The sequence below is a fragment of the Tachypleus tridentatus genome, chromosome 1, assembly GCF_004210375.1.
Source record: "Tachypleus tridentatus isolate NWPU-2018 chromosome 1, ASM421037v1, whole genome shotgun sequence".
Taxonomy (NCBI): domain Eukaryota; kingdom Metazoa; phylum Arthropoda; class Merostomata; order Xiphosura; family Limulidae; genus Tachypleus; species Tachypleus tridentatus.
Genome location: NC_134825.1, coordinates 160,936,788 through 161,080,966, shown reverse-complemented (window position 1 = coordinate 161,080,966; position 144,179 = coordinate 160,936,788). Strand labels below are relative to the sequence as shown.

At 32.5% G+C, this 144,179-nt stretch overlaps 4 protein-coding genes, 1 long non-coding RNA gene and 1 pseudogene across 11 annotated transcripts; 3 read left to right on the top strand and 3 right to left on the bottom strand.

The window, feature by feature from the left end:
* The first annotated feature begins 15,558 nt into the window (after nucleotides 1-15,558).
* Nucleotides 15,559-41,834, top strand: LOC143229176 (uncharacterized). 2 transcript variants are annotated; one of them, XM_076461113.1, is made up of 10 exons: nucleotides 15,559-15,661; nucleotides 16,839-16,973; nucleotides 19,532-19,747; nucleotides 20,519-20,688; nucleotides 25,140-25,243; nucleotides 31,836-31,955; nucleotides 33,082-33,205; nucleotides 34,424-34,489; nucleotides 34,766-34,938; nucleotides 38,945-41,834. In XM_076461113.1, the coding sequence occupies exons 3-10, from the start codon at nucleotides 19,711-19,713 to the stop codon at nucleotides 40,509-40,511; spliced, it is 2,361 nt and encodes a 786-aa protein (XP_076317228.1). In that variant the 5' UTR covers nucleotides 15,559-15,661; nucleotides 16,839-16,973; nucleotides 19,532-19,710; the 3' UTR covers nucleotides 40,512-41,834. The 2 variants fall into 2 exon arrangements, with proteins under 2 accessions (XP_076317228.1, XP_076317217.1); XM_076461102.1 differs by having other exon boundaries at nucleotides 15,564-16,024.
* A 6,451-nt stretch (nucleotides 41,835-48,285) lies between these two features.
* On the bottom strand, nucleotides 48,286-60,584 carry LOC143229166 (cholinesterase-like). 2 transcript variants are annotated; one of them, XM_076461083.1, is made up of 3 exons: nucleotides 60,424-60,584; nucleotides 49,024-50,542; nucleotides 48,286-48,531 (listed from the first exon to the last, which is right to left on the bottom strand). In XM_076461083.1, the coding sequence occupies exons 1-3, from the start codon at nucleotides 60,452-60,454 to the stop codon at nucleotides 48,381-48,383; spliced, it is 1,701 nt and encodes a 566-aa protein (XP_076317198.1). In that variant the 5' UTR covers nucleotides 60,455-60,584; the 3' UTR covers nucleotides 48,286-48,380. The 2 variants fall into 2 exon arrangements, with proteins under 2 accessions (XP_076317198.1, XP_076317206.1); XM_076461091.1 differs by lacking the exon at nucleotides 60,424-60,584 and adding an exon at nucleotides 52,962-53,294.
* A 10,772-nt stretch (nucleotides 60,585-71,356) lies between these two features.
* Nucleotides 71,357-71,829, top strand: LOC143233369 (SUMO-activating enzyme subunit 2 pseudogene; annotated as a pseudogene).
* A 5,736-nt stretch (nucleotides 71,830-77,565) lies between these two features.
* On the bottom strand, nucleotides 77,566-80,781 carry LOC143229160 (uncharacterized). Its single transcript, XR_013015701.1, has 2 exons — nucleotides 80,623-80,781; nucleotides 77,566-77,935 (listed from the first exon to the last, which is right to left on the bottom strand). It is a non-coding gene; the product is annotated as an uncharacterized LOC143229160 (long non-coding RNA).
* Nucleotides 80,782-82,424: 1,643 nt separating this feature from the next.
* On the top strand, nucleotides 82,425-110,802 carry LOC143229139 (fasciculation and elongation protein zeta-2-like). The gene is made up of 8 exons (XM_076461023.1): nucleotides 82,425-82,780; nucleotides 95,776-95,884; nucleotides 97,201-97,350; nucleotides 99,642-99,741; nucleotides 101,230-101,468; nucleotides 106,743-106,818; nucleotides 107,608-107,673; nucleotides 108,845-110,802. Exons 1-8 carry the CDS (start codon nucleotides 82,485-82,487, stop codon nucleotides 108,859-108,861), a joined length of 1,053 nt encoding a protein of 350 aa, XP_076317138.1. The 5' UTR covers nucleotides 82,425-82,484; the 3' UTR covers nucleotides 108,862-110,802.
* LOC143229146 (serine/arginine-rich splicing factor 4-like) lies at nucleotides 110,773-141,137 on the bottom strand. 5 transcript variants are annotated; one of them, XM_076461032.1, is made up of 8 exons: nucleotides 140,999-141,137; nucleotides 135,594-135,723; nucleotides 131,566-131,636; nucleotides 129,537-129,641; nucleotides 126,182-126,269; nucleotides 117,441-117,514; nucleotides 116,915-117,028; nucleotides 110,773-114,792 (listed from the first exon to the last, which is right to left on the bottom strand). In XM_076461032.1, the coding sequence occupies exons 2-8, from the start codon at nucleotides 135,714-135,716 to the stop codon at nucleotides 114,531-114,533; spliced, it is 837 nt and encodes a 278-aa protein (XP_076317147.1). In that variant the 5' UTR covers nucleotides 135,717-135,723; nucleotides 140,999-141,137; the 3' UTR covers nucleotides 110,773-114,530. The 5 variants fall into 5 exon arrangements, with proteins under 5 accessions (XP_076317147.1, XP_076317153.1, XP_076317163.1 ...); XM_076461038.1 differs by having other exon boundaries at nucleotides 141,037-141,055; XM_076461048.1 differs by lacking the exon at nucleotides 129,537-129,641 and adding an exon at nucleotides 129,674-129,763 and having other exon boundaries at nucleotides 111,849-114,792.
* Between the last annotated feature and the right edge of the window lie 3,042 nt (nucleotides 141,138-144,179).

The following is a 144,179-nucleotide window of genomic DNA, read 5'->3' as shown; positions in this document are numbered from 1 at the left end:
GATTTATTAGTACCATTTGTTTTGATGGTAACAGCATGCAAACCATGGAACCTCATCTCTACAGCCTACCACACTAACCTTTAGGCCATGTACGCTCCAATAACACATTTATTGGAGCTACTAAACGTGTCTGTGAAGGAAAATAATAATTTATTCTAGAGTGAGAAAACACAGCATTATTAATGCAAAACAAGAATGCTATTATTTTCCAGGGTGCATACACTACCCAAGTCGTCACTGTTAATCATTCCTATTTTATCATCAAGATATCACATTATTTGTCAGTTAGAAAGATCATTCTTTGCTTTCACGTGTAGAAAAACGCACATGATACTCTAGGTGAAGTACCCAGTTCAAGAGGTAACCAGAGCAAAAGAAACTTGGTAACTTCATTGACATTCCTCTTCCAAGATATCTCTTATTTTAAAGTTCAAAAGCTAATACCATTTATCTTCTTACATTGAATGACCTATTTATCAGTGATCTTGACATCGTAAGTCAACAAAGGTTTGCGTTATTAATGAGCAAATGCCCTACATTCCGGGAATGTCCAATAATCAATCAAAGACTTTTAAACAAATGTTCAGTAAACCACTCAAAAAAGGTTTACTAAAGTTATTTTTTCTTCCTGTTTTTTTTTTTTTTAATTAAGTACAAATCTACACGATGGGTCATCTGTGCTCTGCCCACCCCAAGTATTGAAACCCGGTTTCTAGCGGTGTCACTCCGCAGACATATCGCTGTGTCATTGGAGGGGTGGGGTCTAAAGTGAAATAAAAACAAAGAGAACTTAAGCGAAATCCTACTTGGGAAGTGGGTAAATGTAGTTGAAAACCTAGTTTATAAAATCATAATATGTATAAAGAAATTCACTATTAGCAACAGTGTCCATTTTGAGAGCAAGAAAAGTGTAGTAAATAATTGAGTTATTTATTTATGGATGTGTCCCCTCATACAGTTACAGCAATTAACAAATTTGCTGAATTTTTAACATCACAGTTACGACAGAAAGTGTTCGTACCCCTGCGTCGTGAGTAGTTTTTCTTTATAACGTAAAAAGTATCACAATTAGGATAATGAAAGCATAGTATATTATAGATATTATACTAACACACATCTACATAAATGTTTATGTAAATTAAACGACAAATAAACTGTTTATAAACAAATAACCAAAAATAGTAGGAGCAGAAAGTGTACGTACATTTCAGAACGTGTGAAAAAACTGATATTCCCGTAAAAATTTTGTTTAGTTTGGCGAATAAACTACATTATACCATTCCAAAACCAGACACTGGGTTCATAATTATTAGAATTCAACCAGCAAAAAATCTACTTCCGGCAATTTATCGCCGTCTCCGTCATTATCTGCTTGGTCATCATGGCTAACAGGAAACAACTGTCCAGTGATTTAAAAAAATGAATTATTGTAAAATACAAGTCTCCTGTGTCTCTTTCCGGTATTGCTACACAACTTAATGTGCCGAAATATACTAGTTAAAGTATAATTGCCAAGTTTAAGCTTACAGGATCAACTGCTGACCTCCCTCGTTCCGGACGCCCCATCAAAATTCCAGAGAGAACCAAGAGGAAAGTTCTCAGAGAAGTTAGTAGGAACCCTCGTTTAACACGTAATGACATACAGAAACTGGTAAGGGAAACTAGGGTTGAAGTAAGCACCTCTACAGTTACGAACATGTTACGCTCTTCTGGGTTCAAAGCATTCTGTCCTCGTAAAACTCCATATTTAAAGCTTGTTCAATTAGAAGCACGATTGAGATATGCAAGAAAGCATTTAGATAAACCCTTTACCTATTGGAAGAGTATTCTTTGGTCAGACGAGACTAAAATCGAGCTTTTCGGCCACAATGATGTTCGCAATATTTTCCATAAGAAGGGGGAACGAAATCTTCCAAAGAACACCGTCCATACAGTTAAACACGGAGATGGCTCAATCATGCTATGGGGATCCTTCAGCTCTTATGATGTAGGCAGCCTTCAACGGAATCATGAAAAAAGAAGAGTACGTTGATATATTAGGCACTTATATCAAAAATGATGCTCGGAACTTGTGGCTTGGGCGTCGTTGTATCTTCCAGCACAACAATGACCCTAAGCACACATCGAAATAAGTGCAATCCTGGTTGCAGAGGAACCATATAAGCGTTTTGGAGTGGCCATCGCAGTCACCCGATCTCAACTCATTTGAAAACGTTTGGCATGAGTTGAAGACCAGGGTTCATCAGCGTCATCCGAAAAACTTGCAAGAGTTGGAGGCCTTCTGTAAAGAAGAATGGAAGAAAATACCAGTCGAGTACTGTCAAACGATCATGGAGGGTTATGAGGAGAGATTGCGCCAAGTAATTCACCTGAAAGGCTACACAACTGACCACTAAAGTATACGCACGAACACTTTCTGCCCTTCCTATGTTTAGTTATTTGTTTATAAACAGTTTATTTGTTGTTTAACTTACATACAAATTTATGTAGATGTGTGTTAGCATAATATTTATAATACACTATACTTTCATTATCCTAATCGTGATACTTTTTAAGTTATGAGGAAAAAACTACTCACGACGCAGGGGTATAAACACTTTCTGTCGTAACTGTATATCACGTCTTACGTAAAAAAACTAGCTTTTAATTTAAAATCTTTAAAACATTCCTATGTTATTCTCAAATTACATAAAACACCTACAAGTACTGGTTTATTGCAGGAGAAAAACAAAACAAGTACAACTAAATAAAAGCATTTTATTATAATAACTTCACCAAACAAAAAACCAGGGTTAATCTATTTATCACAATCAGTAATACCATTGAATGCAAACAAAAAATTAAAAAATGTCAACTTTTAGTTTTAGTTTGTTTGTTTTGAATTTCGCCCAAAGCTACTCGAGGGCTATCTGCGCTTAGTTTTAGTTATCTTTACACTTGTCTTCTCACTTATGCTATTTAAAAAAGAACCTTTCATTAATAATTTCAAGATATTTTAATAGTTCTGATGAATTAATACTTTACGTTAGAAAAGCAGCTTTTCCTATGACAATGTTATTCGTCAAAACATTAGAAATTCTCGCAGGCTATGTTTTTTTTTTTTTTAATTTGACAACATATTTATGCTAGTTACAGTAATGTTTAAGATATTCAATATGGTTAGTTTTATTATTGGGCCCGGCATGGCCAAGAGTATTAAGGCGTGTGACATCCCCGTCGCGCCGGGGAGGCGTTATAACGTGACGGTCAATCTCACTATTCCTTGGTAAAAGAGTAGCCCAGAAGTTAGCTAGTCTTACGCTGCTAAATTAGGAACGGTTACAGCAGATGGCCCTCGAGTAGCTTTGTGCGAAATTTAAAAACAAACAGTTTTATTATTTTATTATAAGAGGCTGTGTTACTATAAGTTGAATATATTTATCTTGAACTAACAAGTCTCCTATGCTGGCTGAATTTCGAGAAATATATTTGGTTTTACGGCAGAAAATATCGTTAACTAAGGTTGTACATAACAAAAGAAATAGTATATTCTAATGCTTGTATGGAAAGAAAAGTATACTTGATTAGTCTTACTTATTACACAAGGCTGATTTTTAATTTTTATCTAAGTAGTTAAATTTCCCTGATCAAAAATTAATAACAGTAGTGTAACAGTTAGAGTTTTCCTCTCAGCGACACGAGTTGTGTAACAGTTAGTGCCTGCCTTCTCACCAACAGCAGTTGTGTAACAGTTAGTTCCTGCCTTCTACCAGGAGAAGTTGTTTAACAGTTAGTTCCTGCCTTCTCACCAGGAGCAGTTGTTTAACAGTTAGTTCCTGCCTTCTCACCAGGAACAGTTGTTTAACAGTTAGTTCCTGCCTTCTCACTGCCTTCTCACCAAGAGGAGTTGCGTAACAACAATTGCAAACAAAACAAGAAGCAATTTAAATCCTTTTGCGACTATTTTTAAATATTTTCTTTGCTTTTTTCAACAATTGCATGGGCTCTGCTTAGCCGGTATTCTAAATATTTACCTATTGCAAATTACAATAAAGTCCAAGAGGACAGAAGCTATGACAACGCTTGAAGAACTCGCTTGTTTCTTCAATAAAACAAAACAGATTGACCTGAACTGAGTGCATTACAAGAAGCTTTCTAAATGATAAATGTTAAAAACACATATAAAACTTCGTATTTAACCAAATATTTTTGCAGAATACTGTGATACTGATTTAACATGCAGATGCAAATATTGTCATAAATAATTGAATACTAAGAAAGTACGGCTCATTAACGAAAAAAAATTGTCGGTATCCCAGAGGCCAACGATAAATTTACGGACTTGCAGGTTGAGAGAGTGTAGATGGGCTATTGTAACTTCTTCATCAACAAAACTCTCTATATGATCAACGGTAGAGTTCTCTCTTAATAATTGTGTTAGTTAGAACGATCATCATTGAGGTTCTATTTATGTGAATGTACGAAACACAAAATTCTGTATATCCGTTATCTAACTGTTCCTTGATCGCTGGCCAATCTCAACTAAACTATGTGGAATTATAGTTTCAAACAAGGGGCATGTTCATGATCGTTCACTCCCTCCCTCCATCCCACCTCCATTATAGCTGTTATTGAGCAATTTATTTTCTCTGATGTAAGCTAATGTTAACTAAGTTCATAGATGGCGCCACGTCTTTACATACGCACACAAAATCTAAATTTTCTGAAACGTAACGTAGGCACATTGTGACGAAAGGGCATATAAACATCTTATTTATCTCAGAAAGTGCATCAGAATTCTCTATGGAGGAATTCAATAACAAATGTCTCCCTCCTTTTGCAGTAATAGATAAACTCAGATAAAGTTTATGTTCCAGTAAGGCTGATATGACCAGCAGTTTCTTGAATTATAATCACTTCCTATTTTAACCCATGACCTTATGACTTAGGCCCGTAAACACAGTTCTGTGGCCAACGGACGTCAATTAATTATTACGTGAAACAGTGTGGAAGAATATTAAGAGCTGGGTGTTGAAAGTGAGTAACAGAAAGTGCTTCCCCTCTACCGCCACTACTTTGTCTATACCCCTTCCTACAAAATCACTGCAACCATAACATAGTGTATACCATGTTGTAAGTATGTATATGTATACTGTGTTATTAAATCTCCTACAACTATTAATACTGTAATAATACGCTATATTATAAATGAATTAGGTGAAAGTTAGGTGTTTTTGTCAATAAAAGGTGTGGAAGTCAAACAAGCACCTGGCCCGTCCAGGTCTACACAAGATCTAAATTCCGATTATGGTCGCACAGCGGTATGTCTGAGAATTTAGAAAGCACAGAAAGCCCATTATGGAGCTTTGTGCTTAACTTCAAACAAATTAAGCTACGCCTCTTCTTCTGAAAGTCCTGGACCCAGCAACGAATATTTAGTTAGTATAAGCTAAGTGTTTGTTTGTTTGTTTGCTTGCTTGGAATTAAGCACAAAGCTACACAATGGGCTATTTGTGTTCTGCCCACCACGGCAGATTTCTCGCGGTGTGAGTGTGCAGCCATGCCGCTGTGCCACTATAAAGCTGGTATAAGCTAAGACTTGTCAACAGCCTCTTTGTTTGATATTTTAATCATCGTTCTATATCATATGCTGTGATTTATTATTTTGTTTTTGAATTTCGCGCAAAGCTACTCGAGGGCTACCTGCGTTAGCTGTCCCTAATTTAGCAGTATAAGAAGGCAGCTAGTCATCACCATTCCCCGCCAACTCTTGGGCTACTGTTTTACCAACGAATGGTGGGATTGGCTGTAACATTATAACGCCCCTACGGGTGACACGGCTGAAAGGGCGAGCATGTTTGGTGTGACAGGGATTCGAACCCGTGCCCCTCGAATTATCAGTCGAGTGCCTTAACCACCTGGCCATGCCAAACCATGATTTAGTGAAGACCAAAGATCTATTAGATGAGGATTTTGGATACAAGTAAGACCAAAAATAAAAATATTTCCTATGGAGGCTGTTTCATCTGCTTCGGAAACACCGTATTATACATTTGCAGAAATCGACTTGTTATTACTGAATTATTCTCACGTTTGCCTAACCCCATGTAAAATACATGTGCAGTTTTGCTGACTTTAAAGTCATTTTTCTTACTTTTCATCTGAAGTTTAATAGCTGTGAGTGTAATTTTAAACACGTATAAGACACATTATATTAAAAGATATATATTATATATCAAAATGTAACATTGTTTTAAAATGATGCTGTCCGTTTTATTGTGAAAAAACAAACTGTTGCTTATAGTAAAGTGTTAAGATTCGTCTTTTGAACTATTTAAATTGATTAAATCTTTATTTTATGATATTACATTAGAAGTTATATACAATACCCAGTGAAAATGATACACTTGGTTGGTAAGGCTTTTCACTGAAATAATATTAACAAGACATGATTCAGTTATATTGAACAAGCCAGGCATGACCAGATGGTTAGGACGCTCGACTCGTAATCTGATAGTCACGGGTTTGATCCCTTCATACCAACTACGCTCACCTTTTCAGCCATGGTGGCGTTATTATGTCGCGGTTAATCCCACTATTCATGGGTAAAAGTGTTGGCGATGAGTAGTGATTACCAGCTGCCCTCCTTCTGGTCTTGTGCTGTTGAATTAGGGATAGCAAGCGCAAATAGCCCTCGTGTAACTTTTTGCGAAAATTCAAAACAAAAAAACCTATTGAACAAGTACAGCTGCGTTAGTTATATGTCATGTAAAGAACAGACCCAAGGGGATAAAACACGTACAGAAACCAACTAACGGTGAAAGAAGACAATTTTTTCAAAGACAGAAAACTCCACCCTGTCCGAAGATGGTATGTTTTGTATCAACTGCTACCACCACTATTGTAAATATCGCGTGCGTGATAATCCTCCTTCAGATGACAGTGAAACTAACAGAAGTTTTCCAAGCCATGTTCTTTTCTTTCACTTCCTTTCTTGATCTTCCTTGAGTACAATGTATCCTTTTTGAAATCATGGCCAGCTGGTTAAGGCATTTAACTCGTAATTCGAGGGTAGCGGGTTCGAATCCTTGTCACACCAAACATGCTCACCCTTTCAGCCGTGGGGGCGTTATAAGTGACGATCAATCCCACTATTCGTTATATTATCTTTTTGCGTTGGATGTTTTGGCAGAATAAAACGATATTATCGTTCTAGTGGTAAACATCATATTTATGTATATATATAAAAAAAAAACTGATGCGTATGCGCTTTATAAGGCCCGGCATGGCCAAGTGGGTTAAGGCGTTCGACTCGTAATCTGAATGTCGCGGGTTCGAATCCCCGTCACACCAAACATGCTCGCTTTTTCAGCCATGGGGGCGTTACAATGTTTCGGTCAATCCCATTATTCGTTGGTAAAAGAGTAGTCCAAAAGTTGGCAGTGGGTGGTGATGACTAGCTGCCTTCCCTTATACTGTCTTATACTGTTAAATTAGAGACGGCTAGCGCAGATAGCCCTCGTGTAGTTTTGTGCGAATTTCAAAACATAGTAGAAAGTATGCATTTTATAAACAGAGCCAACTTGTCAAGCCAATAATGCGTGTATTCAGCGATGGACACATTTTTCAGTACATGTTCCACATGTTGGTGACGAGTGAAAGTCTGATGCAGTAATTATTCATCTAAAATAATGTTGAAAACATTCGAACCTAGACACGACATGGCTGTTGAGGTTAGAGTGTTCAAGTGTACATTTTATCTCCTTCACTAACTTTTGAAAGTAAAAATAAAGATCAACCAGCATTCCAAAAACGAAGTCTATCTTTCAAGCTTGTAGTAAAGGCATATTAAAGGATAGAAGTAATAAGTGGTTGTATAAAACATGGTATCTAAAAATTTTCAGGTTCCTTTCATGATGAATTATGTGAGAAATGCCAACGCTCTTTGCAATTATGGACAGAAGCTGATTGTTGACAAATACTGATAAAAGCATGCTGGACTTAATGTAACAACCATACATATTCCGTATTTTTGTGCATTACGAATGAAAGAAGTCAATGTTATGAAACATTGAAACACTTAATTTAGGTTCAGCTTTGAAAATTCCACAGTTGTCTAAAAAAATGTCTGAAGTCACTGATACAAGATTTATATGTCTGAAGCACTTGGTATCACGTGCACAAGCAGGAATGTTAGTCACCTAAAAAATATCGGAGATAGAGGGCCAAATATTTGTTTGTTTTGAATTTCGCGCAAAGCTACTCGAGGGCTACCTGCGCTAGCTGTCCATAATTTACCAGTGTAAGACTAGAGGGAAGGCAGCTAGTCGTCACCACCCACCACCAACTCTTGGGCTACTCTTTTACCAAATAGTAGGATTGACTGTCACATTATAACCCTCTCACGGCTCAAAGGGCGAGCATATTTGGTGCGACAGGGATTCGAACCCGCGACCCTCAGATTACGAGTGGCACAGCGGCATATCTGCGGACTCACACCGCTAGATAGTACGTTTCGATACCCGTGGTGGACAGAGCATAGATAGCCCTTTGTGCTTGATAACAAACAACCAAAAAAATCAATAATTTGGTTAGTGTGATATAGGAAAGGGTTTAGACAATTTTAAGGAGTTTTTTCACAAAGGTTTGTTTTGTGTTTTAATTACAATAAGGGTCTTTCAGTTAACGTGTTTATTTTTTTAGCTTTTGTACTTAGTATGAGTGTATATTTTGTTTTTATTATGCTTTATCTTAATTGCATTGTATAGGATTTTCGTATTAAGATTAATATTTTTGAGAAAAGGCTTTTACTTGTGTGTGTTTCATGTATGTAATTGTTAAAAAAGTTGTTATTTCTTTTCATCTTGTAATTTATTTGTTAAAAGCCAATGGTATATTTTCCTGCTCATCCCCAGGGCCTATAATCTTAATGGAAGCCTATTGAAAAGTTTATTATTTGAAAAATTACGTGGAATGTAAAGCCCACAAAAATTATTAGCCCCCTGAGCCCACACAACCTTAAATCCGTCACTGTTAAAGGCTTTGTATCTATATATGAAGATCATTGTTCAAGGGCTATTTCTGTATCGTAAGAAATTTGTTGTCAAAAGGCCCTACTCTGTTTTGCGACTTGTCTTGGTTTTATTGTATTATGATACTTCCTTCTCTAGTTTTGTTTTGCTATTCCTGTATTGTTATTGTCTAGTTTAATGCAAATGCTTTTACTAAGGTCGTTGCCACGCTTGGCTAAGTACATAAGACGCTCGACTGGCAATTAGGGCTTGCACATAATCGGTAAAGTCATAATCGATTAATAATCGGAAAAAAATTTCATAATCGATTAATCGTTACCTCTCAATATTATTTATAAATGGCCGCTACGATTCTTGTAATGGATCACGTTTTGCATCATAACTCTGGAAAGATATGCCCCACAGAAAAGTATAATATATCAAAGTAAAGCTCAGGATGTCGACAATTTAAAAAGTCATTAACAATCAGTGCAGTTACAGTATATCTTGGTGTAATTTTTCTGGTTTACTTTTTTCTGACTTTCACTGCATCAGCTGTTATTGTGGACATAATAACAATGGCTCATTACTATTTTTAAGTCAAAAATGGGCATGTGTTATAAATATATCAAAGCTACAACATAATAATTTTATTAAAATTTAGTGTATACCACCAAACAAAAATTACAAAGATGCAAAAAAATACCCATGTATATTGACCATGTAGTAAACGAACAAAAGAAGAGTTCTAACTTCCAAATCCAACTATTAACAGGATTACAGATTTACAACATATTGACAAGTTTTAAATTTAATAAATTTTGTAGTTTTTTAAAAAAGAACTTGTTATAAAACTTAAACTGTTTAGTGTCGATTCATGTCAGTACTCAATAAATCAATATTTATTCTTGAACAGATCCTTTAAGAAACACAAAGCATTGACAGTTTCATCGGAGAGACTTGATCTAATCTTCGTAATAAAAAGACCTGCTGCAGAAAAACTTCTTTCTGCCTGAACGCTTGTGGCTTGTATACTTTTCATGTCATGGTATAACTTAAGGACATTCTCACTTCTTGTCCCAGTTGCTTTATATGATTTCAGCTCATCTTTCATAGTTATCTTTTTTTAATCAACTCCCTCCAGTCCCTTGTCGAAAGTGTTCATAGCCTCCATATACTCCTTATAAAGTGAGACAGCTGAGTCCTCTTCATTTTCAGGCTCAACTGACTGGTCTTTATCTTCTGCCTTTTTCTCCTGCATGTTATGCAATCTTTCAAATGTATGCTCTCCAATGTTTTTTTATATTTCCTTTTGTGCAATAAACGAAGTCATATCCTGATTGACTTATTAACTCAGGGTTGTGAAGGTAACAAAGAAGTGAAACAGCATCCCTTTGTCGCCTGGCAGTGTATCTGTCTAAAAGATGCTTATACAATTGTTCAGCTACGAGATTTTCTTGGCTTTTGAGTTTAGACAATAAAAAATGAACTGAATTTTCAGCTTTTAGCAAGTTGTTTGCTTCAGAGCAAAGATTTTTCAGCACGATTTGGACAGGTTTCAGAGCATCAACAAGGTTGTCTAATGTTTTCCATTCATCATCAGTGATAGTTTCAACTGACCCAATAATTCTCAGAGCTTTGGGTATGCAAGCTTTAACCTTCACAAATCTTTCTATCATTATCAAAATACTGTCCCATCTTGTTTTACAATCAAGAGACAATTTCAGTTCTTTTCCAATTTCACCTTTAATGAAGTCCTGCAACTTTTCGTTTTTTAATGGTGACTTTCTAAAGAGTTTGCATATTTTTCTGACTTTGTCAATCACTTGTTGAAAATTTTCGTGAATCTTACCATCTGAATCATCAATATCCTTTATTTGTTCAAAAGTAAAACAGCTTTCACCATCTTCATTATCACTCTCTGTTTCATTGTCACTTGCAGCTTCTAAATTCTCATCTTCTTTCTCACCCTCATGTTCCTTGACCTCCTTCCTTTTTGCATATAATACATCACAAACTGCCAAGTGTATAGTGTGTGCGACACATTGCTGGTGAAAGGGGCTAATATCATTTCCAAATTTGACCATGACTGAAGCCCCATCTGTTGTACATTCCACAATATGATGGTTGAGGCTGAGACCAAAATCTTCAAGTTTCCTGGACACAATTTCTATTGTTCTAGCACTTGTTAAAGATCCACAGATTTTTGTTAATCCTAGAGACCAGTGCTTTTCATCACTATGAACATTGATATTGATGTATCGTCTGTTTTGAATTGACGTATATTCATCAAGGGTCAAGGAATATCTAGCACCAGACTCAACCTGGGCTTGAAAATAACTGCGTAATTCTTGCTTTTTCTGTAAAGCATAATTTACTACTATTTTTTTCACGCCTGAAACACTGGTTGATACAGGTTTATCATATTTCTTTTTCTTGAGACTTTCTTGTATAAAGTGACTAGATGCAATCTGTTTAAAGCTCAGCCCATCCAGACTAGCTAACCTCGCAATCTCTTCATCAATGTCAGGTTTCTTGATGAAAGCATCCAATGGTCGTTGAACAGTGCCCTCAGTGTTAGGGTCAATACCATGCATCACACGTAGATGGTGAAACAAAGAAGAAGTTGACCCACCAATACATTTCAACTCTTTAGTACATATTTTACATTTAGCACCAGCAGTATTTTTATCGAAGTGTTCCCAAACATTAGATTTCCTTTTTTTAGAACCTTTCTTCATTTTTGTGGTAAAAAAATATAGTTCAGTGGTAAACGCTATTTATTTAGTTCCGTCTGTTCAAAATTTAATGACAATGCGCAATATCATAGAAGCTATCGATTAAACCCGAGCCGCATTACTTGCGCAAGAATATATCTACGTCATCTGATTCACACATTTTTACGACTTTTAGTGAAAATAATCCCCTTTGGAACCCCACTTCAAAGTCATTTTTACAATGCTTTCAGAAGGTGACAACCATTTTATCAATTTAGAACATTCCTTGAGTGTATTTAATAATATAATGCCATAATATTATAAAAGAAATAATTATGAAAGAAGTAATTATGACGTAAATAATAGAATAATTAATCACGACGTAGCAACAAGAAGTTTTCGAAGTTTTCTCCTATCAATAATATTTTATGATATAATTGGTATATTGCACACCAAATGCTCCCAATGTAAACTAAAATGCCACATAAAATGCCTGAAAATACTTCGAAAAAGAAATATATAATTATGTACGTAACGCAGGGCAATAAAATATTTTTTTACCATCGAGTGACTCGATCTGCCATTATCGCTCATACAACTAGCTTAGCCGATTATTTGCGATTATCGAGATCGATTAACGGTTAAGCAGTAACAAGTCTTAACCAATTATTAATCGGTTATTTTTAACCGGGTGCAAGCCCTACTCGCAATCTGAGGGTCGCGAGATCAAATCCCCGTCACACCAAACATGCTCGGCATTTCAGCCGTTGAGGCATTATAATGTGACGATCAATCCTACAATAGTTGGCGGTGGGTGGTGATAACTAATTGCCTTCCCTCTAGTCTTACACTGCTAAATTAGGGACGGCTAGCGCAGTTAGCCCTCGAGTAGCTTTGCGCGAAATCCATAAACAAAACTAAGGTCGTTGCAAGTGTTTTTTCGAGAGAAATTTTGTGGTATGAACAGTGTTACGAATAGAAGTTTGTGGTCGATTGACGTTTCTACATGCTATGTGTCGTCAAATACCTATTAACTGTAAATGTTGTATCCATTGCACCTTTGGACATCCTGGTCCCATAGGCTTCATCAGATATTTCGCTTGACGATAACCCAGTTGTGCTATTCACTCTGATAATTGCCATGACAATAACTAACACAACTATTCTGCGATCCAGCTACATTCTCTTTCTTACTACCTGTTTGTTATACAAAGAGAACTTAGGTCCAGTACGGAAGAAATATATACAAACTGCAGACACTACTTCCTACATTAATAAATGAAATTCGCAAGCCACCGCACAACCCCAGCCTCTAACTTTCGAGTAAGGCAATGCGTTATTGCTGATATAACATTTCTTATCCAAGTCCTTTCGGATACAAGTTTAGCACAGGCCAAAGGCGGTGCCTCATGGATGTTACTTTATTCAATGAACAGTACACTTAAAATCTACATTTTCTTCCATTTTGACTGCACCCTTTACTGACACTACATTAGAAACATCCGTTGGAATTACACAGTTGGGAATATTCAATTACAACCAATTAAATACTGGCACAGCGTAAGCTACAGAGACTAATTAGCAATTAAAATGAGCTTCCTGACCGTGTGGATTTTTCAGGTTTCTAACATCAGGTTATCAAAAGTTCAGCCAACAAGTCTACAATAGACTGGGCTGAATTATTAATAAGTCTAAACCCACCCAGTTTACAGGAAATGAACGGTTATATCCATGACTATTCCCTGTAAAGGAGAACAAGAATTATTTGATGAATTTTACTTGGTTTTAGTCTGCTTTTCCTTGGACATTGCATCTGTACAATGTTTACACCCCTTCTTAACTACTTGACTAAAATATGGCCAGTAAAACCACTGATGAATCAGCATGTAACATTTTAATGGCTTCCAGTAGATGTATCATACAAAGTCCAAATAATTTCCAAGTTAAGGGAGCCACTAGTTGTAACCAGTATCCCCTCTAAGTTGTGCGGCTGCACTGCTGTGCAACATTCAATCAAGTACCGCGTACTTATTATTGCAACCACGCTGACGGCCTAAATGATCTTGTCAGTATGTGGGTCTGAAGCCCAAATAATTAACTCGTTGCATTACAAAACGGCCTAATGATCCATCCTTTAAAAATTGATAGCACACATCCACAAATTGCCTTGATGCTGATGTGTATAAAAAAATTCATTACGCACATGAATTGAAAAAAAAATTAAAGAAAACGTTAGTTTCAACACAGGTTTAGAACGACATCTTGACGGTTGGTAATAACTCTACATCACACCTCCCTGAATTAGTTGCTGCTCATTAAAGTAACAAATATTGTGTGCTTCTATGTTACATTCCACATCTCGTGTTGGCCATGCACCATCTCGTTTCATGGTAAAAAGCATTTTTGCTTGTTCTGTGTCCTTCAGTTGCTTTTCCTGGATTTTGAAAATTCATAAGTTATTTAATCAATACATGATACAGCTACAAAGTACTCTTTCTTCTTTACATGTAGTGCCAATAGTATATAACGAAGTACTCAAATGTAAGCAGTTATCACTTTGTTGCGCAGTATCTGCATTCAAGAGCTTGCAATTAGTAAATCGGATTATATGTCCTGCTCAACACTGTCCTGATTACACTATTACTGGCGTCGAAATCCAACAAGAACTCATAGTTCTGTCACAGATTTGTCAATACTAGAGCTCCAACTAAGCCCTGCCTTAGGAACAGGAACCCTTGCTAACATTCCTCAATTCATCTAAGATGTGCATCATTATTACTAAGATAAGATGACAGTGCGACAATCTTGAAGAAGTTGGGTATAAACTGTTGGTAATCTGATGCAAAAACCAAGAAATTTAGAGACTTTTCATCTGCTCACAGGTTGAGATTCTCCATTCGAGTCTGCTCTATCACCTATTGCAAAATGTTGGTCAAACGTTTCTTCATTTCTCGTACTCTCAAGTTATAAAACTAACAATTAAACTTAAACTGAATCCAAAACATTTTGATGACTGACGCAGCATATGTAAATAAAGAAATTAGAAAATTGAAAAATTGACATTTTAATTTTATGTATAGTGTTTTTTTTTTTGTTTCAGCTCACCGCTACATATTGGAGAATCTTCTCCATTTTACCGCGATAGGTTCTCAAACTTGCTGTTTGGTCAATCGGAGAATCTAGTGATAACCACACATTTTCCCTTGTTGTATGTAGAAAGCCTCCCAGTTGCACAGCAGCATGTCTGTGGACTTACAACGCTAGAAACCGAGTTTCGATACCCGTGGTGGACAGAGAACAGATGGCTCATCATGTAGCTTTGTGCTTAACTTTTAACTTCAAAAAACAATGGCTCGGCATGGCCAGGTGGTTAGGGTGCTCGACTCGTAATTTTGAGGGTCTAGAGTTTGAATCCCCGTTATACATAGGGGCGTTATAATGTCATAACCAATCCCATTATTCTTTGGTAAAATAGTAGCCCAAGCGCTGGGTGGTGATGTCTACCTGCCTTACCTCTAGTCTTACACTGCTAAATTACGGACGGCTAGCGCAATAGCCCTCTTGTGGCTTTGTGTGAAAATCCAAAACAAACAAATGTATGCAGAAAACTATAAAACTGGCTGTTATCTATCGCATATGGCATGTTTACTTGAATCGTATACACATTATATTAAAACTGAAAATATACAAGTTCAAATAGAAATTTTTGTCAAAGCAACATTAAAAACACTTGAAAGTATTTGTGTTTTTGAAATTTTCAAATGACTTCAAGAATATTAAAATCTCACTCAGTTTTATTTTATTTACGAACAATTATTTGCAGAATACATTTACTTAGTGTTAGAGGGAGTTATGAGGTTTGGAGCGTTCAGAATTCAAGATGAAACTTGTTGTCGATTTGTAACTTGATGTTGAGACTTCTTTCCGTTAACGGTTTTCAAAGTTTCTATTAAGGTGTGTAACTTGTATAATGTTAGATTTTGACTGCCTTTAAAGTTATCGCTCCTGGAATGCAAATTTAGACGAAAACAAAACAAAGTTTATTGCCTTGGTCGTTTCAACAAATTAACTTTTTTTTAAGTTATTAAAACTAACTTCATTAAATACAAAGACTAAGGTAATATGTTAATTTTATTAATTATTTAAACTTTAAATATTCAAAACCTCAAAGTAAAATATTCAACAAAAAATGACGGACAGAGTCATTGTTCTTGTGGATATGGACTGTTTCTATGTCCAGGTAGAAGAGAGACTTAATCCCGCATATCAAGGAAAACCGTGTGTTGTTGCTCAGTATAACACATGGCAGGGTGGAGGGTAAGTAAAATAATATATATACATTCACACATTAACAGTTGCTGTACATAAAAGTTAATGTATTATTATGTATATCTGCTGTATTTCAAACATTCTCATGAGTCCGGTATAAAGGGTGTGGCAAATGTAACTTGTACAAATATAGTTGGTATAACATTTTATTTTCAATTATGGGTTCTTTGAAATACGAATTAATAAATAGTTTGTATCTAACAAGCTTTTTATCAATTCTGGAAAATACAGACCATGTTTTAAATGGTTTTACTTTAGTTTTTGACTGATAAATTTCTCTTTAGAAGTTCTATATGAATCTTTTTAGTTAAACTTGTTTTGAAAAACATATTTATCCTTAAAAAAATTGAAACACTTGTCAACACACTAAAATAGATAGTTAAAAGGATTTTACTCTACCTTGAAACATGTTTACTGATAACTCAACAGAAACTAATTGGTTTAAGTTACAGCCTGCCATTTTCAAAAGGGTTTTCCAGGTTAATGAATTTTTACAGCTCATGTTAGAAGTTTAAAAAATCAGGAGAAAGGTGATTTTCAATATTAAAAAACACGTAAATTACTTTATATACTGTAAAGTTTTGTATGAGACTGTTTCTGTAAATCTAATTTAAACTTGTAAGTCAGAATATTATGTTTACTATTTATCTCAAAATTTAACTATAAATATCTTAATAATGTAAATACAATGGAAAAGATAACTTTTTAAATGGATACTTGACATTTAATGAAAAAAATTAGTTTATTGATAAAAGATCAATTTTATAAGACTGTGTACTAAAGAAAACATCTCTAAATTTAGTCTGATTGCTGTGAATTATGAAGCTCGAGCATTTGGTGTCACCCGAAATATGCGTGGAGATGCTGCAAAGTCAATATGCCCTGATCTTCATCTTTTTCGTGTACCTGAGGTTCGTGGTAAAGCAGATCTTACAAGGTAGAAACTAAGTACATTTGTTTGCCATCTGTAAATTATAAAGTAGTCTTGGATGATTGTTTAGTTTGTAGAGTCAATTTCCTGAGTAAAGAAATATTTACTATTATATTTCTAGTGTATGCATTTGTAATGTAGTGTATTAGGTAAATACTAGTATATTTTTAGGTGGAACATTTAAAAAGAATGAATGTGTACTATTTTTTATATGAAAGCAATATTTGAATATAGAAACATTCTGTATATGTTGAAAAGTGAACATCAGATAGAAGATGGTGAAAACTATTAGCTTCTGATCAAAACATGCTGGCCTGACATGGTCAGGTGGTTAAGGCCCTCAACTCATAATCTGAGTGTTGCATGTTTGAATCCCCATCACACCAAAGATGCTCGCCATTTCAGCTGTGGGGGTGTTATAATATGATGGTCAATCCCACTATTCATTGGTAAAAGAGTAGCCCAAGAGGTGGCCCTCTAGTCTTACACTGCTAAATTAGGGACAGCTAGCACAGATAGCCCTTGAGTAGCTTTGCACGAAATTCAAAACCAATCAAAACAAGCTATACAGAGAACACCTAAGAAAGTATCCCAAAATGTCTTGACAGAAATATTTTGAGTATTTACTTTTTGACCACTTAAAATATATAATTTTTTTTAGCAATATTCATACAGGTTAGAAACTTAAAATATTTTTATTGCATTAAAGTAAATTCTAAATATTTAAGTTTCATATTCAGTGTTTATGGTGTAAAAGAACATTGCAACTGATTGAACAGATAGAAGACTTTTATTGTAGGAACTAAAATTTGATAGAAAATTCATGTTAAATGTTTTCTTTGAAGAGGAAGTATTTATTTAAATGAATAGTAAGTAATATATTTACAGATTATATATCTTGAGTATATTTTCTTCTGTACCTGTATGAAGCTTAAGTTGCTTGCTTATTTCCATTTTCATTAAAAATTGCTTTAATATGGCTAAATATTGTTTACCCTTCATGCACTAAAACAACTAATTGAAACATGAAGAAATTAAGATATAGCCCCTCACATCCATGTACCTATTAAATTGTTATATATTTTATAAAGTATTTGCATATTACATGCTAATTATTTTTGGATTCAACTTCATGTAATAAACATTTAAATGCATTTTAAACTCAAACCATTTATATACTTATATTATTTATTTAAACTTAATATTTTAGAGATCCATTTTAGTTTTTCCATTAAATTTCGTTGAAATGGATTTGGCCAGTTCCTCTCAACAACTTGTAACATTAGACAGATGGAGAACTCTGCTCTCCATTTACCCTTAAACGACAGCTATTATCAGTTTATGCTGTTACCTACAGCTTCCCTGCTGTTTGAGGGTTAAATTATATTACCTATACCACATCTTCAGTTTCTAACCCAAACAAGATTGTGGATGAACAGTATTCTAAATAATGCTCATCCAAAAATTATTCAAATGTTTGTTGCAAATAATGAACAACAAAAATTCACAAACAGCTGTCCAAATTGTTGTTATAAATAATGACCAACAAACCTGAAGGACTCTACTGGGTTGTGTTCTTCGAGTTAAAAAATGATGGACATCTCTGGCTTGTGTTCTTCCAACTAAAAAATGAAGGAGTCCACTTGGTTGTTGTTCTTCCAATTAAAAAATGAAGGAGTCCTCTAGCTTGTGTTCTTCCAATAAAAAATGAAGGACTCTACTGGGTTGTGTTCTTCCAATTAAAAAATGAAGTCCAAGTGTGTATACTCTACTTTCTAGTACTAATTCAGTATTCTGTCCTGTATTTTTTTAAAAATTTCACAAGCACAATTTACTAAATCTCTTATGAGAGCCACCTCATCATATGCTTCTTGGAAGTCAAATAATAGAACCTGCTTTCCTAAAACTATGCAGAGAATAAATTCTAACATCTTGTATTTGTTTTCCAGATCTTGTGTATACATTTATTTTTTTAAAATAGAATTGTTTTAATAATCTTCCACTCATTAGAAATTTTCCCAGTGGCTTATCTTTTTATTTATACATCTAAATATCAGACTTTACAACCTGTTTCTATTTTAATTTTTATATTTCATTATTCCAACTTCAGGTGACTGACAGTGGGTTTTGTACTTATCTGTTAGTCTTCCTGGTCAGTAATGATAATTACAGTTATGCTACAGAAAGTTCTTAACTTGTATTACTGTAGTTTTTCTCTTACTGCTGTAGACTAGATGTAAAAATTGGTTTTATGCTATTTGTTTTTTTAAACTTTGTTTTGTTTTACCTTAATTTCCTTTTATGAATTTTACTGAATTTACTTTAATTTAAATTTTTACCAGATGTTTGGCACAGATAGCCTAGCTGATTTGTGCCATAAAACACGAAATCATCCAACCAGTATTTCATTATTTCTATAAAATCTCTGTAGTTTAAAGTTATAACATTGTTTTAGTGTATAAATATCAAAATAGAGTAAGTAAATTGTTGTAGGTTTTTTTTAATGAAGTGGGATCTATCTGTTTATGCATTTGTCATCCTGCTTATGTTCTAATGGTAAATAGGTATAGAAATGCTGGAGCGGAAGTTATGTCAGTATTGTGTAACTTCAGTGACTGTGTGGAGAGAGCCAGTATTGATGAAGCATACCTTGACTTGACTGGTGCTGTGGAACAAAGACTTGAAAAGGATGGATTTAACGTGACAGTTTCAATGTTACCAAAAACTTTCGTTGTTGGTTGGGATGCTACTGACTGACTGTGGCTCAGATGAAGTGACATGTAAGAATTTCAATAGGAAAAAAATATTTGTATAATTAAGACATAAATTTTAGATTTTTAACATCTGGTTGGATGTTATCTACCTTAAGGGTAATGCTGCACTGTTGAATTTATATTATAATGTAAAATAAACTTAATCACTTTTCCTTGGCATAAAAATACCTTTATAGGTTATTTGTTTTGTGGAAGAATATATGAAATCACTTAAAAGTACCATGATGTATAACTTGTATTTCAAGTTCCCCTTAAACAAATTCAATTTTAAACATGGACTTATAAGAATAAAATTTATGATAATGTTATTTATAGGGAAAGGTGATGATTGGATTATTTCAAAAAACAACATCAGTCCTGAAAGTTAGAGAAGCCCATCTTGATAAAAAAAAAAAAAAAACAGTCACTTTATTTATGTGGTAATTTTTGTTATTTGCCATGTTTTATTCATTACAGAATAACCACAGAGTTTAAAAGGGAGGTTTATAGTGATTGGATTGATCAGTAATAATAATGGTAATTGTTTGGAAGTGTAACTTAAGTCATTTTGCAATTCTCATCTATGTACATAAATATGGATAGAGGTAAATATACTGATTGGTAATTGCTATTCTGGTAACATTACCTGTCATCTTATAATGTAAGTACTGTTTATCACTTATTACATTGTGAGCATCATATTTATATTTTTGTGAACATTGACTGTTTTATTTAGTATATTTTTTACTTTTATTTATTAATAACAACTAAAAGGTACTTGTATTTCCATGGCTATAGGCCCAAGAGAAATGGGTCTCAATTGCTGGTTAGACCACATTCGTAGTGCAACAGGGAAATTTTCACCAGAACAACGACTGGCAGTAGCAGCTGTTATTGTAGAGGAAATGAGAGCTGCAGTCCTATCTGAGACAGGTTTTCATTGTTCTGCTGGAATTGCTCATAATAAGGTAACAAGTGATATTCAATGAATAATTTCATTATTATGGGCAGTTATATATTTTCTGTTATTTTAATTGCTCCCAAGTGTCAAGGGATTTGGTGGATTCCATCCAGCTTGTAACTACGAAAGTAATTATACTATAATTTTTGATTATGTATACACAATTTTGCAGGTTATTAGAGGATGTAAACAAAATAACTTTATTTTAGTTTTATATATACATTTAAAATGGCCAAAAACTCCTAAATTACTCTATTAATACTGTAGAATTCCAGCATAATTTATCAAGCTAAGTAATTGAGCTATATTTTTGGTATAAAAAAAAAATAAAAAAATTTAAGCAGACTAAAGATTCAGCTTACCAGCTTTAACATTTGTAACAAAAGGTTGATTTGATATCATAACATTTGAAGATGTTGAGAAAGCCACTATGGGGATATTCTCAGCTTGCAATTGATTATTCACATGCCACAGACAGAAATAAGTACATATAATGGACCGTTTTTAGTAATCGAAAGGGGTGACAGAAGGGCCGACTTATTCAACACATGAGCAACATTTCTGCAAATAGAAAAGATAGAAGGTTCTTGTTTGATATTCTAGCTTCTCAGTATTGGTAATCTGAGTTCTTAATTTAGACTTTAGCTTTAGACTTTACATTTTGACATCACAAACATCTAATTTGAATCAATGCAATGTTGCTTTCAACATTCCATGACATACAAATATGAATATTTAGGTGTTTTTTTAATATTTACTTTTAAGTTAAGGAATTACTAATGGATGATACTAGAATTTGAATTATAATCTACAATTGTTTTACCAAACTTATTGACACAGATTCATAAAATAGTATTTCAATAAACTTTTGAATGTGAATCAACAAATGTGATATGGCATGGCCTTTGACCCATGACTCCTAGTGATAGGTTTAACTACAGTTATTTTAAGCAAACAATGTGCTTGAAATGTGAGCAGATAGAATAGTTTAATTTTTAACAAATTATTTTTTTTTACTTAAGAATCATAATGACTAATTACCTTCCCCACGACTGACTGTGGATAATGATTGGTAATAGAGTTTAGGATATTAAGAGTTAAAGGATCTGAATGCGAGTATCTTTGCTGGTACACAGTTGATTTTTATTATGTGATTTGGAAGATTTCTAGAGAAACAGGATATTCCCAACAGCTTTCAGTGTTTTTTCTGGGGATATCTTCTAAAGTTTTGTCTTGTTTTTTGATAATTAGTATACTTTTTGTTTTTTAATATGTGACCCTGTTTCAATTTTTGTTGATTTATAGTCTAAATTAATTGATTGGGTAAAGATGATACACACATGTAAGGCTTTGCTATATTTGTTCACTTTTGTCTTTCAAGAAACTTCTAGAAGTATATGAAATAATTAGTTTTTATAAATAGGGTAAACCTGAGTCATGAATTAAATAATAATTTTTTTTAGTCTAGCCATTAGGGACATAAAGAAACAGCATCACTCTAGCTTTTGAAGAAAGATCCCTTTATCTTTCATATTAGCAAAATAAACCTTGATTAGTGGGCTTTTTAACACTTAGTCTAAAACAACTCCACTGACATTAAAGTTGATGTTCAGTATTAAAAATATTCCATTTTATGACAGTAAGTTAACTTCTGATGGATTATAAATGGACAAGTCTTTTTTTTTTCTTCTCTTTTGCTCATTCAGGAATTCTTCCTATTTAATAATATATTTGTTAAAACTACTTACCTTGTGTGTTTAACCAAATGTTTTAAGTCTTAAGGGACTTTATTATGATATTCTTGATGATGATGTGTTCTCCAGTCACTGGTACAAGCAGTAAATTCTCACTTTGCACATGCAATAAGAAACAGATGAAATACAACATCAAAGAAGTTGTTATGAGCAAGTTGTAACTTGAATACTCAACACAACATACTTAACTGATTTACACTATCTGTAGAAATCTGAGTGTCAAGAAATGGCCATTGATTATTAAGGCTGTCTAATATAGTTTATATAATCACAACACTTTGATGTTATCTATGTTTATAATCTTTCTATTAATGTGATGGAAAGGGTTGTTCATTCTTTATGTATTGGACAAAGTGGCTGATATTCTTCATCTCTTCCTGCACCATTGCATGTGTTGAACAGGATCTGATCCATTTGGGGAACCTTGCACTTTCAAATGTTAATATCAGTTAAAAATAGGATATCAGAGAAAATCAGATCCAGTATTTATATGTTGATGAAGATAAAGGGTTATCAGCCTTTCAGAAATTTGCAAAAACAGGCAGGAAGTCCATGACTTCTAGGTCATCAGTTTCACAAATCCCATTCAAAAACTTGAAGACCTCAGAACATTATACTGTATGTTAAATGTTGCTGTAACCATGTAACTTTGTCACACTATGTTTTAAACCAGGTCATTAGAACTGGGTATCAACATATACTGTTCATTTTCTTTATTTATTAATATGTGTGTAGTGTTGCTTTGGACATGTGTAAGTGTTATGAATGGTGCTAGTGTGATCTGAATATTCTGAGAAATTATGACAATAGCCAAACAAACATAAAGACAGTAGAGACTTATTATTACAGATCTCAAATTACTGTTCCCACACTTTTAGAATGTCACATTGCCTGGTCTAAGTAATTGTTAATGAAGCAAACATTTGAAAATAGTTACAGGCAAATTTTAAATATTATTGGATAGATAGAGTTTGATTCCCTGTTGGGGAAAGATTGCTGATAATCATTTGTGTAACTGTAATGAAAATAAATATGCTGTTGAAGAGAGCAGATTGTTAGTTGTTTATATCAATGTAGAATAAGTAAAGTAGTTTAAACAATAATTTGTGAATTCTGACTAGATGGAACTTCTGCAGAGATGAACAAATGAAAGTTGGAAGAGTCAGGAAAAACCAAAAATCTTGAAATGTTTTATATTTTTTGTTCCTGAAAATGTTTTCTTCGAAAATTTTATATCTTTAAAGGTACAAAAACGTGTTTACGACAAAACTTCAGACATTAAAGCTTAGTTAGGTTTAGCTAGTATAGAAGGCAGTAACAAAATATTCTAGTGACTTAACTCGTTATGTATGAATGTTATTGTGAAGTTTGTTATATTTAAATGATAGGCACAAATAATATAATTTCAAACTTAACAGGTATGAAAACTTATTTTCATAAAACTTTAGACATTAAAGCCTAGTTACGTTTAGCTAGTACAGAAGGCAGTGACAAAATATTCCAGTGATCTAACTCCATACGTATGAATGTTATTGTGAAGTTTGTTCTATTCAAATGATAGGTGCAAATAATATATCTTATTATTCATAGAAAATAAACTATTTATTAGCTGTAAAGTTATCTTATCAAGAATATTGTTACCTAGCCTGCCAAAAGTAATGGTGGTACTGTTGTGAAAGGTAAATCTTTGTTCATCACTAAATCTTCATTAGTTTTTCACCATAATGCTTTTGATTTATAGTTGGAAGTAGTAACTACTGCAGCAACATAAACTATTAAAAAGACATATCTTTATGAATATAAATCAAGTTCAAACTGAATGGATATATGAAATGAGACTGTTTGATTAGTAGTATATTTAATTCTAAAATCAAATAAAGTATTTTGTATAAATTTTCTGAAACAGTTTCTAACAAAATAATTTAGGGAATTTAACAAAATAAAAAAAAAATGATTGAAGACTTTGTCAAGTGATATGCATTTTTATAAGTTGAAACTGGATAGGAGTGAAAGGATTAAGCGGTATCAGTGACACCTTCCTGGTTTAGGAAGGGTTAAGCCAGGGGTTCCCAACCGGTGGGTCGCGACCCCCTGGGTCACGAAGCCTTGGCAGGGGAGTCGCGTAGCCTTGTTAGAAGTAGCTTGGGATAACATTAATTTTATTTCATCAATTACATTTTCAAGTCGCGAGTGCCAAAAGGTTGGGAAACCCTGGGTTAAGCTATGTAAAAAGATGTGTTTCAGGAATTTTTTTTCCTGGATAATTGGAGCATGAATATTAAAGGTAATGATTCAAATGCTTAGATGTATGAAATAGTGTATTTAATGGTGTGTGTTTTATGATAATCATGATGTTGTAAGTTTATTTCAGTATGTACATTGATATAAAGAGTTATCTTTAGGTCAGCTGGTATTTGTTAACTTTGGGATGTTGGTAGATGTAATGTTTTGATAATCTTATTTATGTGTGATATTAATAGATAAAAGAGTGAGTTTTAGTTACAACTTGTAGAAATTTTTAATTTTGTGTTTACTGTAAGTTTTGTGTTGGTGAGAAAAAATAGTAGTTTTATATAATGTACAGGATTCATGCATTGCAAGGAAAACAAAAATGCATTCTACATTACAGGTTGTAAAAAGGTTTGCAGAGCAAATTTTTATTATGTATTATTTTATAACTTTCATATTTGTATCGATTTTTCAGATGTTGGCCAAATTGTCATGTGGACTCCACAAACCACAGCAACAGACTATATTTCCTCAGGATTCAGTTTTACTTCTTTACAGAGAACTTCCAGTTCACAAGGTGTAAGGAACAGTTTTTAAGATACTAATATGTATATGTGTGTGTTCGAGTGTATATAAACCACTGATGTGTAAAAATAAATATGTAACAATTAAGATTCATCTGTAAACATGGATCAATAGTTATTGTTGTGCACCTTTCTTCTTCAATGGCAAATTTATTCCCAGATTGCCCCTGAAGAAGAAAGGTCCATCGTTCAAATGTGCTTGAGTTATAGTTCTAAGGTTTTTCTTTCATTTCAAGACTTCTTGAACCTACATGTTTTTCCCTCAAGGTGGATTCCTGTACTTGGAGAGGGGACCTCCCAGAGAAGGTTCCATACTTTCAATTTACATCCAGTGGGATTTAAACATCTACCCAGTTGTTCATCGTGTCTGGTGACCCGTGAAGGGGTGGAAAAGATCCTGGTGTTTGAGAGGTCTAACTGTAACACACCACTTTAGTCTTGAATTCATGAAGACAGGTGGCCTTGGGGTTTTCTTCCACCAGGGTCAGTCGGCTGGCCGACTTGCACTAGGGTCAACTGAGTACCAATGTTGAATGCTCTTAATGGGTGTTGTGGACATTGTTTCTGATGCTGCTCTTTGGGTATAGTGCTCATGAAACTCTGATGTTGCTGCAGTGTCCTTGTTTGGTAGTGTGGTTCATCCCCTTGTAGAGCTTCATGGTGGGTGGGGTCAATGGGCACTGAAATGTATTGCCTTTATTATGGATACCCCCCATTCAAGAAAAAATAAATAAAAATGGAAAAAAAAACAAATTATCAGAAAAGACCATGCATGGACAACTCTGTTTTACAGTCACCATCACAATCAGACCCTACCTCAATTTCTAATTATGCATTCCTTATCCCAGAAATCCTAAAGGCCACTGGGGTTATACACCTCAAGGTTACTCCCCATGCAACTTTGAATTTTTCAAGAGGAATTGTAGTTGAAAGGGATCTAAAGAACATTCCTGAGTCAGAGATCCTCACTGGTTTGTCCAGCCAAAGCATTTCTGCAGTGCACCAAATCTCTACTCTGCAAAAACAGAATTATGATGCCTACTAATGTTCTGATATTGATGTTTACATCATCAGAATTATGATGCCTACTAATGTTCTGATATTGATGTTTACATCATCAGAATTATGATGCCTACTAATGTTCTGATATTGATGTTTACATCATCAGAATTATGATGCCTAGTAATGTTCTGATATTGATGTTTACATCATCAGAATTATGATGCCTACTAATGTTCTGATATTGATGTTTACATCATCAGAATTATGCCTACTAATGTTCTGATATTGATGTTTACATCATCAGAATTATGCCTACTAATGTTCTGATATTGATGTTTACATCATCAGAATTATGATGCCTACTAATGTTCTGATATTGATGTTTACATCATCAGAATTATGATGCCTACTAATGTTCTGATATTGATGTTTACATCATCAGAATTATGATGCCTACTAATGTTCTGATATTGATGTTTACATCATCAGAATTATGATGCCTACTAATGTTCTGATATTGATGTTTACATCATCAGGATTATGATGCCTACTAATGTTCTGATATTGATGTTTACATCATCAGAATTATGATGCCTACTAATGTTCTGATATTGATGTTTACATCATCAGGATTATGATGCCTACTAATGTTCTGATATTGATGTTTACATCATCAGGATTATGATGCCTACTAATGTTCTGATATTGATGTTTACATCATCAGAATTATGATGCCTACTAATGTTCTGATATTGATGTTTACATCATCAGAATTATGATGCCTACTAATGTTCTGATATTGATGTTTACATCATCAGGATTATGATGCCTACTAATGTTCTGATATTGATGTTTACATCATCAGAATTATGATGCCTACTAATGTTCTGATATTGATGTTTACATCATCAGAATTATGATGCCTACTAATGTTCTGATATTGATGTTTACATCATCAGAATTATGATGCCTACTAATGTTCTGATATTGATGTTTACATCATCAGGATTATGATGCCTACTAATGTTCTGATATTGATGTTTACATCATCAGGATTATGATGCCTACTAATGTTCTGATATTGATGTTTACATTATCAGGATTATGATGCCTACTAATGTTCTGATATTGATGTTTACATCATCAGGATTATGATGCCTACTAATGTTCTGATATTGATGTTTACATCATCAGGATTATGATGCCTACTAATGTTCTGATATTGATGTTTACATCATCAGAATTATGATGCCTACTAATGTTCTGATATTGATGTTTACATCATCAGAATTATGATGCCTACTAATGTTCTGATATTGATGTTTACATCATCAGAATTATGATGCCTACTAATGTTCTGATATTGATGTTTACATCATCAGAATTATGATGCCTACAGATTATTTGAACTGTAATTCCAATCCCTCTCAAATGTTTCCAGTGTCAATGGTTCAGTTACTTAAAGACATCATGTCATGGTTCTTTAATGTGACCATTGTGGTGGCAAAGACCGTGATGCCTATGAGTGTAACCTGAAACTGCACTGTATTAGCTGTAATGGTTCACACCCTTCTTACTCTTTTTCTAGGTCAAGGAGCAGGAGGTGCAACACTTGAAGACTAAACAATGTCTTCTACCCAGAGGCTCAGAAGTTATTGTTCCCCACTCCACCTCAGACATATGCTGCTGCACTTCTCTCCTCTACTACAATGGGAATGCAGAAAGATCTCTCCTTGCCTTCAGCAGAGTCATTTGCAAAATACCTGAAGAGTCTTTTGCCCTCTATAGTTAAAAGGATAGACAAATCTATGTCTATGTCCATCTCTGTCCCTGCCACTCCTTCCAGTAACTGCCTGAGCCCACTTCCTTTGGCTTTCGGTTCAGGTTTTTCCTCGGGTCCATCCTCTTCTCCAGCCCAATTATTTGGTCATATCTGCACAGGATTTTCCATACTTTTCCAGTTCAAAGTTTGTACACTGATTCTCATGAACCTTCTCTACACCTCTGCCATTTGCCATTTTTACTGTATGCTTCAAAACTTCAATCCTTGCCACAGCATCCCATCTGAGGTTATGTTTTCCTTTCTCAGTGGGCCATGCTTTTTCAAAATAGACAGTCTGCCATTGTTCCTTTTGGCCTTTGTATCCACAGATCAACCCATCCCACCATGACTTGTTACCATCCTCAAATGTGACCTTTCTTTGAGTCATCTGAAGAAGGTAGATACTCCTGATTGGTAGTACCATCTTCGATTTGCCAATCATCTTTTAAACCATCCTTCCATTCCCATTTATACAGATGGTTCAAAATCAGTTGATTCTGTAGGATCTACTATGGTATGTTGTGGTTTGGTTGTTGCACATAGAATCCCCTCTACAGTTTCTGTGTCCACGTCTGAATTGTATGCCATTTTTCTTGCCCTGGATCATGTGAAAGCTATACAGTACACAAATTGTACTATTTATACCAATTCACTTAGCTCTCTACTGGCCCTGGAATTGCTCCATGTTAGTTCTCACCCTGTTCTCATTGATATTCAAAACAGACTGGCCCATTTCTTACTATCATTTACTTCTATCCAGTTTTTCTGGATATCAGGCCACGTTGGTATTCATGTAAATGGGCTCACTGACATTGCAGCTACATCTGTCTGCTCTGGTGCTATCACAGCCTTGCCTATCCCATATATGGACTATGGTCCTGTATTCAAGGCTCAGCTCTGCACCAGTTGGCAATCGAATTGGAGTAAACAGTGTGATGACAAGCATTTCCACATCAGATCTTCTATTGTTCCTTAATCATCTTACTTCTGTAAGGATCAGAAGAAGGAAGTTGTCTTGGCTGGACTAGGCATTGGTTGCAGTTTTTTAACTCATTGATTTCTTTTATCTGGGACTAAATGCACCAGTGTGTGGACTGTGTGACACTCAAGTCACAATAGCCTACATTTTACTGTTATGCCATTGTTACAATCATAAGCAACACCATTTTAGATATGTTTTTGCTGTGGGTTTATCCCTGATGTTGAACAGTGTCATTGGCAGTGGTGATATTGTCCACCTCAGTTGTGGTTTTAAAATTTTAAGGGCCATTGACCTTTTCAACTCTAGGTTTTTAATTATAAAATTGGACTTTGTTTTGTTTTTACATATTTTAATAATATTTCTTTTATTTTTAATTTTTTACCAGTTGTTTGGCACAGATAGCCTAGTCACTTTGCACCAATAAACATCAATCAACCAACCTACATGTTTTTATTAATATTGTGAATAGTTCTTATTGCATGTATGGTATGAGTTGAGAGGTATATAAAATTTCATTTTTGTATGTGCTTGTAATTGTTTTTATAATGTTATTTTGCAGCCTTGTAAAAATTTCACTTACAACTGTGTTTCTATAGAATGTTCAAGGGTTTTGTTATATTTTTTGACCTACACTTTACGTAATATAAGATTAAGTTCTGCTGCTTTATTATTTAGGCTTAAATTATGTCAGGTGTAAAATGGCAGTTCTAATAAATAAACTGTGTCAAATATTTAAAAGTTAAAAAATATCTACAGTTAATTATGTGTGGCCAAAATTTAACTATGCTTGTGTGAGAGAGATGTGACTGTATTGTGGTAGCACAACCATAAACATTACTTGTGCATGTAGAAGATTACAGTGGGGAAACTTAGGTTTGGTTTGGTATTTCTTGTTATCCTCTTTCTTACCTTTTCAAACAATCATTTGAATGCATCCAGAAATCTGAAATATTGGATTTAATAATTAAAGGATTCACTGGTTTTTATTATAGCTATTTTAGTTTGTTTTGGTTTTTGGTTTTTTTCTGGAATCATGAGGAATAATTAGATTTCTTGAATCATTAATGATCAGTAAAAAGAAGGCTGTAACAAGATGAAATATATCCTTAGTTTAGAACCCATCTGTTTACCACATCTTATGAAGATTGTATTCTTATGTCCTAGTTGTTGGGTGCTTGACTTACAACCTATAGGTCAGAGAATCAAAATTTAACACTGAATGTGCTCAACTTTTTAGCCATGGGGACATGATAATGTGAGGGTTAATCCAATTATTTGTTGGTAAAAATTAGCCCAAGAGATAGAAATGGGTACTGCTGGTGGGTTGCCTTTCCTGTGGTCGACAGCTCAAAATTAAAAAATGGAGCTTAGAGTGAGCAACACGACAACAAGCTTTTCCAAATAAAACCCTATATTGGACTTTGGCCATCTAGCTTCCGTAAGGTTTGGAAGGAGGAATTTGTTCTAACTAGACTACGCATTGGTCACAGTTTTTTAACTCATCATTTTTTTTTATCTGGAATAGTTGCACCAGTGTGTAGTTTGTGTAACACTCAAATCACTATGAGCCACATTTTACTTTCTTGCCATCGTTATAACTCTCAACGATGGCACAATTTTAAACCTGTTCTATCTCAGGGTTTGTCCATAACGTTAGACAGTGTTATTGGTGATGGTGATGCTGTCCACCTTAATAAAGTTTTTAGTTTTGTAATGGCCATTAATCTTTTTAATGCCATTTATTATTGGTGATGGTGACACTGTCCACCTTGATAAAGTTTTTAGTTTTTTAATGGCCATTTACCTTTTTAATGTCATTTAAGTGTTTGATATTTATTCATTACACCTTTTCAATTGTGGTTCCCTTTTAAGAGTCTCAATCTCTCTTGTTCAATTTGACATTGTAAAATAGCCATAATATTAAATAACTCGACACCAGGATTCGAAAGGCCAACTATCCATTTGAACTACCCGTTAGTCGTCCTGGCGAGTTGTTATTACAATTTTGCTGCATGTCTTTTAACACTTTTATTACTTTACCTTTTGATAATGGCTATTATGACACATAACCCAGAACCAGGACTGGAAAGGCCAACTTCAGGTGACTGGCAGTGATTCTTGTACTTACCTGTTAGTCTTCCTGGTGGATTATGATCATTACCATTATACTAAAGAAAGTCCTTTACAACTTCTCTTACTCAGCTTTCTCTCTTAACATTGTAAACTAGGTGTTAACATTGGTTTTATGCTTTTTTGTTTTTCAATGTTGTTTTGTTTTACCTTCATTTCCTTTTGTGTATTTTACTACATTTAATTTATTTTTACCTTTTTACTGAATGTTTGGTGCAGGTAGCCTAGTCGCTTTGTGCCATAAAACTAAATCAACCAACCAACCAAAAAACAGAGCATGTAACTTTAATAGCTTTTCCATAAACAGGTGTATCCTTAGCATTATGCATATTTTATGAAACTATTTTTATAAAAAAGTATTTAAAACATATTCAGTAAAAGAAAACTAAAGTGGCTATGTGTCCAACATAAAATAATATAAAACAAATTAAGAAACTATATTTTTCACTTTAGTATTTGCTTTAATTATTCATTTTAGCCTTTTGAGGTTATTTTGCTTTTATTGCTGTACTGATATTAAGATTTAAAATAGCAAGTTGTAAGCATGAAAAAAACTGAACATTCTTTGTGACTTGTTTAGATAGTTAAATTAAGATTAAAACTTACATGTAATCTTCTACACTTGCTGTTTTTATTTCTTAATTTCTGTAGACGAAACCTAGGAGGAAAACTTGGGGAAGAAGTAAAAGAAAAATTGGGAATACAAACAATGGGAGAACTTTCAGATATTTCTGTCAGACAACTTCAACGTAGTTTTGGTGAGAAAACTGGGTAAGGGAAAATACAGATTAGCTGTTGTTGCACAATTTGAAAAACAAGCTAGAAATATAATAATATTTTTAATTTTACATGTGTAAAGTTACCTAATTTTTTGAATACTTATTTTTGTTTGTTGTAGTGTAAAATTAAAATACTGCAGAATAACTCTATTGTGGTATACTTTTAAGCTATAAATAAAACATTTCGGCCAATATCTTGTATAGATTTCTTTTGTGCTATGTACTCCTACCACTTTCTTTGGTTACACCTAACTTACTGAACTGCTGTCAAACAGTATCTCTCACTTTCTTTTCACCTATTATAACTTCCACCCCCCTTCCAGAATATATTCTTTGTTATCGTTTTTTGTATCAGTTTTGATTAAAGGAAGCTTTAAAAGTTGCTTTTTCTTGTCTTTTAATTGTTGTCATTTTAGAATTATTGGTGATTTTCCTTCTTTATTTGTATTACTTTTGCTTAACTCTCGTAACTAGCAAGTTGTTTCTTGTTGAAATGTTCCAAATATTTCTTTATAAAAATGGGGAAAAAAAATCATAAAAGAAATAACATTGGTCACCAAGCAGAAATTTTTTATCATTCAGTCAAATTATTATTTTAGAGACTGTAAATTGAAGGTGTGTATTTAATTCATACTCTAGTAAAATGTACTATTAGATTGTTTGAAGGTAATGCTACTGCCCCATATCAGCCCCATATCATGGTTGTTGTGACTTACTTGAACTCTTTAACCCAAGTGGATGCTGCCAGCATCTAGCCAAAAATCCTGATTTGTACTGTGACAGGGTCCAATAAAATTTAAATATCTTTAGCTTAAAACTAATCCATATAGTATTGTTCTTTAAAAAAATTTAAGAAAATTGTAATTTTATAAGTTTTGGTGACAGTTATTAGGAAATCATGAAAATAATTCCAGCAGAATGGAAATTTAAAGAGTTGACGAAGTAAAGGGGCTTTCATCATCATTTTGTTCATTTTTTTTTCAAAATATATATCTATATGTATAATTCTTGCTAAGAAGTAACTGCTATTAAGAGTTTTCTGTTTGATTACACAATTCTTTCACTCATGTCATTGATGTCTACCATTGTTTTCTATTTCCTCATATTTTTTGTACCAGTTCATGGCTTTTTGAAGTTGCTCATGGCTTGGATAATGAGCCTGTCACAGCAAGACAACTTCCCAAATCAATTGGTTGTGGTAAAAACTTTGCAGGGAAGTCATCATTGAAAACTAAGGAAGAGGCAAGTTTACATGATATTAGTATGTTGCAGTGCATTGTTTATGAAATATTTTTCTTTTAGTGAGTTTAAGTCTTTTTAAGAATCATAAGATTAACTTTTTCTCCTCTGTATAGTGTTCTGTAGTGATTTCTTTTTTTTAGTTCAAAACACTAGTCTAACGTGTATATAATTTTTGCACTATAATATTAGAAGCTCTTTTTAATATTTAAAAATAGTGTCAAGAATGTTCTGTTTGTGGATTGTTAAATCTGAGTCCAAAAAACAATCATGAATGTTCCATACAAAATGCTCTTTTATAACATTCACCATTTTGCTTTCTTACAAATGCAAAAAGGATGTAGAAAATTAATATATTCAATTCCACAGTGTGTGTGTGTGTGTGTGTGTGTGTGTGTGTGTGTGTGTATAGTTTTGCACATTTTAAATGGTGGTGAATTTAAAGCCTGTGCAGGTAACAGCATTTTTTTCTTATTTTGTTAAAAAAAATGCTGCAGGGTGAGAAAAATATTTTCTCTTGAAAACAGTGACTTTCTTAACTTATCTTATTTCTCTTTTAGATTCTAGTGGCTTCAAGTATAAGCCAGTAAATAAAACAATAAATTATGTTTAGAATTGTAATGGCTAGGTTTTAAGCACTAACATTATATATGAATAAATAGATAATTTTTCATTACACTCAAAAATGCAAAACCGTTTTTTCAAAGAATTGCAATAATCATAAATCTTGAAATTAAAAATTTATACCAGCTTAAGAATAATAATGTTTGGAATCAATTATAAGCTGGCCAGGCGATTTAAGGAGCTTGACTCATAATCCAAGAGTCACGGGTTCAAATCCCCATCACACCAAACATGTTCACCCTTTTAGCTGTGGGAGCATTATAATGTGATGGTCAATCCCACTATTTGTTGGTAAAAGAGTAATTCAAGAGTCGGCAATGAGTAGCAATGACTAGCTACCTTCCCTTTTGTCTTATACTGCTAAATTAGGGATGGCTAGTGCAGATAGCCTTTGTGTAGCTTTGCACGAAATTCAAAACAAACCAATCAGTTATAAGCTCCAAAGATTTTTAAATAAATTTTAATCAGTATTTTTTAATCAACTGTGGGCATTGCATCAGTAGTGCGGATTAACATTGAAAAGAAGTTATGAAATCATGAGGATAAAATATTAGTGATATGTGATGTTACTGAAGTAATCTTGCATTCTTTCAACAGGTGCAGTACTGGCTGCAGCAACTGACAGCAGAGCTGGATGAACGATTGCGGAGAGATCGAAGTGATGTAAGACTTCATTATAGATTTTTCTACAAGATACGAGTTAGATATTTATGTATAAAGAGATTCTAGAAACAGCACTGATGTATAAACATACTTTACAGTAGAAACAAGGTAGTTCAAATAGATTTTTTTGTAGTATCTCAGTAATACAGAAATAGACTTAAGTTTTCATCCTTGAAGGTTTTCTTGTTTGTATTCTGTAGAACTGGTTTAAGATATTGGTTAATTTATCTTAGTGAATATGCTTTAATTATTTATTTCATTAAATTCTCATTATAGAATAAAAGAATGGCCAAACTCCTAACTGTCAGTGTTCGTTGCTATGGTGACCAGGGTTCAGGTTTAACATCTCGATCCTGCCCAATTCATATTTATGATACCAAAAAATTGGCTCATGATGCTCTGAATCTTCTTCAGAAGATTAACACAGCTCCATCATCTAGTAAAGAATGGTAAGCAAAGCCTTTGATTATACTGTTGTTAACCACATAACTTTTTGTCCAGTGTAATTCAGTTGCGCTGTAATGTTGTTTTTTTTTATCAGTGTTCAAAGTAAGATTAGATTTTAGTCAAACTTAAAAATAAAGGTTTTGTTGATTTTCAACTTGCATCAATCAACAAAGTCCAACTGTGGTAGTCCTTGAGCTTCAGCTTAGATGGGTTTATAACAGGAGATCCTACCCTTTGAAGTCATGAATGATTATAAAAGTAACAGTCAAATCACACTAATTGATTAGAGTGATCAAAAAGTTAGCAATGGATACTGTTGATAAGCTAGCTTCCTTCTACTGTAGTGGGTTTCAATCTGTGTTATGCAAGACCTATAGGTTCTGCAAATGGTCATCAGGGATATCCCTCAAAGAGTAACCAATCAAATTCCCCAGTTTTACAGTTGGGGAAGATGGAGTATTCTTAGCTGAACTTTGCCCTTTAGATCCAATTAATTCTTGTTAGCATTTATTTTCTTCTTTTGATCCTTAAGTTTTATTTCTTTGTTGATTCGTTACAGTATTAGTTGTAATTTACATGCTTCCTACATTTATAACAGTTTCTTTTATCTTACGTTCATTGGGAAGAGTTTTTATTTCTTGAAAGCTTTTGTCTAAAGTCTTTGACAATATGTCCTGTTAAGTTACTGTCCAAATACATGTCTTGTAGCCTGTTCTTCCTTTTTCTGTACATTGTAACCAGTTGTCAAATTAGTCTTGTCATTTCTTCTAAGACTACTGTAGGAGGAAGTTGATGGCGCCTTTAGTTGGCCTTTTTGTCTTGTGATTTGGTAAGAATAATACACTCTGCTTGTAACATGTTATTTATTTCTTCTTCTGTAACATATAAGTTCTATTATCTATGTTTGTTGATAGATCTAACTAACAGTTAAAACTTAAAGTTGTTCACTTGTGTAATGTCCTTTTGTATCTATAACATAAACTTTCAACTGACTAATTAACCCTTTCATAGCAGGCTTAATATAATGTACACAAGTTTGGATACACATTAAGTACTTATACTATAACTTTGATGCAGTGTGTATATTTTCACTATGTTTGGTAGACTTTTAGTAAAGAGTGCAAATTTTTTGTGTATAAAAAAATTGGATTTTTCAATGAAATATTTTTATTGAAAATTTGTTTATGAAAATATTTAGTCTATTTTCTTAGTTCAAATGCAAAGTGATTTTTCATCTTATGATTAAAAAATTATTGTTCATCACAATAATCTTAGATATTATTTATGTAATCTGTAAAACCTAAGTACATTCAAGTCTTTGTGATCAGTGAGACTATATTTTGTCTGTTGTTTTCTCTGTCGTCACTATGTTGGGATTGTTAATTTGACTAACCTTGTAACCACCATAAAAAAATTAGGAAATATAAATTATCCTTTCTTCTTTCTAGATTAGCTAAAAATTATAATATGAAAATACAAATGTTTATTCTAAATAGCTTAAGTCACATAACGTTATGTATTTATTATTTTTTATTATATTGATCTTTCAGTTATGCCTGGTTAATATTACAGAATTTGTATTGGCACAGTACACGTTCTCTCGTATTACCGTATCCATTAATATAAAAATGACCTTTAGTCTTTACGAAGTGACCTTATCTTGACTGTGTTTTAGTGGACTAGTATTTTGTAATATTCAGTCACATTTCAAATATTGTACATTATATACGTATACAAGTTATTATTATTTAGAAATAAGTTATTAAACTTTACTTAAAATGTGGAACAGTAAATAAAGTAAACAATTATCTTTTTCAAGCTATGACGTTTGAACTCGGTTGCTGCTTGACGTAGGTTGCTAAGCCTTTTAAAGCTTCACACATGGAGGATATGAAACAAAACAGCTTTTTTAGTTTTTATATTTATAGTTGAATAACCACAAAAATCATACATTACTGTATCAGTATCATAGGATTTCACTATAATTTATCAAGCTTAGTAACTAAGGTGTATTTAGGCTTAAAAAAAAAAAAAAACTTGAAGCAGACTAAAGACACAATCTACTTCCTTGAATTCTTGGTTTAAAAGAACAAGGCAGCCTTTAACCAGATTCAAGTGGCTGAGAAAATCACAAGGGGGACATTCTAAATTGTTGATTGGTTATTCATATGTCATATATTGATTTAAATGTATATAAGGGACCATTTTCAAAAATGGAAATAAGTGAATGAGGACACTTGTTTCTTTCAGTACATAAGTGATGTCTTAGTCAAATTAAAAGATATGAGGCTGTTATTTTATAACTTGTCAATATTGGTAATTTGGGTTTCTAATTTCTATGAAACCATGCACTTATTTTTTTGACATCACAAACATCTAAGTTGAGCCAATGCGACATTCAGCTTACTAAATCAATATTTAGGTGTGTTCTTTTAATATTTACCTTTAAATTAAGAAATTAACTAATGTATAATGATAGAATGTGAATCATAATCTACAATTTGGTACTAAACTTATTAACCTAAATTCATAAAACAGTAGTTCAATAAAACATTTTAATGCCAGTCAACAAATGTGATGACATGATCTTTCACCCATGACCCATCGCTTTAGGGTCAATGCACTCATTCACCAACTTGCACATTAACTCTCTAGTTCACTAATTCTCCAAATGGATAATTTATCTGGTGTTTTATACAACAGTTGTTTTTCCATATCTTGCAAAAATTTGAGACAATATGTCAAATCTAGACATTCAGGTAATTTATAGATGTTACATGTTATTGTACCATTCCAAAACTACTACTAGTAAATAATACTAAATGTCCAAGTTGAAATACCAAGTACATAGTCTAAAACAGTACTGATAGTCCGTATCCTCAAATTATAATTTAGACTTCCTTTAAATTATGCTCTAGTTGGGTTTCAAACATCTTTGTCTTGATGTTTCCAGTTTAAAATGTCTACAGTTGATGTATATTGCTTAGGTTTTGTCATGTCTCTCGTATGGTATAAGTGGAATAGAGCTGAACTACAAGTGGTAATTGGTAATAGATCAATTGACAGTCCTGTTGATGGATTGTTTGATTAATTGATTAGTTTCTCAAACCATGATGTGTACAACAAGAAAACTGGTGATGGTAGATGATGTCAGACAATTCCCTTCCTTCTGATTAGCAGTTCAACAGTGGTATATAGCTTTAGCTTTTCATAACAAAGAAAGGGTGATCAAATTTGGTGGTAATAGAAATTGAATCTAGAACCATTGGGATCAAATTAAAAGAATATTACTTCCATTATTAAACAAAACACCTTTTTTATATATCATATTAGATTATTGATTATTTTCAGTTAAGAGTCAGTTTTTCAAGCTACATTTTTACCACATCTTTAGTTTTGAAACTGCAGTAAAGAAATATGTAGCAATTACTTTTGTAAGAATTTTTCAAATTTATATAAAAAAAAAAGTGAGTGGACTATTGTAACTTCTTAGTGAATTGAAAATATCTGGCTTGATCTAAAACCAGTAAATATCCAAATGAGCTATATCTATACATCTGTGTTTCTGTGATCTTTAAAATAAGTAAAATGTTTCCCTAAGATGACTGAAGTGAGAGCACAAATCCATTTCTGAATGTGAGATGAAAATATATATCATAATAATACATTGAATGCATGATGCAATATTCAGTTTTTTGGTTTTTTTACTTATAAATATTGTGTGTTTTTCGAGACTGTAAAAAGCTATCCATTAAAAAGACGTGTCTCAATGTAAAATACTAAAAATTAACTTCTACTATTTTCTATATTTTTTAAGTATATTAGCTGGAAAATGTTTAGAAATGACCTTTAAAGTTCTGACTATAGTAGTATCCCCATTTTTGTTTAAGTCTGATGCTGTTTGTTGCAAGAATGTGATTAACATTGTAAAGTTTATTGTTTGTGGATACGTAAGTAGACATGTTGAAGACGTGCATGTTTTACTGAGTTAATCTTTGTATGTACTAGGTCTCCCGCTCTGTTGAATATTACCTTGTCAGCAGGAAAATTTCAGGATGACATTGAAAATGGGATGCAAAATATTGAGAGTTTCTTCTCCACTAAAGCCAAACATTCTCCTTCTAAACAGTCTGGAAGTAGCAATGAAAAGAGCATCAGTGTAGCAGACACCCAGGGAATTCATCACGAAAGGAACTCTGAAGTTAGTGTTGCTGTTAACAGAAAACCTACTGTATCTTTGTATAGTTCCCCTAACATAATTAAATCATTCTTGAATTGCCAGTCTGTTAAATCTGACTTTGCTGACCAGTACTCTGCATCAAATTCAACAGTGAACTGTGACCTTAAAGATGGTGACAGAGATCAGAGAGGAAAGGTTTCACTAAAAAGTTCACCAGAGAAAACTTCTCAGGAGCTTTTTCAGCAAGAAGAGTCACCTGACAATCCTGTTTCTGACAAACTTTTGTTCTCTTCAGACAAAGACAAAAATAAATGTAACATCACCCAAAACAAGAAACAGGAAGTTAAAAAGGGTTTTTTTGAAAGAAAACTAGAAGAAATATCTGCAAAGAAAGAAGCAAAACCAGTTAATGAAACATGCTGCCCATCAGTGGATGCTACTTTGCAAAGGTCAAAGCCAAATCCCCCCCAGTTATTCAATACATCTTATCCTGACTTATCAGAGGGCAAAATATCTCTCAGGTGTAGTCATTCTCCACCAATAGGTCCTTCATCAGTTGATCTGTCAGTCTTACCCTTCTTACCAGATAGTATTAGAAAAGAGGTGGAACAGTACTTGCCTAAAGAAGCACGAAAGTACACTGCACAATCTTTAGCTAATGATAAAGTGACTCACCTAGACAAATATTTTGAAAAAGAACATGAAACTGTGAGTATCAGTGAAGAAGTAAGTAAGGAGGTGGCTGAATCATCAGCCCAATTTAACCTGTTAGCAACCACAAAATTGGAAGGCAAAGCCTCAATAGATTATGAAATTAGAAAACCAGAAACTATTTTAAAAAATAATGTGGAAGGAAACCTGGAGCAGTGGCATTCTAAAAATGATGTAACAATAGAACCAGAGAGTATCTCCAAGGATGAAATGATTACTGTAACAAAGTGTATTAATTTATCAGATACATATAGTAACAAAGTAGAATCATCAACTTTAAAACAGTTATCATCAGCATCATCTGTAGAGCCTTTTTATAAATTCACAAATGATAAAAAAACAGAAGATACTAAAGACATGATCGAGCAGTCATTAGCTTTAGTTAAAAGCTCTTCATCACTTGCTGAAGATCTCTGTGAAAATTGTGGTAAATGTGGAAAGAACATTCCTATCTGGGAAAGCCAGGAGCATCAAGATTTCCATGTAGCTGAAGATCTACAGTCAAAATTTGCCTGTGAGGTTGCTGGAAGTTTTGTATCTGGTAGACCACATGTTTGTTCTAATCCAGAAATGCTTTCCAAGACCCTAACTAAAGGAAAGAAAAAACGCAGGAAGAAAGAAATCAAAACAGTTCCACTTAAGAAACCTCAAAACATGAAAACTATGGAACACTATTTTATGTAAAACTTGAAATCCAGAAAGGGGAAAATTAAACATGGTAGAGGTTGTGTTAACAACATGGAAATTATTTTCCAGACATACTTTTAAAAAATGTTATTTGTTTGGGAAGCAAAAACTTGTATATAAATTATAATATAAAAAAGTATGTCAAGTATTTATTTCAGGTTTACTGATCCATGATTAATAAATGGAGAAACCTTGTATTAGGGTGATGTAAACCATTTTTATAATAATACTTAGTTTACATATGAGATTTTGTTTACTTTCACCAAGGTAATGTTTCTTATCTGTAGTATGTTCACACAGTGATGCATGAAATACTCTGGAAATTGTTTTGATTCCATTATGACATTTATCTTTAGATAAGTAGTTTAATGGTGTTCAAGAATTGTTTGTATTACAAAAGTAAGAAGGTTTTAACCATTATTAGAAATTTCACAACTTTTTTTTTTTCCTAATTCTCTTGTCTCATCTTCCATGTTAGAAAACTGCATGCTACTGTAAATCAAAGACTAGGAACATTCTCTTCAAGCTTCCTTTTAATATTGTTTGAAATTTCTTGTCTTGCTATGTGATTTGTTAATAATTGAAAGCATTTCATGTGCATGGAAAAAGGGAACGTTTGGCTAAACAACCTGTTTTTGTGATGTAACAAAATTATGCTTGTAATTCAACATTCTTTTGAAGCTTTAGCAATTTTTGGCTTGAAACTATAGCATGTCCTCAAACCCCTGTACTGTAGCATTATCATGCTTTGTGTTGATTCTACTCTGTACATAATGCATTATCTTTTGATCTCTCATATATTAGAATTCTCTTTTAAACAGTCTGTGTACAGGCTTGTATGTTATGATGATTATAGGGATGACTGACCTTTCAGAATACCTAGTATTTTAAGAATAGTACAGTCAGCTATGAAAGTTTTTAAGAAGGTTTTTAATCATGCCTTAAAATTTATAGAAATTATGATAAACTTTAGAGTTGTTTCATAAATTTGATTATGAAGTGAAAAACTGAATATGAAATCTTTTAACAGCCAAATTTGGGAGCGTCAGTATATAATATATATTTCAAAATCACAGCTGACCAATTGTGCAATTCTGAAAATTTTTTATAACAGGTACTGGTCTTCAGAGCTTTATTCTTCTTTAATATCAGTGTGACAGAATGTACACTTGTCAGTTGTTTATATATGTAATGCAAATTATACTGAAGTTTTGTTTTGAAGAGTACTCTTTCTTCAGTAGCCTTATCTTAGAATGTAAATGATGTTTAAAGAATTGGAAAATGTTTTTACATTAACAAAATAAATATTTCATAAGTCCAGCTGGTCATAAACTTGAAAATATATCTATTCAAAAGTCTTCACTGTTAACCATTTAAGAAAGGTTAAGAAAAAGTACAGTAATGTAGTTTTTTACAGACGTTAAAATTTTAATTAAAGAAAGTAAAATATTTCCATTTTCCTTAACTTCTCACAAATGTTTTTAGTAATGGTGTTACAGAAAAATTTGGGGAAAGAGAAGTATTTTATTTATTTTGTATTTGTTTTATCAGTGTTCAACATATCTTAAAAAAAAACAAACAAACTTGGAACTATTTTAGATCAGAAGATGAGTTTATGTTACACAAGCGTAAGGTGGTTTAAATTTTGTAAACTTCTATAACAACTGTGAGTATCAGAACAGATAATTAACAGTAACTTAGATAATCATACTTGGCATTTCAAAGTCAAGTCACATTATGCTTGTAATAAGAATGTCACTGGTGCAATGGGTTGTGTTAACCAAATGAACATTGTATGGAGTGTTCACTATGTGACTTGATAAAACCGATTTTTCAGAAAAATATCGGGTTTGAAATCAGTTGCACCAAACATGCTCGCCTTTTGAGACAATGGGGCATTATAATGTGACAGTCAATCGCACTATTCGTTGGTAAAAGAGTAGCCCAAGAGTTGGCGGTGGGTGGTGATGACTAGCTGTCTTCCCTCTAGTCGTACACTGCTAAATTAGGGACAGATAATGCAGATAGTCCTTGTGTAGCTTTACGTGGAATTAAAAAAACAAACAAAAATATACAGTATGCTGGCCATTTGGGCAACTTGTTACATGGATGTGACAAAACATTTATGAATGAGCCTTGTTTGCAAATATGACAAAATATTTCTTTACTATTTTAGCATCAATGATTGTTTATACTTTCACAGCTCAGAATTTTCATTCTTTTTGTTTTGTTTTTCTTTCCATTAGTTCTAAATTACTTTTTCTCCATCATTAAGCTTTTATAGATTATAAGTATCTTTAACTTTTTCTGAGTTTCATGGGAAATCAATAAGCAGTAATTGTACTAGAGATAAAGGTATTGTACTGGGGCATGCAATGTCTTGTACGTGATTTATCATGGTATTTAGAAGGCCTTTAATTTTTTCTTATATTTTATAGATCAAGACTGCCTTATTTTTTTCTAATTTAGAGCATATGCCAACTTAAATGGATTTTTTTTTGTCAATCATTACTATTTTGGTGTATAGTTTACGACTATACGCTCATACAGACAAATGTTACGACTTGTTGCAACTCCCAAATTATTATATATTATATAGGCCTATACAATAAAGTGATAAATTGTTTCCCCAAGGCATGATAGGGTGAAAAGAAAATTTCTCGTGAGATACAAATAAATTTTGATGATAAAAAAAATACATAGTCCAAATGGCTACTTGCGATAATCATGTTTGTGCTTGAAATAATAAAAAATATTTGTATCTCTGACGTCTACCAATAGTTTAAGTGCGGTGATTCTCCATACTGGGTACATGGGGGAATCCATAGTTACGTCATCAGTGCTTGTCAACCAATCAGCGCTCGCGTAGATGGGTATTTCTCGTTTTCTAAGCGGCATAGAAACATCAATGCGATGGTTCACAAGTGGAATAAAAAGAGGCCATGTTCACCAGATTGTCTTGTTTCTGGCAAATCTAAGATGACTAAAACTGTGAAAGGACTGTCTACAATCATTACGCTCAGTCATTTGAAATAGTTGGCATCTCTGCATTTAGCCTTGTAATTTGTTAATATTAAGAAAAATGATCACTTTTATTAATGCATGATATTCTCAAGCTTATATTATATAAAGTTGTAAATTATACACTTTGTATACGTTCTTCCTAAACCTGTTTATGGTGTGTGTGTAAATGTCTGTGTTTTTGAGTCTTAAAAGAAATATGTAACGTGTGACCAACAGGTGGCATTTTCGTCTTTTTTGTATGTGTGATTGTATTTTTTTGTTTCCTCAGTTATTTTGTTACGAAAATACAGATGCTAGTATAATAATAAAGACTAGAACTGCCTATATATATATATTATTTTAGTTTACATTTAATCATTGTAGACGTGACCTAGTACTTTGTATAGTAGACTGTTTGTCCAAAAGTTCATGGTTCCTGTCCTGTTACCACGACAATAGCACACTGCATTTTGGCTTAATAGGTATGTTTTGAGAGTGGTATTCAAATCCCACTATTTGATTAGGACTAACTCAGGAGTTGGCTGTGGGCGCTTTTGACTAGATGTCTTTCATCGAGTATTTCAGTCCAAAATTAGGGATGTGGAAGCTCTGTGCAAATAACGAAAATGAATAATATTATTTACTATATATAAATCAGGCACAAAATTAAAATATTTCAGTCATAATGTAAGATGAACGTATAAATACAGTTTTATTTCTGTTTATTTTTATCAAGACTTTTTCAAAGTACTTCTGAGAGAAACTTCTAAAAGCGTATGTCAGTTGCACTTTAAAAAGTACTGTTCACTAAATTGGCGTGGAAGAAGTGATTTATTAGTGGTAGTTTGACGTATTGTAGAACGTTTCTCGTATTTATTACATTTTTTTTTCAACTTTTATGAGCAATTTCTTACATATTACATCTAAATACTTTTAATTTTACTGTTATCAATCTGTATAGTCCGCAGGTTATTCGTGTAAAGCTTGCACAGTTGTGAAGAGGTTCGTTTGTTTGTTGTTGAGCGTAAAGATAAACAACGTGCTATCTATGTTGTTCTCGCTACACATATCGAAACCCGGTCGGTTTTTAGTGTTAACTAGCAGCAGCACACTATTGTGGTATGCCTGAAAACATAGTGTTGGAAATTATGCGTAGTGGTTGAAAAAAATGTTGAAGGTCAAACCATCATGAAGTTAACTACAGATATATATGCACACACACACACACACTGTTCTCGATACAACGCTTCGCGCAATGCCCTTCCTCAGTTATCACTAATTGACGAAAACATAAATCGGAGATCACGTTACAATGTAACAAATGAACGTGTATAACAATGCTACAAACACTTGGAACAATAGGAAATTGTATATGTATATATGAACACACACACTTCTACTTGTATATTCATAGATACATCCAAATATCTACACGCATGCACTTACGTACACACATATATGAATATTTATGGAATATAGTTTTAAAACAATGAACATAATCCAGTGTATAAAACCATTTAAGCTTGGGTAAAACTAAAGCCAGAATTGTTACAAGGAATTAAAAGGTTCATTTAGCCCATTGGGATGAAAAGTTCCAAGGTAAAAAATTATTTTGCTTTCTTATAATTTACAGTTATGTTTGTTTATTGGGGTCTTCTTCAAAATAAGTATTTTTAAATGGTCAAGGGCATGGTTGTGTAAGTTAAAGTGTCAGCCCACTGTTTTATCTTTGTTACAATGTTTTTATATCTCTAAGATGTTCACGGGTACGTGATGCTAATAATCTACGGTTTCTTCTATGTATAATTTTACACAACATGATTAAACAACAGAATATATGACGCTCTTTGATACGCAGTATATTAATTCTTAATGTAAAAACTCGACTTAAGACACTGCACGGATGTATTTGAATCACTGTAAGCACACGTGTTACAACACTTTCTGTTACAAGGATAACCACTTACAGTAAAATTTATCTGGTAACTTGTTTGTTCTAAGGTCACTGTATTTGCGTAGTTTCCAATAATGATATCGTGACGGTAAAAAATTATGAGGGGTGACATAGAAAAATATGTTTAATGTTGTCAGGTTCCTATAAAATATTTAGAATAATGTCTTTAACTTGTTTCTTGTAAGTGGATAAGGGGCGTTCTGTTACAGAAAAGTTTATGGAACTTGTTTCTGTGTCTTATTTACAGAGTTTTTTGTTTGTTTTTTTGGGGAGGGGGGTGTTGCGACCAAGGAAAAATCATTCCAGTTCTGTTGAGCGGTTATTCAAACCATCGGCTTCACTCCACAGTTTACGTAGCAAAACTACTTTTAAAATGCAGTGGGTTATGTTTTAACAATGAATTATCTGAACAGGTTACCAGCATATCTATGGGAACTAATATGAGCCCCAATTTTGCAAGCCTTGTGTTAGATATATCGAAGAACACGTGTTTACACAGTATGATAGTCCCTTACCACTACTTTACAAGAGATAGAGCGACGATGTTGTTGGGATCTCCACGGGCTAGAAACCTTTCTTCGTTACGTAACTAACTTCCATCCTTCATTGTCTTGCACACATGACGTATCCGATTCATCACCACCATTCTTGGATATTCTTCTGATAAAATAATAACCAGTGTTTATTATAAACCCACAACTGTTTGCATTTGAATCCTAACCACCCCACACATATAAAAAAGAACATCCCAAAATTCCAGTTCATTAGTTTTTTGAATTTCGCACAAAGCTACTCGAAGGCTATCTGTGCTAGCCGTCCCTAATTCAGCAGTGTAAGACTAGAGGGAAGGCAGCTAGTCATCACCACCCACCGCCAACGTTTTGGCTACTCTTTTACCAACGAATAGTGGGATTGATCGTCACATTATAACGACCCCACAGCTGAAAGGGCGAGCATGTTTGGCGTGACGCGGATGCGAACCCGCGACCCTCAGATTACGAGTCACATGCCTCAACACGCATTGCGCGAAATGCAAAACTATATATCTTTTGTATTCCGTTACTGGAAAAAAGATCACCCTTGGACTATAGTTGTATTATCGGGCGACACTCGATGGGGAAAATTATCGGTGTGTACTGTTGACTTGGTACTTTCCCTCCATTCTATCTGTTTAAAGTTTAAAAGACAAGCGCAGATGTTCCTATCTTCAGTATTTTTGTGCGAATATCCAAAAACAAGTAAACAAACAATTAACGACTATCAGGAACTGAACACACGCAGGTCTTCTAGCGATTGGATATTAACACTTAACTAAAAACTTTGTAATGCAAATGTTAGATTATTTTACCAAATTGTCGGCATTTAGGTTGTTTAATTTTTTAATATTCTATAAAAAGTGAGCAATGTTATTTCAGTATTAACGTTGCTTATTAGAATACGCTTTTCTGTAATATTGATTTTAACACGCAATCTCAGACTCAACGGTGGCAAAAATCGTGTAATACTTTGTAGAAACAGTGGCCAGTGTGTTGGTGTGTTTTTCTCTCTCTCTAAAAGTCTTCAGAAATATTAATTATTCTAAAAGGAATCCAGATGTTTTTCCCGTCTATGATTGGATAGCATGGCCAAGCGCGTAAGGCGTGCGACTCGTAATCCGAGGGTCGCGGGTTCTCGGGAACATGCTCGCCCTCCCAGCCGTGGGGGTGTATAATGTGATGGTTAATCCCACTATTCGTTGGTAAAAGAGTAGCCCAAGAGTTGGCGGTGGGTGGTGATGACTAGCTGCCTTCCCTCTAGTCTTACACTGCTAAATTAGGGACGGCTAGCACAGATAGCCCTCGAGTAGCTTTGTGCGAAATTCCCAAACAAACAAACCTAAAAGGTTATGATCAGTTTTTCAGTAGAACTGGGTGATTGTTTACCCCAATTCAAGCAATTGTATTATTGTATTACGTTATCCACGGACCATTAACCATTACTGTACGTTTTGTGAAACCTATCATGATCTGTTGAGACAAACTCATATTCTCTGAGTTTGTTCTTGTGTTGATGGAAAGAGAGGTCGGATTGAAAGGAGATTTCTGAATGTAAAGTAGCAAAATGTCTGAGGTATTACAAGTGTAGAAGATGTAGATGTGATCACGTCAACACATCAGTTGCTCAGAAAAAGTCAGCCGTATGAATAATCAGAGAAGCTTTGGCGGAGAAGGTTGTGTCAAGAGAATTACGTAAACATGTACGTGTATCCGACGACTTGCCCTGAAAAGGGAACGAGAAAGGAAAAAAAAACACAAAACGATTGAGGATAAGGTTAGCAATGGAAAATACGAAGACTTTTTGTGAATGAAATGCGAAAATAGTGCAATGATAAAAAGAGCAATACTAAGATAATGGTGAAATAACATGACCAGACATGTATTTTATTCTTAAGCTTCCGGATCTGATGAAATACCCCAAATTACCAGTATACTTTGACTCAGAAAATACTTCTTAAAATATACTGAATAAGATGTCATAAATGAAGTTGGTATTGCTCAGTGACATCTCATAATCGGTTATTTTAAAGTTGATAATGATAAAGAAGATTATTTCGTATATATGGCACTGTTCTTTATTGGACAGAAAGTAATGCAAAATTGCTCTTTTTGTCAGTTATATGACAATCAAAACCATCCAACGTTTGTCTTATGACAATATTTTACCTTCAAGTTAAATGTTAGGCGAAAATTGCAAATCAATAATAAATGAGATTTTTACTTAACATATCGCACAACGCCACAATGAAATATCGTTAAACGTCACCAGAGAAAAATCTTTTGACCAAAAGTTATTTTATTTCGTTTCTTTCGATGTTACAGTATCAATTTATTCATAAATTTTGCGAAGTTTCTTTTGTCATTGTAGACAACCTAATGCTTTTCAGCAACAATGTCTCGCCAGAAGTCGCAGTGAACCTGGTTATAGATGTAAGCAAAATTCGGTGTGAGTGTGTTGAGTTCTTGATAAACTGGCCATCCTTCATGAAAAGCAGGCCACTCATTCAAAGCAAGCGAAGGGTTGCTAGGAAGAAAGAAATCAAATTATACAGAGTCGTTATGAATTATTTCCCTTAATTGTCAAAGGTCTGTTTGTTGAAGGTAAAAAGTAACTTTCTTGTTAAACTAGTGATCAATCTAATTTATTAAAATATAAATTTGTCACAACGTTTCTTAAACGTTATGGTTACAAATAGCATGCATTAAGCCTGTTTTAAAAACCTAAACACACATATTCGGAAAATGTACAGTAAATTATTTAATAAGGAAAATGAGAAAAAGGCTAAAGAATTATCTTTGCACAACAAAATTAGATTATTTTAAAGCTAGTGAGGTGAACGACTTTTATTTTTTTATAGCAAATCACGAGAATCGTTCAACTCATGATAGTTAAGATAAAGTGATAGTTACCATTTTTTAATAACATGAAAGATGTAACAGTATAAAGTATCACACACAAATTAATAAACGTTATGAGATACTAAATGTTTTAAATAAATTAACAATTGAGTCTTACCCTCTCTCAGCAAAGGTGGCAAAATGAGACATTATTCTCAAACTCAGATCTCTTTCAGAAGAAGCATACTCCTGCAGAGCTATCTTCTGGAAGGGCAAACCAAATACAAACTCCACTTCGTCTCCTTGATTGATCAGCTCAGCTTGATGGTATCTTTTAGGTATAAAGTTTAAAAAGTAATAATATGCATTCTTTCCACTCTTGCTGAAATTTTCTGCAAAATATAAACAAGGACACATGTAAAAGTAGTCTCCAAAAGCGTCTGTAAGGGCATGAAAGTTTCCCTTGGTATTGGAAGGATCTATGTTGCTCATATAGTGTTCTACGATTTTTTTGGCGGTACCTGGGTGTTTGTTATAAATTGCTTTCTGCACTACCTCAATGGCTTCTTCTCTGGTGATCTCTTCTTTATCTTCTGGAATAAAATGTTCGAGAGCTCTTGAGCCTTCATCCTGATTTGTTCCAATGAGTAAAACTACGTCATTGAAATGCCCTTCTTGTGCCATTTCAAAAGGAGACTTCGGGATCATATTGTTTGGACCATATGTTGGAACAAAAGGCATTTCATGGCCTTCGTGAATAAGTTCTTCTGTAGCAACAATCAGCTTTTCAGGTTCCATTTCACGAAGACAAGAAAGAATTTCATTGGGATCTTTAGAGGTACAGCCTGCTTTTTCAGCAAAAAGTTCTGTCACCTCATTTGATTCTTCAACGTTGTGGGAAGAGTGTGGAAACAAGGGACTCATACTCTCCATTATAGCATGGCGGAATAGTCCTTTACTCTCTTCCATCATGGTGTGAAGTCCAACACAAACAGACCCAGAACCTTCACCAAAGAGGGTGATATTTTCTGAATCGCCACCAAAAGCATGTATGTTTTCTTTGACCCATCGAAGTGCAGTCTGCTGATCCATCAAGCCTTGATTGCCAGGAGCATCGGCATCATTCAGGTGCAAGAAACCCATTGGACCAAGTCTGTAGTTCATTGTGACCACAATGACATCTGTGGCAGCAGCAAGAATAGTTCCGTCATAAGCATCTAGTGAAGAAGACCCATAATGGAATTTTCCGCCATGGATAAAAACCATCACAGGGATCAAATCTTGTGGCTGTGGGTTGTCAATGCCGTACCCTAATGTGGAATTTTGAGGAACATAAATATTCAAATAAAGACAGTCTTCACTTACAGGTGACTTCAACTTCCATAGTTCGTGAACCTCTTGATTGTGATGTACATTTGTTTGGTAGCAGGAATTAGGTTTGGCTTCACCGCCCACTTTTCCTTCCCAACTTCCAATGGGTACCGGTTTGCCGAAACGGTGGTCTCCGACGGGCGGTTTTGCATACGGAATTCCATTAAAGACATATACTCCTTCTCCTACGATCACTGGATGCTCAATCCCTTCCACAACTCCAGATTTTGTGGTCACTTCTATGTTTTCTGCCGAAGCAGACCACAGAAACAAAGCAAGGAACAATTGTTCAAAGATTAACGTAATGCTACGACAAGAAGCCATTTCTGTAAAATTTGAGAAACAAATTATTAATCTTTAAAGTGTCATTTTTACATTTTATATTATTATTTTAAAAAGCACATGCCTAATATTCTCATCACATATCAATCCTTTGTATTTAGATAATACACTAACCTTAAAATCATAAAAGAATAGAAAATTTCAAAATATGGACATTCCTTTAACCCTTCAACAGCGGAAATGTTGTAGGTAGCATCATTGATGGCTGCCGTTTAACGGTTAAATTGTATCTTTATACGTGTGTTTTACCGTCGAGATTAATACAATGGACGCTTAGTGAAGTGAGGAGAGGATGGTATTAAAGCACCATATTACACAATATTGCGTTACAGCTTTTTTGGATATACAGCTTAAACAATGTTCATATCTGTATTGTATCAAATAGCATTACATTGCAAAAAAACCAAAAACTTTAAATTGTAAAAAGACAATGGATTGTTTGTTTTGAATTTCGCACAAAGTTACTCGAGGGCTATCTGTACTAGCTATCCCTAATTTAGCAGTGTAAGGCTAGAGGGCAGACAGCTAGTCATCACCACCCCCACCACCTCTTTTACCAACGAAAAGTGGGATTGACCATCACATTATAACGCCCCCACGGCTGAAAGAGCAAGCATGTTTGGTGCGAGGGGGATTCGAACCAGCCACCTTCAGATTACGAGTCGCACGCCTTAACACGCTTGGCCATGCCGGGCCAAGACAATGGATTGTTGTTTTGAATTAAGCACAAAGCTACACAATGGGCTATCTGTACTCTGCCCACCACGAGTATCGAAACCCGGTTTTTAGCGTTGTAAGTCCGCAGACATACTGCTGAGCCATTGGGAGGCACCAAGACAATGGAACAAACTCGAATATGAAACAATAAAGTAGTTAGGATTGAACATAGTGAAAAAAATCCATTAAATTTTGGAATACGTTCATTCCAAAGTTGGCTTGAATTTAGATATCTTCAGGTATATTTGATTTTTATCATTTAAATTGATTTTAATAAGAAAACAATTATTTCAAATGTATTGATACTACTGATTACATTATCTTGATATTTTAAAATATTTTTGTGCTAGCTTTTGGTGAAAACAAGCTACCTACATAAACCTAGCCCCACAAAGTCATGTCTATGAACTCACAATGCGAGAAACCGGGTTTCGATACTCTTTGTGGGCGGGATACAGACAGACAATTGTGTAGCTTTTTGCTTAATTCAAAATAAATAAACGAATATAAACCAAACTTAACCCTTTCATTATTATTATGGCTAAATAAATATAACGGTCTAACAAGGAATATAGTGTCATAATTAAAAAAATTGAATATGTAGGTTGCTCTTAAATTCACATACATAGCTCACACTACGTATGTATGTGTGTTTTCTTACAGCAAAGCCACAGCGAGCTATCTTCCGTGTCTATCGAGGGAAATCGGATCTCTGATTTTAGCTATGTTAATTCAAAGACTTGCCGCTCTCTCAGCGGAGGGAAAAGCTAGGTAATATCTATTCTATAACGGAACTCTTACTTATATGATACTGGAAAACCTTTTATTATTTCGTGATGCGCAACCTCAACTTCGCGAAATTTTTATCCTTTGTATATGTAGATTTGCAATAGAGGTCATGATTTTCCCGTCATTAATACGTCACACACGAATCTAATGCATTGGCGTCACGGGTAATCGACTAGTAATAATTATTGATATAGTAAAAAACAAAAAGTAAATATATAAATATTCGAATTACTACCTTTAATGAAACTAACATCAAATGGTATAAGTTTAGTCAACAAATAAATTTTAAATATAAGAAGCTAAATGTAAATTATCCATCGCCATTACAAATCATAACTAAACTGTATGTATTATTAATGTTGTTTTATCGTCATCGTATAGTATATTTGTTTTAGGAAGTTAATGAATCGGAATATTTTCACAATATCGTACAATATATTATAATTAATTATAATGTTTTGATGCATTCAATAGATACTGTATTATTATATTGGGGTTTGATATTATTCGTGAGTGCTTTATCTTTTCATATTTCTTAGTAATTTGATTGAAAAAGAATAACTTTTTTTGCGATTCAGTTTTATAGAAATATAAATGTATGAAATTAATGAATTAACTGAAACTAAGTTTTCACACAGTTTTAGTTTTGGAAGTACAGTATAAGACTTACTAAAGATTAAACGCTTCCTTGCTCATAATTTGTTTCGCGATACAAACTTTATGCTATAAAAGTAATTCGAATTAATCACAAGTCTTATTTTGAAAGAAGCATATCAGCATCATAACTGGTGATATTTACAGGAAGTTCCCTAGCGTCTAAAATGAAAATATTTTTGAAACATCCTTCCTTATATTATTTAATACGGATTTTAACTTTTAAATATAACTATATCCTACCCGGTTCAACAGTTGTAGTTTCTTTCTGCTCTGTCGTATACTTCCAGCAGCTTCCACGAAATATTCAACTGAGCTTCCGTTTAATCGTCGCTAGTTCTTTATATACCGTAAATGAATGTTGTTGGATTTTTTTTTCACGTGCCGTACAAACAGAACATATTTTAAGGGCATCATTTTCAGAAACTGACAGAGAAAACTTGTCACATTCAAAGATTACTTTTTTCGCTAAAATAAATACATAAAAATAAAAAAAACGATTTATTTCGGTAATTCGTGATAGCCTACAATGATATTTAATTAAAACCATGTTGGCTACAATAGTAGGCAAAACTGCCAAATACAAACTGACGTATAATCGTTTACCTTCCCAAGCCACTTTAAAAACTGGTTCATTGGCAGTTTCTACTAGCCTGAACTGCTAAAGTACCATAATATTAAATGTGGGGAGAACAAGTTGGCTTCTAAACTCAAGACTTGGTAAACTGTAAGAAAAAAAAAATTCCTAGGGAAAAAACCAATTCATTTTTTACGACAAAAGCAATCTCCCCGTCTTCCCCAAAATACAATATGATGTACTTAGTACACGAATAATTCGTTGGAAATCAAATGAAAACATAATGGCAAAGTAGCCTTGAAGCAGTAAATGAATCGTAGCTACATATTATCAACCCACTCAGTGCTGGACATATTTCAAGGCGAATTGTGTCAGATCCTCAAAGCGTGCTTTAAAAAAAAGTATAAGGTGGATCAGATTTACTATACGTTTCACTGAGCATTATTTTAATAACAGGTCCTAGAAATTCCTCTTGGCAGTTAACCAGATATTAATAATTTTAAACATGATTGTCACATCTTTTATCGTAAAATCTTAAAGACAAGGCAAAATAAACACCTATTTTATGTCGATGCCAAAATTTTCAACTTTTATTAACTCTTTGAACCTGAGTGCCATCTTATGTATATATGGGATAAATGGCTAGATCATAGACTCCATGGGATTAGGGTTTAGCTTGCCCACGTTTTGAGGTACTGGCATAGTATTGCGGTTAGAGCGCTTGAGTTTCAATAAGTGGGTCACAGGTTTGTACCCCTCGAGTAGCTGTGCGCGAAATTTAAAAACAAACAGCTGACCAGAGGAAAAGCAGCCAGCCAGTTGCACATGATATTACCATTACAGGTTAAGTATCACTTTTATAATATAAGCCCTCTCCAGTGGTACAGTGGCATGTGCCTACTGCAAGGATATGATCCTAAATTTTAGCTTTATAAGCTCTTGAGCTCATCATTAAGCTATGGAAGGGCCCGCGGAACTAGTAATCTAAGCTTAACTCATCAAAGTAACAGCTCATTGTCGTAACTAGTAGCCTATATGATCACCTAACTAGTCATTCGTTACTTTTAGTATTAATTACTAGTTACTATCTGTAGCTAGATTTGGTTGCTAATCTCGCTACAGTCTTTAGGGAAGTCCCAAGAAGGACTGTTGCTGTGGTAGTTATGATTGTGACTGAAAAATGAGTCTTCTTGAGAGAATGGTGGGGTCCTTTCCATCAGAACTTTAATCAACTAACTTAGCTGAATGCTTTCAAGAGGGATATTTCCGTTCTGGTGCACTAAGTGAGTTATGTGGGTGGAGAAGACTTCTTTCTTCTTCTTTTTTTTTAAATCCTCGCGTGTAGTTTATGTATCGTATCCATTCATTTTACTATAATTCCACTTATGTTATTCCCTGCCACGATAGGTAGACATTTACAGATGAACCGGTATTAGAGAATCTTGAATGTTTGTCAGTTTCAAAATTCTAGCTTCCGCTAGTCTTTGTTTGTTTGTTTCTAGTAATTAATTAAAAAATATTAGTAACATAGGTGATTGTAGAGGCCACTAATAATCATGATGACAACTGATATGTGATCGCAACAATATTACCTTAAGTACTTAATTCTACCAGATCACTGGTAAGTTTACGGACTTGTAATGTTAAAATCCAGCATTCGATTTCGAGAACAAACAAACTCTTAAGTGCTTAACTTAGTTTTATCTTTGGATTACAAATCTCAGTATCTAACTTACATAAAATGTGATATCATGGCTGAAATTAAGTAATTTTCTTTAGGCCTAAAGCGCGCACAATATAACAAAGAACACAGCTGCATGCAGTATAGAACCTTTTTGCGTTATTTTGCTTTTCTTCATAGTAGAAACCCAAAACGTCCTCAATGGAATTCATTGTAAGAGCCCTTAAGAAAGTTTAATAACGAACCTTTCAACGTTCTCAACTAAAGAAGTTTATTAAGTTTTATATTATCTTTTGGTTAGGATCGTAATTACTCAATAAAGTTTCGTATAAGAAGCTGGATAAAACGTCTATTTGAATGCCAAGACGTTCTGAAATTGGTTTCATTTGAAATTTATTCATCGTATAATCATAAAATTGTTTTTTAAAATTTTTTAAGACTTGGTTATAAATTCTACTAAGAATCCAAATAAAGGTAATGCGCATAAATATTCAATGATCGTGTCAAAATATTGTAGGAGATAAAATTGATTTTTATTTTATATATAACTCGTGCTGAATAATATATCCTTAAATTTGTTAACTGGACAGCCTACCTTAAACAAATTGTTCATTATAAAACTATAGCAAACGTTTTTTGTTTTTCATTTCTTGGCGTCAATAATATGTTGAAAAATTCAAATTTCGCATTTTGCAACCTGTCTGTGAAAAACCAAGACAATCAAAACAATCACGTGTTTTAAATTTTAACTTTTATTGCAATAAATTTGTTTTTTTCAATTTCACACCAAAGTTACACGAGGGCTATTTGCATAAACTATTGGGTTACTCCTTATTAACGAATAATGGGATTTACTATCCCTTTATAACGCTCCCACGGCTATAGGGGTAAACACGTTTGGTGTGAAAAAGATTCAAACCCGCGACCCTCACATTACGAATAGAGCGCTCTAACCACCTGACTACGCCGGGCTTTGTAATAAATAATGCCTGTCAAACTAGGCTTACACAAACGTTTGACTACGTGTGTTTATTTGATTGAAATATTAAAACAAAGACGTGTAAAATAGATCAACCCTGTGTTCGAGAGTTTATTAATATCACAGAATTACAAAAAAAAAAGAACATTTGTCACTGAAAGTAGTACTTAAACTTAGGCCCAATCATCTACGGTTAAATACATGCACGTGATTTTGTCACACATATTTAATTTTTCTATATATTCTAACTTCTTTATATTAAAAAATAATTTTAGTTTTGTTAAACAAAATAATTTAAAAATGTAATGTAAACTTGTTCCTTCACGAAAATTCAAATATTTGAACAATTCATGAATCTGAAACAGCTGTGAGACTTCAGTACTAATTTCTCTTTGATAACTGGTATGTTTTTTCTATTTTGTAAACCTAAGAAACATAAGGACGAGTTCTGTCTAATAAAAATATATATAGTTGAACTATTAGTATTCTGAACTAAATTGAAATATTTAAAAGTATTAAAACTATTTAAACTAAAAGTATTATATTTTTATTCAAAGAGTTGTTTACACTTAAATCTTTCAGTTGTTTGTTTATGGGAATAAATAGTCAAGAGCATAAGGTAAAAATATAATAAATATAATATACCACAGCACAATATCTGATGGTACAGAAAACGTTATCAATGTGTTTTGGAAAACTGAATTCTAGATAAAAGCAACACAACCCTGAAGTTTTAAATACGATTTGACAAGAAAAGTATACAGAAAAAGTTTTATGTAGGCAAAAATGCTCGTTCAATTTCCTTTACGTCTGGAGTCTCCAAAATTAAGGTAAAAAATGGTTTGACAAACACTCTCAGTGTAACTCAATGATAAAAATGTAGTACACAAACAAATGTTATAAACCGAAGCATGTGTGTATATGTTTTCTAAAAGCAAAGCCACATCGGACTATCTGTGTATGTGTATTCGGGCTAAAGGTATTCTAACAAATATCAATTATTTTTTATGCTTGTTTTACTTCCACTATATTAAAATAATGATTTTGTTGCAAAATTCATTTCGGTACACGAACAGGGGAATAACCATGTTCAATAACTTGATTCAATACATTGGCTAAGAATTTTGTTGTAGGTTGCGGAGCTTATGAATATACTTATCTTAAAGGAAAACCCTATTTATGTTTTTTCTTTATGTTTGGTTTGTCAGTTATACACTAATGTACATTTTGATGTGTTTGACGTGTTTGAGCTCATGATCAATGATGACATTTATAATTTTATAGCTCAACAAACAAATCTCAATTATTTTTATGTTGTTTTTTTTACATGCACTGTAAAATTACTTTGCCTAGTCTATGTTTATCAGCTTCATAAAACATAAAAAATAAAAAGTAGGTGGATTTAGAAGAAGAAGTGTTGTGGTGATGTCCCACTCTCATCTGTATATGTAGCCGTTGTGTCCCAACCATTAAGTGGCCATTTGAAAAGAAAATAGAGCACGACTCACTGATAGTTCGTGTTGGTCTTACTGGAAGACTGTCGCGACCAACCGATGGGTCATGTGGGAACCAACGTGTTAAGATGAAAAGGGGATGGTACAATTCCTTTGACTAGTTGACTTCTCTCTGGTCAGCAGTTTAGAATATTTCTTGTCGTTTGTTTTTTTTAAAGTATGGTTTGAGTATGAAAAATAAAAATATTATTTTATCACATATAATAAATTTTGTTATACTTCCGAGGTTAAGTAACATTGACAAACTTTCTGTTTTTATGCCTTTGCGTTTGTGGAACTCTGGTCTCAAATTTTCCTAAGTTAAGTTATTTTGAATTTCATGCAAAGCTACCCGAGGGCTATTTGCGCTAGCCGTCCTTAATTTAGCCGTGTAAGACTAGAGAGAAGGCAGCTAGTCATCACCACCCACCGCCAACTCTTGGACTACTCTTTTATCAACGAATAGTGGGATTGGCCGCAATATTATAACGCCCCCACAGCTGAAAGGGGAGCATGTTTTGTGCGACCGGGATTCGAACCCGCGACCCTAGGGTTACGAGTCGAACGCCTTAACCCACCTGGCGATGCCGGGCCAATTTTTCCTAATTCGGCCTACAACTTAATAAATTATTTTTTGTAATTAATACTCGTATCATGTACCTGGATGTAATTTTTCAAATCGCAGTACGATAGAAAACTTAGGCAAATTAAACTCAAGACTTTGTGGTTTTAGTTCTTACAGGTACTTTGTGAGAGAAGCTACGTTTCTATATTAATAACTTCAACATTTACAAAGTACCATAACGATTACTTGATAAATGATGCAAAAATCCTTGATCCAAATACTTTCTTCTTGTTCCTGACCAAGTGTGGTATACTAATCCTCAAAAGCATTTCATCAATTATTAAGATAGCTTTTGAATGTTTCATATCAGAAAACAAATGGAATAATTAAAATGCGTGGCAGTAAAAAAGGTCTTAATATTATTCTCATCAATGCACACATGCGACACCTGTTGCCTCAAAAATTACATTCTTGGCTGTTTTAGTTTCAATTCTGTCGAAATTGAAGATAAAAGTTTTTATTGTTTGTTTTTTGTTAAGCGCGAAGCTACACAATGGGCTATCTATGCTGTGCCCCCCACCCCTCAGTGGCTCGATGCTAAGACTGAAAGCTTATAATGCTAAAAACCAGCTTTCGATACATTAACAGGGGAACAACCATGTTCAATAACTTCGTTCAATACATTGTCTAAGAATTTTGTTGTAGGTTGCGGAGCTTATGAAGATACTTGTTATCTTAAAGGAAAACCCCATTTATGTTGTTGTTTTTCTTTTGGTTTGGTTTGTCAGTTATACAGTAATGTTAACATAGATGTAGTTGTTGAATATCGCGTGCTCAAACCATAGGAAAAAAGGTTTGCTTCTCAAACAAATGATAGACGCTTTGCTTCGGTTTGCTCCCCGCTAGTACAGCGATACGTCTACGGATTTACAACGCTAAAATCAGGAGTTCGATTCCCCTCGGTGGGTTCAGCAGATAGCCCGATGTGGTCTCGCTATAAGAAAACACACGCACATATTTCGGTTTATAACATTTGTTTGTGTACAACATTTTGGCCATTGAGTTGTTACACAGAGAGTGTTTGTCAAACCATTTTTAACTTTGTTTCAAGTATCTTTATCTTCTAAATGGAAGTAATAATCTTTTAACACTCCTACGAAAAGACATTTCTAGTCCTGATTTCTCCAAGCCCGTTCCGCTGGCTGTGGTTTCGCTAGATAGTAGATAGGGACAGTGGGAATCTCGTTAATCCATTCATTAATGGATTTAAATGGCAATTTCATTTAAATACAAAATTATTAGCCTAATATTAATAACCTTTCAAGTTGCTCTGGGGCCTATTAGGCCCCACTTTTCGTAGGAGTGTTAAATGGAATGAGAAGTGGTTATTATAAATTTATATGAAATAAGTTGAAAACATTGGAAAATGGAAGACCTAATACCGTAAATTTGTGGTGAGTGTTGGCTTTACATCGGTTTTACCTATTTGTCTAGATTAACCGCATAAACATGGGGAAAAGATTTTGCACTAGGAAATAAATTACTCGTTTTTGTGTGTGCTTTAGAGAACTTCTGAACGGTAAATTAATAATAATGTATGAAGATGTGTGTTTGTGCAACATTTTTAGTTGTTAGTGAAAAAACAACCTAAAAGCACTATATTCTTATACTTACATATCCTCGTCATTAGAATTCAGCCATAAATTGTTTTCGGGATACTAATCAGAAACTAAGAAAACTGCATTTTATTATTAAATAAAATATCTAATTTAAATTATGAACTTTTACTGTTTCTAAACAGAACCATTTTGATACACCAAAAGATCCTTACTATTTTCAAGAACTATATATGCTTCAGTGACTGTATGGTTCTAAATAATAACCTTATGTTCTGTAGAGAATCTCAGAGAGAACCCCTTTCAAAGTTTGTTTGTTTTGAATTTCGCACAAAGCTACTCGAGGGCTATCTGCGCTAGCCGTTCCTAATTTAGCAGTGTAAGACTAGAGGGAAGGCAACTAGTTATCACCATCCACCGCCAACTCTTGAGTTACTCTTTAACAAACGAATAGTGGGATTGACCGTTACATTATAACGCTATCACGGCTGAAAGAGCGAGCATGTTTGGTGCGACCGGGATTCGAACGCGCGACCCTCAGATTACGAGTCGAACGCCTTAACACACTTGGCCATGCCGGGCCGTTCCCCTTTCAAAGAGGAAAAGATATGTGCAAGAATCGACTTTGAAAAACTGCTGCGCGCCCGTCATGTTACAAGAGAGAAACAGTGACTCAACAACCGCAGTTTTAAATTGATTCGTCTCCTTTTTACCCCTCAATAAAACATACGTTAGTAAGAAATATAGTTTAAAAAACACAAAATTACGGTTCTGGTTTGCTGCAATGGAATTACCTTTTAGTGTAGAGAGTTTGGGATCTTTCATTTCCTTCACAGAAGTTCTCCTTATTTTCTTGAATAAAACTCGTCTAATTACAGTTACTTTACTGTTGTTGTATTATGTTTATCATCACCTTCCCTGTACTGTATAATCTCAGTAGTAATGGAAAAAAAATGTTTCTAACAGCCAATAAACGCAGTGTTTTTTATTTGGGTTTTAGAAAGAGCATTGTCACTTTCATGTCACGTGTATGCGTGCGCGCGTGCGTTTCTGTATTTCGATGAAATCTTAACCAAAAACATTTCGCAAACCTCCAAGAAATAACACTTGGCAATGTTACCATTATAATTCTGGTACTTTTTGTTGTTTTTATGGCCATATTACTGTATTTGATGGACCAAGATAACAATTTTGTAAACAACAGGCTATATATATATCTTTTTTTCTTAATTTTATTTCTACGAAATTGAAACTGTTTTTTTTTAGAATATCTATTACTACTATTCTCAGTTTTTCTAAACATTCCACGTATAATTTGCTTTTAAGAAGAAATGTATGAAGTATTTCTTACGAAATTTTCGAATTTCCAAGTGTACGAAGTTGACAAAAAATGAAATCGACTTATTTTATGAAACAAGAGATTTATTAAAAATAAAAATGTTATTATTTCATCATAAACATTTCGAAAAATTAAGAGCAGTTTGATGCATTGAATTATACAGTATAATAAACTTACATCGTACATACGTATGGAAGAACTTTTAGGTTCACTATTTCCATGTGCAGAAAAGTATACTTATTTTATTTTCGTGCTTGGGTTTTGGATATTTACAGACTTGACCGCTTGGAAATACACACTTCTATACATACTCATCTATTTACATGAGGTTTAAAAAAGGAGGCATTTTTGATGTTATGTAAATAATATAGCTAATTATCCAACTTACATTAAAGACGTTGCTTAAATTTATTCTTAAGGCTTTTTAAACATCTGTAAGAAGTGGAATGGTTATATATTTTTTGTATTCAATTATTTAATTATGCACTCTTACTATGTTTATTACAGAGTTGAAGTGGCTTCTCGGATGGACAAAGTATACATGCGTATGAGGACTGGTGTCTTATTGATAAAATACGTTTCTTGACGTGACCTAAAACTGTTTGTTTTTTTATTTCGCGCAAAGCTATACGAGGGCTGTCTGCGCTTGCCGTCCTTAATTTAGCAGTGTAAGACTAGAGAGAAGGTAGCTAGTCATCAGCACCCACCGCCAACTCTTGGGCCACGCTTTTACCGACGAATAGTGGGATTGACCGTAACATTATAACGCCCCAACGGGTGAAAGGGCGAGCATGTTTGGTGCGACGGGGATTCGAACCCGTGACCCTCAGTTACGAGTTGAACGCCTTAACTCACCTGGGACCTAAAGTACACTAGCCTATACGTAAATAATATTGAAATGTTATTAATATCTATTATTCAGTAGCTTACGTAACTACTTACGTAAGCTATACTCATTACGGAGTTTAGGTGGTTCCCAGGTGCACAAACAAAGTTACGTATATGTGGTAGTGAAGTCTTTTTCTGATGAATTAAGTTTCACTGACGGAGCTTAAAACTCCATTTTGACAGTACTAAGATGGAGTTTTAAGCCCCGTCAGTTAAACTCAATTCATCAGAAAAGACTTCACTACCACATATACGTAACTTTGTCTGTGCAACTGGGAACCACCTAAAAAATTATACCTTGAATACATTTCTAAAATTACCAGTGAAAAGAAGTCATCTGGTAATTTTAGAAACGTATACAAGGTATAATTCTTTTGGCTATGTACCTACAAAGCCACGGACCTAATGGTTAATCAAAAACTACAACCATAAATCAAATAATCAGGTTATTCAGTCACAATTATATTAATAAAATACTATTGTGTAGTATTAAACCAGAAAGTCTTCTTATTTATAAGTTATTTATTTACCAATTTTCACAACACTTCACGTGGATGGAAGAGGGCATCATTCACAACTGTTTATTACTTTTGCATCCTAGATGTCAAAGGTTATATGTAATAAATACCTTTAGGTAAGGGAAGTAAGACAGTTGCTTAAGGATCATTACTATGAAGAAACTGCATAGGTGTTCTTATGAGTGCTTCTTAAACGTGAAACTGCAAAACTTAATAATCATACCGTTTACTCAGTATGAACCGTTCCTTATTATGTTGTATTGACGAATATTATGAGTGATCCTGTACTTTGTATCTTTCCTAAGACCACATGGAAGCTAAAGCTAACTAAGGAAAATAAACTTGCCCTTTGATTTTTACTGCTTGATTAAAATATGATTTTTCAAAAAACTCTTTGTACCTTGGGTATTCTGTGCTTCCTCTAGAAAACCAGTTAGGGGAACCACGAAGTTTCTCTCGCTCTAGTTACTCAAAGAACGGGATCATTCACTAAGGGCATAGATGTGCTCTTTATTAGAAAGAATTACTCCATTGGCATCAATCTGTGACATTTCATAAAAGCAAGTATTCAAACAAAAACTGACAAGTTATTTATGTATATTGTAATGGTTTTCGTTGAAATAGCATTTCAAAAATAGCTACATTCCTATCTTTTTCTTGCAGTTACAAAGAGAAAAACTGTTTCCTGGTGTCTTAGAATACGTTACGAGTTTCCACAACTAAACAAAAAAGTCTGCAAGTTTTATGAACTTAAACTAGTAACATAAAGTGCAACTGCTTCACATATCTTAATAATGTTTATACATTTTTTGCATTTTGAGTAAAACCAATGACGGAAGACTGAAAACGTTACTGTTCATTTGAGGCATTATGAGATATATTTGTTTACAGTTTTAAACATTTTGTAAGGTGCGTAAATTTCCGATTCTGTAAAAATGAGATCGCTGAGCAAATTCTTAATTGTTTAATTACTTTAGTAGACTTGCGCCCTAGTCGTTAAAGAACCAACGCTAGAGCACAAAAAAAATTGTACTGCCAACTTTTGGGCTACTCTTTTACCAACAAATAGTAGGGTTGACTATCACATTATAACACCCCCACGGCTGAAAGAACGAGCATGTTTGGTGTGATGGGGATTCGAGCCCGTGACCCTCAGATTGAAAATCGAGCGCCCTAACCACCTGGCTATGCTGGGGTCACATGTCACGATTGTCCATATGAAGTGTGACAGGTTTTCAGTAAAATATAAAAGTTTGTCCTACACATACATATAAGTCAGGTGAGTCAAAAAGATATGTCTCTGGGAATTGACACGCCAATATTACTAAGATTGAGACACGTTAGTGTATAAGGTGATGCTCATATCAAAAAATAAAAATACTTCTGCCCGTCTTATAGTTTTCACATTGGATTTGCGTAACCTCTAGGACTTGTGGATCTAAAGTTGTTTAAATATCTTTATATATTCTATCTGATATCTACCCTCCTCCATATGAACTATCGATAAATCAACAATGTCGGGTAAAATCTATTGTTTTGTGAACTAAGTCAACAATGTAGGGTAAAGTGAACAGTTTATAACCCTGATCAAATAGATACAAATAGAACAATACATACAATATCATGTTGGATGACATTCTGTTAAATGTTGTGACATGCGCAATTTAACCCTCACTTCTCTGGATAAGTGTATTTAAGTATGTTATCCTACGTACAGAACACGACCAACACAAACATTTTGAAAACTATATCATTCAAACATACATGGCTAAGAATGTATTTAATAACACTTATTAAAGGGTTAAATATGTAGCTTTTTTTTTTTTTTGTTAATCACAAGTATAAGATTAAGTTACCAAGTAGTACAAGTTATCCAAATATTAGTAATATACATTGTTGTATCGTTATTTTGTTGGCAGGTGCTTTAAATTATTTGATGAAGATTATTAAACGTCCAGTACTAAGAACAAATTAGATTATTTCTTCATTTTAAGATTCTCCACGTTTGAACAAGTATGCATTGCCAAAAATTGTTGTGGGCTTATATGTTAATTAGCGTTAAAAACCTTTCTAACAACACTAGGACTGACGTAAAATCAACTTATTTATACAAACTAATTCAATAAAAATGGAAATTAAAAGACATTCAAATACTTCACGAAAACATGCTAATTGGTTGAACTGTATTTTGAAATAACTCTTATCTACCATCTTATTAACCATCTTTTAACTCACTCTAATCTTGAAACAAATATCCTGTTTTGATAATGTAGTTTTGAATGTACTAGAACATTTTACCCTATTTTTTCGAATTTTTAAGTCTATATTAATGTCATTTACGACATGCAGCCTTTCCTATTTAACAGGCAAATTACAAAATTAATAATCTAGCTTATAAATAAAAATTCATGAAACATTTAAAAATACCAAAAGAAGTATGTTAGTCCATGAAGGATATCCCTTCAATCTCCCAACTATAATAACCATTTACAAATCACATATTCGTCCAATCTTTTCTTGAACTTAGGTAATCGAATTATTGATCTTCAACGCCCTTGAACGCAGTTCATTTCAAAAGTCAACCACCCTGTTTGAAATGTAAAACTGTAGACGATTCCTATGTTGCCAAAATTTGGATTTAATGCTTCTTGTACTATTGTTTTGTACTACTAAACACAAAAAGGTTTGATGGATGTATTTTATAAACACCTTTAGTAATCATGAACACTTCAATAAAATCCTCTGACCTTTCTTATTTTAGTTTCTCATCAGAGAACAATCCAACCATCCAAGGTATCTTTTAGTGGCTCTTCTCTGAATCTTCACCAACAATGCAATATCCTTCTTGTCTTGTATTCAATATTTCTGCAGCATCTCAAAACCCTATTAGCTCTATTGCTACCTACAATATACTGCTTAGAAGACTTAAGTATTTTTTCAATCATAATACCGAGTTATTTTAATTCAACCACAGTATTTAATATATTCTTATTTAAATCATAACAATAATTTGAATGTGAAAACCTATATGCATCACTTACATTTTGGACAGTTAAACATCATCTGTCAAATATTGCCCCAATGCTGTAACAAATGATCTAAATCTTCCTATAAAATTATAGTATCTTTAATACAGTTAGCCACTGTAAACATCTCAATGCCATCTACAAACGTCAATATGTTATCAGTTCTTCCAGAGTCAATACCACTCATGTAAATCACAAACAGCAGAGAACCTAGCACAGAGCCCCGGCGCATACCGCTTGTATCTGTGATCCAATCAAATCTAACTCTATTTATTATTACTCTGCTTTCTACTCCTATCACTTTTCTACCCCAGTTAATAACGTTTCCCCATACCCACAAATTTCATTTTCCTAATACGTCTTTTGTGAGGCGCCTTATCAAATACTTTATGAAAATCAAGGTAAACTGTTGGATATACAAGACAGTGTAGGGGTTATTAGCTTACTTTATTTTGTGAATTAACATTTAACGGTTGTTGAAGTTGTGGCATATTTTCACTCGTAACTCTCTACGAAGCGCATGTTGTGTTTGCAATTACATTGTTTCTGTGCTTTACCAATATCGTTGGCGTTACGTTACTCGAATCTTCGGTGTTTTTCTCGTTACCTTAATTAAGAATTGTTATACTAATTATAACGTCGCTCGCGCAGTTTGTAGAAAATTCTAGGCCTCCGTTGGGCAAGATATATATATATATATATATATATTTTTTTTAGAGAAAATTAATACTGATAGAGTTGAGTAAATGAAATTAAAACAAAATTAAAAGGAAGGTCTGCATTAAAAACGGCAAATCCAAACTTCTGACTTATTATATTAGTTTGTTATAACAAACATATATATATGTACGTACACACACTACATGGCCAAAAGTATGTGTACTCCCCTCTAGTTAGTGGGTTCAGCAATTTCAGCAACACCCATTGCTAACAGGTGCATAAACTCAAGCATACCGCCATGCAACCTCCTTGGACAAACATTGGCAGTAGAATAGGTCGTACTGAAGAGCTCAGTGACTTTCAACGTGGCACTGTCATAGGATGCCACCTTTCCAACAAGTCAGTTTGTTAAAGCTTTGCCCTGTTAGAGCTGCCCCGGTCAACTGTAAGTGCTGTTATTGTGAAGTGGAAACGTCTAGGAGCAACTCAGCCACGAAACAGTAGGACACACAAGCTCACAGAACGGGACCACTGTGTGCTGAGCGTGTAAAAATCATCTGTCCACAGTTGCAACACTCACTACCGAGTTCCAAACAGCTTCTGGAAGCAACGTCAGCACAAGAACTGTTCGTCGGCAGCTTCATGAAATGAGTTTCCTTGGTCGAGTAGCCGCACACAAGCCTGAGATCACCAAGTACAATGTCAAGCGTCGGCTGGAGTGGTGTAAAGCACACACCATTGGACCCTGGAGCAATGGAAACGCGTTCTCTGGAATGATGAATCACGCTTCACTATCTGGCAGTCTGATGGACGAACCTGGGTTTGACGGATGCCAGGAGAACGCAACCTGTCTGAATGCATAGTGCCAACTGTAAAGTTTTGTGGCGGAGGAATAATGGTCTGGACTGTTTTTCATGGTTTGGGCTAGGCTCATTAGTTCTAGTGAAAGGAAATCTTAATGGTACAGCACACAGTGACATCCTAGAGAATTGTGTGCTTCCAACTTTGTAGCAACAGTTTGGAGAAGTTTTTGTTTCTGCATGACAATGCCCCCGTGCATGAAGCGAGGTTTATAAAGAAATGGTTTGTCGAGGTTGGTGTGGAAGAACTTGACTGGCCTGCACAAAGACCTGACCTAAAACCCATTGAACACCTTTGGGATGAATTAGAACGCCGACTGCGAGCCAGACCTTCTCGCCTGACCTCACTAATGCTCTTGTGGCTGAATAAGAGCGAATCCCCGTAGCCATGTTCCAAATTCTAGTGAAAAGCCTTTTCAGCAGAGGGGAGGCTGTTATAGCAGCAAAGGGAGATCAACTCCATATTAATGCCCAAGGTTTTGGAATGAGATGTTCAACAAGCACATATGGGTGCGATGCTCAGTTGTCCACATAAATGTTCAGTCAGAAAAAAGTTAGAATACTTGAAGTTATCCAACATGTGAGTTATTAGCCATAACGGGCGATATATTAAAGTAAGTTTCACAGTTGAATAGAGATAAGAACAATAACTTCTCACATAAAAAGGGTGTTCTAATGTAGCTGAACCCATATATGTGAACTTTAACGAAAAGTAGTCAATTATTTAAAGTTTTGCATGCAACTGTAGTAAACCACCCAGACTTTAGCAAGAAACAGGGCATAGAAAAATATATCGTTTTGTCACTTGGATTTTAAATTCTAAATCAGCCTGTGTGAAGTTTTGACAAGAACAGAGAATTATTTAAAATTTTAAATACAACTGGAATTACCTACAGTGAAAAAAGTGTGAATACATTTGACTTGTTTTGAATACATATATAATTTTGAAACAAGTAGATTGTGTACTGTCCGTTTATTGTTCGAATTTATCGTCAACAAACCACAGACACCTCATGTAGAAGAATACCAGACCACATATATGTAAAATCCTAGCATAAACCAAATATACAGTATTTCCTTCATTACTTCTCGCACTAATGCCCTCAAATATTATTAGTAGGTTTGTTAGGCAAGATTTTCCTTCATTGAAATCCACATGGTCTGTTTGACATGATATCAAATTGCATAACTTTACATCTTTTATTACAATTTTCAAAACCTTTTCAACTGCTGATGTAAGACTAACTGGCCTATAACTGCGTAGATAACGTTTATCACCTCTTATAATTTTGAACTAACATTACTCAATTTCTAGTCCTCTAATACTTTTCCACTACTCAATGATCCTATAAAAATATTAATTAGCGATTTACAAATTATAGAATAAAAGTTGTCAGGGGACTTATACCAATTTTTGGGTTTCCCTACGTTTCTTTTAGAACTTTATAAATTAAAATTTACACTCCCCCCACACACACATTAAATGCTCTGGTTGAGGCAAAATATTTATATTTTCCTTCGTAAAAATCGAATAGAACATATAATTTAATAAGCTTACCATCTCATAATCTTCCGAGATCAGCTATCTACTATAATTTTAAAAAGCCCAATTCCTATCCTGACATTTTGCTTACCTATCATTTACTTAACGAATTCCTTAATTGATTTAACTAACTCAATTCAAACATCTTTCTTCAACAATTTTTACCCTTTTGATTTCATTTTTAATCAGTTTTATTTATTTTTTATATTTGTCTAAGTACATGTTATTTCCAGTAAGTTTATATTTCCTGAATTTATTATGTTTATCCTCAATACGATATTTTATATCTTTACTACTAAATCACACTGTTGCCCGCCATATTTTTTTCTGTAGTGAACATGTATGTTCTGTATACATATCAATTTCTCCCCAAATGCTTCCGACATCTGTTCAACTTTCCCTCCCAACTCTTTTGTCCAATATATAGAAGCCAGACCACGTTTCATTCAATCAAAATTGGCTTTTCTGAAATTTAAAATCATGGTACTATTCTTCCACAATTCTACGCATAGTAAAGTCCTACACCTAATAGTGAAATGGTCGCTTGTACTTAAATGCTCAACGACTACACCTCCGTTTATCATGTTGACATTGGATGCTAATAATAAATCTAATATAACTTCCTCTCTTGTAGGTTCCATCACTAGTTGGTGCATAAAAGTATCTTGATAATTTCCAAGAATCTATTTCCCTCACTGTTAGACTCGACATTTGCCCAATCAATACCCCTGAAATCAAGATTTCTCATAATAACATCTTTTTCATTCTAGCTAGCATTCTAATCTCATTACACATTTTCTTATTAACTTCCACATTCTGACCTGGTGGTCTACAAATTCCAGTTCCAAAACTTTTCCATTTATATCCACTAACACTAACCCAAACTGACTGAACAGGATGCAATTTACTCATTAGACATAAAATTAGTCTTCACCCTTTCTTTAAATTTTCTTCTTCTAATAAACAATATGTAGCCTGGTATTTCAAAAAAAAATATCATAAAAATTGTTTAAATCCAACCAAGTCTCAATGATACCCATAATATAAAAATTATCAGCTTCCACAACTACTTTGGTTTGTTTTGAAATTTGCGTAAAGCTACTCGAGGGCTATCTGCGCTAGCCATCCTTAATTTGGCAGTGTAACACTAGAGGAAAGGCAGTTAGTCATCACCACCCACCACCAACTGTTGGGCTACTCTTTTACCAACGAATAGTGGAATTGACCATCACATTGTAACGCCCCCACGGCTGAAAGGGCAAGCATTTTTGGTGTGACGGGACTTCGAACCCGGACCCTTGGATTACGAGTCGAGCCCCTTAACCACCTGGTCATCCCGGGCCACACACAACTGCTTTGAACCCATCAATTTTGTTTCTAATATCACTAGTATTATAATTGTAACAATTAATCAAAGGTATTAAATTACTTCCATGCATTATGTCTGTTGTACATGTTTTACTTTCAATTACATTTCCTGCTTTACCAATATCATAACAATATACATATGCAAACACAAACATAACTCTAGAAGCCAATCCTAAACTAAATTACAAAATCAAGTTTTCTTGTTACAAGTAACAGTCACATTTTTTGTCTGAACAATAAAATGTAACAACAGCCTGTTGTTTTTCTTTATTTTCTATCGTTATATAGGTCTGTGTCTCTGTCTAAACATTCATTACCTCACAAAGATCGTATATTTCACTGTGATACCAGCATTGTCAAAACTATAATAGAGGGTTTATATTTCTTTAAGACCCGACAATTGTACGAAAAAGTGAAATTAGCATTTGTCTTAAAAATGGTGGCTGAACAAGAAATATTTAATAAAAATACTCGCAATTTAATAAAGTCAGCTAAAATACTTATTGTTGGTGTCGAATGTGAACTTTTGAAACATTTACTACTTAGGATATTGAAGTTATTGATCTGGATACTATTGATTTCAGTAACCTTCAACAAGTTCTTGTTTTAAAGAGAGCACGTGGGGAAATCTAAAGCTCAAGTTGCGAAGAGTAGTGTCTAGAAATTCAACTCCAAAGCAAAGTTTGTAGCTAATTATAATAGCGTAACAAATCATGGTCATAGTGTGAATTTTTAAAGCAATTTTCGATAGTTTTGAATGCACTTCACAATAGAGCGGCAAGAAGTCATATGAACATAATGTGTTTATCAGCTGATGTCCCATTGATAGAAAGTGGAACAGTCGGCTACTTGGGACAAGTAACAATGATTATTAAAGGTCAAACAGAGTGCTACTAATGCCAACCTAAACCAAGACAAAAGTCTTTCCTGGCTGTACAATTCGAAATACCCCATTAGAGCCAATTAATCGTATTGTTTGGGCCAAGCATCCTTTCAATCAATTTTTTGGGGATGCTGATCCAGACGAAGATGTTTCCCCAGATATGGCAGATCCTGAGCTAGGAGTAGAAGCAGGAAAAGAAGCCATGAATTCTGATTTGGGTTTAGATGAAAATATTCAAAGGATTTCAACACAAGAATGAGCAAATTCCTCATGATACAATCCTATCAATCTTTTAACAAGTTCTTCTGTGATGATATTAAATACTTTTTATAAATAAATTATGGCAAAAACGTATACCATCACAGCCCCTTGACTGGGGAAAGCTTTCCAATTCTGTACCTTGTAGCAGATAGCCAAATAACTAGGATCAGAGAACAAGATATTTGGAGCCTTAGAAAGTGTGCAGAGTTATTTGAGAATACAATAAATAGTCTCAAGAAAAAATTATAATCACTTTTATGTGGAGACCACTTAGTGTGGGATAAAGACAATGATGATTGCATGAATTTTGTGACACCTTGTACTAGTATAAGGGCCATTTGTTTCCATATACCACAAAAGAGTCAGTTTGATGTGAAGTCAATGGCACAGAATATAATTGCTGCAATAGCCACAACAAATGCAGTAATTGCAGGACTTATGGTTCTTCAAGCATGTAAAGTTTTACTAAGCCAGAACAGAATATGTCGTACTATGTATCGTATCTTACTAAACAACCTTATCCTAAAAAGAAGTTACTGGTTCCCTGCTTTTAAGACAAACCAAATCCTAAATATTATGTGTGTTCTTCCAAACTTGAAGTAGCAGTCCAAGTAAATTGCAAGACTTTAACAATAAAGACCTTGGAAGAATGGGTCATTAAAGAACATTTACACATGGTTGCCCCTAATGTGGAAACAGATGATGGAAAAGGAACAATTTTAATTTCTAGTGAAGAAGAAGAAACAGATGAAAATAAGGCTACAGTGCTTGAAGAATTTGGAATAAAAAATGGTTTTGGGTTAATATTTGACAATTTTCTTCAAAACTTCCAATCTGTATTAAACATAGTATAAAAGGAACATCGGGAAGATGGAGTGGAATTTTTAATTATTGGTGATGTTGAAAACCCTATCTGAAGAAAACAACTAAATGCATAAACAAAATGAGGAGATATTTGAGGAAGAAGCTGAAGATGATGATCTTGTTATAACTGAAGAGGAAGAAACGGATGTGGTTAAACACGCAAACATTCAGAAAATGAAAATAAAGACGACTTTGTAAAAAAAATCGTTCTAGTACTATAAGTTGAATATTTAAATTTACTGAATACTATCCTTCAGATTTTAATTATTAAAATTGTACAAAAATGTTTATAGTGTTATTAAGCATTTATCAATCATGGAGTTTGATAAAATAAATTGGTTTCTACAATTAGTGAATAAATGAATATAGAATTCAGTTCAAACATCTTTTTTAGATAAAATTTGTCTCAGGCTATTCAGATATGTTAATAAAAAAAACTTAACGTGTTTTTTTTTTTATTTTCATGCTTTCAGAATTTGATAAATATAGAGGAAATATTTCTCAGGATCAAAAATAAAGTTACCTTATAAGTTTAGTTAACATGTGTGAAGCCTAGTGTTAGGAAGTTCTCAGTAGGGTCCATGCAAATAAATGTGGTATTTGGGTGAAGTTTTTGTTCCATTAGTCTAGAAGCCTATCCTGAAAGCATTAAAACAAAAGTAAATGGGAATATCTAGTAAGAGTTTAGTTTAAATTAAAACATTCAATAAATCTCAAGAATACGTTAGGTAGTTTAAATTAAAACATTCGATACATCTCGGCCCGGCATGGCCTAGCGCGTAAGGCGTGCGACTCGTAATCCGAGGGTCGCGGGTTCGCGCCCCCGTCGTGCTAAACATGCTCGCCCTCCCAGCCGTGGGGGTGTATAATGTGACGGTCAATCCCACTATTCGTTGGTAAAAGAGTAGCCCAAGAGTTGGCGGTGGGTGGTGATGACTAGCTGCCTTCCCTCTAGTCTTACACTGCTAAATTAGGGACGGCTAGCACAGATAGCCCTCGAGTAGCTTTGTGCGAAATTCCAAAAAACAAAAAAAAAAAAAAAACGATACATCTCACGAATACGTTAGGTAGTTTAAATTTGTGTCATAAAATATTATAGATCTAGTATTTTTTCTTTCGCTTATTGTATTTGACATTGTGTGGACCTAATCATAGAATATAATTGGTTTAAGTAGAATTGTTTTCAAAGTTACTACTGAAGATTGAATTGTATAGCCACTAAACCTTCTAAGAGAATCATACTTTTGTAATCATTCAGATACTGCTTTAAAAATGTGTAACAAAGCTATAATTAAACATTCATTCAAGGGTAAGGGTCAGATGCACTCACACAACAAAAAATTCAAACTTGTCACGTTACATCAGGTGATCAAAATATGATGGGTAATATATCCAGTAAAAGGAAGTAAAACTTAGCATTATATTACACAGAACATGATGGAAGCTATGTTTCATTTTATTTTGACATGCTATATTTTGAACTGAGATAATTTCTAAAACATTTCAAGCTATATACGCCTTAAAGAATCAGTTTTGTTTAATTGTACTAATGTACTGCATAGAAGATCGACATCTTGGTATGATTCATACATGTTGTATATTTTCTGATGAAAGTTGCATGGGGTTGTTCTGGTGAAATATTTGAAACCAAGTATCACAATCAAATTTATGTCACTTATCACTAATGTATTTTTTCCCCCCAGACAGCTTGATTTTATTATTACATATACACTTGTTTTAAGGAAATAAAAAGTACTAATAGAAAGATTATGTATTTTGGTTTAATTCAGGATTTCTTATCCTTTCTACTGATATGAAAATCTCATTGAGTGTCTTTTATACAGTCAAACATCGATATAAGGCGCTAGTTGGGGTCCAAAAAATTCGACCGCGTTGTATCTGATTGCGCCTTATACCGATTTGATTATATATTTTTTTGACCCTCGGGGTGAGCGATAATGCAAAATTTACGCGTTTTGTAGTGAAATAAAGAAAAACAAACAAAACTACTTACACCAATGATATAGCATTTTTTATTTATTTTTATTTATTAAACTCAATTTTAAGACTGAAATTAAATGTAAAAAGCAGAATTCTAAAGAAATTTATCGAATTCATTACTTTGATGGGGGCTGATATTCTAAAAGTAGTTCCGTCAGAGCAATCATGTGATCGTTTTTACGATTAGACGCTGATTAAAATTAGTTCAATTTTAAAAGTTAATACATATAGTAATTAGTTTTGATAATTTATTTACTAATTATTAAAATCTAAGTACAAACTGAAGTCAAATAATTACCAGATAAAAAAATGTCATGGCAAAGTTTAAAATACGAATTCAGTACTGAAACAAAAACGGATTTTTCAAAAAATTTAATAACAATAAAATATAGTAAGCACATAAAACAAGTTGAAATGCACAAATTTATAGTTACTCGGTAGTCTTCTTTCTTTCAAAAGCCTCCATAAGTGTCTGTTGTCTTCTTCCTTGGTTCCGCATCCTCTTCGCAGTTCTCATTAGGTCCTGGATCTGTAGTATCTTGCAAATTCCTAGATTGTGGTGTTCTGCCCAATATAGAAGTTGTTCTGTGTACTGTACTGCCTGAGTTGAGGTGATGCAATTCCTGAGTTCTTCTGGAATGGGGTCATCTTCTTCTTCTTCATCTGGAGTGGTAAAATCTGTGGGTGCTGCCGCTGGGTTCTCTATTGCTTTCTGGATCTCTTCATCTGTGAGGGGTGGCTGGGTAACTGGTGCTACTTCGTCAATCTCGGCCCACTGGTTCACAAGGGTTGTCAAGGGGGAGTCCATCCTGGTAGTCTACAAACTTCCTTTCTGCCTTTGCTACTTCTTCTGCTGTAAATCCATGGAAAATGTCATCTTTTTTTTCTATTGGTTCTGGTTGTGGTTCTGGTGCTCTGTCTTTGACTTGCTTGTATCCTGATGTCTGGGTCTCTGTCCGAAGTGCAAATGTCCTATCTGGCATAGCCTTGTAGTAAAGTGCTGTCTCATCACAATTGTAGATCTGGTTCAGTTCCAAGTTATTCTCCTTGATGTAATCCTGTAGTTGAGGGATGAATTCCACTGCTGCTGCTATATCTGCCGACTTTGCCTCTCCACAAATCTTGATCTGGTTGATGCCGTGCCGCTCCTTGAATCTCTGTAGCCATCCATGGGTAGGCTGCCAATCTTCTTTCTGGTATAGTTGCTGGTAGGTCTTCTCTGCCTTTGCAAGGACCATGGATCCTGAGATGGGAATGTTGTCTGCTCGAAGTCTCACAAACCAATCATAAACTTCCATGTCCACTGCTGGGTCTGCTGCTGTCTTGGCTTTCTTCCTCTGTAGTCCTGTCATTCTGTCTACCTGGTTGCAGAATTCTCTCAGTTGATCTTCATTCTTCAGCCAACCTCGAAGTGTAGACTCTGGAACTCCTATTTCTTTCATAATCTTGGTCCTTGCTTCCCCGTTCCGGATTCGCTGCACAATCTGTATCTTCTCTTGTACTGTGTAAGCATTCCTTTTGGTGCCTCTCTTCTCCATGGGTATAAATACGCTGTATGTTGAAAAAATATGAAAATCGCAGTCTGTCGCCACCGGATGGTCACTATCCCATTCACTCACGACAAAATTGATTCGGTCGACGAAATTCTGCCTACGAGCTGGTGTTACAAGACCTTTCAGTTATTCGGCGATATTAGAATAAAAGGGAATAGCTGACGTCACAGATTTCCAAGAAACTATTTCGTCTGAAAGCTTCTGGGGAGCGAGCTGTTTCTTAGAAATTTATATGGTTTCAACATTGACGCTATCGTTTGCAGCACTTCATGCCACTGTCACTGGTGTATGAGTGTATATGACTCATCCATCGGTCGATCAAGGATGACTTGTGGTTTTAATGAAAATAAAGTTTTGATACTTCTTGCCTACGCACTGAGAGCTATCCTATGACTGGCAGATTATGTACTTTACTGCAGTTGACAGCGCCATGAATTATTACATGCAGGCCGGGGTTTGATCACAATATGCGGCGTGAAAACCATACAAAAAGATTGAAGTGGATTTGGTTTTTGATTTTTGATCACATTAACCGGCTGATTACATTAAGCAGTGGTAATATTAAGCGGCGACCTCTGTAGAAATCCAAAAAAATGTGGGGCCTAAGACCCCATCGCGCCCAACTGATTATCGCGCTTTATCGATGCGTTTTATATCGATGTTTACCTGTATTTTGTATGTGTCGATTAGTGTTATTAATATCAGACCTTTGTATTTCTTCTGTCTACTTCATCTTTGGGTCTAGTATCATTTATGAATCTTTTATTTTTTCCATAAAAATGATAGAAACTATAAACATATTATTAAAATGCAATTTTAAGAGTATTGTCTTGAAAGTACTTACCATATGCAAACTATTTATATGTTTTTACGTTGCCGTAATCAGTATTGTGGTTAACTCAGTGATGTTTAGAACTGTTGCAGATGCTTAAAAAAATACATTCAAGAAATTTTCTTCACAGCACAGATCATTTAACATTTCTGGAAGAAACCTGTTCTAAACCCTTATTAAATGTCTTGGAAATTACCTTGATATGGATGAAATATGTCCTTGAAACTGAAACTTAAAGCATTTCAACAGGATGCAAGTTTGTTTTTTTATACAGTTAGTTGTAATCAGTAGTTTGGCTTGTAATAATACATTTTTAAAGGAAAAAACATCCATGTTGAAAAGCATTGTTAAGAAACATAGGTACTATGTGCAAGGAAATGTTTTTAATGAACTGTATTTAAAAAAAAAATTGTATATGATAACCCATTTTCAGAAGTACGCAAACACATCCTTTTCTCATCAGCTAACCCATATTAGACATATACAATGAAAAATATATTTTCATTTCATCTCAGTGGGATTAAAATTCATAGTAAATTGTGTATATTTTTAAGTTCATGTTTTCAAAGGAAAAAGAATATTAAAGTTCTTTTTTTTAACAAAAATGACATTTTTAATGTTGTTTTTATTGTTACCTAATGTTGGGAGAAAATCTTAGACTTCTCCTCTCCTTTCCTTTTTGACCTGTTACTCCAAAACTTAGTGACATTACTTCCTTGTTCTTTGAAAGTTAGTTTATGTTGTAATCAATGTTTAAGATTTTCTTTTAAAGACACTTCCTGCCTTTTGTTAGTAGGTGTAAACTTTTCAAGCTCCATACAAGGCTTCAGAGAAGAAATCTACATAAAACCTTAAACGTTATCACCACAGACAAAAGAGAAGCAGTCCACAAAAACTTTCTAAAGAATTAGTGATGCTCCTGTCTGTATGGATACTTGTGTGAATGTTGATGATTAAAAATTGTGTTACACTCAATCATCTGGCAATGTATGTTGAATAACATGACTATCGACATTTTAAATTTCTTCTGACAATTTAAAATGAAACTTAAGATTAGTTTTATATTTGAAAAACATTTTAAATGACAAAAGTGTGAAAGTTTTAATTTTTGTTGACATCTGAAAGCATTGCTTACTGTTTTAAGTTTTGGTCATTGTAGTGATGTCTTCTGAGATTTCAACGAGAATAAATTGTTAATGGAATATTTACACCACTCTCGCCTCGCTCTCTGATGACAGTAACAATAACTAAACTTATCGTTGCTAAATGATGACAGAGTAAGGGATAGTTGAAATTTCATTTATTTACAAATTCATGCTAAGAAATAATTAAAGTTGTAGTTTGAAAAATATTTATAAATTGTCTACATTTATAAAATTTGGTATAGTTACAATAAACTTATGTTAATTCAAGACAATAATACTTTTTCCACCAATATTGTTGCTAAGAATGTTTTTTTTCCTTCATCACAATTCATTGCTGGAGGGAGACTTGCACATTCTTCACATTTTAGCTGTTTTCCTGGAAGACTCTTAATTACTTTCAACATTTTAATGTTTCAGTGCTTTCCATGGGGTTTAGTTTTGTGCTTGTTACATGACTAGATCAATAAATATTGAGCTTTTCAAAGTTCTGAGTAGTGGAACTTGTCATACTTTTGTTGTTTAAAGTGTTTGAGCTGTTAGTTCTCTATGTATGTCAGTATTCTGCCTTTTGAGAAGAAAATTAATAAATGTATTTGTCATGTAACCAAATGCAGTTCAATTACACCATCAACATCAAATGAAGATGAAACATTAAGTGACATCACACCAAACTTTTCTTGTTTTTTATAGCAAGTAATCATTTTCATTATCAAAGTTATAAATGTACTTATTTCAAAATTATAAAGAACTAATTATTATTACTTAATCTACAGTTACAGGTAAGCGACAGGTAGTATTTACTTATACATTAATCAATCACATTAGTAATTAACGACTGCACCATTCTCAACCATGTTATATTACAAGGGGAAAAAGAAGAAACAGTAGTGACTGTTACTCCCAGCCAGTTGCTTCCCCTCTATCTAGGCAGCAGTTCAGGATTAGTGACAATGGCATATAGTCTTAGTAGTTTTGCCATAACAATGACAGGGCAAATGAGTTTGGTGCCAATGAGAAATTTAAGTTAAGGCTCTCAAGTCATGAAACACTTTTTTCCCCCCTCCCTCTAAGTCACCAAAACTAACAAATTTAAGGTCAAAAAACTTATAAGGCTACAACTGGGCAAAGCACATATAACCAATCATGTACTTTTTTGCTTAACCACAAACCAACATAATACCAATAATTAATCAAAAATAATAATTATTAGAATCAATAATTTTCAATTAGTTGACATCAGATTGGTCATCAAAGTTAACTCAAAGATTAACAGCCACAGTTGTTCTAGCTAAGTGCACAGGCACTTGTGTAGTCAGCTAAGTAAAGATCTCAAAAGATTCAATACCTAAGAAACCTGCTAATCTTTATAAAGCTAGTCTGAGTTTATCAGTTTTTATCAGAAAGGGACATACTTGTTAAGCTTTCTTCAAAATTTAAGATCATTTTGCAGCAAATGACTATTGTGGCTGAGGAACTATGATCTTATTTTGGTGATTTACTCGGTCAATCAAACAGTCATCACAGCAGGTTTACAGTCCCCGTAATATATTCCTAGAATATGGATAGAAGTGTGATGTTTTCAGTGTATTGACTCCCTGTAAGAGTACTCTGATGGGATCCATAAAATACCAGCAGATTCGACAAAAGATGTTTTGTGGCAACAAATCTAAATTCTCTAAACCTTGACTATTGTGGCTGAGGAACTATGATCTTATTTTGGTGATTTACTCGGTCAATCAAACAGTCATCACAGCAGGTTTACAGTCCCCATAATATATTCCTAGAATATGGATAGAAGTGTGATGTTTTCAGTGTATTGACTCCCTGTAAGAGTACTCTGATGGGATCCATAAAATACCAGCAGATTCGACAAAAGATGTTTTGTGGCAACAAATCTAAATTCTCTGAACCTTGACGGAGATGTAATAAGAAATAGACTGGATACAGCAGAAAACAATCTTTCTTCATTTAAAAAAAAATACAATCAAAATGATTGGAAACAGCACTTTTACTGGAAGAAAGGTCTGCTCTAAAAAACTAATGAATGTGTGTTGAAAAATGCCATATTAAGTTGTTGAAATTGAACATGTTTTGTTTTTGTCAAATTAATCACACTCCTGATATAACTGTTGTAACATTGTTCTTTTTTTGTTGGTGGGTTCTTTTAACTTACCTGGTGAAAGTAATTCAATGTCCAGCATATGTACTGATAACAAATTAGTTATTTCCTCCTTTACTGTTTCTACAAGTTTAAAATCATGGTAATTTGTAGACCACATTTACAAGTGACTGTACTGTAATCAAGGTAGCATATACTTTCTTACATAGTGTTATCTAGGTTTTGACCTTTTCATCAGAAAAAAGATCTTCATATTATGCTTTTTATATTAAAGTATATTAAAATAAGTGAAAAGTCATATTGCAGCACATGTTGTGTAACATTACCACTATAGCTAATTTGTACATTATAAAAATAAAGAAAACAAAAGAAGTATCTTATGTGCTTGATATATGTTCTATAAACTTGAATGAATCAGTGCTCTGAAAAAAATGGGTCCAGGTTTTGATTGGATGTGAAGAATTAGTCAGAAATAAGGAAAACTCAAAAATTGATTCAAAGTCAAATTACAGCAACAATGAATATGCCCTAAGTAGGATACATTTTCCAAGCTTTCCCTAATGACTGTTTCAGTAATTTTCAAAACGTAAAATGGTTGTCCTAAGACTTCTGTGTATTTGGTGGGTTCAAGTTCATAACACCACAAAGCAATTCGCTGGCAGTTCCACAATTCCCAGTGCACGACACAGTACACACAAATTGCTTTTTAGTAACAAACGAGTTCCTTTTCATAATCCGTGATTTCTTGAAATATCAAAATTACGAAATGTCATTCCTTTTCACATAAATTTTATACCAGCAGCAAGTGTACCTCTATTGGTAATTTGTAGGCTTAACTTTTTTCCCACATGAATGGTGGCAAAATGCATTCTTTACTTCTGACAGAATTACCATATCAACATATTATTATTATTACTACTTTGGATACAATCTCGTGTAATGTCTTTTTTTCTTTGGTGAGGTTCCTTCGGAAGTAGGCCACATTAACAAATGACACTTACTCACTAATTACTAGTAATAATACACTTTAACTTTTAAGATAAAAAGTACCAATTTGTACATATTAATTCAAAATGCACAATAACTTAATAACCAACAAACATCCAAATGCTTCACTAAAATCTAATACATACTGACTGATATGCTCTACCACTTAGGAACAACTCTCTAGCTTCTGAACTATTTTCTTAGTCGGTTTTTAAAGCTTTGCTGACCCAAAATTTAAACTATTTTCTCAAAAAATTTGATATCGTATCTTAAAAGTTTAAGCCTAATTAATGTCATCATTACGACTTATAGCTCCCTCTAGTAAACAGTTAAATAACATTAATGCATTCTTGTTATTGGAAGCCTCAATCGTCTCAATAAGGAATGATGTTTTTCAAATTATCATTACTCCTATTTGTAATGGCCCGGCATGGCCTAGCGCGTAAGGCGTGCGACTCGTAATCCGAGGGTCGCGGGTTCGCGCCCGCGTCGCGCTAAACATGCCTGCCCTCCCCCCCGTGGGGGTGTATAATGTGACGGTCAATCCCACTTTTCGTTGGTAAAAGAGTAGCCCAAGAGTTGGCGGTGGGTGGTGATGACTAGCTGCCTTCCCTCTAGTCTTACACTGCAAAATTAGGGACGGCTAGCACAGATAGCCCTCGAGTAGCTTTGTGCGAAATTTCCAAACAAACAAATCCTATTTGTAAAGTTTTATTTCTCACCCAAATATGTGTTTCAGTGAATGTTAGGAATATTGTTTCCATTTTCTTCTTACTTCCAACGATTACAATACTTTGTGTTACTCCTTTCTTACTTTGTCGAACTTCATGAAATGTGTGTGTGTTTTTCTTATATCAAAGCCACATAGGGATATCTTCTGAGCCTACCGAGGGGAATCGAACCGCTGATTTTAGCGTTGTAAATCCGTCAACTTACCGCTGTACTAGCGGAAAGCTTCTAGAAAGTTGGAGAAAGTATATCTTGGTCTAATACACCCAAGAAATTTATATATATATATATATATATATATATATAATTATATATATGAGATGTGTGCCTCTATCGCAATTTCACAAGGAGCGATAAAAATACTTCTCAGAATTAAGATTTGAGTCTACCATTCCTGTGTATAATGTATCTTATTTGCTCAAATATTACATATAAAGTTTTTCATTGTGAATAAAGTTATTTATTTATAAACTGACTTATATATATTATAATATGATGTAACAATTTAGTAAGTTGCAGACCATCATTCTCACAAAGAAGTCTGAAGTTCATGATATTTGAAATGTCTATCCATCTGACTCTAATGTATATGTGTGTGTGTATGTATATATATATATTGTAGTTTATGCCTCTTAGCCTACCTTGAATACCACTCTCTTTCAAAATTTTCTGTTTTCTGACGATATTATCGAATAAGTTGGAAGAAGAAAGACATGCTGTATTCGCTTACAAATGGTGACCTTTTTTGTTGCCATGTATTGTATCAGACAAATATTACTTCAAAATGTTCGGCTATGCCAGTGTTCTAAACCGATAGATATTTACGTCACATAATAACACACATATTTATATTAAAAACCGTTACTATTCGACGAGTCAGTGTTAACTTTATGGACTTATGACACTAAAATCTAGGATTCGATTCCTTGCGGTAGACAGAGCGCAAATATACTGTTATGTATTTAGTTTTGCGCTACAAACAATAATGAAAATAGGACATCTATCGGTTAAACTCCTAATAACAAAATTGTAAAAATAAGCAACAAGTATTTAAAATACAAACCAACGCAGTTTTTAAGGTGTGTCACATAAATCATTCGAAAAACTGTTTAGCATAATAGTATATTAAAATATGTTATTTTATACAATGTTCTTTTGATATGCACATCTAAATCAGGGCACTCGACGAAAATAATCCATTGATTCGTACACTGATCGAACTTGACACACTAATTACGTAATTTCCGGCTCTTGCCGACGTTCAGCGCAAGGATGAAAAATGGCTGAACTTAGGATAGAAGCACCTCTAGCTAAAACAGAAGATTATTTTGATTTTAGTGAGCTTCAGAGTTCTGAAGATTTCGAAAATTATAACAAAAACACTTTTTCAAGTCCAGAGACAGTTGATAATTCTTTTGCGGAAAACTTTAAAGATACGTTTTCTGACTCTCTTGAAGATCTAGTCAATACTTTCGACGACAAAATCACAAAATGCTTTTATAATTATGACGAAAAAGTTGAAAAGTATGCACCAGTTCAAGTAAGAACGCAGGAAGAAATTATGAATGAATGTCAGTGAGTATTTTTTTTATTATCACATTATAGTTGAGTTGAATTAGATACATTTGTTGGACATGTTAAAATAGGTAAAGAACTTTAAGAAGCGGAAAGCTGAAGTGGGACTGCAAATTGCACATTCAATACAGTTATATGGACAATGTCTTACCAGGTTTTCGAAAAAAAGGACAGTGTCTCACCCATATTATTTGTATATAGTCTACCTTTTTATATATTTTTTATTACTTTTTTGAAGACATCTTGAAAGTTTGTTTCCACTTTTAGGTTTATTTCTTTCAAAGTGAGAATCTAGTTAGGTAAGTAATTTGGTTCTGTTTCAATAAAACAATTGTTAAACACATTTTTCAGTCCAATAAAAGAGACTAAAAATTTTCAGAAACGTGTTTGAAAAATATAAAAGGCATAGGTATACAAAAACCCAACACATTTGTATGAACACAACACAAAGAATATGATGATTCACCTAAAGAAAAGCTTAGAGCAATTATCCACAGTTGAAACATTGTTCAAACAAAGTTCTTGAATATTTATAAATATTAGAGAAATTTTAGTGGTCGACTTAATTTGATTATTGCATTCAAATCTTATAATTTTTCACTGAGTATGCATCTTATGCTTTATCAAAATAACATGGAATTTTTGTGAAACTATGTATTTATGAATAGGAATGCAACATCAAGTGAAAGTCTGTGTGATCTTGGAGGTTAGACATTATCCACTGAGACATTATCTTGGATCTGTTCAACACAGTATATGTTTGTGGAGAAGAAAATTTTATATTTCTTAGTCCTAGCATAATGTAATTATTTATATATTTATTAATGCAAAACTTTCTTCTGACATGTATGCTATTTTAATTGTTTATTTTTTCATGTAAAATCAATTATTAAATCTTAGTATGAATACTTGTGTGGTATCTCTTAGTCAAACAAAACACTTGAGAATAATGAACCTTTGGTCCTTAACTTATGAAGTTACAAAGTATTTTTATTTTTCACTGGTACATCATCTTGCACTTAGATTTGTCAGATCCTGAGTCAGACTGATCTCAGTTCTGTGAGTAAAAATGTTTTGTAACATAGTTGGTTGCTTTTATAAACTAGACATATATTTTACTAAAATCTTGCCACATTTCATGTAAATATAAATAGTAGATGTGGAATTATAGTAAATATTCCTCTTCTAATATGGAATCAGTATTTAAGACGGTTCTGTTGTGTAGATGTCCTGAAGTGTAATTGTGAGTTTAGATTTTTTCAACAAATATTTTGCACTATACAATGAAGAAATTCTTTTACACCATGGATGTCATGGAATGAATTGATGCTATTACGAACATTAGCCTAAAGTGAGACGAGGTTTCATAAGCATTTATGTAGATTAATAAGGAACTTCTAGAAGTTGAGGCCAATTTGGGATCTACTAGGAACTGAATGAAGAAGCTTTGACATAATTCTCAAACTAAAGTGCCTGTGCTTTAATATTTTTGTAATGGGTTTGTATATTTTACTTGATCACTTAAATTTTCAAATTTCATTGACATAATCTCTAAAACCTTATAACTAAATATTAAATATTTGTCAGAAAAACTATGTTCTGTTATTTTTTCTGCAGTCGCTCTATCCATATAGATTTGATTTTGACTAATCTTGAAACTACCATATAAAATTAAAAAATAAATATAAATCACCTTCTTTTCTTTCTCAAATGATCACGTATTGTAACAAGAAACCATAAATGTTTATCATAAATAACGTAAAGCTCATAATAGTATACATCTGTTTGTTGTTGTTGTTGTCTTGACCTTTGAACCATCATGCTGCACAAGTTGTAAATCATTCAGTGAATGTGCTGCTTGTTGCCATATTATTAGGTTGAGGAATAATTCGTGAGCATTTTTAAATAATTTCATTCAAGCATTACATGCAAGACTATACAATACTTCAATGCATGAACACATTACACCCAAAACATTTATTATGATACTTTATTTCATGTAATACCTAGGTATATAGTATGCATTGTTTTAAACGAAATTGCAAGAAATTAAATGCAAAAAAGCAGATGGTGTCAAAATGCTCGATTTTGTCCACTTGACATTCCATTTAATGAGCTGAAAATGAAAGCAAAAATTAAAGACATGAAAATCAAACACACCATCTATTAGAGCAAAAAATTATCTACCAAATGACATGAAATATTTTTCGAAAGCGTTTCATTTATGAATATATTTTGTTAACTTGAAAAAACGCTCACGAATTATTCCTCAACCCAATAAATTATATATTGCACAAGCTACACACAAGCATACCTCTTAAAGAATTTTTTTCATTTACCTTCCTAATCTACCTGTAACTACTCCAATAAGCTTCTAATTTTTGTTTTAGTTGTTTTATAATAACAAGTAAAGAATATATAAACACTTATCTAGGTTTTTTTTTTCTTGCTGTTGTCTGTTAGTTAAACTTAAGCCTACTTTTCTGTGCTAATTACTACACTAATACTTCTTTACTTAATTACGTAATACACCTAAGAACACAAAATAATAGCATACAAAAAGCAAACAAATGTCCTATAACTGTCATAATTGTCCTGGCTTTTTGACTGTGATAAGAATGGTGTTGCTGGCTGTTCTTGAAGAAGATGCTGCTGATTTACAAAAGGAATTAGACCATTTAGTGAGTTAGGCAAATAGATGTAAAATGTGTTTTAATAAATAGTAAAATAAATTTATTATAATATATAATTAGCAACCAACACCTTTCATGAGATCCCATGGATGTCTTTGCATCAGGCACCTTATCCTGGCTTTTGGTTCATTCCACAGTACCAGTTCTGCTTATCAAAAGTGGCCCACTAGACACTCACATCTGTATGTCCAGGCTTCAGCTGAGCAAGCTGGACTCTTTGTCCATTTAAAGTTTGAAAATAGGTTGAGGTCATTTTAATACAATAAATGCAAGATAATGCATGTGGGTTATCATAATTTGAATTGTAAGTATAATTTAGATGAGAATAGCCTTAATAGTGTTATAAAGGAAAGAAAGCTTGCTGTAATAGTCAGTATAAAGCCATCCAGCTAGTATACTAGTGCTAGTGGTAGAACAAGTAGGATTTTAGGTTGTATTTGCAGGAATGTTGAATAAAAGTCTAAATAGGTTATAATTTCATTGTACAAGTCACTGATTAGGTCACATTTGGAATATTGCTTTCAGTCTTGGGTTCCATACCTAAGGAAAGACATTGAATTATTGGAAAGGATTACTATAATATTTGACAATTTTAATATTTAACAGTAAGAATAGTAGGAATGGTGGGGGACACAAGCATAAATTTTGGCAGCATAAGAGTCATCTTCAGCTATGACAGTTTCATTTTTCTAATAGTGTGGCTGGCCTTTGGAGTGAGTTGCTTTTGGTTGTTATAAAGATAGAAAATTTAAGTGAGTTTAAGAAGTTTGATAAGAATATGACTGATAAGCACTAGCTTTAAGATTTATTTATTTTTTAAATTATCTTAATTTAGTTTATAGGATGGACCAGTAGGGCTCATGTTGTTCCCAAATGTTATGTTTAAAAATTTAGTTAATCTTGTCGGTGTGTTCACGAGAAAAAATTTGAAACTGAGTGATGAAATAGTCTGTGCTATGTATTGAAAACAATGCAATATAATGTTTGATAGATTACAATAAAAATTATAAATAATGTACTATAAAATGTGAGAACTACTGAAATTTGTGGAAAAGAGGGTGTGACAGACAGACAGACAGACATAATCGGATTTTGTTTTCTTGTTTATGGGTCTATAAACAAATAAAATTTAAGTTTATGAAAATTATACTTTGCTTGAGTAATATCTGTATTATAATACATAATTTATTTTGAATTCTGTTCTTGGAGATATGGTCAATAATTAGGAGAAGTGAGAAGACAGATAAATATCACAATTCATATCCTAAGGGGAGATTAAATATTCTTTAAAGTATTACCCTATAAGATTAAGAACTTAAAATTAATATCAAAATTTGATTTAATAACTACATTTTAATACCAACTTTATTTGTATAAATTTATATTAAAAAAGTTTAAATATTGAATGTAACTGTAAAATATGATATGTTGTTTGAACTAGGGTTAATGGGATTTATTTGTATTGCCATCAGTTTTGAAACTTAGATTCTTTTTTTTTTTTAAATACAATGTCAAAAAGGTACAACTGCCTGAATTTAAACTGTATAGTGAAGTATATAGTTAAAACTTGAAAGACAGAAGATGCAAGACCATACTGATGAGCTATAGCACTAGAGTAAAGGAAACTATGAACTATGTTGTGTTATTCAATATTCCTTATTTATTTTGAAATTAGTTTTCATTGGATCTCTCATATAGCCAGTCTAAGGATAATGATTCCAAATCAAAAATTATCATTAAATATCCTTGGAGTTAGGATCAAGCCAGAGTTGTAAATATTCAAGATTAAAAAATTGAAATAAAACTGGTCTGGACTACATACTGTTTATTGTCAGTATTGAAGGAAATAAAGTATGTCTGTCGGCTGCTAACCTTAATCTTTAACAAATCCGTTAAAATATCGTAATTCATTACCAAATCTGCTTCACCATATCATTATGGGTTATAAATATTTGGTTGCTGGGTAAGTTGAAAACTGTGGATTATAAAAATTGTTTAAAGGACATCACAGTTTGGGGTAACAGCAATATAGCATAATTGTATGAGATGTTGAAATAATGTAAATATTCTTTGATTGTGGTTATAGTTAAATAACAAACACTATTCAAATGAATTATTTAACAAAAAACATCTGAACATTTATTTTGTAACTAGGTTGAATTTTAATCCTAAAAGTTTAAACATTTAGGTGTAATGGTTGTTTGATTTAGTTTTTCATTTTGTATATATCTGTAATTTCAAGTTTTATATTTAAATATATTATATATATGTTTTGCTGTTGCTTCCCTGGCACTGACACACGTATCTATAAATTATACAGATCCTTTAAGTTCTTGATGCTAAAATATATACATGTAATTAAGGGAAGTGAGGATAAGAGTAATTTCCTGATGTACTAATATGGTTATTTTGGTAAATGGCTCATGGCTATACATGTAGCCGTAGTGTACATGTAAAGTGGTAGAAGCAGGAACCTCCCACTGGGACTTGTAATGATATAAAGTTGTGTTTTTCTTCTTTGTTAAACACACATGATTGATATCCTCTCTTACCAGAAACAATGATGCATCAAACTTGTTCCTTTTGAGGTGAAATTAGAGATGCCATAAATCATGATATGCATTAAGAAATTTTTGATGTGTTAAAATAGCTTCAGAATAAAAATCCTGATTATTTTGTTAAATTTTTTTGACGTAAATGAAGGTCTTGCTTAAAAAGTTACACAAAAAGAAACTATTAAACCAAATGTCATGCTGTAGTCTTGAGTCACAAATTTTGAACTTTTTAAATGTTCAGTTTTTCAACAACTTGTTATTATAAAGATTAACAATAGTAGAAACTTGTAGAAAAGTATAAATAGGTAATGAATAATTACTTTTTTTTGTTGCAGTATTTAAGACCAAGAAATTATAAAATTATTTTATACTCATAATATATTACACGTGTAATGAATTTGTAGACTTTGGAGAGAGCATGGTTCATTTTTTTTTCTTACTTTGAAACATAAAACGTGGGAAAAAGTATAATTGTTGTTCAATAGTGAACTGATATTTGGACTAAGTGTCTAAATATTTCTGTGTGATTTATAGGAATAGACACAGTTTAGTACATGTGAAACTAATTAGATTTTCAGTGTTATAAAAAGACATTTCTATGAGGTAAAGCTTTTGTCCTCTACAGACTTATTTACATGTGTTGTACTTGCTTTATCCTTGAAGTGTTGAAAAAAAAATTCTGACACAGTACAATTTTCTCTCTCTTCACAATGTTAACTTTTCATGTTTAGTGCTGCCTTCAATTTGTAGACATTTTTTAATGCATGACATGAACCTTTAACCCCCTTTTTTTTGTTGTTGTTGTTAGAATCTAAAGTTCCAACATGTCTTTTACGTAAATCACCAAGCAGTACCTCTCCACCAATAAGAGAGCACTACTCTCATGACAGATGTGACACCCTCTATGTACTACCACCGAACTATCACTTCTTTTTGGCACTACTCGAGTGCAGACATTTTTCTTTATAACAGCTATTACCCTAGAAGTGCTTTCACTTTAACTTTGTTCAGATTAACTTTGCTCAACTTCAGTTTTGTTTGAGAGCGTTAGGTTTAACCATGTGTGCCATACATTTTTTCTGGTTTCATATCACACATGAATTTTGAAGCTGCTGTTACCACTTCAGGTGCATATCATTTGTCTATTTTTGGACTTTCAGCTACAGGGGAGGATGACTTGTCTGGAAATATTGTGGCCTTTATTTGTGGAAAGATGAAGCACTATATAGAATGCTTGTTATCTCCTTTTAATGCCCTTATTCTTTATATACTTTCTGAAACTTTTACAGGTGTATGATGACGATAATTTTGACCTTCTTTACCCATCTCCAGAGTTCACCATATTCTTCCACACCATCATGAGGGCTCTGTTCAGCCTTTGTTGAAGTTCTCAGAACTTATATCTCAGGTGTGTGTTGCATTATTTCTTGCTGTTTTTTTTCTTTCCATTTGTTTTTGTTTGGGCTTATGTTGTGCTTTTGCAATCTCATTAAGTGGTGGAACTAATATGCCTATCTTTTGTGGGTTTCAGGTCAGTCAACCTTTGGAACTATTATGTGGTCTCCTACATTCTGGACTACCAGTTATGAGTTCAGTTTTCCCTACTTGGGAGGAGGGTCTCAAAAAGTCCCTGTTCATCCTACTTCTGCCCCATTTTATTACCATTGCCCTTGCTCTTCTTGTGTGAGGTTTGGTGCAGGAACCAAATGGGATTTTTCCTCTGCTGGCTGGGTGTTGTCTTCAGCTATGCCCTGTTTTTATGAAATTTCAAGTTTGACACTATTACTGTGTTCTTGTTGTCTTGGGTGGCTTCTGCCCAACAAGGCTCTGCCCTTCTTTACGAGAGAGACTGTATTCTCGGGGTGTAGTTCCAAGTTCCATCTCCTGACCTTCCATCGCTGACCCTGTCTGTTACAGTTTTCTGCTGTCTGCCATTTTCACTGCAATACATTGCAATTCTTGTCTGTCTACTTCAACTGGTGTCATACCTGCTCCAAGTGGGTTTTACTGCTGTCACTTTGCCCATCTTGGAATGGTGTACCTTTTAGGGCCCTGTTTTTTTTGTCTTGCTTCTGTAGCATCTGTTTTTGTCGACTATTTGCCCCCACTGCTTGGTATATTCATACTTTGAGGACTACGCTTCTACAGGTACATGGAATGTTGGCTTCTTCTTGCCATTTTCAAATGGAAATCAGCCAGTCTTACTCATCAGCTCCTTCTTCAAGACATGCTGGTGGGATGGTTGATCACTTTAGAGAGGTCCTTCCTTTATGCTCTCCAGTACATTGTAAATCTGTGTGTTTTATTCAACACCCTTCTAGGTTGGGCTCTATCTTCTCTCAGTTTCCATTCTATGGGATGGCTGTTTTGACTGCTCTGTTTGCTTCTTTACTTCCTATTGGTGAGGTTCTAAAGCTTTTGAGGTGGTGGTTGACTCTGAAACCTGTCATACTGTATCAGAAGTTATAATTTTCATAATGCATTTTTGATAAGTACCTCCTTCTGCTCACATTTCCCACCTTTCTTCCATATTATCTTCTGCTGCTCGCATCTTCAATGTGATAGTTCAGTGGTGGCACGTAGAAGGTGTCATGTTATAGTAGTGCTTTCCTATTGGTTGAGATATGTTAGAACTTTGTATTCCGACAAAGTGTTGCATTCAAAAGAGTTCACAAACAAAGAGCAGTACAAAATGAGAAAAGTTAATCTTGTTAGGGATGTAAGTATCTATTAAAACTACATTTCTGTTTATGAAAATTATAACATTTGTACCTTTTATGTACTTAGTATTTACAGTTTACCTTGTTCAGTGGTTCATTGGAAGTGTGATTGTTGATTGTCACAGCATCCTGAACTTCTTCAAATGTGGAATCTGGTCTTGTGAGTCTATGTTGCTTTTTCTGTTTGGGTCCTAGAAACCACATGACTTGTACTTTGTATGTAGATCATTTCACCAATCTGTAGTAATGATAGTATATGTAAAATTGGTGGTGATCACCCTTCATTTTCTTCTTTGTTAATATTTGACAAAGTAGGTTTATATTTTTTCTTTGTACAGATGTTGTTTTTGAGGGAAATCATCTCTCATGAACTTTCAATTTTTATACTCAGGGAAGCAGAATGTCAAAGATTTTCAGAGCCAAGACACCAAACCTTTGGAAACTTTCTTGAATATGGTGGTGCAGTGATTTACAATGAGCAACTAAACATGGTTGGAACATAAAAGTATGCACATATTTATATGTTGGTATGTTGAACCACCACAACCTCCAGAGCACAGATGTTTGATTTGCAGCTCTTTTGCTTGACGCTATTTCATACAGGTGGAAGATGTACACCTTATTTTGTATTAAATAAACTTCCCTTCAACTGATATTTGAAGTATGTATCATATATTCCACATAAACATTAATAGATAGATAAATTATGCTTTGGTTTACCCTACCACACATGAAAGATGGAAAGCCAATTCCGTCTTGTTTAAAATAGCTTTTCTACACTAGAAAACAGTGGTAGTACCAACATAGGTGTTACAATTACACTGTAAAGGAATGTTATGTATATATGACTCATTATTTATTCTGTTTTATAAATTTATTAAATTTGTCTAAAGTGTTACCTGGCTTTAAAAGGGGTATGTAATTTTGAGACTGACTCGAGAAAAGCTCTCCAAAGTAAAGTCCATAGGAATGAGGAGTAGGAATAAAAAGTTAAGTCAAAAGGCTTTGCAATTTAAACAAAATGATTAGTAATATGATGTGCTATAATGTGATATTTTATGAATGACAGGCATTCTGCTCATTTTCACCTCTTGCACTACAGGTTGATTAGCTTTGATGTAAACCAAATTTTTTTTTAAATAAACTGGCATGATATTTGAGGAGAACCTTCAGACAGTTTTGCACTGATAGTAGAAATAAGAAATATGTGGACTAGTTTTCATATTTACAAACTTAAGAAGATGACTTTGAAACAGTTATTTCAAAGACTTTAATAATTTGAGTAAATAATTACAATGCATCAATAAACACAGAAATTTCTGTATTACTCACAAAAATTGCAACTGTTTAACATTAAATCACTTGTAAGCTATGTATTATTTATTAATGTCTTCCAACAGGTACAGGGAATTTCGGTAGGAAATAACTTCAGCCCAGAAATGAAACATTTGTTTTTTTTACTGTAATTTGTATTAAAAACCTTATTAAGAAAGACTTGTAAAAAAGTTCACATTATTTACTTGCAGATACATAGTTGATACTCTTATACCAGAATGAGGTTTTCTAGATACAGCAAGGAAATTTATCCACAGGAACTCATCAAGAAAACCACATTGTCACTAACAACAGAGCACAATATTTGTATTCAGATATTAGCATCATTAATACGATACCCAAGTTTAAAGTTTTATGTCAGATGTATTATTTTAACATTGAAATTCCAGAGCTTCCATTTTCAACTACAAATGTTCCAAGCAAGAAATGTTACAATGTCTACTACTTTCATATTATTAGCTAATATGATTTTTTTTTCTTTCTTTTTTTTTATGATACAAGGTTTTGCTGACAAGACTCATTAACTTTCATTTTTCACAAATGAGGTTCCTCACTAAACATTATAAGCATGAAATTATTTAATTATGTGGAAAGTTCAACAATATTTTTGCTACTGGTTATTAGTTTAGAAGTTTCAAAGTACCATGACTACTTCAAAACTTTCATGTCTACATTTTAGTTCCTTTGAATATTGTTTAGGATAATAGTGAACCTCTTTTAGTTTGTTAACAATCACTGATTTTATCTCCTGTCATGTAAAGTTAATACATGCTATATAACAGTTCTGTGCATAGTATGATATTACACCTTTACTTAAATTAATTTTTGTTAATTATTTTCTTCTCCATAATAATGATGTTGTAACTGTCATTTTTAAGTCTTATTAATTTCATTGAACTTTCCAGAAGCTTATGTTTTGTCTCTTACAAAAGATCTTATGCTTCTTGTTACTTCCTATAGCCAGTTCTAAGTTTTAAGTATCCTAGGTGAGTTAGAGTAATAGTGTTAGATTAGACACACCACAAAATAAGCTTTCTATGAATTACATCTAACATTGTTATATTTTTGTAGGTGATTCAGGTATTCTTTTTGATATATTATTTTGTATCTTAATAATTTTGTTGCTGTACTATTGGAAAATTACTACTACTAACTCAGTACAGTTTAAACTGTAACATAATCATTATAAAATGATAGAAACACTATAACCTGATCATTTTTCAAAGGTGGACCTTTATTTTTCAGGAATAAACCAGTCATAGGCTTATTATTATTATTTTGTGTTAAGACTTCTTGAATATGGTGTTTTTCTGACATTGTGGAACATCATTAAATGTGACAAGAGTATCATTTATCTTTGATGTTAGACACCAAGAGTGATTTAACCCTGTCATGAAGGGTCATTGGTTAAAGGTCATGTCATTGCATTTGTTGACTTGCATTCAAAATTTTATTAAACCACCATTTTTTCAATTAGTGTCCTTAACTTTGGTATCAAACTGTAGATTTTAAATCAAATTTTAGTATTATACATTATCTAATTTCTTAACTTAAAAGTAAATATTAAAAAACTTAAACATTTATTTTTGTGTGTTACGTGGGATGTTGAATGCATCGTTGGTTCAAATTAGATGAATATGATGTCATAATACAAAGTCTGCAGTTTTGTATGAATTAGGAACTCAAATTACCAATATGTAAAAGTTAGAATATAAAATAAAAACCTCCTATTTTATTTGTATGCTGAATTATGGTTAATGTACTTAATCAAACAGAGTGCTTCACTCACCTCCTATTTTATCTGTATGCTGAATTATGATTAATGTACTTAATCAAACAGAGTGCTCCACTCACCTCCTCCTATTTTATCTGTATGCTGAATTATGATTAATGTACTTAATCAAACAGAGTGCTCCACTCACCTATTTTCAGAAAATATTCCTTATACACACCTAATTCTATATATGACATCTGAATAACCAGTTTAAAGCTCATAATATCCCATAGGCAGTTTTCTCACCCATTTTTGAATATAATAGTGTCCACTCTTTCTTTCTAGAGAAACTTTCATGCTGGTAATAAGTTTAGTGTGTTTGAACTTTTATATTTTGTAGACTCAAATGCAGCTTGGGTACTAAATTTGATAAATTATAATGGAATTCTGTGATATCATTATAGTAATTGATGATTTTATTATTACTTAAATGTGTGTGTATATATATATATAAAGCATAAAAATTATTTCATTTAAAATACTCCACATGCAAAATTTCTTAACGCTTAGCAACCTTGTACAAAGATCACAACTAGAAGAACTAATTGTTTGCTTCTTCACTTCTCTATTTACTGTAACATGATTGGTGGACAGTTGTACATCTTTAAAGGATTGAATCATAAAATTGAGACTTAACCAGTCTGGTAGATCTTTTTTATCACTGGTGTCTGTTATGTTATAGTTGATTTGGTAATTTGTTGTTTTTTGTATTTACTATCTAGTATGAATTTGGTACAGACTAGCTTTTGTTCAGGAAATTTTTGTACTTCTGTAATGTTGCAATGATAGCAGTGTAATACATGAATAATATTCAAAGTTGTTTTGAGGAAATATTTAAGGTTCGTATAATCTTGTTTACCAAGTGATGTACCAAAGTAAAATGTAGAAAAGAAGAACATGGCTTGGATCAGTTTTATCAGTTTCATTCTCACATGGAAAGGATCATCAGATTATAAAATGGTATTCTCAAGGCAGCTGCTATAGATATTAAAACTTTAATTAAAATAAAGTAAGAACAGTGTTTCGACCTTTTTAGATCATCTTCTGGTTAACAAAGATTGTTTGCCACTAATTATAGTACAATTGGGGTCATTTGGTGCAGGTCACATCATATTTGCAGTAGCTTAATTCTGTCTTTTAAGAAATGGTTTTAGTTCACTGTTACATGGACATAACATGTGCCTTCTACCTTTAGGTCTATGCTTTAGGAGGTTAAAACATAACTGAATTCCTTCAGCATAACAATAACTTTAACATTTTCTGTTTGAGCTTCTTAAGCTGTTCAGTAAACAATATGGCAAAACAGTAATTGGTTGCATTAGCTATAAAAGTTTGTTAGTTTTCTTGTATAATGTAGTTTCTAACATGCAGTTGACTCTACTAACAATGTTTTAGTTTTCTTGGATGATGTGTAGTGTTCAGAGGATCAATGGAGATTTATTTACTGGTATCCTTCTGGCATGCTGTACATTAAAAGGTTTATTTAAACATGAAAAGATGTGTCTTAATACTTTAGCACAAACAATACATTTTATATTGAAAGTGGCTGCTAGTAGTAAAATATATCTGTTAACTTATAATAAACAGACTGAAGCTGTTTAAAAATGGTATGATAAGAAAAATGATATAAAGTAAGAAAATAACCTTAAACTGTGCAAAACTACACAAATATGTCCATATACAATTTAGTTCACATGTAAAAAGTAGTTATATTAGAGTTGATAATTTCATGTGTACAGTTATTCCTTATTTTAGTTCCATTACAGCCTTAAACTGCTCCTTTAGTAAAATCTATATTTTTATGGTTATTGTTGGAAGGCGTACTTCCAAACTTGTTTCTTTTTCTTCCTATGTGTCTAACTATAACCTAGTTAGCTAAAACTTCATGGTGTAATAAGTTTGGTTCTTGTTTGGGCAGAATGTGGTGGACAATTACAGGGAATTATGGAAATATTCTTCCCATTGATTGGTCCAAGTCATATGCTCGCAAAATTCAGCTTCCTGCTCTTAATCTGAATGAAGAAAAAGTAAGTAAAACATGTGCCTGTAAGTATTTAAAAAATAATCAGTTTTTAAACCAAAATATTAGAGAAATTATGCTTATACGTTAAAAATGCTTCTCTGGGTTCACAGATCGAATTTCATGTGCATGTATAACATTGTAATAATCTGCATAGTTGTTTCGCCAAATTGTTGACCACATGATAATTCCGTTTTTGCTTTCATGAATTTTATTTTTTTTATCTTAAGATGTTATAGTATTGTAGATAAATTTGTTTTTATTCATATTAGTTTGAAATACAGTCAAGTGAAATTTCACCAATGTATGGCATCATTCTTCTTGCCCACAAACACAAGGAAGTTAAATCTGTGTGCTGTTGTAATGCCATAATATTTGTCCTTAAAAATAAGAACATTGATAACATTCTTTGTAGGTGTAGCAAAGTATCATTGAAAATCATACTATTAAGGTTACACACAACTGAAACTAAAATGAGAATACATGTCTGTAAGCATGACATGAAGTAAATTTGAAACTTATTAGAATTGCATGCTTTATGACATTTTTCAATATATGCCATGAAGCAAAAATCACTTGAGTATTCAATAAAAGCAGAGAAGAAACAATTGTGTGAATGTATCTATTACAGAGGTGTCAAGCACACTTACACATACACTCTGTCGGCATAATATAGGTGTGCTTAGTTTTAATCGTATAGAACTAAGTCAGTTGAAGATATATAGACAGTCTTGTGCTGAATCATAGAGAAGTAATAAAATTCATGTACAAATATGGCTTGAAATGAATAAGTCTTAGTTGAATTACAAATAATTATCATTTAAGTCAATATGAAATGTTTAAAATTAGAACCACGCAAGGTGAGTAAATTAAGAAGACTACATAAATACTTAAGTACCAGAAAAAACTGTTGAGTTACATATGTTGGAAATCTGAAACTTTGAAACAGTATTAAAGTAATTAGAAGTTAGGACAAAACAATCTCATTTATGCAATTTCAGTTAACGTTTGTTAATTCAGTATAACATGCCAACCAATATTCTGTTGCATTTATTTCAACTATAAAAGGTAATAGATTATTTCAGTTGAAGTATTGTGACATGGCTATTTATGATACTGAAGTTGAGAGATTATCAACTGAGAGTATATTTTCCGGTCAGATGCACATTGTAGTTGATTACAAGATATCTTAGGATCTTGGAAGTGGGTTAGTTATATAACTAGAAGAAAAATAAACACCCGTAGTACAAGAATATGAAATAAACTAATTTTTGGTTATGCAGTTATGTATGAATGTTTCTTTTCTTGGTTGCATTGTTTCAGGATACTGATTTTGAAAATGAACTTGATCTTTCTGAAGATGAAGAACTTGCTAAAGATCTGGACATGCATTCCCTTATTTATAATTCTATGTGTCAGGAACCTATTGTTACAGCAGAAGAGGTTTTAGAGGAGATTGAGGAAATTATGCAGGTTTGATATTTCTAAGTAAATGTAACAGTTAAAAGAAGCTGAGAACATCTGTTGTTCATCAAAGCAATTTGTATATTATACGTGTTAGTTCATAAACTGGGAATTTTCTTTTGTTAGTATTATTAAAAGTAAAACTAATTAAAAAATCTAAAGATTTACCTTAGCAACTGTACAGGGTATTTTAGAGTGTCTGTTAAGTTTCACATAAAATATCCTTGCAGTAAGTAAGGTTTTTTGCTAAGTATAATAAATGAAGTTCTCATATAAGATGGTGTGAGAAACTATTTGTGGTTTTGTGGGAAGTTTATTAATCTAGTTTCTGCAGAGAAGAACAATTGAATTTAGTAGAAAGTTTAGAAGTCTTGGGAACAAACTACAGACCTGAGAGTTTGTGTAGTTTCTGTACACATTTTTTTGCCCCTGAAAATGTTTTATGTTTAATTATGTTTGTTTTAAAGCTAAGGGAATTTTCTTCTGTGACAAAATATTAGGGAAGCCAAATTAGATTTAGAGAATATTGTACACGACAGCAAAATATTGGTGGCTCAAAACTGTATTTATTGAATATTTATTTTATTCAGGCAACATGGTTAAAGAACTTACTTATTGAAAATTATGTTCTTAGCCAAAATATTTCTACCTAATCTGATATGATATTATGAAAGATCTGGTTGAGGGCTCTGATAAATCTTTATAGTTTATATGCCATATTTTATTATAACAGTAAGTGGTGGCTGTTGTAGTCAGATTCGTATAATTAGGCTAAGTATTTTCATTGTGAGAAGGAAAAAATTAGCAGCTATCATTAGTTGTCTTCTCCTCTCAGTCCAGAAAGATTTAAATAGTCTTAATATTAAAAGTACCTGTATGACTTGTATTCTGATGTTACTAATGTTGGCTTTAATTTTTAAGACTGATGTGGACATAGATATATTGTCAGTATTAATCTGCACAATATGTACATGTATATATTACCAGTGTTGATGTATGTAATTGTACTTTCTTCCACTACTTTAGAGATTAAATCACATATTATTGTTATTTTGGCATATTCCTGTATGGTTTCCATCCAGTACTGCAAACATCTGATTGCATGTTTACTTGCTGTCGCAATGTCTTCTGCTGTGCATGGAATCTGGAGTTGTGGGTAAAGTAGATGTTGCACTATCTGCATTGCCCTAGACCTGGGAATATAGATGATAGAAATTTTCCATCACTGGTAGCACTGGGATGGGTGGTGGTTGCAAATTCATCAATTGTAATGGATTATGGTTTCCAAGACTGTGATGTCAGTATTTTTAAAGTGGCTCCAGACACGTATTGAAAATTGGTGGAAGTGCACCAGATAGTAGTGAGAGTGCTGATGGGAATTTATTAAATTAGTTCAAACAAAGATTTAATTTTTCAAAGTTTTCACTAAAGATGCTTCTGATATAAAATGATTTTATCTTATTCAGAAATCAGCAGATATATTCTTTAATGATGTTGAAGGATTTTCTTCCATAATATTATGATTCAAATTATTTGATCAGTTTGAGATTCTTTATTGTTTAAGTTCTTTTCCAGTAATAAAAACTTATGAAAAGGGAACTTAAAATTTATAAATGCAAAATATTTTATTCTGGACCCCTTTCAGTGTTCTCTTTTTATATTTCGAATATAATATCTTGTGCAAGCTGTGGCCACTGAACTCTACTGTGATTATTGGAGAAGTAATGTTGTGGAATGGGGTAAGGCTAAGATGCAGAAGAAGGAAAATTAGTGAATGGAACTGTTACATTTTTCATGATTACAAAAAGAAGATAAAGGTTTTACATATGATTAAAAAATTGAATGTGTTTTTGGTGTTTTCTACACATAACATTCTAAAATTTTTAGACCTACACACATGCATGTTACATAGTTGGATTTAATTTTGTAGAGAAGAAAGTAAAAACAGATATAAAAGTAAATGCAACCACAAAACAAACATCCAACACTGAGGCACAAACTATTATTTTGTGGGTGCATTTTCTGTTCTCCACAAAATTAAATCTTAACTATATTTGATATAAGGTTTAGGTATATTGGGTAAAATATCATATTCTCTTTTCTTTCGATGTAGTTTGTTGTCAAGATTTTGTAGCTTTTTTTAAATATACACATTGTTCAGATTATTATTATACCACAAGCAGATTTTAATAATTAGGTTGAATTTCTTGTAAAATAAATGATGTTCATAAAATTCTGGATAAATAATTGTAAAAATCATTTTGAACATCAGTTTGTTAGTTCATGTGTTGTATTTTCAGCAAGAAAGCCCATCTACAGAAGGAACATTTTCTGATGATTATCCAGAGGAACCTAAAGAAAGTTGCAAAGCAGCAATTTCTTCCTTAATATCTGATGGAAGTAAGGACTGTATCATGATCCCATCTCTCTGAGTTCATTTGATATTTTGAAAAGATTGTTTCCATTTATTTTTAATGTGATAAGAAGATACTTTTAAATTTAAAAATTTTAAAGTATTTATGGTGTTTTTGGTTTTTTTAATGATTCTTTAAAACTCTGATATGATGTGTTTTTTTTCACTCCAACAAAGTATTTGTGATCAAGTTCAAATATAAAGTTATTGAAGATTTTGAAAAATAATATTGGATTCTTTTTTTTTACTTTTGTTTCTTGTTTTTTTCAGTTGTATAGCTTAAAATAAATACATGTATTTTATTTTTGTATCAGATAAAAAAAATAAGGGTGTGTGGAATCATTGATTGTTGCAGCATTTAATTCTTTCAGGTACAGGGTGCACATACACCTGATTTGATTTTGTTATTCATCAGGATCTCTACCAGTTTTCCTTTAAAGTGAAGTTTGTTTAGGTCATTGATTGTTGCAGCACTTAATTCTTTCAGGTACAGGGTGCACATACACCTGATTTGATTTTGTTATTCATCAGGATCTCTACCAGTTTTCCTTTAAATTGAAGTTCTTTTAGGCAAGATTGGAACAAATTAATTTATGAGATCTTGAGCATGGTCACATACATCAATTGAAAGGGTTTGATCTCCTGTGTCCAAAACTGTAATTAATCTCATGTTGGTCAAGAGATGACAAAGCTATGAGCTAAAAGTTTGTACTTAAAAATAATAAAAATAAAATGGAACAATTCTATGAGCTACTGTGCCATCCATGGCTAAGAAAAACATGGGGAAAATACCAGCCAAATTTCTGCATCCAAGGTCTCTCAGGAATATTTTTTCATTGTAAATCTTATTAATAATTTTTGCTGTATTTCAGAATACAGTTCAGTTTTGTGACAAAATAGAATTGTATAAGAGAGATAGTACCTCATGAATTTTCCAAACATTGTCAAAAAACATTTAAAACTAAGTTATTTCAGCAGTGTCTGTTTGTATGCATGGAATTATATACGCTTATCATAGGCAAATGGAAGTTAAACTCTTTATCTTTACAGTATGAAATCTGATACGCATTTGCTTTTCATAAAACTCAGTCTGTATATTTACCAACTTTTAGTTGTTTTATTTGGATTAAAATAATCTACTTAAGTCTGAAATCTAAAAGAAAACAAAAAACTGTGTCAAAGTGTTGTTTGTAATTATGTTGTGTTAATGTTTAATATTATTATTTACATATTCTTCTGGGCAGTTGTACTAGCACATAGAAAACAAGTGAGCTGTTGATTATCTATATTCTGAAGGTTTTTCTTATTTTCAGCAATATTTGTAGAAGTAAACTCTTAACAAGGAGTTTGATGACATTTACCTTTTTCAAACTAGATGCATTGTTGGATGTTTTTAGTTTTAAAAATGTCTAATTCATGTTTTTTATAAAACTTTTCAATTCAAAGTTTTATTTAATATGATTGTTTCTGTTTAGAACTGAAAACTCTCACCATGTCACAGTTAAACGAGGTATTACTTGAACTGGAAACTTTGATTAAGAACCATTCAGAAACCTTGGTCCAGCAGCTGGCTTTAAGAGATGAGCTAGAGTTTGAAAAAGAACTTAAAAATAGTTTTATCTCATTTCTGCTGGGCATTCAGAATAAGAGACGTCAGTACCACATGGACAAGAAGAAGGGTCGAACTGTTGGAAGCAATGGCATGGAGCCAAAGGTAGCTAGTTTTGAATTATTGGGTAATACCTTTCATGATTTTGGTCATTCTGTTTATGTAGGAAGATTCTGACAAATTTTCTATATTTGTACTTTCAAAATTTATTTCAAAAAGCAGTTTGTATGTGTCCTGTAAAATATATATAGTCTTGGAAATTGAAATTTTAAGATTCAGGTATATTTGAGAAATAGAAGTTTTATCTTAACTCCATGAGATTGTTTTAATGTTAACAAAATTAACTGGTACAACAATAATGTATTTTGTAGGACTAGTATTTTATAAACATTACAATATCAGTTTTGAGAGAGAGAGCAAAAATTGATCTAGATTTCATCATCATATGTTTAAAATTTCATTGAACAGTAAGCTGCATTCTATGTTCTTATTTTATTTTGTCAGTCATAAAGCTTGTTGTCTTCATTTTTTTTTCAAAGTATGACAAATTGACTGTTGAAGTAATATTAATAAACTACATATATATAATGTGGATTTTGTAACTAGCTAAACAATTTACAATTCCTGTACCATGTATACTTTTGATGAAACTTTGTAGAATGTGCAGCAACCGTGGAAGACTTTCGAAACATCGTCCTCTACACTCTTATATCCACAACAGGCAGTTGTCGTCCATTCTACAAAGTTTCATCATGAATACTCTGCCTAATCAATCTGTCAAAGAATGTGTACTTTTGTTTTTATTGTGTTTTTGTCATCTGAAACCTTGAATTCCCAGATGGTTACAGATTTGACAGATCACAAGAACTTTTGAGTTAAAAGATTTGAGGCTGCTGTTACTCTTAAGAGTTAATTATTTATTTTATCTTTCTTAGAGAAGTAACTTAATCTTCTAAAAGATTGATCTCATAATTGAGAAAAAGGCTACAGTGTAATCTAGTCCATCAAAGTGTATGTTTATACCATATGATCTGTCTTTTAACACTCCTACGAAAAGACGTTTCTAGTCCTGATTTCTCCAAGCCCGTTCCCCTGGCTGTGGTTTCGCTAGATAGTAGATAGGGACAGTGGGAATCTCGTTAATCCATTCATTAATGGATTTAAATGGCAATTTCATTTAAATACAAAATTATTAGCCTAATATTAATAACCTTTCAAGTTGCTCTGGGGCCTATTAGGCCCCACTTTTCGTAGGAGTGTTAACCAATAAAGTTGCATTAAGTACATTGCAATTTCTAGATTGCAAGGGTAAAGGCAATACAAGGTAATTATTTTTCATGATCACAATCCATGCTCTGTTTTCTTTACATTTTCACATTTGTAGATATAGGGATAGCAAGCTTGTCTTTTGGCTGAGTTGGTTTTCTTAGCTTAATGCAACATTTCCCAAACTTTGTTTTTTTTATCTATGCCCTCCTTTTAATAAACATGTTTTCCTTTGGGCTCACCCTATTTTTTGTTAAAATGAGTGAAAGACAGAGTTAAGCGATAAGAAAAAATACACAATGTCTAAAAATTTTGTATGTGATACAGTAATTATCTACTATTTTCATTAATTAAAAAATGAAAAAAACATTAAAATTTAATTTTACATTAGTGTACTATTGATTCTCCTAATTCCTTGCACCAACCCCCCATCTCGAGATGGATTCCTGTACATGACATGGGGACCTCCAAGAGAAGGTTCTTTAATTTCAGTTTACCTTCTCTGGATCTGAACATCCACCCACATGTTTGCCATGCTTGGCAACCTGTGAATGGGAGGATAGGATCCTGGTGGTTGAGAGGTCCAACCCTAACACACCTCTTTGGCCTCAAATTCCTGTAAATAGGTGGCCACTCCAGGGTCATTCAGCTGGTCCACTTGGGTGAGGGTCAACGAGATACCAGTGTTTGACGTACTCAACAGGTGTTGTGAACCTTATGCCTGATGCTAATGTTTGGATTTTGTGCTCATGTAACCCTGGCATTACTGCAATGTCATTGTTCGACATTACAGTGTGTCTGCTTGTAGGGCTCTGTGGTGAGTGGGAACTGAAATGTTCTTATTTTATTATGGATACATCTATACATGAACAAAAATATAAAAATGAAGAAACAGAGAAAAAATAGATTATTGGAAAACGACCACATGTGAAAGACTTGTTATACAGTCACCATCGAAGTCAGACTCAACACATCGATTTCACATTCTGCATTTATTGTTTGAGAAATATTTAGGGCTGTTGTCTCCCTTTTTTTTTATTAAGAAGGGATTAGAGGGGCTTGTTGGACCCCACCAAGTCAGTTAGGAAGCTGCACTCAGAAGACATCTTAGTGGAAACATCTTCTACGCAACACGCCAAACTTTCCCAAAGTTCAAAGAGCATTGGGAATATACCCATCAAGGTTACTCCCCGTACTACTCTGAATTCCTCAAGAGGAATTATTTTTAAGAGGAACTTGAAGAACATTCCCAAGTCAGAGAATCTTGCTGTTTTTCTGTGGAGCACCAAATATCCACTCTTAGAGATGCAGTTATGATGCCTACTGATGTCTGATTTTGACATTTGTATCACCATGTCCACCTGCCACAATCTAGGCAGGTGGACATGAACTGTAAGGTATGGCCATACATTCCCAACCCTCTCAGATGTTTCCAGTGTCAGTGGTTCGGTCACTCAAAGACATGTTGTGGTTTTTCAATATGTGCTGGTTGTGGTGGCAAAGACCACGACACCTACAAGTGCGAGCTAGAACCACACTGTGTTAACTATAGTGGTTTACTTTCCTCTTACTCTAGTTCTTGCCCAAAGTGGGTGGAGGAGAAAGAGGTGCAGTGATTGAATACTGTGAACAATATCTTCTACCCAGAAGCTCAGACGTTATTACTCTACATTCCATCTCAAACATGTGCTGATGCATTCTGTTCCACTGCCACAGTGCAGACAGATCTCTCTGTGCCTCCAGCAGAGTTGTTTGCAAAACATCTGAAGAGTCTTCTGCCTTCCATGATTAAAAGAGTTGACGAATATGTGTTGACTCCCATCTCTGTCCTCACCACTCCTTCTGGTGGCTGTCTCAGTCCATTTCTTTGGCTTTGGGTTCAAGCTTTTCCACATGTTATCTTCTTCTCCAGCCCTGAGATGTAAAATGATTATTTTTGTTCATGCCCTCAGTTCCAATAAAGAAAAAAAAACGTGGTCAGAAACAAAAGGGTTCCTTACTCCATCCTCCTCCACATAAATAAAAATGTCTACTTTGATACAGTGGAACTGTTGCGGTTTTTGTTTGAATCAAGATGATATTAAGGATTTGATTGATTCTTACTATTCTGTGTGTCTCCTTACAGGAAGCATTTCCAAAACCTGCCAATGCAGTCGCCTTTCAGCAGTTTTCTTTGTACAGAATTGACAGGTTGTGTGATAGATGAGTGCATGGAGAGATGGCACTGCTGGTCAATCAGTATGTGCCCTCCCTGTCTTTGCCACTCGATATACCCTTAGAGGATGTAGCTGTCCATGTTTCCTTGAGTTGGAAGGAGGAAGTTGTCTTAACTAGGCCACGTATTGGTCACAGTTTTTTAACTCATCATTTTCTGTTATCTAGGACTGATGCATCAATGTGTGTCAAAGTCACAATAGCCCACATTTAACTGTCATGCCATCTTTATGAGTGCGAGCAACGACACCATTTTAGACACGTTTTTACCATGGGTTTACCTCTGACATTGGACAGTGTCATTGACAATGGTGACACTGTCCACCTTACAAATGTTTTTAGGTTTTAAGAACCATTAGCCTTTTTTAATTCAATTTAAGTTTTTATCCAACATTGGGCTACTGTTTTAACTTAATTTCCCTTTACACTTTATAATACACTGTTTGTTTATCAACCAGTTCTTTGGCATAGGTGCCTAGTTTCTTTGCACCATTAAATGCCAAACAACCTCCACCACCCTCCAGAGATAGTTTTTAGATATTTTCTACATAAAATTCATAGCAATGGGCAAATATATTACTCTAGGAATAGCTTTGCAAAAATATTTTAACAGTATAAAAGCAGCTTTTTCAAATAACATGTACATATAAAGCACTACTTTAAATAAAACTGTGTTTTGCAAAGCACTTGTCTACTAATGTCTGTAATAGGATTTAATATTATGAGTGTTGAATGTTTTACTCCTTGACTTTGTACGTAATATAGGGATTGGCTCCCTGAAGATACCACTTGTATAGTGTACAAAGCATTGCATGTCTACATGCTACAGTCATCTATTATTGGTTGGTAATTTCTGTTTCACTCACTCTGTATTTTACGTTTTTTAGATAAATGCCAAATATTTGTCAGAAAGCTACCTTTAAAGGGAAATTATAACATCGTTTACATTAGAATAATACTTGTTTATAGTTTATGAAACATAGAAGAAACAAATTGACACTATTTTATTTAGTATACTACAAAAGGTTCAGTTGCAATATACCAAACTTTTTTGCTGTAGGCTAACAAGAGGAATTGGAAATGGGCTATTTTGAACATATTTTCTTTTCCTTGTAAGTCTAACATGCATTTTTATGTGTGAAAATCCTTAGTGGTCAGTAGTAAAGGTTTGAAAATGTTGATGAATCTTTACTGTTTCTTGTCCAAATATTTTATTAGGATTATGTACAGTTTCTTATGTTGTAAGTTTCAGCATCAAGGTTTTCTTATATTACATTGCACGTCCTACTCTTGTTCCTTCTCTGGCACTTGAAATTGTATGCAGCTGATGAATTATTTGGTGGATGCTATTTGTGTAAGAACTCTTTCAACCTAGACAGTTTTAAGGACAATGTTAACTAATCTTGTAGATATAACTTTGATAATTTTCTTCATAATGATTGAGATAATTATCAAATCACTATATCCACAAGTTCAGTTAAAGACATTTAACATCCATTAAATACCTCATTTAGTGATATGTGAGTTCACGTGTCCGTGGTGCAATTGAGGATGCACGAGATCAACCACTAGAAGGCTCTGCAGTCAAATAAAGTAATACTATGATGCTAAAACCTACAACTTGAGTAGTATCACTAAATAAGTATGATGCTATGCCTGCCTCCAGTTTTTTCTGCATCATTTTCCATATATAGGAAGAATTCCACTTTAGAATGTGAGAATCTCATGCCAATTAAGCTAAGAAAACCAGCTCTTAATCATGAGACAAGCATGTTACAACTACATTTTTAAATGTAAAAACAACCTGAATCACTGAATATGAGGTGGGATGTAACTTTTAAAGGATCTTTGTACAAATATTTAACAACATTAGATGGTTTAATTTGATCTTGTTTACAGTATCTAACCACAGTTATTCCATACAATGCTGAAGAAGGACCACCATCCAACAGGTCATTGCAGGTTCTTATCAAAAGTGAGTGTTGATGTCTGTATTCATTATCAAGTGTAACGCACTGTGTTGTATGCAGTTAACCTATTATTTGTAATACAGTACTGTTTCATGAGATCATCTTGTTATAATGTTGTTCTGTGTGATACAGTTAATAAGTGCTAAGTCTTCAGATTTACAACATTAAAATCAGGGTTATGATTCCTCTCTGTGGACACAGCAGATAGCCCCATATAGACACACACACAGAGAGAGAGATAATTCAGGTACACAGTGACCACCATATTCTATGTATATATATTTTCTGTGTCACTCTGAGATACAGATAGCTGTAACCACATAGGGTTTTAATATGTTAATTTCTGTTCACACTGACCATATTTTATACACTTACGTCATTCTGTGAGATACATTTATCTGTATGCACATTAACTGTGTTGTTTCAGATACTTAGTACATTGGTTTATGAGACACAATAATCATACTGATTCATGTGATACAGTAACTATAGTAATTAGTGTAATACTGTGTTGTGTGTTGATTTGGGTAATACAGTGATTGTAGTAATCTGTGTAATTCACATGATACAACATTATTACATGTTGGTTTATGTAATACAACATGGCCATTTTGATTCATGTGTTACAGAAATCTTTGTTATCTATATACATTAATGGTAAATATCTTTTCATTGTAACACTTATATGTAAAGCAGTTACCAGTTTGCTGCCTATATTGAATGTGTCATGAAAGTTTTATAACTAATTGTTTCAAACATTAGAAATGCCTTTCTGATGTTCACGTTTGTTTTAGTCCTGCAAGCAATCAACGATGACAGTCCTATGGTACCAATACTTCTGACGGACTACATCCTGAAAGGTAAGACATTTTTTAAAAAATTTTATTTCCTATCGGACTGTGTAAAGCTAATTACCATAAATTTACTAGATCAACCAAATGGTTTTATGTTTTTACCTGTGTGTCTATTTTATGAACTGTTCAGTTGTAAAAACTTTAGTTGTTATGGACAATGTAATATTTTAAATATTATACACAGGTATACAAGTAATAAACTTTACACAACAAACATTAAAAAATTGTTCTATGAAATATACATTTGGAGGAATTAATATTAACAATGGAACTCTTGTTGGTGATACCTATATTTACTTGGAGAAATGAATTATAATGATGGTTACATTGACATATTAACCATGTTTGGTTTTGAATCGTACAGGAAAAAAAAAGATTACAGGTGAGTCAAACATCTTGTGTATATCATGTTTGTATACAGAACAACTATTAGAATTTCAATAACGGATCATTTTCCTATTGCAATAGAAATATACATGAAACATCCAAGTCTCATTGTTATGGAAGTGTTTATGGGTAATCTATTCAGTAAATGAGAAAGTATGAAAGTCCTCTGTTGGAAACTTTAATCCTCAACAAAAAACTATTTTTTTTATAATGTTATGTGAAAAATAGTAAGATTAAAACGTATTTTGATTTCCTGATATTATAATGGAGTATTGAATTAGCAGAAACACATTTTCACAGCAATGTTTGTTTTTTCAATTCAGCTTACTAATTGATGCAGGACTGTGAAGTAAACATTTTGGTTTATAAGTTTTTTACACATTCTACTGTATTATCATAAATTAACAAGTAACTATAATCTTGGAGGTTATTATTAATGGTAAGATTATCCATTATTAAGAGTTTTTTACAGATTAACTGGAGGTGATAGTTATATGTCTGCAAGACAAAGTTATAGTAAACCACATGAACCATTTTTATTACTTGGTTATTAAGGTTTATTGAAGAACACTTTTAACTTAAGGGGTGACTAATTTTTTTTACCCTTTTTTGTTAAATTAGGCCCCCTGATCAGTTTCAAGACTTTTAAATTTCAGAGAATGTTTGTTGCCAACTTGTTTGACTAAAATTAGAAATGCAAACTAAATTAACATTGCTTTGTATATATTGAGTGCAGAAACCTTGAGAGAAACCAAAAATCTGGTATGAAATGTTTTGTTGTACTTTCCAGTTTTGTGTCCGACATGAGAATCGTCTCGGTGAACTCCAAAAGAAAGATGGACTGTTGTATTGTGTTTTCCTCAGAATTCTATGTTGCCATCATACTTTTTTTGTAGTTATATTTACTTGTGTTCATTGTACTTCAAAAGAAAGCTTTAATTTAAAACAAACATGTTATGAGTTAATAATGAAAGCATTCTTTAACAAATACAATTTTGTAAATTATCTTGTACAAACTAATTTATATTCAACAAATAGAACAGTTATGTAGTCATGGGTAAAAATGTGTTCTTTACTGAAGTAACATCATATAAAAGATTTATCTGTATACTACATTTAAAATTCAGTAAATTGTACAACCTCGTACATAAAAATAACACCCTTTAATACCTTTTATGAAATTACATACTTTTGCTTTTAATACTAAATTCTAGTTTTGCTGCTTTTCAGTTAAAATATTTTTACACTTACCTTAAGGAATATATTGGTGATATTTTGGTTTTTGTTATATTTATGTACTTTGATAGACAGCTTTTAAATGTTTTTTCATTGTTTTGTAAAGTTTATAAATGATATTTTAAGCCTTGTTAATGAATTGTAAACTATAAAACAAATCCTTCAAGTGTAAGTTTAATACATATGCCAATTCAATATGGAATTGCATTTGAAAATAACTATAGGTAATTTCTTCAGTAAAAATTCTTCCAACAAAGTTTACCAAAATGAGTAAGTTCAATGTTTCTAAATCTGATAAAATTATAGATGACATTTGATATATATATGGAATCAGATTTGAAAAATTCATCTTAAATGACTGAAATATATATGGTCTCCACAGACTTTGAGTGACAATTTTATCTCCAGATTATGAAATGAAGATGAAATTACATGCATATGATATGATTAGGACTTTGTATTGGATTTCACATTTTCAGTTGAGAAGTTTAAAAACATACGTGGGTAATACTTCTCCCTATGACTACAACTGTTTGAGGTTTAACAACTTGCTTTCTTCCATAGCTGAGATAAAGCATTAGTTTACATTATTTTTAATAAATGAAAACTATAGGTATTGTTAAGATAATGTCAGATTCTCAGGAACTCGTATTTATCTGTGAACGTTGAAAGTATGCTTTCTGATTAAGAGATTTTTATCTCACTTGTTCTATATGTATATATATATACCATTTGTAGATGGTAGTTTCAGTACTATTTATTTCATTTTAGTTAGTTTGTTTCACATATCTGTAATGTCTTGTTTTAAGAAGTTTTGGTAAATCTACCCTTTGAGCTCTCAGAAGGCAAATATCAAAACACACAACTAAATGATACTTGACCTTTTTTCCAAGTTTTAATTTTATATTTTTCATGCCAGACTTTCTGAATGTTGATACCAAATCTATAGGAATATAGACTATGTTGTTTCTCTTTTTGTTAAAGGCAGCTTTTGAACATGTGAGTGGTTCAGTTGTATTATATATATGTTGCTCATTAGTGATAAGTAAATATGCCATGCAAAGATTTAGTATGGTTAGTCGAGGCAAATTGCCACACTATAATACAACTGACTGTCGAATGCCATACTAAGGGTTTTTGTAGCTATTCTGTGGGTACTGAAAACCATAAAATTATGATAAAAGTTGGGGGAGGTTGAGATATGATTTTGAAGTGATATAGAAAGGTTAGCAACTTTTTTATATATTAAATATAGATGTAGGTGGTGTAGCTTGTAAAATAAGTTGTTTCAATACCAGTTTTTCATTACAGTATCATTATACTAAATCTGATTGATTAAAACATCACACAAGTTTATGATGTATTCTAGGAGTGCACAGTTCTCTTAGATATATTTTCACCTGTAATGGCCAATACTTAATATTTAGTTGAAATATACTTTCTTTGAACAATAGCCATGTTTAGTTAAAGGAATCTTGCTGGTTGTAGAATAAAAGTCATTTTATTGCTGAAGGGAATCATTACATAATTTGTGTTTATATCTGCTGCAATCCCATTATTGTGGGAGTTAATGTTTTCACAACATCCATTTTCTTATGTGAACTTGAGATGTGGTGTACATCAGACATGTGCAGTATCAATTCTGCTAAAGGGTTATCACTTTAATAATTTCATACAACTACTACACTTTTATCACAAACCATGTACATGACCATTAACATTTAGTATCTGATATGCAAGTTGTAAATTTCTATTTATTATAATGATTGTATTACCATCTTGTAATCAAAATATTTCTTCCCTCAAATCAATACCAATTGTAGAGTACTTAACTGTTGTAACTTGATGTAATTATTAGGGTTATCCTTTTATTGCAAAAGTTAGTATATTCTGGATTAAGAGCAAGAAAACGTTTTATGACAGTAAACAATTATTAAATGACCAGAAATATAACACTTTCAATGATCGTTTTTAGTACTGAAGATGTGCGGTAAGCCATATTACATGAAATTTATTTGTTATAGAAGTAGTACTGGCTTCAAATACACAAAAGGCAGTTTCAAAATAAATCCTAGAAATCTGTTTAAATAAAATATCAGGTTTATGCTAAAACTATTATTGTAACAACCAAATGTAGAAAAAAAGAACAACTTCCCATGGAATTTGGAGAATATTGGTGTTAACTTCAACAGCCAGTAACCTCAGAATGATCACTTCTATTTTTGTTAAATTATAAGAAAATTGTTGTAGATTCAAATGTTAATAAAACAATACATTAAATGTTTTCATTACCAATAAAATTTATGCAGATACTGGTACTACTGTGTATTAGAAGTGCCAATCTTACACTTCATAGATACTTCATTCTTACACAAAAATTGGTTAATACAAACTTGCTACTTAAATAGTACTGCAGAACAAGTTAAATTTATTCTTGTGTAAAATTTATGTAACTTTAAAATGTTCTTGTTTTCCTCTTTTGCCAACAATAATTAGTTACCATAAGATTGTCAAGTCAGATTTTTCTTGGTAGTGCTAGTAACAGCAATAGTGATGACTTATCTTTATACATTTTAATTGATAAACAGCATAATTACATGGACAAAATGAATGTGGAATTAAGATAACATTTAACTCAATCAACTTTGTCTTGTTATGGAGTAACGGTGAGTTAATAACCAACAGTCTTCTCCAACCTTTAATTTTATGAAATATCACAAATAATTATTTGAAAAACATACAATAAAATCGATAAATTCTTATTTACCTAAGCCTCTTACCTGTTCTACAAATTTCTAAACGAAGCTCAAAAATAACTTATTATATGGAAAGTCAAACTGCATTAAACTTGAGAACCGTATCATCTAACAAATTGAAGTCTTTTTGCATACCTTTTAAAATGAACAAAAAAGCTTTTAAACTGTAGTATTACTGCCAGTGAATTTCACTTTGTAATTCTTGGAGTGGCTATGACGAACAAACTCTTCTTGTGTACTTAAAACTTGTGCTACTGGTCAGTTTGATGTATTAAAACCTTGTCACTGTAAGCTATCACTAGGTATGTTCTGCTTTAAATACAGCTTTGCCTGTAAAAATAACTACTTGCTAATAATAAAAGTAGAGGATTGTATTGAAATGTTTGTGGAGTAACCTAAAATTGTTTTTCATTATAACTAATGATAGATTTTACTGTCAGCTCACTATTTGTGGTTCATTATCTGGCATTTCACGGAGAAAGAAACTGACCCCCTCCCCAGTGATAATCTTCACTTTCTATGTAAAATACATAAGAAATCTCAGCAGTAATTAGTGGTAATTTCTAATCAGTATTCATACCATACATTAAAACATTTCTAAATTTTTCCTTCTGGTAAGTAATACATGGTAAATGTGTTAAATTCAAATTACTGTATCAATTATTTTACTTATATAAAAACTTTACAGTTTATGTTAATGTGCTATCTTTTATAGAAAAAGTTAAAAACACCAATTCTTAGTACCATGTTTAAAGATAATCAAACCCTCACATACAGTCCTAGTAAAAGTTCTTGTTGTGTGGGTGGGTACTTTCATATAAAACAGTTCGGTTATAAAGAAACAGTTTTCTACATACCATAATTATTTTTCACAATTCCTGGACCTAGAATACCCAAAATGTTTGTATTTTTGTTTGTGGTACCATTCAATAGGCATGTAGTTATATACACCTACACACTATGTCCATTATGAAAAAAAAAGCTTGTAACTTTTTCTTAATGTTTAAAACCAATAAACAGTTTGTATTTTTATGAACCATTTATCATTAGATATCAGTAATGTTATGAATATATTACAGCTACTAGTTAATTGTCTCAATCATATTACCTCATTCATAAATTTCATCGATATTAAGGCTTAAATTAAAGATAGCACATTATTAGATTAGTAAAAACTTTTGAATGACTTTGCTTGTAAACAACTAAGAGTTAATGCTACTGAAATAACACTTAACAGAGAGAGAATGGCCTTATATGATATAGAATGTTCATGAGTATTTAAGGTTTTAAATCTTCACCTGAAGCTTAGCAAATTACACCTTTTAAGACAATTGTTTTATCTCAGTTTCCTAATCAAATCTTTATCATTCTTTGGAATCGGTGAATTATAATATTACAATAAAAATGGGTATGTATATTTATGGAGACAGAAATATACCATTTCAAAATAGCCTCCCAACAATGTAAACAGATCTATCCACACTTGTCTACAACTCTGTAGTTCTAATTTAGGCTTCATCTGACAATTAAATGAAAGTCAATCATAAATTTTTACCCCACGAGTCTCAAGACCTTTAAAATTTTCAATATTATTATAACTTCTTATGAATGAAGGTATCAAAACCTATGGCCTATTGTACAGTTTTTGTTTAACAACTTTAATATTATCAGAAGTAGAAACAACAGAAATCTAAACATGTAACATTTATTGCAAAAACAAGGGGAACATTTGTTTACATAGAACTATCAATCCTCCCCACTAAATAAACACAAACATTTTCAGTATGACTTTCAGACATCTTTCTTTGTAATGCTACTCAACATTCTCGTCCTATTTGTTATTACATTAAAAAACTGAACTTCAAGAAAAGTAGAAATGACAAAGATGGATTGTGTATATCCACTGAAACCTTCACTGTTACCTTAATCAAGGTGTTGTGTAGTCCAATTAGATTTTTAGATGATACAATCAAGATGAAAGATAAATTACATCTCAGCTAGTGTTATCAAATGTTTACAATACTATTTAGTACCTCTGAAAAAGTTAAAATACAGTCCTGATCAAAATCTTTGTACTACTATAAACTGACAAAAAATCACTTGCATTTTAGATTTTAATAAAAACTACAGCATACCAAATACTAAAAACTTACTATTATCTTACACAGTATTACATTTATATGCTCCAACATGCCTGTTTCAGAGGAAAGCAATCTTCACAGACATTTACTTTCAGATTTACAAGAAAAAAAATAAAACCTTTTACAACTAAATTTTTCACATTAAAAAAATGGAAACTGTTGTAACTGAATCAAAATTAAAAAGGCACAAGATACAAAATACAGTTCCTGCTGATAGCACTATAAAGTTCTCAAAAGAACAGGTTATCTTAATACTCTCTTGGGTCCATGAATATGAACATGTGCAAGAAAACAAAAAGACTGTAGATGTAATTCAATTTAATACACATGTACAACATGGGTTTTAGTCTCTATCCTCCCTATCATTTTCTTCTGGTGGAGGTGAGCCACCTTTTGGTGACTGTGTGGGAGATTTTGACCTGGACTTACTCTTTGAAGCTTTCTCTTTTCTCTCTGGACTGACAGACTTACTCTGGGATCTACTGTGGGTGTTTCTAGAACTTCTTGATGCAGACTTTGACCGAGACCTGGAGCGAGATCTACTACGGCTATGGCTTTTTGTTGGAGATCTACTGCGACTTCTTGAGTGAGACTTTGTCCTAGACCTAGAAATTCACGTATTTTGAGTTATTTCAGAAACATAACACATTTTATATACCTGTAAATATTCTATGATGAAACTTGTTTTCCTGCCCCACAGATAAAATTACATACTGACTATATTTATCACTATGATTACAAAGAACCTTAGTATGGTGAAGAAATCAGAAAATGAACTATTTAAAATCAATTCTCAACAGGGCTCTGTAAACATCACTGACCATGTGACCTCTCTGTGCTCTTATACATACAACTTATTTTTAATACACCACATATATCCACAAAATCTGGCAGTCTTTCAGTAAACATTTTAAGTCCTTCATATATAAAATTAATTTTTGTGAAGTATTTTAAATACACTACAAGGAAGATTTCTCTTTAAATGTATTGAATAGTTGTTCTGAATAGTGTTAATTGATTATGTTAAGATCAAAAATATTTTTCTTCATCTAAAAAATTCAGATTTGATTTGTGTTATCTTTAAAAACTAATTTCAAATCTTTTCAGTAAAACATTTTTCTAAACCCTAACTGTATACAACATTGGTCAATCTGACCGACCTCATAACCAGAAAATCTAAATTACCCCTTTTTTCCGTTTCTAAAATAACTTTAAACTAAGATAGCTTTAAAATTGTTAACAGCATACATCTACTTGAAGTTAATTATAAGTTCACTGCCCTTTGGATCATGTATAACTACAACTTATATATTATTATAAGTTGTAAATCATTTTGGGAACATGCAGGTCATGTGTTAGTTACACTATCAAATTATGTTACCCACGAGTTGTTCATGTGTGCAAGCCTTGCAAAATATTTTCATCATTATAATTTACTTAATCTAACCTTATCTGACACAGATATCCCTATTTTTATATTTTACTTTTATAATAATAAATAAATAAAGCTTTAAAAAAAAAGTATTTACCCAAATCCTTTTTCATGCTGGTGACTGTCAACGACACTTAACCCTACTTTTTAATAATAATGGTAGTAATGCACTAATTAATTTTTATTTAATTAAATAATGCACAAGAAAAGCATAGAAAGCCAGAAGAATTGTAGTATTTGTAAGAAATTTTTGCATGTTATTATTCTAACTATGCAGCAACAACAACAATTACAAAATCATCCAAGCTAGTCATTATTTTTTCCCTCAGAATTTTTCATTTGGAAATGGTTGAAAACTTTGGATTTCTATTGGTTATTGGCAATATACAATTAAATGTAAGAGAACTATTAACAATTCCTGCTCCAGAATATAACAGGTGGGTCTAATTTTCTATCTGATGGCCCTTTAATCAAACAAAATTAAAGGCTATAAAATTTATGGTTTGTCTGGACAATTACAATTTTAAGTAATTTACATTAAATTTCATAATCATTCCCAGGAAGGAGGATAGAAAAGAGATGCCCAAAAAAAATGTGTCATGTGTCACACTCAAGGGGAAATTCTAAATTTAAACTATTGCCTCATAAACTTTTATACTATTTAAATATGGACTATTGTTTAAGACTGTATGCTATTTAGTTCATATAATTATAAACAAAATTTAGATCAATACTCAGAAACCTCATGACTTGCAGTAAAGGTTGCCTGTTGTGATAAGGTTAAAAGCAGGACTTTTCAGGATATTACTAGTACCGTTTTACAAGAACAACATCTACTGCTAAATGAATGAAACCAAGGTAACACTTCACTGTATGGAAGAATAAACAAAATAAGGAACTAATACAGATAATTACACAAAAATGAAAACTTATAAAGGATAGTTAATTTGGGATCTTTTTTACAAAAGGCCATGTTGGAGAAAAGTGGTAGTTTATATCCTGTCAAATACATTAACGTTATCCTTCAAAAAACACCTCACTTGACATATTTTCACACCAGTGTTTTGAAACCCAACAATGCCAAGTTCAGAAACCGAGACTACAATATTACTTCTCAAACTGAAAATGTTATAGCAGTGCAAAATTTAAGTGAAATGCATTCTCACATATTAACTTTGTGATGACTAAATTAAAAATGCACAATGTAAACTTTAACCTAAATTTTGCTAAACTCTTAAAAAACACCACTTTATATACATAAAATTAACAACAAATATACATAAACATCAGTTCACCTTCGTTTCCTTGACCTATCTTCAGACAATCTGACTTTTCTGCCATTTAATTCAGTGTTATCCAGCTTGTCTAATGCATTTTTCATGTCAGAATATGTTGCAAACTCCACAACACTGAAAAACAAAAATATTTAATACAGGTTTGAAATAATTCTCAAAACCAGCCAATATTTGATACATTTGTTTCTATTGTTGATTAAAAGCAAGTTTGTTACATATTTAATGAAAGAGTTAATTGCAACATTAAATTGGAATGTTAAAAGCTTATTCTTCCTGAAAGTTATTAAAAACACACAAAAATTTCCTTAAAGCTTCTGCTAAGTGATTATTGCTTTATGTTGAAAACTGGGGTCCAAATCTTTTAAAAAGGAACAAGCAAATTGCATTGTTAAAGAAAATATTTATAAAATGTAAGAATTTAACTTTCTGTGTACTGATACATTACATTTGATCCGTAACTACTTAAGTTGCTAATGTCATTACACTGACTTTGAATGTTAAACAAATTTAAATGTTCTATAATCACCCTTCATTTCTCCTTTGTTTGTGAGCATCAGCATAAGTAACCTCTCCTGCTTGTCTCATGTAATCCTTGAGATCCTTTAGTGAACATTAAATTGTTAAAAAACATGTTCAACTGATGAAAAATAACTAATTCTACATGGAAAAAACCCCATAATTTTTATATATAAACATCAACTTTAAAAAAAATATGGGAATTCTTAGTCTGAACACACTTTTGCATTAATTTAAGTTAAAAAAATGCATAATTCACAATATAAAATTTAAAATTTATTGCCTATTGTCTTAATAAAGATGCCAATTTTTCAGTTTACAAATAAAGACAAAGGCAACTACCTTGAGTTAGCTTCTTAAAACAAGGGACAGAAAGTTACCTTGCTAGTCAGAAAATGATCCCTAGGAAAAAGAGGCTAGCACACCAGTGTACAGGCCAGACAGGCTGACTGATCGACTACCACAGTGCATTCAAGCAGGGAGCCTGGCTTTATCAAATGGACCCTTTGGTGGAGTCTGTCACAACCATCAGTGACAGACCTCCCGGAAGCACACACGCCAGGCTTCTTAGATTATGGAACCAGACCTCAAGCTTTAGGAAGGTGTTCTCACCCACTTACATGACCCTTCGGCGGGCGGCTACACCAGCTTAGACAACAAATGCTCATTGACCCTCACATACATCTAGGGAGATCCAGACAGCTGCAAGCCACATTGTTAATTATTACGTACATCATTTGAAAGGTTCAGGAAACCACAAGGATTAGTTTAACTTATTCTCTGTTCAATCAAATCTATCAACTTAGTGGCTACTATTACTGGAATTTATTATGTACAATATACGAAATGTTAAGGAAACTAAAAGTATTAATTTCTTGTCAATCAAATGAACAAAATTACTGATTTCTTCAACTTCAGAAACATTAAAAATACTTTATTCACCATGTATAAAACATTTATATTCTGATGTCATCACAGTGGGTACCGATTTTTTTCATAAAATTTATTAGACTATTCTAGTAAGTTTAAAACATTAGCTCTTAAAATAATTTTTACATCCACGAAGCTAAACAAAGCATATAAAAACAGAAAACCTGAAAAAGTACTGATATAAAATTACATAATTAACTCTAAAAATCATTATCAAACATTAATTATTAATATATCTACTACAATCACACCACACAAAACACAGAAAGGGGATGTCCTAACAAGGTAGTTCTTTTAATAAGCAAATACCAATTAACCATCTTGTCCAAGACCCCAGTTGCAACTATTATTTTACATATTTGTAGATTAATTTGTGCATTGTCAGTAAAAAACACACAACTTCCCAAAGCTAAGGTCAGACTTATCTCGATGATAATAAAACAGTCCTCCAGATGTTAAAATCTGATTTGAAGAACTAGATATGTTTTCATCTAGTACAGGTATCAGTAATTATTAAAACACACTACTCCTATGTATAGAGTTGCTTAAACCCATTGTGTGGGGAACTTGTCAGCAATCTGTATAAAATGAACAATCCTGAAAAACATGCACAGCCAATATTTGAGACCACTCATGACACACGAGAAAAATGCAATCAGCAGCATAAAATCTTGTAGTTTAATAATATGTACCATAAGAGTCATGAATAGATTCCAGTTACTCATGGGAAAAACACAGTTTTGTTTACCTAAAACAAATAATCTGCCATCTTTAAAAATTAAGCCAAAATGTTTTACATTACGTACAGAAACATTATTTATTCTTGACCGTGAAAGTTATGTTTTTAATTTGGTAAATTCATAAGTTTTTATCAACATGTTTTTCTGTCATCTGAATTCATGATGGATGTGCTAGGTAATTAGAATTTATTTGACATTAAGGTACTGATAAAATTAAATTCTTCCATCACTAAAATCAGATAAAAGGATTAGGAAAACAATAATTTCTAGGCTTTTTAAATTTCTGATTACTGTTTTGCATAATCTCTATGAATAGTGAGTATTAGACTAATTTCACTTTCAAAAGTTCTACTTTATCATGAATGTGCTATTTTTCAAATTGACAAAAACACAGAGTCAATAATCTAGATACACTGTACACGAGTGCTCACACATGAGAATCATGTATGCAATTTTAAATTTAAAAACAAGAGGTAAAAAGTATGGACACACCTTTCCTCAGCCCAGTGTTTTAAAAAACTTTATATGTACAAGTTCTGAACCATTCAACACGTACCAGGTTTCAAAGAACAGTATTTCAAATACAATCAAAACGTAGTTCATGTACACACTAAAGCAGCAATTCAAAAACCTGTTACAAAATTTAAAATATTAAATAAAATTTATCTAGATTATCAACAAACAAAGCAGCATACAAAAAATATTACCTGCTCAATTACTGGCAGAAAATTAACTGGTTAACAACCAATTCCAGTATTGATAAATTCACAAACTTGTGGTCTAGACAAGGATGAAAACGAGCCATCTTATTTTAATGAAGTTCCTTGTAAGACTTGTAAATATTAAAACTTTGATTAGAGAAAATGTTAACTATTTATTTGTTCCAAGCCTGACAACTCTCAAAGTGGAATGAGTCAAAAAATGAAATGTCAACACAAGCATCCTGAGAAAAATATGCCCATACTTTCACAAGTTCTGGCAGATAGATAAAAAAACTTAATTGTGATAAAACTATATGCACATTTAAATACACCTTAACCTAGGATATACGGATATACACATATATAACAGTAGCATAGACTGATGTAGCACTATTTAAATTTCACAGAAAGCTTCAGGTCAGATGACTGTCATGAATTATACCACTGCCACAAATAAACAATTTATCTGTGACATATCCACTGTTTTATGATCTCAGTTTTCAAGTACCTCTATGACACTTGTACAATTCTCAATCACACATTGGGCTTCAAGCTTTAGGCTTGAGAAGCACAAAATACTGGCTATAATTTACAAATATATTGAACCAGAAGCATAATTACTAATACACACAACTGCACAGTTTGAGGTAACTCAAGCTATAAATCATAATTCATACAAGTATTTTCACCAATACACACTTAAAAAATAAACCCTATTTAATGATGAATAATGGATAAGTCCTTTTTCAAGAAATAAAATCCTGAATATCCAATACATAATGTTTAAGCTTTGTTAAAAAAACAAAACAATCTGAGTAAATAAACTAGTGGAAAAACTTCATAACTAGATAACCATAAGCAATTAACAATTTCTTAGTTCATACTTTTTTTATTTGACATTTGATGTCAAACCACTTATGAGATAAGAAAACAGAGATTTTCAAACTCACTGTTCCTGAAAGGTGGATGTATATAAATTGATATTTGATAAGGTGAGAAACAGTGAGGATCATAATCAACACGGTTACCAATACCTGTGGTTCTAGTACATGTATTAATTTAATAACTATTTTTGAAAAATTCCAGAAACTGAATACAAACAAAACCTTAAGATGAAAATGTTTAATGTTAACTGCAGAGTAGTTTTGAATATCATAAAAGTGCTTAACTAAAAAATGAAGAACAATACAATTGTTGCTATGGTTAACTTCATACCATTTCATATAGCGTTATTTCTATAAACTTACGAAACCTGTTGTAATTTTTTTACATCACAAAATAGTACTCCCCCCCTTAACTGTTTTTTAAAGTATTTTCAAAATGTTCCAACATAATACATTCACGATTTGTGGCCACAAATATAGAAATTCTGTTAAAGTAGTGACATGCACAATTCTTGTATCTGTACACAAATCAGTGACAGTGATATAATGCTGGAACTTAGAAATAAATCAGTCATAATTTTTTTTGTCAAATTGTGTTACCTTTCTTAATAGTTTTGCATAACTATTCTCTTATATTTCATCTTATAAAGTTAAGCAGTAAATTAGCCATAAAAACAACCAAAGCAACTGCAAGACTGACACTTCTTGTCTGAATGAATGTTTATGGATTTATAATAGGTACACAAAAGTCACAGGTAAGTTCCAGGAGACTAGTGTAGTTGCAGTAGTATTACTGTGTGTTACAGATCTACAAAATTTGGAAAACAACAGTGAAAACATTTATACTTAAGTTTACTTGTGTGTGTACTTTTCCTGTAACTATCTGTAAACACGATACACAACCTTTGTTTCATTAATTTGGTTTCTGTCATCTCAAGCTGAGTTACAAGAATAAAGACATCTTCATACCAAACTTTATCATACTAGATCATCTATTAAGGATCTCTAGAGATACTGGTGTTAAAAGATATGAAAGAGTTAGTGTAAAATTAGTAACACAATGGAAGTTATTTTTGGATATGCAAAGCAGTTAGAAGAATGAAAAACATCTGTATGTACACTTATTACCAACAGCAGAGTTTACAGTGCTTTGGTTATAAGCTGTGACATTATACTAACACTGCAAAAAGTAGAGCCAGGTTATTGAAAAGTAACAAACATTCTACTGGTGTTTGTTTGCATGTTGAACTTCTAAAGTGGGTCCACAGACATGCAACTTGGTGTACATGCTGAGAGAATGTTATTATTCTCACATACAAAAACTTAGGTTTTGTACACATTTATAGAAACTGGTAGATGTGACTGCTTTCCAAACAACTCAGTAATTAACAGTTATTTATTTTACCAACATACTTCTCGAGCACCATTTCCATGTTAAGACAAAGGTGCTGTTTTCAGAGAGGGTAAAATTATTACTTGAGAGTTTCACACAGCTAATGCAACTTAGCATTCTAATATATTATCTTATATATAAAATAAAATAAAACCTTTGTGTGTACATTTACTTACTTATATCTGTACACTGTCAGTAATGTGTAATTTAAAACATTATTTTAGTACAACATACGTTTTGAAAGCAATGTTAGTTACAATAATGCTACACTATTCACTCCAATTTTTTCTTATTTATGAGATTTGATTTTATTTAATGTTTCATATATGCACGTCAGTTACTATATCCTATAAACTATCAGTAGCATACAATTTATAGCACTGCAATTTCTTCTCTTATTCCATTTCCTGATACAATAAATATTCTGAAAATAAAACAATTTTATCTTTAATAAGAACTTTACTACAGCTTTCTACTTATATGCATATTGATTGTTGTCCACATTTTTTATACTCAAAACTAAAATTCTGTAGAAAGCTTTCTTCTAGCTCAATGTAGAGTTTAGATAACATTTTTCTCAATGTGCTATCTAAACCAGTACCTGAAAATAAAAAGGGTTAATTTATACACCCACATGGTGACGACTTCTTCACAAAAAGACGCTACATAATCCTGAAGACAGCTTTCTTCTAGCTCAATGTAGAGTTTAGAAAACATTTTTCTCAACGTGCTATCTAAACTGAAAACAAAAAGGGTTAATTTATACACCACCCACATGGTGACAACTTCTTAAGAAAAAGACGCTATATAATCCTGAAGTTTAAAACACCAACACTAAAATTTTACAATTAAACTCAATTCACATAAGCCAGGACAGCTAATTACATTCTGTGAGATGATCATCTAAGTCAGAAGTTTGTGTTTTCATGTGGCAAAGCCACACTGGGCTATCTGCTGAGCCCACCGAGGGGAATCAACCCCCTGATTTTAGTGTTGCAAGTCCATAGACTTATTTAACCAAAAGAAACTCAACTGGAGCCACCTGATCCATCTCCAACGCTGAAAGAGACAGCACTTTTTTAGTTTAAGGAGAATACATTCTTGTACAATGCCAGAAAAAGACATCTTGAAGTAAAATATGGAATTGAACAGAAACAACAGACGAAAAGCCAAGATATAACAGCTTTTAGAAAATAAGATCCTCCTTCCCAACAAGCTAAGAGTTAAAATCGTTTCTTTTTCTTTTTGAGTGCTAAGATCATTTATACAGGGTGTTCAGAAAGTCACTGTGCACTTATATATTTATTAATGGACAAAACTGCACAGTGACTTTCCGAACATCCTGTAGAAGTGTACCAAAAACAGATTTGTTAACAAACAAAAATGAAAAAACATCCACTGATGATACTGTTGAGGATATATGGGCCTATTTAGCAGTACAACACTACAGAATCAACCATATAACAACGTGTTGCATAGTACTGGTCATGTTATTAAGCTTATATAACACATCAATAACGATGTATTCTGTGTACATAGATTTCCGACATTCACAGGGTTTTAAACCTTAATGACAATGCTCTGTCTTCCTGGAAATAATTCTCAAAATGATATACAAAATACAGAGTCATGATTCAAGTATCTGCCTAACAACCCTGTGCAGTACGAGATAAATTATCGGGTACTGCCTAAAATTTAAAAAATGTATAGTGGAAAGCTTGCTGAAGTTTAGTGAGTACTAAATGTAATGAGACTGATAGATAAATATACCAATCCATGATATTACCTTTACAAGTAATTACTACACTCCTAAAAGTAACTTTGAAAAACATTTACTGTAAAAGCAATATGTTAGACTTGGACAAACAATCTTCACATACAATCATTACACCCTCTCTGATAATACAGTAAACTGGGGCAATTATTATAATTCTCCAGCTCTCTGATGAATTACTCTAGGAATTTAGGTGCTACATGTCAAAATTTTTTTTTGCAAAACTGTGGAATGCGTTTCAATATCTAAAAGTAATATTAATAGCATGTGAGCATATAAAACATGCAAAAAAATAAAAATGACATTCACTTTCACACTGTCATAAAACAGGGGTTACGCAGAGATTTCAGACAACTAGACATAGTTGCTAATTACAGCAAATACAAAAGGTTATAATTCTGCAATAAAAACTTTTTTTTTTACAGAATTTCAGATTTGGCAGTTGTTTTATAAAAGTAAACACAAGTTTCTAATGTTTGAGATCTTTGTGAATCCAATTTTCTCTGGTCACTAAGATATACTTCTACTTTGTAAAACTAGTTTTAGTACAAACATGGAAATATTTGTACACATACGTAAATAACCAAGATTTGTAGACTTTTTGTTAATATAACTACTAGATGTAAAGACATGCCAACACAAACAGAATATATAATGAATATAAAATCTCTCAAACTTGTATATTGTAAACATGGTCTGAAACAGGGTGCAGCACAACTAGTCTAGGTATGTTTGTAAACTGTAAACAACAAATAAAATGTCCTTACTTAAAAAAACAACAAATGTTATTTTATATTTATTCAACAATGAAAGTAACAAGTAAAACTTTCCTGCTTAACAAATAAAACAAAATGGAAAAGAGAGAGAAACCAAAACAAGTGAAAACTGAAGCATCAGAGCATAGGTCGCTCATAAGCCATACATTTAATGAAAAGCTTTGTTCTGAGCCAGGTCCAGAAACTTTGTATTTCAAACTACATTATTCAAATGCATCCTACCATAATAACACTATGTATCAACAAAACTAAGTAAAAAACACACACGTACCATAAAAACATTCTAAAGTCCATAGTAGTCAGGAATATGTTTCAATGGCAATTATTAAGAATCAACGTTTTCAGCAATTACTCAAGATGGAAAGTGCCAAAACATATTTAGGTTATTTCAGCATTTATACCTTTAATTATATATTTGTAAAGATCTCCAAAATAACACAAGATTCAAACATATAGTTAACATTTCAGAAATATGGCCAAATTCATGAGGAAGGGTTTACTGAAGCTGTGAAGTGGACAAAAATTGTAACATCTACATATCTCGTTGTTTGCTTTGAAATGTTTACTGGTATTACAAGATATAAAGCTGGTAAAGATAACAGGTGTGATGAGTGAACTGTTATTCTATTCCTTCCAGCTTAGTTCATGTTTTTTACAGGCAAATAACAATGATTCTGTTGCATCCCCTTAACTATGTGCAACATAAATTACAGCTGGAAATTTAGTTTGATTGTATCTTAATATTTGTTTTGACAGAAAAGACCATGACAGTGATCTTTGGGAACAACACATACAAATTAGTTATTTGTAAAATAGAATAAAAAAAATACAAAAACTTATATTTATTTTGATGTTTTAATACACTGCTTCTTTCAACAAAGTGGCCTAACATGTCATTTCTAGGCCTTCTATAGTTTATGTATGAAAACTAGCTTTCAGAGTAAAGGTTATCGGGCCAAAGTTTTTATTGCATTATAAATTAATCGAGAAAAACTAATTTTATTTCAAAATGTCCTACAGTTATATCTTTGAAGTTTGAGACTTTCATAAGTTAATCTTTTTAAATTAATGTCAGATCTGACCAGTTTAACACCAGTGACAGTATCAATAAAAATGTTAATTCTTGTGTGTTTGCTCCCTAGCATAGCAGATTTGGTAGAAATATGAATTGAGATTTCCCACTTAAAAACAATTGACAGTGAAAAAAATTGCCATCACACTGTACCTTACTTTAAAGTATCAAAAGCATGAATGTCTAAACTTTTGTTTACCGAAATTTGCACAGGAAGTTATTTTTTTCAGACTTATAAAATGCCTTTTTTTCAAACTATTATGAAAGTCTGACTTGCATATTTTTACTAAAGCACCACAAAGTTTTAAAATTGAACTGATAATGCTGTTCAAAGACGTAACCAATTTCGTTAATTTAATAAGCTCCAAAACCAAGAAGTTTAAAAAACCTTGAATGGGTGACAGTTTCACACTTAAGCTCTCTCATTTTTTCTTTTTTTTTTTACTAAACTCCTACAGCACCTGGGATGATGGAAGCTTACCTGCCAACTAACACGGCTACTGAGGTTTTCAACAATAACACGATACTCTGTTCTAGTAGGTGGGCCATACCTGGGAGTGAAACCATGACTGATTGAGTAAAAAGAAAAGAGAAACAATTATACACACAAAGAACAATCATGTAGCAGCAAAGAAAAGTACAGGAAATGAGATGTTTGAAAAACATGCCACCATATCAGGCATGTGAAATTTTAATTAAATGAATTTACTTATGTTTCTTGTCTATAAATAGACAAGTATTGCAAAATACACTTAGTATAAGAAAACAAAATTAACATTAGAAAAGACTTGCATATTAATTTAAATTTAAGAATATTTTGAATAAAATAAAGATCACATCTCCAATAAAAATTAAAAACAAAAATATTTATATTAATTAATAATTTATTTTGCCATTTATAAATAGTATACCATTCATTTCAGAGTGAGGTTATCAAAAATTCTACATAAAATATTTTCTCAACCCAAACAAGTTGTTTTTACATATATATTACCAAAAATTCTGTTTTTCTTGTTTTCACTAGCATCCTATGTGAAGATCCAATAGTGATACAAATGTTCAATGAAACATTTCATTTTTCCAGGATAGCAGTGCTAACAAATTTCACTATATTATCAAGACTGACACAAAATATAAACAAAAGTGTCATACTTAAATAAAACTAGGTACCCGTAATGTAACAAAACAGCTACACAGTCATGTTCACTTATACAACATTACTGGATAGCTCTTTTTACCACTGTTTCTACTTAAACTGGTGAGCAAAATAAACCTAAGCTTACAATGTTTTTTTTTTTATAAATTCTCAGTAAACCTGAAAATTCTGCTTAATACCAGTCTAAATTATTTCCCAGCATACATCAAAAAATTGAAAATCTAAAAGATTATCAAGAACTTGTAGAGATCCAACATTCAAGATTTTGTTAAGGGAACATGTTTTTACAGTTATCATACATCAAATACTAAGAAAGAAGTGAGGTAATGTTATGATACACAATAAAAATAATACAAGTTTTAAGCTTGTTAACTCTATATTCTTTTAAAATATTACTACTAATTAGTTATCATAGCTACACTGCTATAATCAGGAAAAACCTGAAAATTATATGTATAGATAATTAACTAAAAGCTAGTTTTTACAAGGACATGCATCATTGGAAATACTTATGGAAATGTACAAGAGTCACAAACAAGTAGTTATAAGGAAAGTGTTAATTTATTATTAATACAATTAACTTTTATATATAATACAAAAGACAAATTGTTTCACATTTGCTTTAAACAAAACAGAAGTTTGTTTTAATGTACCATTGTGAAACAGTTCCAAACACCCTTCATTACATAACCTCAAATCAGCCATTTGACCTTCTCAATTTACACGAGCCCCTAAATCAGGGGTTCCCAACCTTTTGGCACTTGCGACATGAAAATGTAATTAATGAAATAAAATTAATGTTATCCCAAGCTACTTCTAACAAGGCTATGCGACTCCCCTGCCAAGGCTTTGCGACCCCTCAGGCTCAGCGACCCACCGGTTGGGAACCCCTGCCCTAAATAGTTAATATTTATATCAGAACTGTGAAGATCAAACCATGGTTATATGTGTTCCACTGATTACTTTAACAGAGGTATCAATTTCAATGTATCTACTACACGAGTAGTATTACTGTCACTTGGGTAACAAATTCCTGCCCAACAACATGATGAAACCAACATGTACCTGTCATCAGTATGAGTGCCATCAATTTTTGTGTACATCTCCACTTCGTTTGCAAAGATGATGCTCTTGCTTCACTTTATATGTTCATTCTGTCATAAACTTTCTATATGACTGAGCAAACTATAGTTGATTGTTTGTAGAGAACATGAATTTATCTGTATATAACAGATCCTTAAGATTTAATCTTATTGTTTCATGTTTCATGTCCATTTCAGACTTGTGGTTTGGCTTTCTCTCCATTAAGTTTTCAAACAGCTACACAACAAATGAGATTTATTTCGCTGATGCGTATCTTACTGTTCTAGAACCAACATTTCCATTTCTAATAACTCTCAAATGCCAATGTTTGTTAAACCAACACATGTGGTGTATGATTTATTTTACTGCGTTGCAAAAATTCAAAATAAATAGATGAAATAGTTTGAAATTTCACACAAACATTTTAAAGATTATATAGTTTATTTGTATGAATTCACAACTTTGGGGAAATTTCACTGTAATGTTAAAAAATAAACTTTAAAATTATTAGCAGTTTCTCAGGTTGAAATATGATTGCTTATTTTCAGATTGTATTCGTTTTATGGATTTTTACCTGGGAAATATCTCAATGAGTATTTGAAACATTTAAAAAGCATTTCATTTGACAAGTTCTGTACAATTTTTATCAAAAATCATAAAAAAGGTTATTTTGTGAGGGTTTGATTCAAGACTTCAACCTACACAACAAAACATGCCAGCTTTCACCCCCAGGTCATGTTGGGTTAGTTGCAAGGAGGATGGGAACATTCCTACACGTTTAATGATGAAAATTCCAGACTTCAGGGTCAGATGTCTCTGCAAAAACACTATATGCAGAACAACGGATTTCAGATTCTTAATCAGTGCCAAAAAATGCACCAGTAGAATATTATTCCAGTTATTTTTGGGATGTAACAGTAGAAAAATAAAATTTTGTAATTTCAGATAAATAATATTCAACATGAAAATATTTTTTATAATCAGATACATCTATAGAAAACCTTGTAATAAAATTATGAATACAGAAAAAAACAACTGATAATTATATTCTGAGTGATAATTTCTAACCAAATATAAACCTATGCTTTGAAATAGGCATAAAAATTCTGAAAACATCTATGTAAACATGCTCATTCATTATAATGTTAAAATGAAGTCTAAAATATTCACTTTAATCACTTCCAACACCACCACCTTTTTTTTACAGTTTACATATGTAGCCTACTGAAATATGTTGCACAGAGTAGCATTTATCAGTCAAAACTTAAGTTTTACACACCAGTCATGCAATACTTCTGTTTTAGAAACCACAGCTGTATTCACCACACTACTCCTGAGAACAGTACAACTGCCTGTACTTTTACAGGCATTACAATGGATGCACACTGTGATTGGTTGGACGACAATCAATGTAAACTATCAACACTTAGCTGTACACTGATGAAATTCATTTCAATACATTATTGGAGAATCATTATCTTTTATATCCATGTTATTCACCGTTTCCATAACTTATTTCCAATAGTGCATGTTATTACTAAATATTTTTTTTTTACAAGTTAAGGAATAATATGCAATACAAATAATGAAATCTTACTTGTTTCGTCCCGTCTGCCAGCGCGGAGGTGCCCTCCTGCTCCGACTTCTGGAGGTCCAGAGGTCACTTCCGCGAGGCTGACCTCGGGCTTTTTCAACTGACACCCTGAAAGAACAATAGAATAGAGCACAGCTTACTTGTCTATCCAACTACCACGTCTTCTAGAACTTGATGCACCATACGAAGTATTCCTACGAAGTGGACCACGGGCTAGTTCCACAATTACACTAACAAAACAAAAGTTAACTACATTTCTATTGGTTATTTTTACCATGATGGAATTTCGGCAAAGATATTAAGAGCACAAATTTTAAAAACAATACACAATTCTTCAGCATTTATTATTTAAGTTTTATAAATGTAAACCTAAACATGTTTTCCCATAGGTTATATTCCAATTTTAATTTAAAAAACTTTATTATCAATGTACAGGAATAAGCTTGGCATTAAAATGTAGTTTATAATGCAACTTGGTGATTTAAATTTTTTAAGCTTCTTGCTTTAACTCGTCATAAGCAGGGGCTTAGTCACTTTAATGGAACTTTATTCACCATGAAGTTACAAATACTATAACTCTTAATGTTCTAACTATATACTGAAGAAATCTGGCAAATCTATGGAATCAGAGTCTGACACAGACTAACTATTCTAGTACACAGTGATTTTCATCTAAAGATTAAAAATATTTTTTCCATTTTACACTTTTCAAATTCATAACATTCTAGGCAGTTTTCCTTCCAGTTTAGTATATTAGACTGACCTTGTAACAACCACATAAGAAAATCTAAATTACCCTTTACTCTTTCTAGAATTAATGCATATTGTTAATGACAATTATATATTATTCTTTACACACAAAACTAATACAAATCATGCGACAGAAAACAATGTCCTAAAGTTATTATAACTTAACAGGTTTTTAAACTAAGATACATGTTTTACATGTGCATTAAGATATTTTCCTTACCTGACTGAAACAATTGCAGTGATAGTAAACTAAGAAACTAATACAGATTAATTCTAAACCAATCACAAAATCAAACTAATCTCAAAAGGAAAGCAATAAATTAAAATTTAATCTTTCTATTGGTTATAAAGAATCCAATAGTTTATAAAAAACACCAGTTGCTACAAGGGGTGTATCAAGTTTCATTTTATGCTATACATCTCATTAAAGTAAAAAAAAACATGGTACAAATTTACCTTATCTCAAAATATCTAATATGTATTTAAGCTCACAAGAGGTACAGAGAAGTTGTGAAATGTGAAATTCAGAGCAAGTGTTATTTCATACACAGAAATGAAGCTGAGAACTTGTTTAAATATTTCCTTTTGAAAGTATGAAAATTAAAACTTAAATATTGATATCTGAATTATACACTGTGTTTTGATGTCACTATGTTTATAAACGTATTTGAATTAAGTTTGAAATCAAGCTAAAGTCTTAATGTGTAATTTGATCTACTTGTATTTGGAGGAGAGTAACAGGAAATATTTAAAACTATTTTCAATCTACAATTTCAGTCACATGACTCAGTAATGCTATGATTTTTTTTTGTATTTACAGATTTTTCTCTTGCTTTACAAGACTTAGGTCATGCAACCAATAAGAAGCATGTTTTAGACATTGTAATCTATAACTTAACATCTTTCTTGATTTACCAAGATATCATTACACTTTTCAACCCACATACCCCTCTCATACTATACCATCTTTTAAGAAACGTAATTTTTTACACTGCCTATTGGTCAAGTTTGTAGCCAACAGAAAACAAAACAAAACATACTTTAATGTACAGGAATTTGTGCTTCTTTGTTTACACTTGCCAAAGGTGTTAGTTTGCTGGTAAAGATGTATTCTTGTGGTCAGGAGTTGGGATATTTCCAAAATTAACTGAGAGGTGTGCACTTTATATTTGAAAGGTGTCCGTTATTTATAACATTATTAATGTAGCAATAAAAGGGCTAAAAATAAATTGTTGTTCTGCAAAAATGTAAATTAATAAATGAAGAGATAAAATATATTTACCGTTCTCCTAAAAGGTCTTTTCCATTAAGTTCATACACAGCATCATCAGCATCACGATAGTCTTCAAATTCCTGTACAAAATAAAATTCCTGATATAAGTATAGGTTACATGCTTGTGACAGAATATTCTAAACTAAATTTCCAAACAAAAATAATATATCCTTGAAACTAGATTTTTAATTTGATACAAGCAAATTCATACATTAAATGTTTAGTGATGCTCAGAACACGTTGGGATATATCTTCTTCACCATGTTTAAGACCCGAAAGAAATTCATCACAGCATCATATAAACTTGTAGAATGTGTGTTCCTCACGACAATGTTTGTTGATTTTTAAACATATACAAATATAAGGTTATCATAAATATTTTGAAAATAGCAAATATTTATCAGAATTCAGCATAATAATCTCACTGGACATGTCTGGAGATAACACCAGCAAGAATTAGTTATGTTCATTATTCATCTATGAGAAATAAAAAAAATTGTAACAAGAAATTTTACTTTAACGAAACAAACATCTACTTGTGATAAGTTTCAATACAGTGTGTCCAGTTTATATCTGGTAGGCAAAATTAATTTATGTTGGGTATAACTAGACTGACACTTTTCAATCTAAATTGCAGAAAACTGTCAATTGCATATAATGTTATTTATTTTACATTTGCAAAGCTGATTACTTTTTTTAAAAAACAAAGTGTGGTGCATTAAAACATATAAACAATAAATGAAATCTTTAATGAAGGAAATTGGTCTGAACTAGTATCTCCAAGTCACTCTCCAAAATGTCATATGCAAATCAAATAAAAAACAGAAATATGCACACACAGATAAATAAAAAATTAAATGTCTCATTTTTTGCCCCATTGCTGTTGGTACTTTTTAGTGCAAAGCCACAAAATGTGCTATCTGCACTTTATCCTCTGCTGGTTTTAGCATTACAACTCCATAAATTTATTGCTGACCCCCAAAAGGATACACATGCACTTGATGAATAGATAATGTTAATCCAGAAATTGATAAAACAGTAATTACCTGTAAACGCTAATATGAAACTTAGAAAGTGGGTTGTCTTTCAGCCCTTTACAGCCCATACATTCCTCATATCAACAGTGTAAAATGTGCAAAATCAAATTTTGAAAAATCACTTGTAACGTATGCCAACAAATTGTCTCCACATAATTACAACTAAAACATCAGAATCTTAAATTTTCTTTTGATACAAGTTACATCAACAGTTTCGGATGAAATAACTAAAACAAATAAGAACTCTAGCCCTAACTGTCAATATTGAGCATTCTGTTAAAATTTGCATTTAATTAATTGAGATAAATTAAATTCTACCCTGCACAAAGAAAACCTGTCAAGACAAATGTAGTAATGCATAGATTCATAAAACTTTCACAAAAATATTTTCTATAATAATTTTAAAATTTAAAGGTCAAGAACTAAAAATCAGCACTCTGTATGTCCGTACACATAAATATACAGTCAAGTAAAACAAAAACAAAAAAAAAAATCCCAAACAAAAATAAAGAATACACAAATCAACACAATCCCAGAATACAGGCTATAATGAGGGATATCAAATGTATCTTAGATTCTGGAGTTAACTATGAAAGTATGACCCATGTTGCAATGGGGATACACCGTCTATTAGTATTAACCTATATTTGCCAGTCTTGCATGAATAAATTCATAAAAATAACAAAACTTAATAATAAAAATTAAATAACAATAAAATAATAAACAGAAATTAGGAGAGTAAAATGTGGGTATTCAAGCCCACACTTATATTACCCTACACTGCCTGCAAACAGTTGTAGGAAGGTGACTGCTCTCCAAAGAAACATAAGGTACTACCACTTGACAGCAACACAAACACCCCTAAAGTTAGCACTCTAGCCCCATTACAGCAGTAAAAACACTAGTAGCACAGTAGATAAATTATACTAGTACAGATAACCCCAAACAGTTATGTAAATTAACTAGTGTAATTCCCAACCACCAAGTCCACTGTAACTACAAATTGTCAGACCAAACAAGCCTTTATCTTGCACTGAGGTGTTCACACACACATATAGTGCCAAATTGTTTAAATGCTAATATTAACAGCTACAAGTATTTATCAGAAGTTCAAATAACATTTCCTTCATTTTTTATTTCTTTATTACATTCATCACAGAATATTTTAACTATATCTCGTTTCTTTATTAAATCATTAAATATTTATTTCTGCACTTGGTATTTCAACACTTATAATAAAATATTGTAATTACAAATTTCACAAAATTGAATAATTGGTAAGTTGTATTCACAACAGAGGAGTATGGTACATTACTATTAACAGAGGGCAAAACATATGTTGGAAAAATATTTTATAAAATATTAGATTGATATCATTATAAATTATTTTAATTCCTAGATCTAAATAATTTACCTCTATATCAGAAATTTCAATTTCTGATTCTACCACATAAATAATTAATAGCATTATTTAAGGCAAATATGTCAGGTTTATGTAATTTTCAATACAAGTAGAACAGTTAGATCCCAATGAAACTTGTATTACTTGTATAAATTAAATACCTGCTTATTGAAAAAAATATATCATTAAAGCAAAAATTATATATTTCTTTTACATTTTTGCAGCTAAATGTTTTCTTTCAGAACTATGAAAGGACAACAGAACTGTTCTATTAATACATTCATAACAGAAACTAAATCTTTTAATCAAGATGTGGTGTACAATGTGGTAAAATCAAACATTTGAATACTCTTTACTTATTCACAATTTCTTATATATTCTAAAATAGGTCGATTATTTTCTATCGTCCAAAATGTTTATTGACACTTACATTTTAAATTTTACCAAATATTACATAATTTATTTAATAAAATGGCCAGATGTTTAATAACTATTCTAACTGAACTGAAAACAAATCTAAATTTAATTGGAGATTTATGAAGTTTAGGAACAGCATACAGAAAAAGTAAATTAAAGAATTTGGTTTAGAATTAAGTTCTTATAAATTTTAATGAAATCATTAATTACTGTATCTTTAGACTGGCTAATGAGTTTAAATGTTTGTGTACTATTGGTTTCTTATAATTAATGCATAGAACTTTACAGGCAAAGCCAAAATTATAGTTACCTTTATTAATATGAACTTGACATTTTTCTTGTAATTCTTCAATCTTATTTTTTAATTAATGAAATAATATGGTACTTCAACTTTATATGTGATAAAGTAAATTTATTAATTTTAAACTCTATTATTTACTTTGGAGAGCAGTAACCTTCCTACAACTATCTGGAGGCAATGGAAGATAAGAGATGAAGCTCTCCTAATTTATATTTCTTTTGATTACTTTGTTATTTAATTTTCATTATTTTATTATTATTATGATGTTTTTTTTAATGTGAAACTGGCAAACAGATGTGAAGACTAACAAAATGTGTATTCCCCCCACAACACCAACTAGGCACATTAAATGTCTTACCTTTGTTTGTATAACTGCCATCTTAACTAAATTTTTAACACTATACACATATATATACACACACACACACACACACAAACAAGATTGTTTATGTTAATTTCAATACTTTAATTGATATTTTATTGTACATATTTTTTTAAAAGTGGCTTAATGTACACATTCTTAGAACATGCATAACCACTGACTATCAATCAACCATTACACAACATTTGAATACACTCAAAAGTAACTTGGTTGCATTATTTAATGGTTACTGTATTACAATTTTGACAAAAAATTCAATCATATTTCAAAAATTGTAATATTTCATTTATATTAAATGACTTTCATATTTGGTGAAATAAGTTATTTCTTATTTATAAAAATATAAAGTTGGCATATCACATAGTAGCAGTAGATAAATTAAAAACTCCACCTTTCACCAAAAATTGAAAAACCAAGTTATACTAAAGACAAGGCCTATTATAAACTACTGAAGATAAATATTCAATTACAAACTACTGAAGATAAATATTCACTTACCACAAAACCAAAACCATTTTTTATTAGAATTTCTCTTATTCTTCCATAACCTTTAAAAAATCTTTCCAAGTCTCTTTCACGACAGTCATGACTCAGTCGACCAATATAAACTCTTGTTCCCATTTTAAACCTGTAATAATAATCAAAGCAAGACAATGACAAATATTAAACTCACACAAATTTACAGATTTTATAATCCTTAATTGTAGACATGCAACAGTAAAATTTATGTATATGTGTGAAAAAGGTTTCTTACTCTAAAGGCAAAACTGAAGAGAATTTATACCACAGAGATCTAATGCATTCCTTAGCTTTATATCCTTAGCCTGAGACTACAGATCCATTTATTCAGAACTCATTTGCACAGCTTGGGTCAACAAAACAAAAAATACCATTAAGTTCTTACAACAGTGATGTGTATATAATATTTGTAGAGTTTTGAGTCCATTTTGCTTCCCCATTTAGTAATGTAATATGCTATCTATTTAGGTTTCTATTTGGTGGACTTGAATCCCTACAGATAATAGCAAAATTATTTAATTGTGTCAGGTAACAAACTCAATTATATACAAGCATTGATGACACCATACAGTGTCATTTAAAATGTTACAATCAAGCTGATCACCATCATGAAAATAATTAACTGAAACATCACCACTACTATATTATTTAGTTAATTCAAGGTTGTTCAGTTTAATCAACTACTTTATTATTATTATATAATTATCAAAGTCTCATTGTGAAAATAATCTATAATATATATATATATTACAAATACTGTATTTCACAAAAGCAGATCCAATCTTGAAGAATCATTGGAATGTACATGTTTATGCAGTATGGTAAAAGGTGGCTTCTTATTTTTAGGAAAAATGCTTATCTCTTATATGGGATATTACAAAATTTTTTGAAGCAATCAATTATTTTCTTACTGGCATTTAATATGGTAATAACTAATTATTATGATTTTGTATTTACTTCATCTTAGTCCCATAAAAAAAAAAGTAAATAATATTGAGATCTTGCTAATGGAAGTAGGTTCAGAAAATGGATAACCCATATCTCGCATAACTAGTCCAATAAATGTTGGAACAAATCCCCACATAATTAAACAGACTGGTTACTGAGCATATTGTATTATGATTTCACTAACATAATGTGATTTCTATATGCACATATGCATTGTTCATTTTTTTCTTCACAGCCCCATTTTGTGGGAGAGCATAACATACCCATTATGATTTTAAACATAATAATTTATCAATAATTATATAATTGCCAATTGTTTACTCATTTGACTACTTGAAATGTTATTCATCTGAAATTACTGTGCCTGGTCTACACCTGCAAAGGACCATCTTTATTCATTAACAATAAACAAATGAACTGTACATCACAATATACCAAGTGACCTAACAAGTTTAATGGACTGTATTTAATAACAATATTTCACTATTTAATGCACAGCAATTAAGCCTATAGCTTATATTTTTGCTATCTAGATTTGCATCATTTTATTACTTAAGTTTATGCAATAAGGAAGAATAAATAGAAATCTGAAAACTATAGCCTTCAGCCAAAGCTGCTGCATTTTGTAAAATTGTGAATTTTTTTTCTTTATGTGAATAATAAAGATTTTAACATAAAAATAAAACTACCAAGAACTTGTTTTTATTGAAACTATTGTCAAAGCTGCTCACTTTAAAGGTTCAGATATAAATTTTGTAGACTACTGCATAAGGAGAAACTCAGATCTGTACTAGTATTGCACTTTTCATATATTCAAGTGATGTGTAAATCAGTGGTCCCTTTCTTTTCTGAACATGCTATTTACGTGTAGTGATTACAGTTTATTAGTTTGACAAACAAAACATTTGTTTCAATCAAAATGTGATTAAAAACCAGAATATGTTCTGTCAAAACAATGTATTATATGAAAAACTTCAATTTTTGATTAGTGAAATTTTATAACTATACCTAGCTTCACACTAGTTTACCACTGCTTTACAGTTCAGTTATACAATATTTTGAGAATGAGAAATGACTATTTGAAAAAACAGTTATTTTACTATTTATGCTGACATTTGAATTGCTGGGAAAGTTTAATGTGACAAAGCTGATGCCCAGTTCTTTATCACTCAAAATACTATTTTTACTTTTATTTTACTTTAATAATGATACTTGCTTTGTTATGTAGAATGCATTCACAGCAGCATACTTTTGCCCATGGGCTTTATGGCCTCATCTTAAGGAATGAATCAGACTCTTAAATGCCCATGCTCTTTATTTTAGAATTCTACAAAAACAAGGCTTCAGCTTATTTTATGCTGATAATGATCAATCCAGAACAAAGTTTCACCAGCAGAAAAACTTATAGAAATACATTATTTTTTATTGCTCTATTTTACATTACAAAAATTAATCATTATATTCTAGGATATTTCATGTATAGTAACACATATTATAGCATGTGTTATAATATATTATAGCACAATACTTTATCACTAGCAAAGTCTACCATCAAACTTTCTGTAACTTGTATAAATATTCAAAATGTATTTTAAAGAATGTTTCAACTGTGGACAATTGCTCTAAGATTTTCTTTATATGAAATGAACTAGGATTTGTTTGTTTTCAGATGTTTTTTCCCAAACATTTTTTGATTTTCTATTTGATTGAAAAATCTGTTGTCAAAATAGAACCATTTTTTTCTAATTAGAAGCCAATATTCACGCAAATAAAATGCTAACTTGTTTACGTGTAATTTCTCATCTTGAAAAATAAAAGCTACAATTTACCTGCCTCATTAGATATTCACTTCAAAACAAACACTAAGTAATTTTCCTAAGTTCTCATTTCTCATTTTGAAACAAACCTAAGATTGCAAACAAGCTTGTCTTAAAAAAATAATAATAAAAAGGTAGACTATATAAAAAAAATATTTCCGTGTAACATTCTTTTTCCCAAAACCTGATCACATCCCAACAATGACACTACAACACTCGCAAATTTTCTCTCACAGATGCACTTAAATCTTATTTCAGATCAGTTTTACCTTGTCAGCATGTTTCCCATTTTACAAGTCAGAATAATAAATTATTCTAAGAAACTGATATTAATACAATTATTCATATTAAGACAATTATTCACATGGGAGTTATGGGGTTAGGCTTAAAATACTTTCAATACTGGAAACTTATTTGGAAAGCACAGTTAATGTTTACTGACCTTTATTCAAACAAAACACCCTCAAAAGAAAGTTACATTTTAAATTCAAAACCAAATTAGAAGAATATTTCAGATTTTTATCCAAGTGATTTTAGAATCCATCAATGATAGTAGTGGTGTTTTGCCTCATGTGGAAATAAATTCTGAGTTATAGTACCTAGCCAAATATTTGGACCAATACAAATATTGTTCATAGTTTAAATTGCATTATGATTGCATATGTGAAAAGTATTGTATGAATGACAACTTTTAAGAACTGTGCTTTCACGCATTTTGCAAATAAGCGACTTTTGTTACAAATAGTGCAACATGCAACATAGTGGTATCCTGTGTTGTCTATTGCCAATTCTAATTCACCTTGGTTTAATTATTACCTACTGATGGAAGATAATCACTTATATTTCAGTAAGGAATATACACAAAAACATTCATTACCATTTTTCATTACTCACTGTTTTGTTTTAAAGTTGATACCTGCTGTGTTACAATGATGCTAGAAAATCACAAATCATTTTATAGAAGAGATGACAATTTAAAAATTCATACTTCTTGGAAACCCTTCAAGATCTAAGCAAAATGCCACATTGGTGCAAACAAAAGCAAATAATAAAACCAAGCAACAACTCACTAACCTTATTTGACTTTTCAATGGCTCAACTGTACAAATATAAAGAGCATACTATGATAACATTTAGGATATTTTAAAAATTTTAAGTGATTTTTGTGGAAATTTCCTAAAGACCATTAACTTAGTAAATCAAAACAAAACTGAAAATTACCCTTTCAAATGACAGAATGAAATTTTAATATAAAAAGAGAAACATTAAAACTATAAAAACAAAACTAAATACATGAAAAATAACTGAACACTTTTGTTACAAATGAAAAGTTAAATTTCAGAAACACACAAGACCAGCTAAATAAAAGCCTTAAGGTTGTCACTTTTCCCAAAGTTCCCACAAACAAAACTTGTAATATTGCATTTGACCTACACATCAACACTCCCAAATTTTGCAACAAGTTACAGGTCAAAAGCCATGTCATCTCATTTGTTGATTTGCATTCAAAATTTTACTGTACTATTTTATGAAATTATGTCAATAAGCCTGGAAGCATAATTTATATTTATTTCATGTTTACAGGATTGTTCAATTGATAGACCCCACAGAGTACAAAAAACACAATCTTATTGAAAACAAATGTTTGAAATGTATTTAGGGTGTTTTAGTGATTATGCAAATAATATCAAAATTTTCGGAATAAAGAATAGCATTTTTTAAAACCATAATATGAAGTCACTTTGCATACAGACTAATAATGAAACACTCAAAATTTTCATAACTATATGCTATTTAGTATACATACAGCAATTATTTAACTTCAGCCCCTTAAATAAAAGATGTTACCCTGTATCTTCCAATACACATAATTTACTTAATAAAAACTTTAAAATAGTAAACTACCATTACTACAATGCAAGAATGAATAAATATATCACAGCTATGAAATAATATCAGGAACATTAATTTTAACTCTCAACTTAAATTCTCATTAAATTAACACTTGGGTTAATTATTAAAAAAGTTATTTTTCACATTTTGCGTTTATATTGTAATTTTTAAATTGACACAAAGTTCACAATATGCTGACTCAAAGTATCTGTACAGAAACTACCAAAAACTAAATACCGTGAGTATCCAAACACGGATTTTAGAATTATAAGCTTTCAGACCTACTTATGAATCAATGATAGGCAGATAATTTACTTTAGCAAATTAAACTAAAGTAAAACAAATACTTATATTCATAAGCTCAAGAACAGTACTCTTAAGCGTTAAGCCTAACGTAATGCCAAACCTAAAAAGTGTTCGACTTAAACTAGTATGTCAGTTTTAAAACTTAAGATAAACTTAGTAATATTATTCAAGCTGATCTACCGAACACAAATGAAAAGTAGATCAATCACAATATTTTATTTTATTTAATAATAAAATATTCAAGAGATCCAAATTTCAACTTCCAAGCTTAGCAAACTCACCAGATTTAATTAAAGTAACCTCGACTTAACAAAACTCAGAAATATATATATAAAAAACACAAGAATAATCTTAAAAACTAATATTTGTAAACTAGATGTTCAAAATAATTAAAACATTATATTAATTACTTCATACTACCTTATCAAATATTGATTTATAACGATGATTTCCCTTACAGCTAACGACCGATATACCAGCAGCTAATCTTTGTTCGTAAAACGAATACTACGGGGTCTACAAACTTGATTGAAAGACGTGTCAACCTAATGTTTCGGAATCTGCACCAAGAAAATTAAAGTAAGGGACTGTTTAATTTAATACGTAAAAAAGAAAGAAAGAAAATTACCGAATACTGTTCGATAAAGGATTAGAAAACTATGAACTTGTTCAATAGCGTACATAAAAAATAGTGGAAGAGTTAATAAATGTTGGTTATCTTTTCCACATCAATGCCTTTCTAAATAAATGTTTATTTTTCTTAGTCTACATTAATCAACATGAAATCGTGTCTTTTACCCTCCCCCACCACGATAACACGCTAAAAATCGAGATTTCAATACTCGTGGTGGGCAGATCACAAATAGTCCATTGCGTAGTTTTGTGCTTTAGAACAACCAAAGAAATCATTATTCTCATCCAGTTATTATTTTCTCTCATACATTAAAAGTTTAAGGTTATTTTTATTGTCTCCTTTATTTTTATACGCAATTCTAGATTTGTAATTCCACTAAAATATAAACATTTAGGGACATTGTTGTTTGTTTTCCCTTACATTACTAAAGTGCAAATTTAATGACTGAAATAGCTGTTCACCTGCTTCAGTTCATGCAAAATGTGGATCTACTTTAGCTGACATTAGTGTGGCTGTTTGAAGGTTTTATTTTTCCATCATTCAACATTTGTGATGCTTCAAGGAAGCCTTAATGATAGTTGAGCTTGTGTGGCCATCTGGTTTGACAAATACATTGCTGAACTCTGCAAGCTGTTTACTCAGTTACGGTCATTGGTTATTTTTTATACTGTCTACACAACCTTCAGTCAGTGATCTTAGTGATGTAACTATTATGCATTTTGCTATTTTAAGCAATGAAGCTGAACTAATACCAGCTATATGAGTAGTTTCAGAAACATTGTTTATAATCATTCCAGTTTTAGACGTGATAACTGGATGCTCATAATCACAAACAGTCCTGGATTACCTAATAGGCAGACTAAGCACGTGCTTAGGACACCAGCAATACAGGGGCACATACAAGAGAGACATTTTTTTTTAAATGATTTCATATTTTAAAGAAAGCATGGAATAGTCATCACGGGAAAAATCAAAACGTTTTTGACTTCCTTGCACATTATTCTTCCGTGTTTTGTTTTTTCTCTTTTTATTACTTTTTCTCACCTAAACCAGGTCGGCATTGAGAAGAACAATCTGTCAGGAGAGACTTGATTCACTTTCCTCGGGGCTCGGCATGTCCAAGCGTGTTAAGGCGTGCGACTCGTAATCTGAGGGTCGTGGGTTCGCATCCCCGTCACGCCAAACATGCTTGCCCTTTCAGCCGTGGGGGCGTTATAATGTTACGGTCAATCTCACTATTCGTTGGTAAAAGAGTAGCCCAAGAGTTGGCGGTGAATGGTGATGACTAGCTGCCTTCTCTCTAGTCTTACACTGCTAAATTAGGGACGGCTAACACAGATAGCCCTCGAGTAGCTTTGTGCGAAATTCAAAAACAAACAAACACTTTCCTCGGCGTCGATGAAATTATCCAGAATTTTCCATTCAGAAGATCTTGAAAGAAGCTATTTTAAATTAAGCATACGTCTAAGTTTTGTTTCATTTCGAAAGATAAAAATTTATTTTTGGTTTAATTTTTTTTTATCTTAAATTGCATATATGGGGTACTATAAGCCTTTCAGTGCTTAGAGACTATAAAGGTATTAATCCGGCCCTGATTACAAATCGTAAGTGGAATGGATGTTGCACTTAGAAAGATAACTGTTTAATTCCTAAGTACAGGTTAATTTCTGAATAGAAACCACTATTCTTTTATATACGAGTCCCATGACTTTAGAAGTCAGTGGTAATACATAAAACTGAGTTTTCATACACATGTAAAACACCACTTGTGCATTTGAGGGAGTAGAAACTTTTAATTCTAGATGCACCAATACAATTAAGTGTTTCTGAGTTGACGCTGCCTGAAATCGATTTGTTTTTTACAGACTTGCAGTTATATCTTCATTAGACAAAAAAAAAAATAATATTATATGCCTTGAGTGTTGGCTATAGTCAGAGTGTCTGGTGCACCATGAATTTAGTCAGAATCCTGAAGGTTCTTGTGTTAATAAGAAACTAAATATCGTTCTTATGTTTTTTAAAATATACATACCAAGACACTTCATGAAACGAATTTGCTGCTAATCCTTTGCGACAAAGTCCAACCTGAGATCTACTAGTTTAATGTAGCTGAAGCTATGTTAATTACCACTTATCGTAAATCCTGCTGTTGGCTGGCAGTTGGGTAGTAAAAAAACTACTGTATTTCTTGTTGCACAACAAAATATGACCAATATATCCCGTGTTCACCAGTCCACAAATGAAGCAAATACATGTATTTCATCTCTCTTTTTCAAAACACCATGTGGATATATTTTCCTACTGTAGTAATGGTGTAGCTACATTAACAGACTGTGAGAAGCTTTTCTACCCATTAATGTTGCAATAAAATACCCATAGCGTGAATCGATTTTATCTTTGAAGAGTCAGTTCGCTATTTTTATGAATTATTAGCATTCCCCAAATATGTTCAACCACAGACCGAGCCATTGCAGGTACAACTATTTGCTTCCTCTTCCCATCAACTTATTGCCACAGAAATGATTTAAATGAGAAATAAGACATCCCTAATATTCATGTAGTGTTACGTAGTTTATGTATCATGACATCTGTGGTCTTCTCAGTCACACCATTCTTATAATTTAGTACTGCTTTCACGTATAGCAAATAAAGATCTTCCACTAAGTTTACATAAGGCCCAGATTTACAAACTACAAAATCAGTTAGATATATGATTCGGTAATTTACTGGTTTGAACGTTCTGTAAACTTCAGGCATGACTGTTTCCCAGTCATCAAATTATTCTTGCCTAAATAACTCAACATTAAACATTGCACTGCCCAAATGTTGAACTGCTTGAATCACCTTGAAAATCGGGACACTTCCTTTTAAACAGTATCTTTGAAAATTTTTGAGTTAAATTACTTTGCATTGTTACTGCTGACTTGCTAAGGAATAATGTACAGGCCTTTCTATTCACTACTTTAC

Bases quoted from the DNA above. Each gene is read 5' to 3' on its own strand.
- LOC143229176 (XM_076461113.1), top strand. From the start codon at position 19,711: ATGCTACTGACTGACTGTGGCTCAGATGAAGTGACAT. The intron at 20,689-25,139 runs GTAACAAGTGAT...TCGATTTTTCAG, and splicing joins CTGGAATTGCTCATAATAAG to ATGTTGGCCAAATTGTCATG. The intron at 33,206-34,423 runs GCAAGTTTACAT...TTCTTTCAACAG, and splicing joins CATTGAAAACTAAGGAAGAG to GTGCAGTACTGGCTGCAGCA.
- LOC143229166 (XM_076461083.1), bottom strand. From the start codon at position 60,454: ATGAAAGATCCCAAACTCTCTACACTAAAAG. The intron at 50,543-60,423 runs GTAATTCCATTG...CAAATTTTACAG, and splicing joins CAAACTCTCTACACTAAAAG to AAATGGCTTCTTGTCGTAGC. The intron at 48,532-49,023 runs GTAAGACTCAAT...CTTTCTTCCTAG, and splicing joins GCCACCTTTGCTGAGAGAGG to CAACCCTTCGCTTGCTTTGA.
- LOC143229139 (XM_076461023.1), top strand. From the start codon at position 82,485: ATGGCTGAACTTAGGATAGAAGCACCTCTAGCTAAAACAGAAGATTAT. The intron at 82,781-95,775 runs GTGAGTATTTTT...TTGTTTGGGCAG, and splicing joins GAAATTATGAATGAATGTCA to AATGTGGTGGACAATTACAG. The intron at 99,742-101,229 runs GTAAGGACTGTA...GTTTCTGTTTAG, and splicing joins TTCCTTAATATCTGATGGAA to AACTGAAAACTCTCACCATG.
- LOC143229146 (XM_076461032.1), bottom strand. From the start codon at position 135,716: ATGGGAACAAGAGTTTATATTGGTCGACTGAGTCATGACTGTCGTGAA. The intron at 117,515-126,181 runs GTAAGCTTCCAT...TGTTCACTAAAG, and splicing joins GTAGCCGTGTTAGTTGGCAG to GATCTCAAGGATTACATGAG. The intron at 114,793-116,914 runs GTGAACTGATGT...GTGAATTTCTAG, and splicing joins GATAGGTCAAGGAAACGAAG to GTCTAGGACAAAGTCTCACT.